At 36.6% G+C, this 142,901-nt stretch overlaps 3 protein-coding genes and 4 pseudogenes across 7 annotated transcripts; 3 read left to right on the top strand and 4 right to left on the bottom strand.

Moving 5' to 3' along the window:
- Positions 1-12,291: 12,291 nt before the first annotated feature.
- LOC109047334 (mitochondrial amidoxime-reducing component 1-like) lies at positions 12,292-16,474 on the bottom strand. 2 transcript variants are annotated; one of them, XM_042755594.1, is made up of 8 exons: positions 16,096-16,474; positions 15,688-15,797; positions 15,566-15,626; positions 14,530-14,695; positions 14,018-14,158; positions 13,879-13,940; positions 13,730-13,801; positions 12,292-13,003 (listed from the first exon to the last, which is right to left on the bottom strand). In XM_042755594.1, the coding sequence occupies exons 1-8, from the start codon at positions 16,350-16,352 to the stop codon at positions 12,889-12,891; spliced, it is 984 nt and encodes a 327-aa protein (XP_042611528.1). In that variant the 5' UTR covers positions 16,353-16,474; the 3' UTR covers positions 12,292-12,888. The 2 variants fall into 2 exon arrangements, with proteins under 2 accessions (XP_042611528.1, XP_042611527.1); XM_042755593.1 differs by having other exon boundaries at positions 15,566-15,633; positions 15,695-15,797; positions 16,096-16,472.
- Positions 16,475-18,123: 1,649 nt separating this feature from the next.
- On the bottom strand, positions 18,124-24,545 carry LOC109047335 (annotated as a pseudogene).
- A 667-nt stretch (positions 24,546-25,212) lies between these two features.
- Positions 25,213-39,088, bottom strand: LOC122134378 (annotated as a pseudogene).
- A 15,588-nt stretch (positions 39,089-54,676) lies between these two features.
- LOC122144580 lies at positions 54,677-56,103 on the top strand (annotated as a pseudogene).
- A 4,160-nt stretch (positions 56,104-60,263) lies between these two features.
- On the top strand, positions 60,264-84,468 carry LOC122144585 (zinc finger protein 106-like). Its single transcript, XM_042755609.1, is given in 25 exon segments — positions 60,264-60,394; positions 62,653-62,753; positions 63,025-63,086; positions 65,303-65,497; positions 66,733-67,349; positions 67,352-67,414; positions 67,417-68,503; positions 68,599-68,995; positions 70,317-70,386; positions 70,478-70,632; positions 70,723-70,783; positions 71,057-71,323; positions 71,411-71,762; positions 71,764-72,126; positions 75,531-75,574; positions 77,573-77,715; positions 77,831-77,965; positions 79,079-79,195; positions 79,318-79,509; positions 79,737-79,799; positions 79,880-79,999; positions 81,476-81,547; positions 81,682-81,753; positions 81,837-81,983; positions 82,899-84,468. Coding segments are annotated over 24 exon segments (4,905 nt in total). The 5' UTR covers positions 60,264-60,394; positions 62,653-62,699; the 3' UTR covers positions 82,956-84,468.
- A 1,958-nt stretch (positions 84,469-86,426) lies between these two features.
- LOC109071685 (calpain-3-like) lies at positions 86,427-99,027 on the bottom strand. Of its 4 annotated transcripts, none has more exons than XM_042755598.1 (21): positions 98,540-99,027; positions 96,988-97,057; positions 96,459-96,577; positions 96,240-96,374; positions 95,160-95,327; positions 94,966-95,049; positions 94,392-94,486; positions 93,417-93,494; positions 93,183-93,343; positions 92,850-93,019; positions 92,687-92,698; positions 92,311-92,519; positions 89,984-90,020; positions 89,023-89,136; positions 88,831-88,888; positions 88,675-88,748; positions 88,172-88,240; positions 88,017-88,095; positions 87,787-87,903; positions 86,745-86,803; positions 86,427-86,598 (listed from the first exon to the last, which is right to left on the bottom strand). In XM_042755598.1, exons 1-21 carry the CDS (start codon positions 98,789-98,791, stop codon positions 86,572-86,574), a joined length of 2,187 nt encoding a protein of 728 aa, XP_042611532.1. In that variant the 5' UTR covers positions 98,792-99,027; the 3' UTR covers positions 86,427-86,571. The 4 variants fall into 4 exon arrangements, with proteins under 4 accessions (XP_042611532.1, XP_042611533.1, XP_042611534.1 ...); XM_042755599.1 differs by having other exon boundaries at positions 88,684-88,748; positions 98,540-99,026; XM_042755600.1 differs by having other exon boundaries at positions 89,059-89,136; positions 98,540-99,026.
- A 9,955-nt stretch (positions 99,028-108,982) lies between these two features.
- LOC109089260 lies at positions 108,983-123,255 on the top strand (annotated as a pseudogene).
- Positions 123,256-142,901: the final 19,646 nt, after the last annotated feature.

Here is a 142,901-nt window from a genome sequence, read left to right as displayed (position 1 = left end):
TGTAATTGATTACTTTTGTTTACTTTTTGATTACTTTTCTAAATTGATAATCATTTTCAAACATTTGCACCATGCAGGGTTAACCTTACAGTAGTGCTCAACACTGACAGACTTTCAAAATCCTTCATCACTTGAATTAAGATGATCAAATTTGAACAGATCCACCACAAAATCAGACTTTAGTACTACCTTTTACTTTGAGATTGATCTGAAGTTCAATGCAGATTTAAAATCATAAGAAATAGTTTACTTATACTGTTTTTGAAACCAAATCTTTGCATACAGGAAACACTGCATCTAACAATGGTTTGGAAAAAAAATGATAATTAAAAAATAATAATAAACAAAAGCATATACATCAACTCAAATACGGTTATCTAATAAGCATACCTCCTATTCTGTGTACTAAACTCCTGAAACATTGGTGTCTTTTTGAAACATTGCTGTCTCTTTGTATATGATATGAACATAGTTTTCTCAAAATAAGTAAAATGCTCATGAAGTGACTCTAGAGATCATGTTTATGTGTTCATGTACTCATATATTAAGGCTGTAAACACAGCGAGCTTCAGTAGGCCTATGTTTAGTAAATGAAACCGCATGTCTGCGCCATTCATTTCTACGAGGTGCGGACTGGGGGAAAAAAAATAGGTCAGGAAATCTCACACTCATACACCCACAATACATTCTGAAACATGGACAACCCTATTTTTTGTATGGACCTCGCATAAAAAAGGTTTAAATCTGTAGGTTGGGGACATGCAAATGAATTAAAAGTTCTCTCCTGAACTGCACCTTCACTTTCATTTTTCTTTTCAGTCTCTTTATTTTGCCATATCTCTCACATGACTTTAATATTCAAGATTTAACAAAACTATCATTTCTAAATCGCTTACATGTCAAAATTAGTACATCACTACAATATCTTTATATAAAAAAATCCTAATACTGAACATGAGTCGAGTTTTTGCCTTATAAAAATTAACCATGCTTTTACCATGTTTTGTAACCAAGGTTTTTTTTTTGTTGTTGTTTGTTTGTTTTGGGGCAAATTAATTTCTTTTTTACTACAAATTCCATGGTTAAACTATGGTTAGTGCAGTTAAAACCATGGCTAATTTGTGGTTACCATGCCATACCATACATTAATTTTCATAAGGGTTGTGTTGTTGTCTGCCCTAGCTCCCCCTTAACCTATTATAAAATATGATTATTTTTCTGCTAAATTACCCCTGTAACATTACACTAGATAATAATGATGTCCTTTATACAGTATTTTGAGTGATGACTGATGAGCAATGGGGTGCTGCTGCTTAACTAAGTAAACAAAGAAAAACTACAGTAGCATCTTTACAGATGAAACTGACCTGCACTTGAAACCCTGAACCCTCTGCTCCACCTGTGCGCTTCTACAGTCCACTCCATTCTCTCTCTTGCATTGATTACTCTGATCCAAACCGGTTGGCGGAGGCGCACAGACACGCAGAACGTGCAGTATACATATATTGTCTTTTTAAGGCTTAATATTCACAGACACTAGTCCATATTGTGTTTTGATTCAAGTGTACTGACCTACTTTTGATTTGTTCATCCAAAATGTGGCATATTCCGCCGGGTTAGGCTGTAAGAATTACGTTTTTATGACTGGATTCTACGCACCATATTTCATGAGATCTGTGACTTGCTTGATAATGTGGAACAACCTCTTCAAGTAGGGTTTCCATTAACCTAAGAAGACCTGGCAAACTTTTGACCAAACCTGTCAGAGATTTATACCAGTTTTCTAAAAAGATGTGAAAGTGACTCTTTATTGTACCGAAATCCTATTGATATAACACTTGCATAATAATTTGGAATGCAGTGTATATAAATGCACATATTTACCTAGATGATGTATTTGTAGTGTTTGTACAATATTGGAATGCAACAGTCCCTTTAAGTACATTCTATAGTCTTTTGGTATAAGAATGAAAATTGTGTCATTAATCACATTTGTGCATTTTGTGCTCTGCATTGTGGCTGATTTATCAACTTCATAAAACAAATTAAAATATTTTGGATGAAAACCGGGAGGTTTGTGACTGTCCCATTGACTGCCAAGTAAGTTACACTGTCAAGGTCCAGAAAAGTATGAAAAGCATTGTCAGAATTCTCCACGCCACAAGGATATGCTGTTTCTACGTGTATTTAGCTTTGATTTGAAAGAAAACAGTGCATCCTTGTGGCATGGCTGATAGAGAAGAGCAAAGCTTTCATGAGCCAAAAACGAAAAAAACATATGAGACTGCTGACAAAGCGATTGTTGAATAAAGTCATTTTTATTTTCTTTGCTTACAAAAAGTATTCTCGTCACTTCATAATGTTACGGTTGAATCGCTGATGGCAGATCGATTATTCTGATGATTTCATTCATAGTTTTCTGGACCTTGACAGTGTAACTTACTTGGCAGTCTATGGGAGAGTCACAAGCCTCCCGGTTTTCATACAAAATATCTTAAATTGTGTTCCGAAGACGAACGAAGCTTTTACGGGTTTGGAACGACATGGAGGTAAGTGATTAATGACAAAACTTTCATTTTGGGGTGGAGTATCCCTTTAAGAATTCAACTCTATGGCACTGAATATTTGAGGTGAAATTGGAAGTTTCTATCTAAATATTATATTTACTATATAAGCAAACTGTTGCTTAATGAAAATGGCTTTAAAATAAATTAAAATACCTTGTAATTTAAGAAGGGGTCCCTACAGGGAATCAAAATGTTTGAAAAGCCTAAAGCTACCCAATGCTTATAGTACATTTGATATGAAATCATTAAAATGGTTATTACTTCTATACTGGCTATTATTACTTTGGTATTTTTTTTTTTTTTTTTTAGTTTGGTCAAAACTGTTGGTGCTTGGTTGAAGTCAATAAATAAAAAATAAACTGCAACACAAGGATCAAAAACAATGTTGAAAACCAGTCTGAAAAAGTCTATGCTCTCACCTACTGGGTTTTACTGTATCCTGTAATTAAAGCACAGGTTATGGGAATGCCATTACGAAAGCTTCTGGGGACATGCTGGAACTACATTGTTTGCATTCTACTTGTTGTTTGCAACTAGGTTTCAAAAGCCACAGCACAAAATATGTGTTTGACAGAAATCGTAAGGACTTGTCTAACAGATCACATTAAGATAATGATTTGTCAGACTTCTTAAAACATCACTATGGTTCACAAATCAAATTGTGCATCAGATCTTTGTAGTTTAAAAGGGCCACCCAGATTGTGTCCGGTGATGTCTAGAAGATTGCTTAAAGGTGATGATTTGCCAGACTTGTAAAAACAGCACTGAGGTTCACTTGTATGCAACTCTTGCGCTTCAGAACTTTGTAGTTTAAAAGGGGCCCCCAGATGTGTCCGGGGAAGTAGCTCTGGGTTGTATTGCACAATTTGAAGGGTCTTCAACTGAATTGGCTTGTGACGACTGGTTACAGTGAGTGCCCAGGGCACGCAAGAATATATTTTCACTTGGTTCTCTGCTACTCTTTCAGGTCTTTTTAGTCTATATTTCTGTCAACAAGTTCACATGTTCTAACATGCATCTTAATTAGGTTGAGTCTCAGGGTACTCATATTTTGTAGTTTCTTCATCTTTATGATAATCTTAAAGAATCTAAAGGTACTGGGATGAAGTTGTTTGCTATATAAGTTATAATGGGTGCCTGTCTACACTCAAAAATCAAGAACTGCCAAATTATGGCCCCCAACAAATATTAAAAATCAGGTAACTATACTGCCAATAAGTAGTGCAAGCAGTCATTTAGACTTAATTTTCTCAAACTTTTGAATAAGTGACCCCAAAAACTTTGAGGAACCCCTCTTTGAGAAATTCTGATTTAGAGGACACTTTTATCTAAAATGACTTAAAGGAATAATTTACCAAAAAAATGAAAATTCTGTCACCATTTACTCACTGTCAGGAGTGAGTAAACCTGAAGGACTTTAAACCTGAAGGACTTCCTTTCTTTTGCAGAAGTCAAAATAAGATATTTTGAAGAATGCTGGGAACCAAACAGTTCTGGAGATTATTGAAATATCTTCTTTTATGTTCCACAGAAAAGAGAAAGTCATAGGTTTGGAGTGACATGAAAGTGAGCAAATGATTTGCATTTCTGGGTGGAGAATTTTTGATCCCTTTAAAGCAGGGGCGTCAAACTCAATTCCTGGAGGGCTGGACTCCTGCAGAGTTTTGTTCCAGCACACAAACCATGTAATTTTCTAATAAGCCTGAAGGACTTAATTAGTTGGATCAGGTGTGTTTAATTAGGGTTCAATCTAAACTCTGCAGGACTCCAGCCCTCCAGGAACTGAGTTTGACATCCCTGCTTTAAAGCAAACTTTTTTTCTGAGCTTTATAATGACTTCTAATCATTTTTGCTGTTTTACTGTTTTGTTCAAATGTCGTTAAGAGTCTGTTGCACTGAAACATTTATATGCATAGTTATATGGGAAGTTAACATGAAATTTCAACCAGTGACAACCTGTGTCAGAAATCTTTTCTGTTATTTGTCCCCTAGGATTGATTTCCATTTTTTATCCTTTGTAAAGGCGTTTTTTTTTTTTTTTTTTTTTTGAATTTTAAACATGAGTTTTTGTACAGTCAAATGTACTATTTTTAATGTTTTTGAAAGAAGTTTTCTGCTCATCAAGCCTGCATTTATTTGATAAAAAAATTTAATATTGTGATCTATATTACATTTTAAAATAATTGTTTTTTAATGTATTCTGAGTTAAATTGTCATTTATTTCCAAAGCTGAATTTTTAGGATCATTATCAAATGATCCATTAGAAATCGTTCTAATATGTGATTTCCTATTATCAAAGTTGGAAAACAGTCTGCTGCTTATATTTTTTCAGAACATGTGATTTTTTTTAGGATACTTTGATGAATAAAAAGTAAAAAAAATAAAAAAATAAAAAAGAAGCTATGTTTTTAAAATATAAATATTTTGTAATAACAATATACACTACTGGTCAGTAATTTGGGGTCAGTAAAATTTTTTTCTTTTTTTTTTTTAAATAAAATCACACTTTTATTCAGCAAGGATTGTTAAATTGATTGATAGTAAAGGAAATATAGTATTAGAATATATATTATGTAGAATTTTTTTTTTTATTTTGAATAAATGCATTATGTCATCAAATATATTAGACAGCAGAACTGTTTCCAACACTTCTAATAGATCAGAATATTAGAATGATTTCTAAATGATCATGTGAATAGATGGATGTTACATGTATGAAGGCTTGGAGTAATGATTATCACAGGATAAATATTATATTCATAGAAAACTATTATTTTTAGTTGTAATAATTTCACAATCACTGTTTTTTCTGTATTTTTGATCAAATAAATGCAGGCTTGAACAGAAGAAACAAAAAACATTAAAAATAGTAACCAAACTTTTGGTCCTCCTGTATATGATATATATTATATATATATATATATATATAGATATGTAGATATATATTATATTATGTCAAATTGATTTAATCAGTCAGAATATTGTAGGCTAATAATATAACAATGAGCATCTTACTCTTCAGTGAATTTCTTCATCACCGTATGATGAAGAAATATTTATTTATAAAACATTTGTCACCGAGATACTGGGAACAAACAAGCACACTTGCACAACTCTGTTGCTGCCTGGAGAAACAAACTGCATCCACTGCCCCCTTAACGCTGGGTTCTTTGGGAAACTTAACAAGGTTATTTTTCCCTCTTAACCAAAAGCACACTTCTTTGATGACATTGTTGATTTTGTGGTCTAAAAACAAAATGACAAATCCTTCTCATGCCAGTCCTGTGCTGCTGACGACTTCTGTAACACAAATGAAGCACGTTGATGGTCTGCTCTTGCTCTGGTTGATGTGTGTGTGCGTGCTTCCGGGAGAAATGCCCATACAAGCAATTCCGCCCTCTGTGACATCATACAGGGACATAACTTTATCCATGTTAAGCATGAGAATCCACTTCTTTAACAGTGTAAATAAATCAGAATGCATGAAATAGCATTAGACATTTAAGCCATTAGCCATTATACGGACAAACGGATGGGACATTTATTTATTTATTTTTAAGCTCTTTTCATGGTCTGAAAAAGAAAGGAGGTCATGCGGCATTGGAACAACAAAAGGTTTAGTAAATGATGACTTAATTTAAATTTTTGGCTGAACTATCCCTTTAAACAAGCTCTTATCCATAACATGCACACTGTAAACCCAAACAGTACTACTAACTTATAAAGAATGAGAACACTACAATTATCTATTACATTGATGTAACTTAAAACAATTACATTTTCTGAATGAGAAATTTAGTTTTCATTTTGTGTGAATCACCATTTCTGTGTAAACCGCTACTTGAGTGAATAGCTGCATCCGAAAGCTGAAAAATGCTGCCTTCGGAGGATGCATTTCAAGGGAGGAAGGCATCAAGGCACCTCCAAGTCCAATGTCAGCTTCACTTCCTGTCTCCTATGATACCTTCATCTGATCAATTTTTGAAGACAGCATAGATGTATCCTTCGCTGACTTTGATATCTTACAATCCTGTGCATTCCTGTGCAAAGGACTAATGAAGCAAAGCGGGATTTACAAGCCTGTTTCAACTGCACTGATTGGAGAGTTTTTGAAGTTGCTGCCACCTATCTGGACTAGCTCACGGATTCTGTAACATTATACTTCAGTTTCCGTGAGAATATGTGCATCCCTACCAGGACTCATTTAATAACAACAACAACAAACCGTGGTTCACTGCAAAACTCAGACAACTACGTCAGGCCGAAGAAAATGCTTACAGGAATACGGACAGAGTCCTGTATAAACAGGCCAAAAACACACTGACAAAGGAGATCAAATTGACCAAGAGTAACTACTCCGAAAATCTGAGAAACCAGTTTACTGCAAATGACCCTGCATCAGTGTGGAAAGGACTGAAAGACACCACCAACTACAAGACACCATCCCCCAGCAGCACTGTGTTGAAACAACATCTGGCTGACAATTTGAATGAGTTTCATTTCATTGAGTTTTTATTTCTAAAAACCTGTGCTGACCAGCTGGCCCCCATCTTCACACAGATCTTCAACAGATCTCTGGAGCTGTGCAAAGTCCATTCCTGCTTCAAACACTCCACCATCATCCCCATTCCAAAGAAACCCAAAATCAAAGGACTTATTGACCTGTGGCCCTAACATCTGTGGTCATGAAGTCGTTTGAAAGACTGGTGTTGGCCTATCTGAAGGACATCATTGGACCCTTACTGGACCCCCTGCAGTTTGCATATCAAGCAAAGAGGATAAGCAACTCCATTATATCCTACAACTTCTGGACTTCAACTCGGCCTTCAACACTATCATCCAAACCTCCACCTGTCCAAATTAACTCAGCTCTCTGTGCACACCTCCATCTGTCAGTGCATCACCAGCTTCCTGACAGCCAGGCAACAGCTAGTAAGGCTGGGAAAATTCTCATCCAGCACCTGTACCATCATCAATGGCGCCCCCCAGGGATTTGTTCTCTGCCCACTGCTCTTCTCCCTGTACACCAACAACTACACCTCTAAAGACCCTTCTGAAGTTCGCAGACAACAGAAAAAATCATTCTGGACCCTCACACCCAGCCCATTTCTTCTTTGAACTATTGCCGTCTGGTCAGCGCTACAGAGCACTGAGTACCAGAATGGCCAGGCGTAAGAACAGTTTCTTCCCTCCGGCAATCCATCTCATGAACAGTTAACTTGGCAATAAACATGTAATACAAAACACTATCTACACTTTTATTTATTTAACACTCTCCCCACACATTGTATGCATCAGTATACCAATATTTGCCTCACCTGGATTAATTATAAGATTTTTTTATTATTATTGTTGTAACAGAAGATAGTCATAGGGTAATTGTAAACTCTAAAGTAAATGGGATCCTGGGTAATCTTGGTTTACATTTCACACTGTTTGTACTTTACCCAGAGTTAATGATTAATCCTGGTCATTCATAATCTTACGTGTCACACTGTACATTCCTAAATCCAGGGTTACTGTTATTATTTGCATACTTGCCGTGTCAACAGTCATAACTAGACAAACGCAAAATCAAATTTGGTTTTCAAGCATTGAAAATGGGTAGGATTCAACAATTTGAACATGGAACCACATTGAGATCCCAACATCTCTGGGATTAAACCATACAGGGCCTTAAAGATGAAGAGTCCAAAAGAAAAGTTTTTTAGGAACCAGAACCTAAAATCATATTAATATTTATTTAATTCTCCTTGAGTTTCAGGATCACAAACTTCAGAAAAATAATATTTATGACATTCAGAAAGGTTATGTCCTATGTATTTATCTTGATAGAGGGAAACGAGATACTGTATATTTTTAGTTCCAACATGACTTATTCTTCAGACATTCCCCTTTAAATAAAATAAGTATCAGCTGTATACAAAGTGACCAACATTGGGTTTTTGACCACTGAAAATGGGTATCGTTCAACAATCTGAATAAGGGGCTGCATTGAGATCACCATATGTCTGTGACTGAATTATATAAGGCCTTGAAAATCAAGATTCCAAAAGAAAAGTTTATTAAGAACTAGAATCTAAACTCATGTTGAGATATCTTTAATACTTCTTGAGTAACAGGCATGCAAAATTTGGAAAAATAATATTCATGGCACTCAGATAGGTTCAATGCAGTTGTTTTGACAGAATAAAACAAAATACATTTGTAGTTTCAACATTATATGTGACCCTGGGACCACAAAACCAGTCTTAAGTGTCAACTGAGATTTATACATCATCTGAAGGCTGAATAAATAAGCTTTCCATTGAGGTATGGTTTGTTATGATAGGACAATATTTGGCAGAGATACAACTATTCGAAAATCTGAAATCTGAGGGTGTATAAAAATCTAAATACTGAGAAAATTACCTTCAAAGTTGTCCAAAGGAAGTTCTTAGCTATGCATATTACTAATCACAAATTAAGTTTTGATATATTTACAGTAGGAGATTTACAAAATATCTTCATGGAACATGATCTTTTCCTAATGATTTTTGGCATAAAAGAAAAATCTATAATTTTGACCCATACAAGGTTTTTTTTTTTTGGCTATTGCTAAAAATATACCCCAGGGACTTAAGACTGGTTTTGTGGTCCAGGATCAGAGTTGTTCCTCAGATATTCCTCTATATTATACAAGGTGCCCCACATTTGGTTTTGGACCACTGAAAATGTGTAAAATTTAACAAATTTACTCCTTGAGCCATATTGAAATTCAAACATCTCTAGAGCTGAACCCATAAGGGGCCTTAAAAATGAAGATGCCAAAAGGAAAGTATGTTAAGGCCCAATATCTAAAAGGGCATTAAGATACATTTAATACTTCTTGAGTTACAGGCATGCAAACCTTGGAGGACAAAATAACTTTTTCCCATTTTTTTAATGGTCACCACTGGCACATAATGCTAAAAAAAGATTGCTAAAGTCAACAGATTTTACTAATAGACCTACCAATCTCTGTGTACAAAAAAACATAAATGATGCTGCCATCATTCTGTAGTAATTTTTACCCCCATGCAGTTTGACTCTGAATAAGAGGTGAAAATGAAATAGTGGATTACTCAACAAATACACATCCATGACATTTAATATTTTGGCTTGCATCACTATATGTTTATCTTTCTTCAGAAAAAAATATTGATAAAATCAAAAGCTGAGTAAGTTTCTGAAATTGGATTTGACAAATTGACCCTTACATGTTTGTGGTTTTCTTTCAACTTATGCCGACTTCCATGCATCACAGAAAAACAACATGCACAAGCAAGATTTCAGAGACGTAGCGTGACATTCTAAATGTTTAGTATCTTAATGTGAGTTTTAGATTGTCAGCACTAAAAACCTCCATCACTATCTGTAAAAGAAAGTTAGCATGCTTGTTTAGAATATTCATGTTTGCTTTGTCATTGAAGGATGAACATGATGTGGCCCTTTGTGCTCACCTGGTGTACCTGTGTGAAGAGGACCCACAGTTCTTAAAGACTCGAAATGCAAGTATTAAGTGCATTAACAGAACTGCTAATATCAGTGAATACAATTGTCTAATTTTAGTCTAGGAAGTTAAACTCACAGTTGGACCCTCTATGTTTGGAGTCGTTGGATGAGTCAGACATCACTAACTCTCCTGTAATCATGGTCAATGAAAGCACTACAAGTCCTGCAAGAACTGCAGCTGTGAAGAATGATCTTCCGGTGTGTTTTGACATGTTCAGAAACACTTGTTCAAACAGTCACAGTGTTTAAAAAAAAAAAAATAAGACTGAATAAACATCTTTAATTGTACAGCTGCAGTTGTGTTTTTTTATGCTGAACTTTAGCATGATTAGTCTATGATTAATGCATACAGTAGGTGTATTTTCTGAGGTAGCATTTGTATTCAACAAACTTTGAAGTTTGACTCAATTGTAATTTACAATAATTGTTCACTTAAAATTTTTTTTTTTTTTTTAAATAAACGTGTACAGTGATTATATTTCTCTGGGGAAAAAGAATCCACTTATAACATTTGCAGTGAGTCTATGGAGATATGACAACCGGTGGGGCTGGTTTTACACCAATTTCATGATTTCACCAAGAGCCCCACAACCCATAAATTGGACCCAGTTGTCAAACTCAAGAAAAGACCCCAAAAAACAAAGCAAAACTTTTTACAAAACACCCTACTAATGATGTAGCTTGACCTTTTAACTATTTACAGAACATTCACTTAAAACAACAAATACCTACAGCAGGATGTCAGTGTCACTCTGTGATTATTTGTGTCTGTAACTACTTGTCATCTAGCAGACACTTTTCATCGTAGGTGTCTTACAGTACAGTAATTACAGACACAGCCCCTAAAGCAACTTGTAACAGTGCCGCCGTGATAATTCAAGGGGCTCGAGACAACATTTAGATGGGTGGGCTCATCCCCCTCTCACCCCCGAGCTGTCAGGGACCCCTCCTCACCACAGAGCCTGAGACAATGTTCCTGATTATCCTCCACCCCCCAGTGATGGTTCTGCCTGGCTGCTCATGGACAAAGGTTTAGATCTCCGTGTAGTATTATTTTAGCTTAGTAACCTGTTTAGCTTTTAAAGAACTGTAGAATCCCCTCTAAATCAAAGTAAAAAAGACATAACAGGACATTTTAAAATGAACAGTGAAAAAAAAAAAAAATGCTACCAGAATTGAGAAAAGCCGAAATTTATTTGTCATTACCCTGGTCACTGAGTTTGTCATGTTAGTGAGATATTTCACGTGGATGCGCTAGGCTTCCGTCAGGAAGAAAATGAAGAACTCTTTCCCAGTTAAAACTGCAGGAGTTAGTTTACTGAATGAGCAAAAAACATGCTTGCAGGAACCATCTGCCCTGGTAGTGTGTCCCTTATTGATGACGCACTGGAAGGAGGATTGATTTAGCAATAATTACAATTACAATAAAAACTTAACAAAACCTTGAAAAAATATACTAAATAAAAAAAATCTACTTTTTCCTCTATATTTGATGTCTGCACTACACTAACTTTTCTCTCCCAAGAAAATGGTATATATTGTGTGATGATTATTTCATTTAATTTTCTAAGTTACATCTTCTTTTTCTTCCATTTTCTAAAAAGATATATCAAAAAAAAAAAAAAAAAAAACCCCATCATCAACTAACAACAATCATGTTCCACCAACAAAACCTTTTTTCTTTTTCGTCTATGGAACATTAAAGAAGATATTTTGGGAAATGTCTCAGATTTTGGCCTATGTTAACCAAAACTGTTTGGAAACCAATGCTTTTCATAACATCTTCTTTTGTGTTCCACAGAGGGGGGGGGGGGGGGGGGGGGAGGGGGGGGGGGGGGGGGGGGGGGGGGGGGGGGGGAGCCACACAGGCTTGGAACAACATAAGGGTGAGTAAATGACAGACTTTTTATTTTTAAGTTTAAATGCTATTAACCTGTTAGTTGAACAGTCACTGAGAGCCAGTTATTGGCCCAAAGACAGATAGTGCGAGAATTTGGGTCAAACCCTTTAACTGATGTCCACAATGCACATGTGTAGGGAAAAAATAAAATAAAAAATTCATTGCTGCCACAAAACAGAACCTATACACAAATGACAACACTATAACAAAAGAAAAGCATTCTAATAAAATATTAAGAGAATTTGGTACCTAGAAAACTATTGAAATACTATTGAAACTATTGAAAACAGTTAAAATAGAGATAGTTTATTTAACTGGTTGTCCACGACAAATGAAACTCCTTGAAATCACTGAAATGGCGCCATCTACTGGACGTTTTACAAATAAACAGTGCCTGATAGTAGAAATCATTTTAATAGCTTTAGAGAAATCAATATTGAAAAAAACATCACTGTTTTGATTAATGACAAATACTCATGCCTCCTTATAGGAGCCACAGACAGTGTTTAAATTAACATCCTGATTTTAGCATGTTACATGAAACCAGACCATTATACAATGTAACAATTATATTCCCAATACATTGTCATTTCGAGGTCCCTAAAATATAGAATGCGGAATATACTGAACACAAATCACATCTTCTCATTTCACATTAAAAGAATTAGCTCACTCAACTGAAAACTATTCCAACCAAAATTCTACAGCTAATATAGAACATTTCACAAAACAATTTATTTATTATTTTATTTTTTTTCTTCAATGAAACTTTATGACAAGGATATTGATTCATTCAAACATTAGAAACTGTGTTTGTAAGCAATGTCGCTTGCAAATTAGTCACTAGATTAAAAATAAGGTTCTGCATTCCATCCTGTCTGACCATTTCAATAGGTGACCTTATAAACCGGTTCACCCACATGAAGAACACCTGTTTTCTTGACGATGTAGTACTGTCCCAATATTGGCGCAGTTTTCTGCTTAGGGTCAGTCAGTCGATAGCTATGAAGTACAAACAATTAAGTGATGAAAACTGTGATGACAAAATATTATGAAATGAACCTATGCACAGAGCAAGTGCTTCTTACATGATTATATTTCTTGCACAACTATGAGTAATATAATTTTTTTCTACGTTTTTTTGTTTTATAAATGAATTATTACAAAAAAAAAACTCTGAAACACATGCATCTTTACCTTACTTGCATGTGCCTTTTCCGTTTATGCACACACAATGCATGACATAATTCCAACACATATATATATATATATATATATATATATATATATATATATATATATATATATATATATATATATATATATATATATATATATATATATATTTATATATATATATATATATATATATAAGAAAAATATAACACATAGATTTGCATTTTAATAGAATATTAAGCCCAAAATTTTTTTAGGGATTTTTGGTTAATAATTTTCATTTTGTTGCATCATTATTTTATTAAGGTGCTTTATAAACTACCGCTGTATAATAATGCAATTCTTTTCCAGATTCTGTAATAATGAAGAGCTTTAGTCTAACACCACTGATAACTTGTAACTGATTAACAAAAGAAAAACAAGCCAAGTTCTTTGGCAAGCAGCACAAGAAGAAAATGTTTGACTGAAAAGCCATGAAGCTGTGTGCATATGCTCTGGGTAAATCTTACATTAGTGTAATAAAATGCAATATTTCAGTCTGTGTGCGCTTACGTTTTGAGAGTGTCCAGTGGTTCTTTCCGGGTGATGATTCCAGTCTCAGGGTCAACAGTGGTAAGAACGCATCTGAATATTATTTCACAGAATTCATTATTTTACTTGAAAAAATGATGTATTACAGAACAATGTGTTTTCTATGTTACCTTCCACAGCCAACAACTCTCTTCAACTCCACTTGGCCAATCTGAATATGATCCCATGTGTCCTAGTTAAGGAATAACAGAGTTTTATTTAACATCAGAACACACATCACATTGCCTAATACTGTATATTTAGATATACCTCCGTGAAGGCCTCGCAGTCACTGACAACAATACTGGGACGAAACTGAAAGACAGTAACATCTTTATCCAATCGGGTATTCAGGTCCCTAACAGAGGCCTCTGACATTAGCATGATGGGAGCTGCATCAGGATAGGCCACCTAAAAAAAGTATAAAATATCTGAATAGATAATGGTGGTGACAGAGAACAAATATTCTTTTAAGTAATAACCTGTAAAGTCATTAAAGTATTTAGTACAACTGTGATTTCACAAAATTTCCAAAATAATGTTTGTTTTGTGTATTATATTAGGTAACTGATTTTTGAGACATATGAATAAAGCTATTGCAAGAAACTGGATTTTGACACGTTGAAAGGAGGTAGAAACATATGTTAAAACTCATAAAAAAATATATTTTAAAATTAAATGACTCTCTTCGGTCGAGATCATTTTAAATCACTTTTTAAATAATAACTTCACTTTTTAAATCTTTATTTGCATTATGAGACGTACAGGGCCGTCCATCAAACCTTTTCATCCTTAGGAAAGAGGGGCTCTTTCTGAGAAGGAATTTGGGCCTTCAGATGAGGTTCATAATGCACCAGACGAACAGTCTTGTCAGATTCCAGGTATCGTGTGAGCCAGTTAGACACATCGTCCCCACAGTCCCTGCCTTGAACATCTATACTGAAGACTCTAGGGACACAAGCAAATTTATTTACAATTTTCAGTATGCCACTTCAATTTCAATCACTTAAAACGTATGAATTACACCACAAAATACCATACCAAGTGGAACGTATTGTAAAGATAGTTGGCGCAGGCACACTTTCCAAACATAATGAGGTTGACAAATGATAAAACAATAGATATATAGTTCAGAATGAAGACGAAAAGTATTTGGAAACTTTCTGGTTATTGGAACATGTTCATAGTTAATGTGATAAACTCTTTTGGACACCTGTTTGAACTTGAGGAGATCTGACTTCATAAATAAACGTAAAATTAAATAAAAAAATTAAGTTAATAATAAAAGCTAATCCACTATGACACTGAAGCCAGTTATACTATGCTTGACAAAAGCACACAAAAATGCTAAAACATAAAATGAAACTGAAAGTATTAAAAAAAAGCCAATTCAAAAACATGAATAAATGCTGTAATGATATATAAATAATTATACTAAAATAACACTGAAGCCAGTTATATTATGAAATGAAATACAAACATTTTAATGTAAATATGAATACTTACAGGGCCACTTTATGTAAAACATCCCTGCTGAAAAAAAAAAAATAGCTAAAACCAGCCTAAGCCGGATAGCTGGTCTTAGCTGGTTTAAGCTGGAAGTAGCTGGTTTTAGCTAATCTCCAAGCCTGGCTAAGCTGGTTTTAGTTGGTTGGCCAGCTGGTCTCCCAGCCTAACTAGCTAAGACCAGCCTAAGAATGGCCAAAACCCCTCTAAAGCCAGCCTGCTGACCAGCTATGACCAAGTTAGGACTAAAACCAACCAACCAGCTTAGGCTGGTTTTAGCCGGGTTTTTTTTTTTTCAGCAGGGGTGGTTACCTGCAGTCCACAACTGCATTATTGGACTGCTGAAGAGGAACCCTCAACTCCTCCATCTGCGGTCCATTCTCCCATCCAGCATCAAAGATCACCAGACTCACCTGGCCACACACACAACACAAGTCCATTGAGACACAGCTGGCCTCCTTCACAGTTCAAAGACACCAGCACCAGACGAGGCTGCTGTCTGCCCGTCACCATGTGTCCGTCCTCCGTGATGACCAGCCAGTGCCTGCAACAGACACACAACAGCTGTCAATGTTCCTCTGTAATGCACAAACTAAAAAGAAAAACTGTAATGGCCTACGGCGTCATGGCACGAATGATGGGCGTTTGTCCCTGCTGAAAAAAAAAATCCTAAAACTAACTTTAGTAACTGGTTGTCCAGCTGGTCCTATATATGGTCCAAATATTCCTTTAAAGAGACCTAATTTAAATAGCACAGTAAATGTATTAACCTAGGCTATACTGATTTATTTGCGTCCAAAGAAATTGCATGACTCTAAAGCAAAGGTGCAACAAAAACCCACCGATCTTGCAGTTCGCCATATTTCAGCCCCATTCGCAGACATTCTGCGGTCTCCACCAGCACTGCTTTCCCGGACTTCATAGGATGAAGCAGCAGTTGAGTAACAACTCCCACTCGAGTCAACTTTTTCTCTGGACGCGTAACATTATATTTATACACCAGACCGAGTCCAAGCAGAGCAACTGCTGTGCCTGCAGCGCATAATACTATTTCCCGATTACGGGCGAAGATTTTCACAAGCACCCCTTTGAAGTCCATACTTAATTGTCGGCAACAGTATCTTAACTGTGATATTTCAAAAGTCTGAAACGTTTTACAGCACTCGGGCTATCTGATGAAGTGTTTTTATTGCAGCCAATGAAAAGGCGTGTTGCTACCAGGTAGTTTTAAAGGAACAGTCCTCGCTTTCTTTTACACGGTTTGATTCAGCAGCAGGTTTTTCCAAAGCGAATGTTTGGTTCCAGTAAAATGTAACAACTTGATCACCCTCTGAAACAACTTTTCTTGGCTGCTGGCAGCTGACATCACTAAGCCTGCTTTATTTTTTAACCTTCTCCCCACAAAACACTATAATTCAGACCACTTTTCACTATCTAATAGATAAAAATAAACAATTAAAGAGATAATTCACCCTAAAATGAACATTTCCACCATCAACTAACCACCAACAAGTTCCAAAACCTGTAAGAATATCTTCATTATAAAAAATAATGTGTGTAACCAAACAGTTTCTGGTCCCCATTGACTTTTTCTAGTTTAGTATCCCGTTTCATAAAAATAAAAATAATGGAACAATTTAAGAGTGAATGACAATCAGAAATCATAAAACAGAAATCCCATCCTACATTTTTTTCTAGTTTAGTATCCCGTTTCATTCCAAAATATGTTACATTACAAGTTAAATAGGTTACAATTGCTTTTTGACTTTACGGAATGTTCCGGGTTCAAGTCAAGTTAATCAAGTTAATACAGTGTTGCAGGCAGGGATCATGTATTTTTCTAGGTCAAAACCTAGAAATAAGTTAGCATTTTAACACTTCTAGTTCCATTGTCCTGCCCTCACGAATCAAAAATATATGGGAATATACTGCAAAATGCAATGTGATATACTGCATAATACATTTCCATATATGGGAAACTAGTGCTTATATTTTTAAATATACTGCAATATATGCATTGACCATGTATGGCTATATTGATACATACAAAAATATTTAGAAATGAAGAGGAAAATAGCATTACATGTAATATTCATAAAATTGTATCCTTTATTGTGCACATATATTGCACATACATGTTCCCAATTAAATATGAATGTATATGCATATAGTGGGAGATCTGTTAGTGTTTAATGTTCTATTATTTTGGAATTGAAAAGGGTTTCTGTTTTTTTGGGTTACTGTTGTGCTGAAGAGTAGAGCCTGTGGTTAGGCTGACGACTGGCCAAAGACCATAACATATTCATTTGTTTAAAAAGTAATGGCTGTGCACTTTTTTTAGCTTGCTGATAGTCTCTTAGTACATGCAGGTGTGCTTGTGCTGTTGCTATTATGAAAATATGAAAGATAAATAAATAAATAAATATTTATAAAATATATTAACTATATCATACATGTCTATACTGTATGTGTAGACACTGCACGAGTAAATATATGTGCAACATATTTCTACACATGCAGTACCATATCTTATCACATGTACATCTATGTTATGAAGTGTATTACTGAATATAAAATTGCATATATTAAAATATATAATTAAATATACTGCCACATATTTTTCAATTCCTTATGTATTATTCAATATATTGTAATATATTAACACAATATATTATATTTTCAATATACCATTAAATAATTTAATATATTGATCATTCATATATAGGGATTTTATTTTATTTTATTTTTTTCTGTGTAAGGGTGAAGTCCGTGCAATTTTGGTTAAATGCCTGAAATAAGGTCCATGGTGAACACGAGCTCAAGATATTTTCATGTTTTATTTTACAACATAAAATACATAGGTAATGCCCTCTTGTGATTTTTTTTAAAGCTCTTACTTGTCTTGAAAAACATGGCTGCTAACAAGTGACTAAATGGGACTACAGAAGTTATCTGAGACATTAACATCACACCAAAGAGCCAAACTCATCTATTCACTAGTCCACTTTTATATAACTCAGACTTTCAAGGAAAATGTTTTTAAAATAAAGATGGAAGGAGTTGTCAGAAATTAAGTGAAGTCATGTGACAATGTTGTACTTTGTTTAAATTAATTTACTTTTGTAATTGTTTATTTGTTAAGCTTATCATAATGAAAACATGTAAGAATCATAAACTTTTGTTGGCCACAATGCTTATTTTCTGCAATAATCAAAAAGCCAAATGGAAAAAAATCTACTGGATTTTTGCTGGTGATACCAGGGTGATGATAACTTTCAGGTTGGCCTACAAAAATATGCCATCCGCCGTCTAGTGCTCTACTAACACAGACAATAGTTTTATGACTTGTCATTTCATCTAGCAGAGTCACATATCACACATGCAGATAGTTATGGTAATTGTGTAACCAAGTGTTTTTGAAAGGGTTAAAAAAAATCAAGATTTAGTTTGTTCTTACAAACTGTTGGATGAATCAGAATTATTTCCTGAATTATTTCCAAAACTATTTATTAAGCGACAGCATGTTACAGATTCTACAAAAACGATTTATAATTGAACTTGGAACATATTCCTTATTAGACGCTTTACAGTATAAACTGTGAAAATACATCCCTTTCCATAGTTTCACTGGCATTTGACATGATCATATCAGTTTCACATGGACAAAAATAAATCTGCTATTCTTTTTATTATTATTCTACTCAGCAAAGAGTTATTTTTGCCCTGTTTTCTTTGGTAAGGATAAAAATAGAAACAAATGTACAGTCTGTCCTGCCCCCACTGACCTGCTGGTCAAATATATTTTCTACCTTTTACATGGATGTAGATGCCAAACGAAAAAAATCTAGAAGGAAAAGCAACAGATGGCGCCACAATGGGGGGGGGGGGGGGTGCAATACAGGCATTTGTTGTAATGGCGTTCCTTCTGTCACTGTGTCATGCAGGTTTAATAGCTGAAGGCAAAGTCTTGGGCACAAAGCGCTTTCTCCTTGGCAGGATGAGAAGATGGCACACACTCCTGTGTGGGCCAAACATAGCCTGATCAGCAAGGCCTCTCTGAATCATGGAGGATACACAGGACACGATGTCCAGATCAGTGCTGAGAGCACTTGGAGAGTCCGTATGTGATAGCTGCTGTTTTTCCTAGAGCTCTAGTTCAGACCAAGGTCATATTTATACTTTGTCTTCAAAGGAATTTTATGTGCTAAACATCAAGAGTAATTAAATACCTCAGGTTCAAGAGTCTATTAAATTTTCCGTGCCGAGATGTTGACTCTGATATCACCGTTACACAGACAACTCTGTCCTAGTTATTAAATACAAGTCATCTGCTGCCAGTCCGAATACTGTTTTATCACTCTATGTGACCTCCATTAGGTTAATATACTTCTGGAGCTTTAGAAAGGTCAGATTATTCCCTTAACACACTGTACAGAGCTGGGCAGAAAGCAGGAGTCATGTCGGTATGCCATCTGGATCAACAATTAACTGATAGGTGTTTCATTTCGCTGGTTACAGTAGCACAGCATATTATAGAGGACTTAGTACAGTAATGGAGTGGCAATCTGGCAATAATATCAGATCATAGTATACTTAATAAAGAGTGTCAGATGTGGTTTCTCAACATCGCAACATTGTGAAAACTATTGATGCTTTTAATGCTTTTAGGGCTATTTCCCTATAAATTTCTTTGAATTCAATTCACTTTAAGCCTACTTCCTCATTCAAATTCATATTGCAATTATGCATTCTGTTTGCTATCTCAATTCCAATTCAACTCAAATTCAAGAATTGAAATTTAAGAGGCGTTCTCAGTCCAATTCTGAATCGCACAGAACGCTGCAATGCAAAGCCAAAAATGACTAAAATGAATGGAAATTAACAAATTCACACCTTTAATACCATAAGCATTTCATCTGAACAAGATGAAATAACATTGCAGATCAGACTTTTTTGGTCAAACTTAGTACAGAACTGTTAAAATACTGCACCCTATCAGGGTGAAAATGAGCTATTTGAAGTAGAAGATCATTTGAATTCATAAAATAGTCATCAAAGTGTTGAATGAATATAGATGTGTTGGTGCAAAAAGACTCCTAGCGGAGCTCTTTCATCGGTCCACCTCAATCTTGGGTGGTCCATTCAAGCATCTTCATGTGAATGCTATGAAAATATTTCAAGTGACTCATTAAAGATCTACAGTGACTGTATAAGAAAGTGAGGTGATTCAGACAGAACTACGTCTCTTGGAGAAGAACCTGAAAGGTGAGATGTTTCTCAGGTCAGAAAAAACACTAATAACTGCAGAACAACTTAGAGTTACACACACACACCCCGTGGCCCCGTTCTAAAAAAAGTTGTGATAATAAAACACCTCCCTCCACCATCACATCATCTGTGAAGGACAGATCCTGTGGGAGGATCACCATCTTCTCTCTGCTTTTGTACCACAGGCAGGAGCACACCGTCTGGAAGTGAAGCACCTCAGCGTAGACGCTCTTCAGCCCTCGCCTTTTATCTCGCCCAACGGCGGCTGGGCTCGGAGGGTCCGGACGCTGTGTAACCGGACCTTTCTGTTGATCTTTGAAGAGCAGCGCCTTCTGCTCTGCATCTCTTCTCTCATCCTCGGTGTTCATCGTCATGAACCGTAGCACCACTAGATTGAGGAAAGCACCAATTACCGTGAGGCCCATCAGGATATAGACAAAACTAAAGGCCACGTAATGAGGGTCGTTCTGGAGAGCGTTGTCCTTCTGTAGGGCTACGTAGTCCCCGAATCCGATGGTGGTGAGGGTGATGAAACAGTAGTAGAAGGCATGGAAAAAGGTCCAACCTTCATAGTGGGAGAAGGCAGCTGCTCCTATGCACAAGGTGCTGATGCAGGAAAAGAAGCCGATGATCACCATGTTGGCCATGGAGACTTCCGGCCGCCGCAGGCTCATGCATTTCTTGGCTTTGTGCAACAGGAAGCGGACGAAGGTGTTGATACGTTCGCCCAGGCTCTGGAACATCACCAGGGAAGGGGAATCCCAAAAAGCACATACCACACACAAAACTCTCCCACAACACCCACACTGGGCGCCACATCCACAACAACCTTGGGAAAAAGAGCAGGACAAGATAAGTGTTTCAAAAAAATCCAATGTTTTCATCGATGATTTGATGTGACGTTGTATGCTTAGATATCTGTAGAACTTAACCCTTTCAGACCCTGCATCTATGGAAATGGGTCAACTTTCACAAAATGGAACACAAAGGATTGTGGGATATCATAGGCAGTGAAGGATACATCCACGCTGCCTTCCAAAATTGATCAGATGAAAGTATCTCAGCCAACAGGATGTAACATGATGACACTGTTATTTACTTGGCAGTCTATGGGACAGTAACAGGCCTCCCAGTTTTCATCCAAAATATCTTGAAGACCTTTCAGACTTGTAGAACACTGGATAGTCAAGACCATACCAGAGTATACTACCATAAAATAGGTCTTTGGTTCCATAATTCAACTTTGCATTGAATAACTTTTGCGATCTTTAGGGGTGTATGCCAGTTAAACAACATCTTAATAAGTCATAATCAAATTTAATAAGGTAAACAAGCCTTTCAATAACTTCACAGTTTGTTATCGGCCAGAATCATCAAACTATTCATCAGATACACACACCCCACGCTTATTTGTACTAGATAATATTTACAGGATTTTAAAGAACATTACAGACTTTCATTACACTTTGCCATCCCAATTTTGTTATAATGATGCTGTAAACTCCCCAACGAGGGCAGACTAATACGGCATTAGCCTGGAGATTTGTTGAAGCTCTGTGCATAGCTCTCAGTATTGGGATATCAAATAGACTCATGGATCAATTTTTCAACAAACAAAATAGGTCAATGAAGTTGAAATTATTAAAGAATAATCTACTGTTATGTAGCTAAAAACTTACAGGATCTCTGTTTTTGCTTTTATCCGGACAAAGGCAATGATAATTCTCAACCAATGAAATAAAGTAAACCATTATGTTCTGTTGTGCGTGACTATGTTCATGAATAAATAATAATCACAATTCCAAAGTTAAATGAAAATTGTAATCTAAAAAAATGGAAACATCAAAATTAACTGGTTCATCCGAGACAAAAATATTTAATACATTACATGTTTCATGAAGGATGTTGGAAGATGCACTCTCAGAAAAAAGAAAAAGAAAAAAAAATTGTCTAAGGCACTACCTCTGTACCTTATTTACTCCTTAAGAGTGCATATTAATACCGAAATAGCATATATTAGTATATACCTATTTAAATGAGTACCCAAATATAGTGACAGTTTTTGTACCTTTTTTCTGAGAACAGATAATGAAATATAAGTGTTTGTGAGCTCTTAAAAGCTCTTTGTGGTCTCTGAGGGTTACAAGGAAATACAATTATATAGCTGTAACTGTCCTTTACACAAGCAATGTAATATCATTGTCTTCAGCTCCTGAAAGCACAGAGAGAATACATTAGCATTTTGTAGGGTGCTCTTCTAAAAATAACTCATGACCATTTTTTAATTAATCCACCGGAAGCAGTGACCGAAATCACCATGAACAGTAGCACAGGATTAAGCACTTCAATGATGACTGTATATGGAGCGTTCTTCATAATTTTTCTCATTTATCGCTAACCTCCTACAATCTTGCTTCGTTTTATGTCTTAGTCAATCGTAGTGGAAATATTTCACCAAGATTGAAATCGAAATTGATTTAATTGAATTTTTATTTCATACACACGGCACACAGTAAAATGTTAATTCTCTGTTTCAAAAACGTTCTGCTAGTTGCCAGAACTTTTCCGTGAAAATACCGTGTTTATAGGGATTTTGGTAACTGTGTACCTTATATTTCAGAGTTCCTTTGGTTTTCTGTGCTGATAATAACACAGTTGGTTCAATAGAAAACCAAATGATGACTTAGTTAATCGAATTTGTCCTCTCAGCAAATAATAACAGAATGTCGACCACACGAACACAAAACAGCATCGGTAAAACACTAAACACTAAAACGATGCTATGATCTAAATAAATAATCTAATAAAACTAAATAAACAATGGTGTTTGTTCGTGCAATCACATTTGAATTGTCCCTTTCCGCATAAATGCGATTCATAGTTAAAACTTTGACACTGTAATACATTTTACCATAAAAGTATACGTTTTGCTGTTTTTTCACACCTTAAGAGAATAGCCTACTGTGAAACGAAAATGTGAATAAAATTAAACGAAACAGTTTTCTAAACCAAAAGTTAACTGTATTAGCTTATAGGCAAAATAAATAAAAAATAAAATTCAGGCTAAGAAACTATAAAACATCATTTGAATAGAATGACAACTTAAGTTCATCAGTTGGAGCTGAACAATTACCTATGGTCGTTATCACAGTGATGGCGAAATAAAAAGATCCGGCGAACTTCCACTGGACTCCGGCTTTGTGAGGCTTCAGAAGCAGCACGACCTTTTCAATCTGCTCAAAGTCAAGCCTGGTGAGATTGTATTTATGCATAAGTAGAATTTTTCGATAGGCGAGTTTGCCCTTCTGGCTTTTCTCTTGCTTTGACTCGAGAGCGTCGAAGACTCCCGCTCCAATGAGCAAATAGGACAAAGTGCAGATAATTAAGGCAAGTGTCCGCACGTTTTGTCTCTTCATTTTCTCATAATCGCCTCAAAATATCCCTCAGTTTTCAAAGCTCCGGTCCGGCATGGGAACTTTCCCGATTCATGGCTTGTCATAGCTCCCTTGCACCCCTTGGAAACAAGAATCCAGCTGAGGGTCTCCTGAAAATCTGCTTCAAGGACCGCTATTAAAAGAAGTCGCGTTCAGAGGAGCTGTTCTTTCAGCACCACCCCCAGAGACTCACACACGCTCCTTATATGGGCATTCGTTCCTTCAAGTTAACTTGAGTTCACTGGTGAACTGGGAGAACGAAGAAAGGTTTAAACTGTCACGCGTAATCAATCATATTACATTGTCATTATCAAGTAATTACTGATTGTATGTCACTTCTTGGAGCTGTTTAAATACATTTGGGAAGTGCGTGGTTCCAAAGGGCAGTTTTGTGATGCCGCAGAATATAACCTAAACTAACCTATAAAGAGCCTGTTGTGCATTTTTTTAAGGTTCAATAGATGTTGAAGGCTCTTCATGGAACCACAGATGCCACAAAGAACCTTTTAAGAGTCTAGGCTATTACTTTTCATGTGATGAATGATGTGTAACATAGACACTGTAATGTAAAGTGTTACCTCTTCTTAAAAATGAAAAAATGAATGAATAAATAAATAAATAAATAAATAAATAAAAATACATATGTTATTTTAAATGAGTCATTTTGACCCAGAGAGGATTTTCTTTTTCCCGAAAATGGACCAAAACTTACTGACTTTGCTCACACGGGTCATAACAACTTCATTAAGTGTATACTTTTTGGAGACCCCCCCCCCCCCCCACCTTGTTACATTTGTTGTATTTCCAGTCAAAAATGACTGGCCTAAAAAAAATAAAATAAAATGAAAACACACACTTCTAAATATCTCAACAGGTTTTAATACTACCAAATGTTGTATTCAATGTTTTTATCATCTTATTTACTTTCAATTAACACAGGTTTTGTATTTCTTTTTTTCGCCAAAATTATCTACAAATAATGCTTTTTTTCACTCAAAAACTGAGGTGCATATGCTAAGATCAATGAGGCCTATGACCAATCTGTGCCAAAAATAAATACAAAACCTATACTGATTGAAAGAAAACAAGATTACAAAAAGTTCTGTAAGGAAATAAATCAAGGAAATCTGTAAGGAAATGAATCATAGACCAAGATCTAAAAAATATAATATGTATTCAAAACAATACACATATAATATATTTAATATTTTTATTAAATTTTTTATATTTTAAATTTTATGATTTTTTTTATTTTATGCTATACTTTCAGGGTACTAACTAACCCACTGTAGCTAATGATGGCAGAAACGTTTTCCAATGGAACACAGTAATTCTGACCACTTGCACTGTTAGCCGACCCTGTGCATATTTCAACAAATGGTTTCCAGGCTTCATAAATTGTTGTCTAGCAACATAATTAACATTCTAGTCCTTGAGTAAATATCAGTGGTCCTTTGTGGGCTCGTGCAAGTGCACCCTTTGCATAACAATTTGCCTTTCACAGCCTATCTGCGCATCACTGCGAATGAAACTGTAGTTCTTTTAATGGTCACAGCGTAAGTGGAAGACATCTGGTTAAACAGACAACACAAACCTTTCTGCTATTCTGAACAATCCCGATGTCAACATGTTGTGCTCCTGTCTTTCCTAGGTTGCATTTTTTATTTTTTTGAAAAACAAACTTCAATATAAAATAATAATAATAATAATAATAACAACCATACATTTTATGTCCCACAGTAACTGGACAGCAGATGTAATTCAAATCAATTGAATATAATTATTTTAAAATATTACATAGAAAATGTACAATCTAATATAATCTAATTTACTCTGCAGCATTTCTTTCATCAAAAAAAAAAAAAAACACATTGACTTGTTTGTTATAGCCACTATTTGATCACATTCATGTTTTATCATAATTATCAATAATTCTCTATCATAATATATTTTCACTTTTTGTTTTTTCAGGCTTTTTAAACATAAAACCTCCATTTTGTGAATAAGTGTTTTGTTTCATGACACAACGTGATGCTGCACCACATTTTAAATGCAAAAGATCTTAAGTTAGCACTAATAAAAAGGTACCCATAAAATGACACGTTTTTTCAAGCCAAAGCCTTTGGGACAATAAGCATAAATAAAATCTCAAGAGTGTTCTCAAGGCAGCACACACATATCATTTTAGTGCCTTGAATAAGAGTGTTTTCCATATTTTTCAGAAATAAAAACTACATTACTTGTGTAGTGTTTACAGACTGTAAATAATCCAGTCTTTTCAATGGCAAAGACAAAGTGAGGCCATTTGTGGCAATTAGATGAATTCACCTTTGAACAGCAAGAGCTGCTGGTATTGAAAGTTAATTGGAGAATTTATCAGCCATTACAAGGTTTCAAACTCATCTGTTCTCTGCTTGGTGCTGCCCATGCCGATCTGACGCAGCGTATTGTACTTGTCCCTCCCGGCTTGTACATTTTCATTGTGCAGAATATCGTTCTTAGTCATCTTGTGTCTCGGCCAGGTTCAGGGCCTAAAAGCAATTTAAGATACAGTTAGTCACAATGTACACACCAAATGGGTCAACTGAAATTAAAAAGTGAGATGTGAAATATAATTCATACTAGTGGTATAACTGAATGCATTGCTCCTGATATGAGTGATTTGAGATCAATTGAATGAACAAGATAAATGTGGAATGTTGTTTGTTAACAAACTGTATGAACTGTAGGATAATAAAGCTTGAAATTGTAAACAAATTGTAAATCATTGTAGTTTTCTGAGCAGAAAGTGGTTAATGAACCCAAATGAACCCAAATTTTCCCAAATTTTTTCAATCATATAATTAATATAAAAAAGTCCTAAAAGAACACTATCTTAACATTTTCCGTATTTATTTTCCCAAGGGTTTTTTTTTTTTTTTTTTTTTTTTTTTTTTTTTTAAATATGTTTTAGAAAAGTGTTATTTAAATAGTTGCTGGTGGGCATGTATGTTGTATGCACCCCTTCAATGTCGAATTTGAACAGGAGGGGAGCATTTGGCATCTAACTCAAAATAACTGCTTTCAACAGATCAATCTTTATTTATAAACAAATTTATGCATTAAAGTCGAAGAACATTTGATGCAAACCCCACAAAAAAATTTGCATCTAGCTTATAATCTCTTGAATATGAAAACACAACAAATCCATTTGTCTCAAAATGGTGGAACTGTCACAGGTTTCTGTGAGGGAGCACGGAGCGAGGGACGGGGAGACCAGGAGTACATCACAGGACACTTTAATGGAATCAAGGGAATCAAGAAGACAGACGTAGCAGAAGACATCAACAAGTAAAACTGACAAACACTAACTGAAAGGACTGAGGCTTTTAAACACAGGATAACGAGGGACTAAGGAGACACGCCTGGAATCAAATTAACAAATCAACATGAGGGAGAAACTAGGTCACATGGAGCAAAACACACACAAAACATGGAATAGAGTCTGACATGAACATAGTGCAAAACAAAGTGCAGCCATTAAGTTGCCCCAACAGGACATTGTGTTTCAAAAAGTTAAATGAAAATATATAAATAAAAATAGAATGAAGAAAATATTACATCTATATAATAAAAAAAGTATACCTGAAAGAAAAGGTAGAAGGTGAGTTCATATAATAATGTAAATGTAAATTCATTACTTGTCTCAATTTTACCTTTATCATGGAATTATAATCTACTAGTCATAAAAATAATTAGGGTCCTTGACTAATAAGAATGAAATGCATCCAAACTGGATAAAGGGGCCTCAATATTTTGCCCCTTACAAGACATAATGTCATAAAAGGGAGAAAAATATCATCTACAGCAATTAATCCCATGTGTTAGCTCTTTATCTTTCCATTCTTCCTTTTGTGTGACTGACAGAAGTTTCTAAACTGCTGCTATCACTTGAAAATTGGAAATTCTCACCCCTCATGGCAAAAGAAGACAGAAGTGGGGCAGTAGAGCTTTGGAAAGATTGCTTAGGAGGGATATTATGAAAGCAAAAAGCACTGAACGAGACCAATAACCTTGATTTATTAACCTATTAACACAGTATACCCCATTTCCCCATAATATGTACTTATAAGTCATTTGCCCACCGGCAACTATATAGCTGACGCTTGGACTTTTGACTAAATATACAAAAAACAATAGATCTCCTGTAAGATTTGTTTTGTTTGGATAATTCTAGATACCTTCATGATTATATATATGTCAACAAAAAATACTTATTATTAGTAACATGAAAATTAAGTTTCTTTGGGAGGGTTTGCCTTCGCCATGCTTCCTGGAAGTAGGGATAGGAATTTGACAGCCTCATGTGACAGGAAGGAAGTGAATACCTTTTTCTTCTTGAAATCCTTTATTTGGTTGTTTGCTTGCATGTCATTGAGAAATAAAACATGGATAATGTCTAGAAAAATACTTACAAAAGGAAAATGACAACTATAAACTGCGGCAACTATAGTTGCCGGTGGGCTTTGATACAGTGACTCACTGAATAAAACACCTTGCCTACTGTTGTAATCATGTAACTAACAGAAAGGCTACCTGAACAAACATTGAACAAATCTGAAATTTTTTTTTTTTTTTTGAGTCACTGATTTGAGTCACTGAGAAAGAAATGATAATAATGAATCCTGAAAGAATAATAATGAACAAATCTATGTTTTTGAATTAATCTCCTGAACAAAATGATAATATGAAATCAAATAAAAACTTACCGGTCACCACCTACATGTGTAACAATGTAACCTATTGAAAATAAGTGTTATGTGTGTATATGAAGGTGAACAAACTTAAAAAGGAAAAGACTTCTTTCAAATGTGAACAACTCTGTTTTTAAATGAATCTCCTGAATAAATGATATAATTATTCAAAATTCTCAAAACATAAAACATAACATAACCTCCATAACCTTACTGAACATATCATTGAATGAATCTGGATATGTTTCAGGTGGTCAGAAGATTCAATGAATCACTTAGATGAATCAAAATCTCCAGTACAAGTAAATATTATGTATGTATATGTATGTGAATGAACTGAAAATAAGATAAGACTAGTTTTTAATTGAATGAATTATAAAATAAATCTTAATCCTCAAAAACTGCAGAACCTCCAGAAATAGTTACTGAATGAATCAAGTTACTGGCATGAATCAATAAATGAACCTGCTTGTGTTTTAGGTGTTCTTCAGAATCAAAATTGGATGAATAACTGAGATGAATCACAATCCTTACAACTAGTTCAAACATAAGTTTAAGGAAACATAACAGGCAAGTTACCATGAGCTTGTTTCTGTACGTGCTCGTTCTTCTCTGCCTCTGTGATGCACTCCTCCTCATTACAGTGGTCCTCTCTCACCTCCACATGGAGCTCAGCACTGTAGGTGCTGTTGTTCTCCTCTTGATCATCATGATCGTTCTCTAAGGGTCCCTCCATCATGGCCCGGGACATGGCACTGCCATGGGGGCAGCAGCCACAGGGGACAACATTACATGCTGCAACTCCTCACGGGTCTTTTCCAGATCGTCCTGTATCTCTTTAGTAGCCCTTAGAGAATTGAATAGGTCCATTATAAGAAAGAAAAAATGTATTGCTATTTTCCACTTTTATGATTTCAACAATAGACAGATTAAAAAATCTCAATTAATCCAAACTTTTGACCAGTTGTACATTGTTCAAAACTCACCCTGTTCTGCCATTCACTGGCTTCTTCTTCCTTGATTCTCCTGGCTTCCTCCAGCAAGGCAAACTTTGCAGTGTATTCTGCCAGTTCTGCTGCCTACATATATATATATATATATATAAATCAAGCTTCAGTTCACTAACAATCACAGAATATGTAGATTTTCACTGTTTAAGGTGCGTTTTGTGTGTGTAAAGGTGTCCCCCACTCACTAGCTGCTCCTGATGTTTCCTCTGGTCCTCAGCTTGCCTGGCCAGTTCTTCTTTAGCCATCAGCACCTCCTGTCTCTCAGCCTCCAGACGTGCCGCCTCCACCTCCACCCGCCGTCTGTCTTCCTCCAGTATGCGTGCCCTCTCAAACTGCTCTTTCAGATCTGAACAATACACAAAACCAACCATAAGGAGGCAGCAGTCACTCACTTATACTCAATTAAACATCATTTATTGCAAGCGTGTGCTAGTATGGTGGCTAACCTAAACACCATTCTGCAGTGAAACATTTTGTATAATAAAATATTCAATATGATAATAATAATTTGTATTATTACAAATAGTGCTTTTATGCTTTTTTAAATATTAAATATTTAAAGCTAAATTTATACTAAATTTAATACAATACATACATATATATATATATATATATATATATTATATATATATATATATATATATATATAATGACAAAATAAAATATGCAATGTAATAATGCAAAGTATTATTGCAAATAATAGTTCTGTAATTACATTTTTTTATCTATCTATCTATCTATCTATCTATCTATCTATCTATCTATCTATCTATCTATCCTTGCAGATCCTTAAGGGTGATACAAGATTTTTTATTTTACTTTTCATTGGGATTTCAATCTTAATTTCAAACAAGACCAAACAGAAAATAGGTATTTACTGTATTAAGAGATCAGATATGTAGTAACATTTCTTTACCTCTCTCAACACTTTTTGGTCTGCTCTTCAAACTGGAGAAGCTTCATCATCATCTCCTGATTCTCTTTCTCCAACCCTCTCCCTTTCTTTCTCTATTGCCTCCCTTTCTTTTTCTCAGTTTCCAGCTGGGTTCTGGGAAGAAAACAGGGTAGCAAACACATTTAATTATGTACTCTTAATGGGGGAAAAAATCTTCACAAACGGAAAAATAAAAATAAACAACAGACAAATATTTTATTGGCCAATACATTTTTTAAATTAGTGATGATCTGCTCATCAGCGCTGCTGGTCATTGATAATGACGCTCTCTGGGCAAAGAATATTGTGTCCTCACCTCTCCATCTGTCTCTGGTGTTTCTCTCTTCTCTGGCTTGAGCCTTCATGTGCTTCACCTCAAGGGTATCAGTTTTCCATGCGCTGCAAGTAAAGTTCATGGTTTCCCATGCACAGCTGATGGATGTGCTTGTTAATACGCTGACGAGACGTATAGAACACAAAGTCCTGTAAGAACAAGAGAGAGAACAGAATGTGTCACATTTCATAATGTCTTCTGCATAAATAATATGCCAAATATATTCCAACCGGCCTTTATGATTGAAAAAAACCTTACTTTTTAATACACTTCTCAGATGAAGAATGTTAACATTCATGGACGCATAATATCAAAAATATCAGGGCAGGGGGTTTAAATGTCCTAATATAAATGTATAAAGAAAAAGGACTCAGAACACTTGATTGACTATTGTGTGTGTGCGTGCGTGTGCGTGTGCGTGTGCGTGCGTGTGCGTGCGCGTGCGCGTGCGTGTGCGTGTGCGTGTGTGTGTGTGTGCGTGTGCGTGTGTGTGTAATATATATTATATAGTACTATTTTACACTATTTTAACTTGATAGTTACACAATGTGACAATTATCATTTAATTTTTTTTTTCTTTTTCTTAAATGTATAGAAGTTTTTCAAAGCCATATGGAAACAAAGAGTAAACTTCAAACATGTATTTTAAACTCGATTTTTAAAAGACGTTTCCTTTCTTCATCTTCTAAGCTGTTATTAACCATTTACCCACAATTACAACAAATACAATAATTCCAGATTAAAAAAAAGACATAAAATCATTCATCCAAATACGTATCAGCGGAGCTTTTTTGTCAATGGGTTTATTTTGAACTTCTTGTCACTGAATGAGATGCCCCTTATTTCAAACAAAATGGAATTAAATCAAAACACAAAACCTAATGCACAGTTTTTTTTTTTTTTTTTTTTTTTATTGTAACAGTTTTTTTTTTTATTTTTTTTTTTATTGTAATGTATTTTTTGTGTTTTTCAACAAACATTACAAAAATCATAGACTTTGTGGTGCATTAGTCCTTAGGTGCAATAACCTCTCAATAAAGCACTATGTGTTTGTGTTGACTTGTGTTGACTTGTTGACTTGTTTGGCTTGCTGTGGGTTAAGCACACAGTCAAGACAGCTGCCATGCTAACCCCAATAACTAACCTGGCACCATTTCTAAACAATCAGGCCTTGCTCACAAAAAGTGTTTACCTCTCTTCTTTTTCATAGATGTTAAGTCCCAAAGCATCTACGCCTAACCACAGGTCTGTTCCTTTCTTGTTCTTGATGTTGAAATCGGTGACGCCCGACATTTCCAAATCCTGTGAGATCTTTAGATACTCCATGCAAAGCCTCTTCCTGGTGATGAAAAAATTCAAAAGGAATTATAAAGCTTGTGGAGCACATGAAGGCGAGCTGAATGAGCACTGACTCCACTTGAGCATGCCTCTGTGCTCCTCGTGCCAAATCTGGATCCTCCTCCTCCAATTGTTCTTTAGAGAGTTCGTGCTGGTCAAGCACTCTGAAAACACAGATTTTGGAAAATGAACCATGGTTTCACTACAAATAAACCCATGGTTACTATAGTTAATCCATGGGAACCAACTAATATTAATCCCATGGAACCATAGAGTTAAAACATGTTTGGCCTCCACTAACATAGTTTAAACAACCATGGCATTCTCTAGTAAAACTTGTTTATACAAATGATAATCAATCAATCAAAAAACATTATTAGTACTTTTTACTATAAGTAAAACCATGGTTTAATCTTGCGTAAAGGGTTGTGGTAGAATCATATGGACTAAAGTGCTAATGGCCATATAACAGATATATTTTTGGGCCCAAAATTATGAATGAAATAACATTTTTAAGATGTCACATACTAAATAAACTGGAATGAATGTTTTTCATCATTACCTTACACACCACATCTTTGTTTCTATTTTTGTCTTCTTACAGTAATTTCTGTCTACTTTACGGATCGTCAGAGTCTCAGTTTTCTGTTTGTCAGTAATTAAAAGTGGCCAAAACTGCAAATGCGTTGCAAAATCTTTGTCAGATTAAGATTATTATATTTAACTTAAAAAAAGATATTTAAAATATACAATTTTCATGCTTTTGCTTTTTTGGAGACTTTTATACATTAATAAATAAATATACTTATGTGTTTTAAAGTGAATGGTTAATTTTATATTAATTGTCACATGTGGGTGGAATATTAGGTAACTCATTGTAATGTTTGGTTTTTGTTTATAATAAAGCGAATAGAAGTCATTTCAAACATACCTAAAAAAAATTAGAAAGCACACCAACAATAAGTCCTAGATAAGTGTATAGCTGATTTTAACATTATATATAGCAACAACAGTGAAGTGATTTCAGTAAAATTCTGATAAAGTACATTTTTACATTTAACATTTAGTCATTTTGCAGATGCTTTTTATCCAAGTGACTTACAATTGGGGATACATAAAAGTGATTCTCTAAAAGAGGCAAACAGACACATATTCTGTTTGTATGAATTCCTGATCATGTAGTTTGAGATTGCAAACATCTGCATTGCTTTCCGGCCAACAGGTCCATATGATGTCGCTTTGGACATTTCTAATGACAATCTGTTAAGCCAACTTTTTTTGTTTTGTCTAATTAAGCTATTTAAGTCAGGATCCTCAGTTATATTATCAAAAACCCGGTCTGACCCAACTAATAAGATCTTAGGGATTCACACTTGATAATTACAAACAGGTGTGTTGGAGCAGGCTACGCACTGAAACTCTACAAGAAGTAACCCTCCCAGCAAACAGTGAACAAGCACCACTTTATGTGAGTCATTTCTGGATCACTAATCGAATGTAGAATGCATACTGAATGAATGTGTTTTGGAGGGAAGTACAGTTTCCCCACTCACCCTCTGAGGTAGATGCCGCATCACTCATCTTAGGTATCCAGGTCTGTGGATTTCCGGTGAGTGGGTCCGCCAAACTTGGCTGAACAGAAAAAGAGGCCAGGCAGAACGGCCTGTCCCTCTGGCTGGGGAGCAGTAGATCTCATCTCTCAAGATGCCGTCCTTCACGTGCATCTGCGAAGAAAAGATTTATACGTGATGTCCTGGTCAGACTCCTCAGCCACGGCTTCAGGGTAGTACTTGCTCCGGAACTTACAACGGCAAGTGTTGTTTTCTAGCTTGCTTAGCAGACCGTCGTATGGGGAGGACACCTATAGAAATCAGAATGAAGAATGAATTGGGGGTTGTGGCACACAAAACTCTGTGAACGCACATAAGTGCTGTGATGAACTACCACAGATCAATCTTGATGGAATGAGGGTAACGTACATCCCCCAATTCCTGTTTTCATAACTTGTAGGTTCTCTCCCAGAAACTATGTGTATTGTATCACAAAAGCACCAGTATTATCCCACAAATACAATTTTTCCTCCCCATGTCTTTTTCCCCCCCCATCACTATAGTCGCCCCTTTAGGGTCTCTGTATGTTGGGGTACTTAGTGGCAAAGTTAGCAACAGTACAAATCCTTTCAAATGTTGCAAGCATTCAACACATGCAATCACATGTCAGAAAGTGAGCGTTCAAGTAGTAAATGTAAAATAACACCTACACTCCACCTATAGATAACATGTTCTTAGAACCATTTCTGGGCTGTTTCTAACGGTGAGTTTGAGTGGTTCTAGTCGGTGTGGTTAAATGCTGACTCAAGTCAAATACCCACTCCCAAACTTAGGGTGGTGCTGTCTATGATGTGGTTTTGTGCTCAGTACGTCCTAGGGGATTCTTTATAAGTCTGTAAAACCGTACCTGCCATGCAGGCCAACAAAGCATACAGCTACTCACAAGCTATACTCAATTCCTCGCCGCATGAAGCTATATAAGTTATGAGATCATTCATCTGTCCAAATGGATCAAGAACAAGGTATGCGCCAAAGTTTAATACGGGGGGCTAATGGTTAATGGACGATAAAATACGGACGCTGTGAGTTCCTTAGCAATACCGCTCAAGAAAATGCTTGTACCTGGTGCTGTGTAGATGCATTTAGCAATTGTACATTGAATGGACGAGTCTGTCGTAGAATGTCTGTGAATATCATCTAACATCTAAATGCATTACTAAACGTTTATTATTAACATATTTAATAAAAGCAATTGTTTAATTTTAAGATTTTTTTTTTTTCCTCAGTCTAACAATATAGTGCAGGAAAATGTATTTATAAATATGTATTATATTTCCTCTCCAAAATCAATAATACCTTTTTGTCCATTTCAGCCATGTCAGAAAGCCCTTTGGTTCGTGTGTAATTGCAGGCCGAAGTACCAGACCGCGACTTCAAACCCATAATCTTAATCACCTGAACAGATCAACACAGAGGATAAAAACCAACCAGTTAGAAGTGACTAACCCAGTGCTAAATGTATGAGAACAAACTAGCCTAAATTTAAAACAAAAACAAAACCACCCAATATTTTGCATTTACTTTTAGTTATTTTCCCAGCGTGCAGAATGAAGCTACAAATATGGTCCTTTTAGTTATTTTCCCAGCGTGCAGAATGAAGCTACAAATATGGTCCAAAGACGAATCCCCACAAAGGAGGAATTTAGGGCCTTAGTTTAACCCTGTAAATCCTGACTATGAAATCATAAGTCCAGAAAAATCAAGTTTTTAAAACTGGAAGCCTCTAGTCGGAGTAATCATATTGGATACATTTTTATTATTCAGAGGCCCAAACCTAGCAAAAGTATGCAAAATGCGGTGCAGTTGCTGAAATATTTCTATGACCAAAACGTACACTGAAATAACGTGTGCAATGTAAATCAATGAGATCTTTATAAACAGTATAGCATACTTTACTTATATAAAGTGTATGATAAATGATGTGACCCTGGACCACAAAACTCAGTCTTAAATCGCTGGGGTATGTTTTAGCAATACCCCCCAAAAAAAAAAACACTGTATGCTGTTCAAATTATTGATTTTTTTTTTGTGTGTTTTTTGCCAAAACTCCTTAGGATATTGTACGTAAAGACCATGTTCCATGAAGATACATTGTTGGATTTCCTACCGTAAAATATATCAAAACTGAATTTGTGATTAGTAAGATGCATTGCTAAGACTTCATTTGGACAACTTCAAAGGCGATTTTTCTCAGTATTTTTTGAATTTTTTTTTTGCACCCTCAGAGTCCGATTTTCAAATAGTTGTATCTTCTCGCCAAATTGTGCCGATCCTATGAATCATCCAGCAATGACAACATATTATCATAGATTTCCAAGAATTGACCTTCTACTAGTTTTCCAGGGTCCACAAATATCAGTTGTCATTCTAGCATCTCCCCTCTATATATCCTCTAAAAAATATCATAATACATGTCCAAATAAATGTTCCACCAAAGCCTGATGTATCATATTTGATACTCCCTTTTCTAAAATAATAATAATAATATATAATAATGTATGAATAAACAAGCAAACCTTAAGCTGCTAAAGTCCAGTAAGTGAAATATACCTTGGAAGTAAACTTTTTTTTTTGTTTTTGAACAGGTAATAATTAGAGAAGGCTTTGAAAATGTGTGTATAAGGATACAGTTAATCTAGTTAGTAGGGTTAAAACCACATTAAGACAGATGATTTCTCCAGGTTGTCTCACTGGCTTAGCTTTAAAAAATTCAGGAGCCTTTGGCTGTTAAGCTTCACCTTCGCTCAAAGAGTTGTTTGTGTTTGTTGCATCCCACAGTGATTGCAAATTCCAGCTCGGGCATCCACAGTGACATTGCACATCGGATCTTGCAGAGAACAAAATACAAGTAAAGTTTTTCCTACTGTCACAAACGCGCTATTGGAATCAATTAAGGCAAATGTGTATAGTATATTTGTACAGAAATTAATATTAGTATTAGTACTTAGGAATTAGTAATATTAATATATAGTAAATATTCCGCTATAACAGAACATCATCAGATTTCGTTGGTCAAACTTTTATTTAATGTTCATTTAATTAAATATTTCACACTAAATTATTAATAGATGTTATTTACCATTATACTTTTATTTTATTTCACTAAAAATAACAAATACATGATTAGATTTTACTCATTAAACCTAATTAAATTGGGAATAACCGCTGAATTTATGGTGAAAATTCATTACATTTAAAAAAGACCACCGGCGTGCTTCACAGTCAAATTTAAATGCTTTTATTAAGTAATATAATTCACTATAATTTATAGTGAAAAATCAATAAACTAGTGGGGAATAGTGTCCACTTAGATTCTCAATCTCAGTTTTAGTTTAGATTCATGTATAGGCAATGTTAACAAAAATTACAATAAAATAGAAAGTACATGGTCTCCAGTCTTCTGAGTGTCCTAAGAGTGCGACTCTTGATAGCTTGCAACTCTGTCAAAAAGCAGAGCCTGTCAAAAAGAGTTTAAACATCGCCGCCAATTATGGAGTCTCTAAATATGATAACCATATCACATGCATGATTAGCATTATACACTGATTTTGCTACACGCAAAAGCTCAAAAATCTTTTGTGTTTTGTCATAAAAGTATAAACTAGGTTGATTATTATTATATGCCCCTAGCTTATTCTTATAGAAGATAAATATTAATCCTACTGCCAGCATGGCAGATATGACCGAGCATCTTTTCAAAGCCTGTCCTTCTCGCTTGGATCTGGCCTAACAATGGAACATCAGACTGCGTGAGTGCTAGTGTTTAATCCAGCAGTCACCACCTCCATGAGCAACTACCATCAGGGCTGTAAATCTCCATCTAACAGGAGGAAAGATCTAGAAGCACGTCATAACATTATCAGCGTGATTTGGCTAAACCTGCATAGGTTCATTTGCTCTGAAGTGCAGACTCACAGCCGGTGCTAACCCACTCCCCTCAAATCACAGATAAGTGTTTGGTGCTCAAGTAATTCTTCATAGGCTTAAAGAAGATTTTAGGGCTATATTAGATTTAATAAATGTATTTGGATAATTCATACAAATGGAAATGGACATGAACATTCTATATAAAATGTATGCTAGTATACCAGAAATTATGTTATATAAGCTATATCCAGTCACTATTTATTTTTATCAACTTTTTTCCTCTAGTTTATTTTTTAATGGTTTTGTAATGTTTTTAGAATTAAAAATAATTTTAAAAAAGTATAAGTTCAAATATTCCATGAGTCCCTCACAGTATGTCCAGGATGCTGTATTGAAAAACTTTTTCTTCTTTTTTTTTACACATATTCAAGTAATGCTTGATAACAGAGAGAGGTTTTTTTATTATTATTTAATGTAAAAGTAATCTATAAATGAATACAATTATAATAAAGTTATTCAACTAGGGAACAAAATTTGGCAATGCTATATTGCCATATTTTTCTTATCTATCGATTCCATCTTACTATCGATAAGGAATTCTTCCTGTAGAAACTTATATTATCTCTTGTTTTGGAATTTTCGCACATGCATTGCATTGTGTTTTAGAGTTTCAGCAGAAATGTTCGTGAAATTAATGTACTGTAGCAAAGTCCAAGAATCACTTACAGCATGATTTAACGTGATTAAAAAAAATTAAAAATTATATTATAATATATATATTTTTAAATAGCTTCTCATACAAAAATAAAACATACATTTCAGTGCATTCGCTAAAAAGATCTGGGTGCAAGTTACAAATAATAAAGAATTTAAAAACGTTGCAAAATAACAACAATTGTACTATAAATTATAAAATATTATAATATATACTTCAAGTTTAAAACACTAATTATAGGCATTATTAACAATTTTACTTTACACACACACATTAATAATATAGAGATAATATAGTAATAAATTCACAAAATGTTGATACAGTATTACACTATGTTAAGTTATGAAACTTTTTTAATGGAGACTTATGACAGAGGTCATCGAACAAGACAAAATAATTTATGCAATTGTTCCCATTACCATTACTGTAACTCGCTTTGTTCATGTAGCAAACCTCATAGTTTTTACAAAAAGAAAAGAACTACTTGCAGGCTAGGAGGCATTACCAAGCCTTTGGTGTGAGGACCAGCCGAAGAAAAGCAGAGATCTGCGCCAACTGTGCGACCGATCTGAACAGAGGGCACTAGACTCATTTCTGAGTATGATTGATGCAGGCAGCCTCGCCCTGTGATATAGCTTAAGATAAATTAGACAGACCACACTGAGCTAAAGTGCCAGCAGTAAATTCGACCTTGCCCGGGCTCGCGACGGAATCCAGAAACGTGCACAGCTTCTCCTGTTGATTTGAATCGTGATTTTGTCAGTCTCAAAAAACTCACAACATAGTTTCAACGGCTCACCGTCACATTTCAACATTGCACTCTATATACACTGGGCGGGAGAAAACATGGACGCGGTTGAGGTTGGAAATCACCTGTGAAGATCTGCAGTTCTACTTTCTTTTTTTGTAATTTCCTATAGGCCAGGGTTATCAAATATGCAAACATTCATCTCCAGAAAGCATCTGAACAATTCAAATTAAAAATGACACCAAAAAACACGTTTGAATGTCACAAAATATCGAAATGTTTGAAAAGTGTCAAACGCATTTATTTTAAATAAATATAGCATAAGAACACCTTTTGTGGTTTTAGTCATAAAACAAGGCCATATATTAAACACCGTCAGAATAAAGATTACTGCCATCAAACTACATTACTGTAATATTGTTAAAAAGTATTTTTAAATGTAAACAAAATTGCTATTTTTTTTTCAGCATGTTTGTATTCCTCCCTCTGATGAAATGAACAAATGACTCTATGATCCGGGATTCGTTTAGATATTTACCCAGCGCTGGGTTGCCAATTGGGTTATCATTAACACTCTGGTTAAAATGTATAAAATTTAATAAATGTATTTGGATAATTCACAAATGGAAATGGACATGAACATTCTGGTTAAAATGTATGCGTTTGTATACGAGAAAATATATGTTATATGCTATATCCAGTCACTATTTATTTTTATCAACTTTTTCCTCTAGTTTATTTTAATGGTTTTGGTAATGTTTTGCAAATTAAAAATAATTTTAAAAGTAGACGTACACAAATATTCCATGGAGTCCTCTCACAGTATGCTTTGATATGCGGCCTTGATGAAAAAACTTTTTCTATTTCTTTTTTTTTTACAATTCAAGTAATGTTTTGATAACAGAGAGAGGTTTTTTTTATTATTTATTGTTTTTAACACAAGAATTCATAAATGAATACAGTATAATGTGCTAGTCAACCAGGAACAAACTTGCTTAATGCTATATTGCCATACTGTCCATATTTTCTCTTATCTTTCGATCTTATCTTATCTCTTAAGAATTTTTCCGTATACACCTTAGTCTCTCTGTGTTGACTTTCGCACAGCATTGCACTGTGTTTTTGTGGTTTATCAGAAATGGCTGGGAAATTATTTACTGTATAAGCCTGGCAGAAATTACCAGTATGTTTTACGGATTTTAAAAAAAATTATATATTATAAGATATATTTTTAATAGCGCTTTCCTCATAAAAAATAAAACATACATTTCAGCGATGGCTAAAAGATCTAAAGACTTACAAATAATAAAGAATTTAAAAACGTTGTGGTAAAAATAACAATAATTGTAATTATAAATTATACAATATTATAATATAATTTCAAGTTTAAACACTAATTATAGGCATTAATAACAATTTTACTTCTAATAATAATAATAATAATATAGAGATAATATAGTTATAAATCTTACAAAAATGTTAGATACAGTATTACACTATTACGATAAGTTATGAAACTTTTTTTAATGTGGGAGACTTTATGACAGAGGCCTATCGAAACAAGACAAGGATTCTACAAGTTTATCAACAATAAACCATAAGCATATTGATTAATATATGATATTGTAGACTAGAAAGATCCTTCTCAAAATCCTTGTGTAGTACAGATAATTTATGTAATTGTTCCCATTACTGGCACTGTAGTAAACCTTTATGTTTTTAATAAAAAGAAAAGAACTACTTGCAGGCTTAGGAGGCATTGTCAGTTTTGTGTGAGGACCACTGAAGAAAAAAAGCAGAGCACTCGCGCTGTGCTCGCGACCGCTTGAACAGGGGGGCACTAGACTCATTTCGCGGTATTGATTGATGTGTGGCAAAGCCTCGCCCCAGTGAATAGCTAAGATAAATCGAATTAGACCTCTCGCGTTAAAGCGTGCCAGCAGTAAATTCGACCTTTGTTCTGCCTCACGCGAAAGAACTAGAGCGCGTGCACAGCCTCGTTGATTGAACCGGGGATCTCTGTCGCGTCCTTTTAAAAAAAAAATCCCACTGAAGAAGCCCTCTTAACGGCTAAAGTGGTACATGATTCAACATTGCCAGCTCCATTAATACACGGGCAGAGAAAAACATGGACGCGGTTGAGGTTGAGAATCTCACTGCAAAGTGGACATCTGGGAGTTCTCTTACTTTTTGACTTTAGTAGGGGCTACAGGTGGGCGAAAAATAAATATACATTCATCTCCAGAAAGAATCTGCAACAATTCAAATTAAAAATGACAATTAAAATCGTTTGATGTCACAAATTCGACAAGTTTGAGAAAAGTTGTCAAAAAGCATTTATTTTAAATTAATATCGTAAGCACAGCTTTCTTTTAAATGGTTTATAAATGCAAAACAAGGCTAATATTAACAATAATCGTCATGAATAAAGATTAATACGTCTACTAAACAACCACATTACTGCATATATGTTAAAAGTATTTTTTAATAATGGAAACAAATTCATTGCTATCTTTTCTAGCATGTTTTTATTCCTGCACCCGATGCACGAAACCACAATGACTATATGCATCACAGATTCGTTTTAGAGGACACCCCGAGACGCTGGTTTTTTTCGAATCGTTTTAGAGCGGGCGCACTGAATCAAAACATGTGACTCACTCAGTGAACTGACAAGTTCCATGTAAATGGAATTCATTACTTCAATAATAATTATTAGACTGCTCCTACCAGCTGTCTACAAGGCTGCATCATTGATTCTGTTACTTTTTTGTTTTAATACTGTGGATATATATAACCAACAATCTGTTATTGTTAGAAAAAGAATAGGCTAAATATAGTGAAATTAAGGGTTACTTGACTAAGAACACAATACTGTTTAGCATATGATTTATCTGTAGATCAGATATGGTCGTTATCCGTTTATTTACTATTTTAGTATTCTTATAAGCTTTGTGGCAAACAATTTGAAACTGAGAAATCAGCTAACCAAAGGAACTTCAGTGTGACCTAAAATACGGGTTCTCTCATATTTCTTTGAAATAGTTTTGGATGGCTCTCAAGGTGGCGTCCTGACATCATAAAATGTGTGCACAACCCCTGATCCCAATTCAATTACATTAATGATTATGTGTGTGAATTTTTAGGCTCACATGTAGGCAAAGGTGATTTAAAAAAAAAAAAATTAAGTTGCATTTTCTTAAATAATAATAAATAATAAAATGATTGGTCTAAAGTTCCGTTGTATGTGTTTACGTGCACTAATTAAAGTGTATGGCAACACTGACTTTAGCTTTATGTTGTCTTTATTTCATGAGAAGACATACATATGATTTTTACATACTTGTTTTTACGCATGTACATTAGATTCTGCAACCATTTGCACAAACCCAATATGAGTAATATCTGTGTAGTCAAAATTTATTTGTAATAATTGTGCCTTGCAGTTGCATTCTTGGTTTTGGGGTTCTATAGAATCAAAGCACCGAGGGCTACAAGCTACATTGTCACAAAGGCACGGGACAAAAACAAAGAAATACATTCAACATATTCAGCACAAACTGAATTGTATTTGAAGCCCTGAAATGTTACCGCCTCATTATGAGGTCATATGAAAAAAGACCTTTTTCCCTCCACCAAAAAGTGAGCAACAATTATAAAAATGCAGCGGCACATCAGACTAGGTCTCTCTGAGGTCTTCCTGATTGCACCAAAACGGCATTGATGCTTCAGCTACACAGGTTCAGTATGTGGTCCTCCGTTCTCAAATCCACTCGTTACTATCCATCTGTGTTGTTTATTGTCGATGTTGTGATATCGAAATGTCCATTCCAGAAAGACAAAGGCAATGTCTCTTCACTTGCAGAGCGAGAATGGCTAGCAAGGTTGTTTGACAGGACAGTCTGGCATCCTGTTACAGTCAATGATATACGGCTCGAGAGTAGAGACTGTGGGAATTGTGGCTGAACGGATCTTGACTGATAACTTGGAGGAATCGCTTGGTTATACTGCTGTCCACTGCCTGAACCAACACTCTTGCTCGACAATGCGCTCGGCGCCCGATCGGCGGAGGTTCAGTACCTCAGGTCAGGGTCTGGCCGTGGGCGTTAGGGCACTCTATCAAATGGCCCGTTTGGTGGAGCCACTTCGACACGAAGACAGTCTGCTTCAGATGTGTGACACTCTTCATGGATTGTGAGCGTCTTTTGGGGGGTCTCTGAGCGATGGGTGCAGGTAGCCGATTGGCGGGTGGCGGACGGAAGGTTTGAGTTCGAAGGGCTTTTTCTCGGAGTGAATTTAAAGCGTTGCAAAAAGAGCGAACTGTTATGGATAGAGCTCTCCGCAGCGGGGAGAAAACAACTCTCAAGAGAACCTGAAGCGCCAATACGAGCAGTCTTATATCTAGGGAGTCCTGGCCCCATAGCTATTCCCAAGCTGTTGCTTGATCCAACCACAATACAGTCATCAGAGCTCGGCCTTTGTTAAAAAGTTTGTCATAAAAGTTCCCATTTGACCGTCTGGCTCCTGAGAGAGGGCAAGGTGCTGCTGAACTCCCTTTCGCGAGGTTGATTATGGTTCTGAACGTCATGAGAGTCCAGTTTTTTGGTCCAAAGCTCATTCTGCGCTGTGTAATGTTCCTGCGATTCTCTTCCAGTGCTCAGATTTGATCGAGTCACTGTCATCATCCGGGGGTCAATACTTCGTATGCAGTAGTCATGACGGTGCGAATGAAAAAGAGTATGAATGGAGAAATCAAGGACAGAGTAACCATTACTTATCATGAGATTTGCTTACATATTGCTTTGTATATCTGTGCCATGGTATGAACGACGCATTTTTGCCACTGCTCTCTATGGTGGACATTGTCCCTGAGTCAGATGGAACGTTTAGTAAGATGGTTTGGACGGCTGTGTGATAATACGCTTGACCTTCAGCATGAAAATTCATCCATTGCGGAGGAATTGGATAGCCAATTGGATTGTTTCCGGGTACCAACATGACCCGCCTCTCTCAATTTCTCACTGGTCAATGGCTGTATACAGTTTGTTTCAGGTAAAAAAGTCTCCTGCATGTTTTCTCTTGATAAAAAAGGTCAAGAAGATATTTAAGTGTATGATTCACAAGGTTCTCATGTTTCCCTAATATGTATTTCAAGAGTCAAATGAGTATACATCTTGCATATTGGCTTTGGATAGCTCAGACTTTAATGTACGTCAACAATACTATCTCTGTGTGTTTGTTTTTTTTAAGATGACAAAGTTGATCTTCATCCCATTGAAATGAATCTGCCAGTGTATACTCCGTGCATAAAGCCAAAATATTCCAAAAATTGACCTTGGTTATCGCTGAGTCATCATTCATCAGAGCCTCAAAAGAGTTCAGTCAGTGTATCCTCACACAATATTTGAGGGGCAGATGTCCAATGAGAAACTCAGTCACGTTTCGTCACCTGCAAATAAATGCCAACAAGATACCAGACCAGCTGTACTTGACAGTAGTAGGTGTCGCACTTCACCAGGCAACTATATTATAAGTATTTAACGCTCCGTGATTAGGAAAACATGTCAAAATAAGGTCTGCATATGAAACTAGGTGGATGCTTTTCTTATTATTATTTTTGGCTCTTACCCACCTCATGTGAGCGGTCTTTAAGGTTCAGAGGATTTTCAGAAGTCACTACACTCACCTCTTCCATCTTTTCCACGTTGTCTCTTGGAGCAAGGTTGGGGGAAACACATGTAGCCAGATTGGTGGAACTCAGCTTGTTTGTGTCTGCATTCTCCCGTATTTGGTTAGAGACAGAACCATCATAGTCCTGCTCAAGAGCTGAATATCGGCTCTACGGAAGTGTGATTGATCACCCTAAAGAACAAAATGAAAGGAAAACCCCCCCCAAAACCCCGAATGGTCACAAATTACCGGGTCTACGTTACACAAACTAAAAAACTTCTTTGATTCAAACAAATGGATAACTTACATTTTAAGGTACAGCACACTCTGCTCTGACATTCCTTTTCCATTGCCGTATCCAGGATTTGAACTTCTACACCATTAGCAAAACAGCCAGGCAGTTGTATTAAGAAAAATCCTGCAAATCAAAATACACATTAATAGACAGTGGTTAATGATCAAATATGGCAATATTCATCGACTGTAGAAGTGCTGGTAACTTCAATTCAAATCTTAGTGCCAAAGGGCGTCCCTTAACTTGGCCAAGCTCATGAACGGCAAAAGGAATGACTGCTCGTTCAGATACAACTCATATCCCATCGTTGAGCTGCGCCTTGAGCTCTCTGAGAGCCCTGGATTTCCCCCGGCCTCCTGAACAACCCCTCGGTGCACAGACCCTTTCTCAGCAGCACTGAAAAAGACATCTGCAACGGAAATGACACGAACCTTGTGATAAATAACAAAACCACATGCACCTAATACACGCTTGTTATGATTTGCATCGAAGTTCTATGTATCACAAAATGACAATTTTAACATATTGCTTGGGAGGACAACATCTTTTTGACAGAGAGACTTCCGACAAGGGTCGCTCCGAAACAGTGGGTTTGGTACGTTCCATGATCCTTTTTCTGCACTTGACGGAAGAAGCTTTCCAAGCGCCTTTGGTGGATGTTTCCTGCTACATATATACAGACGTAAAAATCACGAGATTCTTTAAAAAGAACCACCATAGGCTGCTATTTCAAATGACACAGTAACCGGGATGTACGACTTGGTTGTTTGTTTTTTTAGGTTAGAGGGGCGCTTCTTCTGTTTTCAACAGAAAGTTGAACTGTGAAAGAGCAAGTGGACATTCAAAGAACAGCAGGTGAGATCTGTTAGCTTACCACAGTGGGGGAATTCCGGACTGATTTGGCTTTAGTCTGCTGACTAGAAAGGAAGAGTATACCCACCCCGTAGATTCCTTGGATGAACCCTAATAAGAAAATGAAAGACAAGTCAACCAGAGGACGCAAGGGCTAAAGATGTAATCATTAATTATCAAAAGCAGAGAGCTAAAGATAGTATCGGGGAGAGTCCAGGGTGTGGCGCCCACAAGCGAGTTAAACAAGAACTAGCATTGCCAGCTTTATGAAAACAATCACATCCTAAACCTTATAGGTGGATTTTATTGACAGTTAACAGGTACAAGACGTTGTAACATCCTATTGTAGCTTTGTTTCTCAACACTCCACTCAAAGCTTACAAGAAGCCATAATTGCACTATCTATCACATCAGAAGGTGTGAAGGAATGCTGTATGCTGCATAAGATCCTTCGGAATCAATATACGTAAAAACTCTTTGGCTGGCAGGCTGATGAAAAAAAGTCCATGCATGCTTTGGGTCAACGATGTGACATCAGAATGAAACATTAGAAAGACCAAAAGATGTGTTTATAATGTCACTGGGATTTCTATGGAAGTCAGTTCCAGTTCAAATACTCACCTAATCAGTTTGTTTTTTCCCTGATGGGACAGTAAGATAAGAACCATCGTGTGGGTGTGAAACTGATGGGGGGACGGGTGTACCTTATTTACCCATTCTTAACTGTACCGAACTGGGGAACGGTTAGGGGGGGGGACTTAAAATAAATATTACACTTAAAAACCCAAACCCCTAAAACTTATACCTTACCACCACGGGATCACTCAGCAACCTTCATGTAGGCCTTGCTGTGGGTGTGAATGACCAATCGATTTGCCGCCCTCTTGGCAAGACTACCTTCGGTGCCAAGTGGGTTGCACGTGCTATTATAGCACTATAAAGCAACGGAAATACAGAACGGCATGCTTATAATCAAACCTGGCAAATCACACAACGTGGCTCGAAGCCTGAAGTGCATGCCACAAATCATGAAATAAATGAGAAACATGATTAAAATTATTTATACATATTTTAGTCTTTAAATATTTAATTATTAGCTAAATATGAAGCTGTTATATTAAAATGTACAGTAAAAAAAAAAAGCACAATTATGCATTGATAAATAGCTTTTAACTTAATAAGCTAACAGCTTTTCAACAAAATTAAAAAAAAAAAAAAAAAAAAACCAATAACAATACCACTCACTATAATTCTAGAAATACTGGGTTAAAGAATATGTTATCTGGACCCCAACCTCTAAACATTTCGGTCCGTTGGGTCCAAAACGGTGTGGGGTGGGCTGGAAAACAACAACAGTCTAAAACAATGGACTCTAGGAGCAGCACACACATTCAGGGACTCGAACTCAATAATCAACGAAGACTCGAAGTAACAGACACTTAAAGTGCAACAGGAGGGCTGCCTAATATCGCTCTGGGGGTACAAAATGAAATTATGGGCACAAAGTTGGGGCAGAGGAGGGAAATTGATGTGCTGCAATGGAGACAGAAGCAGGCTAACGGGATACAACCTATCAAACACTTTTAGTACAAATGGCAAGGCGGTTGTGGCGAGGGTGGAGAAAAGTGTGAGATATAGTCACTCAGTGCGCAGAACGACGCAGCAAGTAGCACGCGGACGACAGCGTTATGGCAATAGAGAACAGTGCCAATCAAATTAAACGTGACAACGAAAAAATTTATTAGAATAAACGACCTGGAAGTGAAGTCATAAACAAAGAGATATTCCTTTAGGCAGCATCATAAACAGCCATTCACTGTTAGAAAAATGCGGACACTTATCAGATATTTTGGTCTTTTTCGTTCTGAAGGTCTTCTGGTAAATAGAAATATTATAATCTTGGGCCAGTGTTTACAGTAAAAGGCGCTTTCACAAGATCACTATTGCTTAAATGTGACTGCTACCCGGGAATTTCTAGACGTCACAAGGACTATCATTATTGGAGATTCTGAATTGGTGCCAGTGTTTGTAAACTGTACGCTCCTTGCACACCGTCCAGCCCCCATGCTTTTGACAGAGCAGATGGATAATAGCGTTCACATTCATCATCATGAAAATAATAAAAAAAAAAACATGCATTTTTGAACAACGGGTTCGGCCACGAAACCCCACCTATGTTTACCGTCTGCAGTGCGAAATTTAGGTTGTTTTACATGCTCTTATCATCAGGAGCCTTTGTTGATGTTTTGGAAAAGTCAAACATGTGGAAGGTAGCTTCTAATACAAGTTTGCAACAGATTGATCCTTACCTGCCGGCCAGAAACTAGATTTTTGTCACACTTTTGATCACAGTTCTAATTAGTTTGATTCTTAACGTTTTTCCTATGCCCTAACACCAGTCAAAAAATATGTTTATCAAGAAAATAATATTACAATATACACTGTGAACAATGCATTTTATATCGGAGCACAGAAGTCTCCCCCCCCCCCCCCCCCCGTAAAAAAACCCCGGTCTGAAATAGTTTAAAGCTACTTCTTATTACTAAAGGATGCAGTATATTAATCAAAAATTTACAGTATAGATAATTATATTGTTACAAAATTATTTGTGTATCCCAATCCTAAAAAAATTATTTTTTAAAAACTTAAAATAAATTTACTGAAACTACAAAAATAAGCCTTTATGAGAATACTTATACACTCCGGTCTGTTTTACCGGTGTTGAACAGCTCTGTGTTCAAATTGTCTCTCGGAGCCACATAAACTGTTATTCTAATTAGACCGAGTGACACCTGCCTGTGTGTTTCTTCAGAAAATTCATAAAACCATTTGATTTAGAATTGTCTCAATATGACACTAATACGAGGGCCAAATAAGTTTATAGAAGCAACATTTAAAATCGCAGATTACAGAGAAACATTCTGGTCATTGAGGGCATTTCTTACAGATAAGACACAGGACAAAATATAATAGATTCGACTGAGACGTGCGTCGCTTGAGAGTATAAAAACGTTGTTTGTGAAATGATTAAATGTTTTTTTAATGGCTTCAAAATGCCTAATATGAAACCTCTGTCACCACAAGCAATTTTCAATTCTTAAGTGAAGGGTGATATCACTCTAAACGTTCCCCTCAGTGTTATGTTTAATACGAACCAAGGGAGATTTTAATGCATTTATGTATATTACAGCTACTTCTTAAACACCGTCGAACATTTATCTTGAGAATATGATTATTTTTAACATCGATTTACTCAGAGGTAAATGTGTTTCAAACGATGTACCTTAACCTAGAACTTTCTTGTTTTAAAAACATCACACTAGTAAAACTTACTTTCGAAGAATATAATTCAAATCTACTTGTATTTTTCAAGTCAAGCCAATGACATAAATAAAAAAAATAAAAATAAACTTAGAATCAAATACAAACAAAATTACAATTAAATGTATATTCTATATAATAGAAATAAAACTAGGAAAAATTACCGTAGAAAAAAAACTTATTTTATTTGAGAAAATACAAGTAGATTCAATGTATATTCTCTATAATAAACTCAAATCTACTTATTTTATTTGAGAAAATACAAGTAGATTCAATGTATATTCTCTATAATATCCTTAACACTAGATAAAATTACATGCGAAAAAAAATTTATACTTATTTTCAGAGAAAATACCTTGATTCTATTTGTATTTCGACAAGTGGAGTCACTTATATTAACAAACTACAACAAAAAACAAATATAACAAAAATTTATAAAAAATTAATCAAAGTGACTTGCCTTGTCAAAATACATGTATTCAAGGTATATTATCTGAAAATAGTTTTGTTTTTGAGGTAATTTTCTCTCCAGGTTATAAAGGATATTATCTGCAAAAATAGTTTTGTTTTGAGGGCAGCTGAATATTGTTTTAATATATTGTAGTGGTTTTAATGAGGCCCATTAACAAACAGTCACACAAGTTTGTCAGGTATTCTTCTCTTATCAAAAGCTTTCACGAGCAGAGCTTGAGAGTTCCCGATAATGTGAAAGTGAGGTCAAACTAACGGAGGAGGAGTGGAAGTAAGCGAGAGGGACTGACCAGAACGAGCAGTGTCGCGCGATGTCGTCTCTCCCTGATCGGGACAGCGGGGGGGTCAGCGGCTCATCAGGCTGAGTGCCAACAGTTCCTCCAGGGATGTTCACCACCTGATAAGCGGGTTTTGCACAGAACATAGCGGCTTCCAGAGCGTCTAAAGATGCATGAATGAAAAGACATCTCCGCCGCGGCTCTTTTAACGCCCCGCTCTGCTATCAGGTAGCGGCGCTCTCCGCTGAGATGAATCCTGTAAAAGCCGGTTAAAATACAAGAGCAGAGCCGACGTGACGCGACCACATTGCCGAATCCCCACACACACCTACTTTTCTCTCTCTGACTCTCTCTCTCTTCCCTCTCTCTCTCTCTCCTCTCTCTGGTCACACACACACACACACACCCCACCCACACTCTCACACCAACACACACACATTACCACAAATCTCTCTCCCCTCACACACACAAACATCTCACACCCATAATGTAGCACAACAGAACACAGACGTGACAAACAAACACCATCCAACAACACACAACTCTCTCTCATCACACACACACACACATACACAACACAAACAGACACAGACACACTCGTCTGTCATCACACCCACGCACGCTCAACACACCACACACACACACACTCTCTCTCTCTCTCCCCGACAGGAAGATCGCAGCGCACAGACAACGCTCTCTCTCCCACACACACACGTCGCAGCGCACTCACACACAGACACACCTTAGCACTCACACTCCTCTGTACCACCACACAACACACGCGAATAAACACAAGCACACACACCACACACACACCACGCACGCACGCATGCCAAAACGGGGCCTATTACAACACACGTGCACACTCTCTCACACATCGACACGTGTCACCGTTTTTTGGGTTTAATTCATTTTCACCACAGTATGCGGCGGCAGTGCGTTGGGACACAAATAATGCATTTCAAATCAAAACTTGGCCCTCAAGAAACCTTTTAAATTTTGAAGGTAATAATGCCACACAATTGCGATGCAATGGTTTTATTGAACGCAAGATCGTGGACATGTGAACTTTTCTGTAGCTTGTGCATTTTGGAGTTCGACATCTGTGTTTAACTCAAACAGAATGTGCTCGTGCTCAAACCAAATTTTGGAGTTCGACATCTACATAACTCAAAAATAAAACACAATTTCCCAAACCAACAAATTAAGTTTTTTGTATTTTTGCAAAATGTAAAAAATAAAAATGCATTAGATGCCTCATTACCTCTTCAGCTATTATTATAATTAAAAATAAAAAAAAAAAAAAAATAAAAACACATAACATTCCTCATATAACTCTAAATCAATTAGTTGGAAAATGCATCAGAAGAAGAAAAAAACATTCTAAACCACACACCTATGTAGGCTGTTTTAATGCTAAATGCACAAATGTTCCCAGAGAAACACATGTTAGGTTAAAAATGTTAGCCTGAATGCACTGTCAGGCCAAGTCGCTGGATAAAAGCCGCCAGCTAAATGCATAAATGTAAAATGATGCATAAATGTAATACATATCTTAATATTTATATGGTAAAATGACATAACTGAATCCAAAACATTTAAAACTGCCAAAGCTTTGCAAATTTTGTACAACTGACATACATTTATACCTCATCAGTATATTACTGTAGTCTATTTACTCTAAATATGATGCCTTTGCACATTTAGCCTGTACTCATATGCAATACTAAAAATAAAATTTGATAGAGAGAAAACTGTGGAATTTTATATTTCAGACAAGGCTATAGAAATTTAGTTTTAGCATGCTGCATAGGATATCATGTAAGCCTTCTTTCTAGTTTATATGGTAATTGTTTTTTGGACCCATACCAAAGCTCTCAAATTCATGGCCTACTCCATCCTTACATTTCATTTCTTAATTAATTTAGCCTATATACTTAAAAATAAAAAAAGTGTCAAATTTAAGGGATAGGCCTCTGAAGATGCATAATCTTTCCTCCTATATGCTTATATAAATACATTACACACACACACACACACACACACACACACACACACACACACACACATATATATATATATATATATATATATATATATATATATATATATATATATATATATATATATATATAAAATTCCCAGGAAACACATGTTAGGTAAAAAATGTTAGCCTGAATGCACACTGTAAGTCGCTTTGGATAAAAGCCGCTAAGCAAATGGCATAAATGTAAATGTAATATATATATATATATATATATATATATATATATATATATATATATATATATATATATATATATATATACATACTTGTGTTGGCAATGCTCACTGTTAACCTGAAAATGTAATTATCATTCATCTCAGTAACTAGATTTTTTAATCGTTCATCAAAAAAGATACATTAAGATTCGTTCAGTAACTTTTTATGGACTTAAGTTGAATCACTGAATCATTAATTCAAACGATCGATTATTAATTACACATTGATAAATTGGCTCATGCAACAAATCTACTGACTTGAGAATTGGTTTAATTTTATCAAGCTTCGAAACAACCACAATAATAGTCAAAACAAATGAAGCGTTTTTATTAGCATCCGTACCGTCATGTTAATTGTGTTGCGATGATGTCATCAGTTGTTCTTACACAATTAACTATTTTCTGTCCTCGTGTAACTGAGTCGCATGACTAACAGAATGAACTGATGCCCCTCTCGTCCAGATTAGATCTGATTCAAATTCGGCGACTCGTTCATTAAAGAGGGCGTGTTTGTTTAAAAGGTTCAACCAATGAAAGGCTCCGTCACAGCCCGCAAATCGAATGCTATTGGCTCGCGCCACTGTCAGTCCAGTCTATGTTCATTTGACATTAAAGTCACGCATGAAGGTGAACGACAACGATTCATTCTCAAAACATGTATCGTTAGTTAGTAAAAACCCGTTTCCCCAGCATTGTTGCGAAAAATACGTTGTTTTTTCTTTGTTTACACAAGAAAGCTCTCTCTATCACAAAAGAAGATGGAGATTAATTATTGTTATAATATACAGCACTATCATTTTAATCATAAGAGAAAAACATTTATAGAAACCAAGTGCTTGATGTGCAAAACCAGAACCTATAGGAAGATTTTGAGTAACGATTAAACACAAAAGAAAAGATGAAGGATTGTATCCCAAGCCCCCCCTCCCACTAAACTACAACTGTGATGTCGCGCGTATGGCATGTTTTTTTGCCAAGTGGCTGTACCTCACTCCAGCTCCTCAGGACTGATCCGTGAGAAATGAGCCTGGAGTCCCTGCTCCTAAAGTTGATGGCAGAGTTTAAATGCCCCCAGATTATTCGGAGGCAAAGCCAGAATGCTGAGGGGAGCAGATTACATCCCGCGATCTTATCAGGAGGTAGTGAAACCGAGTGTGTGAAATGCGGTTAGATCCTGCAGGACTACCTTCATCCAGGTTTTCCAGTTTGCGATCGTAGTAACGCAGAAAGTGCATATGATCAACTGCCAGTCAATGTGATACCAGCTGACTGCAGCTCTTTAGTGCACAACAGCTAAAACACTATCATATATAGCTATACATCTATTTTGTGTGTATCTATATATGTCTATGTCATTTTTAAACATGTCACGTTGTTGCACTGGTTGTAGTTCTACAACGACTTCGTCGGGGACTGTGCTGGCCCCTTGGGTCTTACCAGAACATGATGTTTCTGAGTGAGCAAGCTCAAGCCATCCGTGACCTCACCAGGGGTCTGACTATTAGTCTAGTAATAATATGACACGTAATAAATAACTGTTTGTCTGTTCAATGTAGAACTCCGATTTCGATGTAGAGTTTGTGTAATGTCAGACAAAAATCCTATTACGGTTTATGTACTCTAAGATATTCTGGTGATTATATTGATTGAGTTTGCGTAGTTGCGATTTAGAATGTATGCATTAATATATTCGATCATATCTCATCTATCTTCAGGAGTTAGTTTGATACACTTTCTTTGTATTCAGCTGTTGAAATAAAAGAACACTCGGTGCCATTCGCCGCTGCCCATACATGCATCAGAAAAACCACTTTTCACACCTTTTGTTTTTCTCCTAGTTCTTTACCTGTCTCTATAAGTTATATGTGTGTGATGGTTGGTGATGTTTGGTGCAATTGAGTTTTGTTTATTTAGATATTATTTATTTGTACATCTTCAGTAAGGTAACATTTGCAATGAGAGACAGATATGTTGTTGGGCTGTGTGCGACTAAGACTGTCCCTTTCTTCTTGACATAGAGCTCTGTCTCATTTTTAGGTCTTATTTTGTGTATGGTTTCTTAATTGTATGTTTCTTGTGGCTGTTTAAGGCTTTAAGCTGCTAACTATTGCCTTCATCGAATTACACCTTTTATATGTAAATGGGTTCAGATGGAGGACAGTGTTGTGACCACAATATAATGTCCCAGTGGTTCTCAACAGGGGAAGCGGTTTCTTCTGAATGGGTAGATGGCTTTCACAGTCATCCTTGCTCCTCATTTTATGTCCTGCTGGCTCACTGCTGATGGGCTGTGGGTTCTTGGCCTACCAAACCATTTCAGACCTCATGGAGAAGCTCAACCAGCCAGTCATGTCTGTTTCATACAACAAAGAGGTTGAGGAGTTTTTACTGCACCAGGTGAGCTACAATAACACTGTTATTTATGGTAACTCTCAGTAATCTATATTATACATGTATTTTTTTACTCATTCTTTTGCCAACAGGAAATAGCTTTGTATCCGGGCGAAAGGCCGCAGTTATTAAGTTGCATGCATCATTATCATGATAACATTCCAGTCCACTCAGTTCTTACAACTTGGCGGCATACTAGAGGCAGAAACTGTATAAAAGAGGAGGTTAATTTACCATGCGGCCATATGTCAAACGCAGACACAAGGATGGTTTAGATCTTCCTCAAATCTATTTAGAAGAAATTGTGCTACTATAATAATCATTTCCGTAACATGTCTTTGGCAGAAGCGAGCCATAGTGGTCAGAGGGGGCCGACTGATGTGAGGAACCGAGAACTTATATTCCTCCAGTTCAGTCGGAATGAAACGGAAGAGGATTTCAGCGCAATCAGCTACATGATTTTTGCCAAATTTAGTGACATGCTTGAAAGGTAGAGGCTATATTGAAAAACGATCTACCATGAATCAGATTTGTTTTCCTGTTTGTAATAAAAAATCTCGTTTTCTCCCTTACCAGCTCAGATAAAGCTGCTTTATGATGGACTGTGAAAGGAATTACTCAATGTGGACCTTCTCTGGAGGCTTTCGACATGGGTCAAAATGTCTTTGGTCAAGACGTCAGGCAGAGGAAATGAATCAGTTGAATTTAGACAGGAGGTAATATATTATTTTATAGTACTATTTACCAATCTTTGTCAGCACTTCAGCATAATATTCAGGATCATAATCACCATAGAAAATGAAAAGATCATGTTCTTCATGATTTTCAGTTTAGTGGTCAACCAATTTAGGTTTTTAGTAGCTGATTCTTAATTTGATCCACAAATACTGAATATTTGGTTAATAATCCATATTTATTTCAGTCCAATGTGGTGAAAGTACAAATCGACAAGAGGCCTCCACAGGAGCAAGCCAATGAGCTTTCTTTTCTTGTGTTTTCAATGTGGCGGGGATCCATTTATACAGCAAGTAAAAGATGTAAGTGAGCACGTTATAATAAATATTAAACGAATGTTTTATCAAATTTGTCTGAACGTATTAGCTCCAATGCTTTTATAAAGAGTCTAATAAATTGTGCCTTATGTTTTTTGAACAGATAGTCACAGCAAACCCGTGGAACACCATAGCCATATTGTGGTGGCGTCTTCATGGCTCTGTTTAAAGCAGCAGACTTTGCCAAACTCAGCATCAAGTGGACAATCAAAATTCGTAAAAGACACTTAAGGGCAAAAATGAGGGAACTGACCCAAATAAGCTAATTCTTTTTTTTTTTCGATTCATCTCTCAACATTTTTAATTATGAACATCAAACATTTAGAGCTTTCTGCAATTTTTTTTCAGAGCAGATAGTCTATTTTCACTTTCATGAGAATTGTGCTGAAGTTTTATTGTACATTTTGTTTTAACTGGATAATAGATTTTAACTTGAAATCGTATAGTAAAGCAGTGAATGCTGAGGCATGTGTTCTATACTACAAAGGCAAATTGGTATTCATGTGGTTGATGACACTGAAATATTAACTATCTGCAACCCGTTTCTATGTGAGATTAAGCTAGTTAAAATGATGACTAAGAAGGGATTTTGCTGCAGCAAAAAAGACAAGCGACCTTTGGTTATGGTGGATTTCCCAACAATAAATAACTACTCTACTGCAGGGCATACAGTGACATCAAAGTTTTGTAAAGCTGGGGATCTTGTCTTTACTGCTGTTTTCCTTTTTTGCTAGCAATGTGAAATGAGATAAGTTGTTATATTAATATGGACACATGGTGTGTATAACCTATACCAATCCTAATAAATTATTTTCATTGATTTAAAAACATTCTGAAAACATGCATTTTTTAACCATGCTTTACAAAGCAAGTTGAATGTAGAGAGGCCTGTTTTGGCAGTTATTTTTATGTCCATTGTTTATGGTACCATTATAGTGCTTTCTAATGGATAAAATTTAATATTTGTTTTTTTAATGTGATGTAAATACATCCTTATTACTAAAAAAAAAAAAACAACAATTTTGATTTGGGTTAAAACCTGATGTTGCCGTCAAGGCACTAAACACGTTATGTTGTTTAAAATATTGTTATTGTATGTTTTGACAGATATGTGGGGAAATGCATCATTCCAAGTAGTACTGACATATATGTTTTATTATTGTTTTTTTATTTTATTTTTTGTTTTTTAAACCATGTTAGTTGAATTTTCTTCCAGTGAAAGCAGCTGAATCAAGAATGTTTATGAGGGATTAGAAAATTATGGCTTTGACTATTTTTAAAACCAAGTATTCTCATAATTATTTTGTGGCACTAAATGAATAGTTTCAATAAGAATTAACACATGGAATTGATTGTTAATAGCGTTAAAATTCTGTCTGCAGCAGAGTTATGATATCTCTGATAATATCATTTATCTAGGTTTGTGTATACTCCATATAGCTAAAGCTGCAAACTCAACTCCTTTTTAACAAATGAACCATCACTTCTACTCAGCAAAAAACTGCTTTGTAAATAATCTTCGTGACTTGTCTCAATTCCTCAGCAAATCCATTAGCCATTGGCATTTAAGAAAAACTTGTAACATAAACTATGGACTCTCTCTTTTCCTAGCCCCTTTTTGATATGGTTTGGTTTACACTTAAAGAAGAGTAAGAAAAACAGTCCAACATTGTGGTATAACGAGCATACTCGCGAGCAGCCTGGAAAATGGAGCACAGCTGGAAGAAAAAAAATTTGAGGTATTTCATATTGCATGGAGGGCAAGTACTTCTACTTATAGAAAAGCTCTAAAACTGCTAGATCTGCTTACTTTTCATCTCTTTTAGAAGAAAACAAACACAACCCCAGGTGTTTTATTTAAAAACAGTGGGCTAAATTAACAAAAATAAAGCATTAACAGGTTGCAGACATTTCCCAACAACAGCAGCATTAATGAACTTTATGAAACGCTTATTTACTTCCAAGATCAAAGGTACTACTAGAGATTACATTTTATTTTTGATCCTAGAAAATTATAGCCCAATCCTCAAATCTCCCTTTTCTGTCAAAAATACTAAAAAAGGCAATATCCTCTCAGCTATGTACCTTCTTAGAGAGAAATGGTATCTGTGTGGATTTTTCCATTCAGGATTTAGAACATATCATGGTACTGAGACTGCTCTCATCAGAGTTACGAATGACCTGCTCTTATTATTTTGATTGTGCTCGTGTTTCTCTATTAGTTCTACTGGATCTTAGCACTGCGTTTGACACTATCGGCCACCAACATTCTTTGGAGTAGACTACAAAATTATGTTTGCATTAGTGGAATTGCATTGGCATGGTTCAAATCTTACTTATCTGACCGTCATCAATTTTTAGCAGCGAATGACGAGATATCATATCTATCACAAGTACAGTATGGAGTACCACAACGCTCAGTACTATGAACACTGATTTTCAACCCTTGACATGTTACCCTTTAGGAGATACCATCAGGAAACATGGTGTGTTAGGTTTCACTGTTATGCTGATGATACTCGGCTCTATATTTTTCACAGCCCAATGAAACATACCAATTCGCAAAAATACAGAATGCATACTTAATGACTAGTAAATTCCTACTGTTAAATTCTGAAAAAAACAAACAATTAATTCTTTGTCATCAGTTAGGAACATAGGTGTGCTATTTGATCTTTCCTTTGAAAACCATTTTTTCCATCTTAAAAAAATATATCTAAATTACGACCTATGCTCTTAAATACCAAATGCAGAAACGTTAATTAATGCGTTCATGACCTTAGATTATTGTAATGCTTTAATGGGTGGTTGCTCTGCATGCTTAATAAACAAATTCCAGTTGGTCCAAAGCAGCAGCAGCTAGAGTTCTTACTAGAATCAGGAAAGTATGAACATATTAGCCTTGTTCTGTCAACTCTGCATTGGCTCCCTATTTAAAACTGTATGGATTTTAAAATCTGCTAATTACTTATAAAACCATGGCCTGAATGGTTTAGCTCCTCAATACTTGAGTGAGCTCATATGGAATTATAATCCTTCACATCCTTTTCCTATTTAGCACCCAAACTTTGGAACAATCCACCTAACGTTGTTTGGGAGGCAGACACACTCTGTCAATTTTAAATCTAGATTTAAAGACCCATCTCTTTAATCTGTTTTACACATAAAACACTGTCACATTTCTATAATTGAAATCCGTTAAAGGATTGTTAGCCTGTAATAATTAGGTCAACTGGAACCGAGAACACTTCCCATTATAACACCTCATGTACTCGCTACATCGTAAGAAGTAGGGCATTTACGCTAATATTAATCTGTTTCATTCTTATTCCAAGGTCACCGTAGCCACCAGATCCAGTCTGTGTCCAGACTAGATCTTGGATTAGCACCTAGAGATGACCTCTACAACCCTGAATGTCAGCAGAGGTAATGTCAACTAGATGAGCTCCAGAGACAGATACCCTGCGAAGACCTTATCAAGCTAGGCGGCCACAATCCTATGCACAATCTGACCTGTGTTGCAACATGGAATTAAACCCACACCATGCTGGTTTTGTCTGGCCAGAGGAGAATTGACCCCCAGACCTGAACCTGTTTTTCTTGGTTGGGGATTCCTAAATTTCTGACAAATATTGGTGGCTTGATTGCACACATACTAAGCTTATTGGAAGAGAGCTGAACTGGATGATGACCATCACTGAATCATCAATGAACTGACTTTAACTGAAAAAATGACTGTTTGTTATTGTCCTCTTGCATTATTGACAACAATTTTCCTGTTTTGACAGCGTAAAGCTGCTTTGACACAATCAGTATTGTAATAAAGCGCTATATCAATAAAGGTGACTTGACTTGACTTGAACTTGAAATTGCATTGATTTTTTCAATAACTGTTTTTGCACTTTAAGTTTATAATAATAATTTGTGGCCAGTTGCATAAACTGTTTAGACTAGTCTTATAATTTAGTCATCTGTATATTTTTTTCTTTCTTTTTTTTTTTTTAGACTGGTCATAACTTTTTAAAAATTACATTAAAAAAGTATTGGTCTAATCTGAATCCCGAAAAAGTAAGACTGATTAACACTTAAGTTAAATGCTAGTTAGTCAATCTAGTTCTTAAGACACAGTCTTAAAATAGAGGCTAAGTTTATGCAACTGGCCCCCAGGACCAACTAATACCAAAGAGAAGAAAATATATTTTTTTTACTCAAGTTTTGCTTTAAGAGGTCGTTTTTTTTTTTTTTCATGATGACTATCTCTTCATTAAAAATCTCTCTCTTAAAAAAGTATGCTGATTATGTCACACTTGCTTTTTTTGACTATTAAAGGAGCACATTTGTTAATGAGCTTTTGTTTTGTTTATTTTTACTTAACACAGACCGTTATATGATGACTTTTACTCTAAAATGTTAACGGGCCATTTTGAAACGAATCTGTTGTTTCCTTTCGAACAGTAGCAAAGTACCTCCATAACGGAACTAAGAAGCGGGATTATCAAAATAAATCTTGTGTTCATGAAGAAGTTTGAAGAAATGCGTTCTCTGCGTGAATTAAGAGGTATACAAGAAACCAGATTTGTCTTTATCCACGTTGTTTTGTCGCTTACTTTATTTAATTTTCAGTCCATGCAGTGTGTTAGCATGAATGCTAAACATCTGCACATGAGCAACACCGCTGCATGTTAACATACTGGGCATATTCAGCCCTTTCTTTTTATTTTGTTTTACATCCTTCAGCAGTTTTAATCACCTGTCAGCTCAAAGTAGTACTAGTGTTTATTGACGTTGGCAGAATTGCCTTTAGAGATGCATTAACCAGTGAACGAAGTAACAAACAACATTCACAGGCAAGGAGGAGGAGTCGTCCACGCAGTGTGCCTGGTTCATCTACTGATAGATTTCACTAACTCAACCTTGGTTATTAACCTTTTTAGTTGTTTATACTCACCCCTTTTATTATATTACCGAGCTGTTTAGCAGGAGAGGGAAGCAAATCTTGTTTTTTGTAGGGCAGTATTTGAAGAGGACATTTGATGGCACATTAACCTGTGGTGGAGAGCTGTTTTAAAGCATTGGTCAGTGGCACTAATGGAAAAATTACTCAGATGATGTCTCTGACAGCACTGAGGTTTTGTGCCATTTATAAATGGTGGGAAGTATAATCTTTCACTGTGGTGCAGACCAATGTAATTTTCCAGGTACTTGTTCTTTAAAAGCATGCCAGTTCATAGTCATAGATCTTAAAATTGCTAGTGCTATGTGAGATCCAACCCCATTCAAGAATTTAATGTGCTTTATTCATGAGTTACGGAAACCACCACTAAAATATGGTTATCTTTTATGGAATTTACAAGGTTAGCTTGGGCTCCTTAAAGCAAATTTTTAGATTCTAAATGTGAATTTTATTTTTATTTGTTACCTTAAGTGGATACTCCAATCTCGAAATTAAAATAAAATAAAGAATCTCTCATTATTTACTTAATCTCTTGGCGTCCAAAAATGCATATGACTTTCTTTGTGGAGATCAACACAATTGAATATTTTTTAGAGAAAAAATAATCCATCTCTGTGAGTCCATATAATGCAAATGAATGGGGCCTTCAAAGGATGATGCTTCAAAAGCCACCCAAAGTAAAAACCCAGGTGATGAAAAATGTCAATGTCTTCTGAAGTGAAACGACAGATGTGTGTGTGTGTTTGTGAGGGAAAAATACTAATGTTTGAAACGTATACAAACCATTTCTTATGGCCAACTGTCATATGTTCATGAGAGTGTCGTGAAACGCTACATTGGTTGAAAAAGTTTTGCACAAGCTTCACCACATTATGAATGCACATGTGATATTTGTGGCCAGAAACTGTGGTTTTAAAGTTTCAAAAAGTTTAAAATATTACCATTTTGCTGCAGAAGACATTCATTCATCAATTGGGGCTGTAAAAAAAGTTATATAACTGTAGGACTTTAATTTACATATCCATCTTCAGTTTTGGGTGGAGTATGCCTTTATTGCTTTAATCCCTCTGCCCTGGCTGTGTAGGAACTGTGTTTTGTGCAGGTTTTTTTTTTTCTTTGTTTTTTTTTTTTTTTTCAACTCTGTTTTGAGAATTGAACATGCCAAGACACGACCCAGCAGTGGGTTTTGTGGTTGGCTTGTGTACTGCACTCTCAGCATGCTACATTTAGCTTCCTGACTTGAGTGCTGTCCCCGGATTGTGTCCTCTGGTATCCTGTAGTGGAGCCGGAGACACTGACACTCTTTCCTTCCTTATGGAGTTTGCATTGCTGATACCACACAATCTAATGTAAGATTAGGCAAACCCTTATGCGAGCCTCTGCAGTATTAAATAAACAAGAAAGTTTAGTCATCTTTGAGCTATGTGCATGGCTGAGTCTGAATACTGTCACTGGATACTTTTTACCTGCCAAAAAGCTGGAGATGGAAGCTAGAGATTTTAGAGTATGTTTAAGAAGATCTATAATCATGTGATATTAATAATTTGCTTTCGATTAATTTCATTTATTTGATATATATATATATAATAATAATTATTATTATTATTATTATTATTCTTTAAAATTTAAAAGTTGTTTTCCTTTTACATTATATTCCTTATATATCCACTATTTGATGTATTTTTAAATTGCTTCATAAATCCAAATCTAGTTTAGTTTATCTTAAAAATTTGAGGTCTGGTGACTAAGTGTGTAGGGGTGGAATGAGAAATCAGGAAAATTATTCTTAGCTAGTGATTTTAATAATTTGGCACTCGTTATATACTGCCTGTTGTGATTGTTTTATTTGTTTTTTTATGCAGAAGCCTGTTTGTTTGTGGTGGCCTGAGATACAATAACATCATTCAACATGGTTAAAGAACAGAAGTGCATTCTTTGTGAAACTGTCTACAGCTCCAAACAGGTAAACCTGGATATTTAAGCATACATCATCATCTTGTTACAGTTCTTGTGTGATTCTGTAATTTACTTGCTGATGTTGGCACCTGTCTGACCTCTGCACATGCACTGTTCTGTTGTGAGATCTATGGTTACAAAAAACCTTTGTCTTGCATGTACAAATAAATTATTTGTTAAAATTGATTTATATATATATAAAAAAATGTTCCTGTATTTTTTTTGAAATATTGTTTAATACTATTATGCTATATTGTAATGGTGTCTTTGGGTTTTAGGAGATGGAAGAGCACATGAGAAGTATGCTGCACCACCGGGAGCTGGAGAATCTGAAAGGCCGGTAAGAGCCTATGTTATACACCAACCACCTTTTTGTCAACCAAACCCCTTGACTTAAAATATTTATCATAAGTACCGTTAATATCGTAATTAACCAGTACTTTTGCATGTTAATGGTTTTCTAATGTCAGGTTAGGTAATGGTCACTTGACAGGCAGGTAAACAAATATTTCATCTTTTTTACAAAGTGTTTCGTTAATTTATTTATTGATTTTTTTATTTTAATATTTTTTTAAGTAATTTAATTAATTATTAGATTTTAATCAACTCACAAACCCCCCTGCGAATTCCTCACAAACTCCAGTTTGGGAAACTCGTCTCTACTGTCAACACTAATGTTATACTCCCAAAATTCATAGAACTGGGCCTCCTTCAAATCTCAGGGCATTTTTAGCATTATTTGAGATATGCAAAACTATTTATAAGGCATAACTGTTTTGATCATTTATTTTTATTTATTTTTTTTTAATTCTTTGTTTTAAATCTTTTTTTATTTTTTAATCCTTACGCAGCTTCACAAACATCAAAGTTCATGGAAAATATTTTGGAAAATTCTGTGGTGAAAGGTGTTGAATATGGTTATGGTCTAAGATGAAAAACGTGTAATGTAAGGCACGTGTCTCCTTTGGTCAGACGATAGATAAGCCGAGGCAGCTGCCTTAACCCGGGAGTATATATAGGGACATTGGAAACAACTGACAAGGCCGTCAAATAACAACTGCCTCATACAACAATTTACATACATCTAATGAAAAAAAAAATAAATAAATACATAAACAAACGAGAGGGTGTTGAAATCTAAATGCAAAACACACAAACACCCTGATTTTTAGGGTCTGTCATGTTATAGCTAATTGCATCTTGGTAATAATGATGCTTATGAGATCAATGTAACTTAATGATTAGAGCATTAATCAGATCAGTGATTTAAGGTCCGTTTACACAACTTTTTTCAGCCAAAAACTGGAAACTTTTTATGCGTTTTGCCTGTTCGTTTACATGACAAAGGCATTTTAGGGACTGAAAACACATATTTTTGAAAACAGTTTAAAGTGCAAGTTTTTGAAAACGGCACTGTTATCGTTTCCATGTAAACACCCAATACGGGGAATCTTTGAAAACAGTGATGTCATGTGCGTGCGTAGTATGTGTTAGGTATGTAGACATGCGCAGTACGTGTCGATTTTAAAGGGAAGCGCGAACAGACATACACAACAATGGCGGAGTATATGGTAGTGTTGTTGCTGCTCAAGAGTTTGCTAATGCTTCTTCAGCAAAGTGGGGATTTACTTCACCAATATTACAACCAAATTAGCGTAGACACATCATATACAACATATAATTGTCACTTCCCCTTGAAAACTTTGTTGTGTATACGTGAAACTTTTTAAAAACACAAGAGAAAAACTTTTACGTTTTTGACTACATCATTGTCGTTTAAACGTAGCCTTAGAGCAGTAATCAATCAATCATTCATTCGATCAAATCGAAATGAACAATAGAACATAGAGATAATCACACAAATCATAATCACAATCATAGTACTCAATCGCAAGACGCACAAAAAATACTTTTGAATTTTAAGTTAGAAATAATAACATAGCAGACTGCTGACTGCAAAATGGCAAGCTGCCATGACACCATTTTTCGGGGGATTGACCATCTGCCAACAGCAAGCATTTATCAGCTCATGAGTTTTGGCACTAAATACAGCATCTATGGCAGGGAGGGGTTTTCAAGTCGGCAACTGTAAGCAGCCCGCATTATAGCTAGCCAAAGAGTCCCGCCCTTGCTGCAGCCCTAAAGAGCAGAGGAAGGTGGAGACAGGGTAGGGGGGTGTGATTTCACACATCAAAATCCAACAGCTCTCCCAACCCTCGTCTCAGAGCACAGTGGACTCCATCATGACAGCGTGCTAAGGCTCAGCAGCTGCTAAGAGGGTGGTCGCCCCTCTGAGCTCAAGATCTCCTAGTACCTTCTGTTCTTGCCTGTTCACCCCCAAACCCATTTGTGAAGCCCCTGGAGATGTACCACAAGATCAGGAAGATTGTGTTTTTTCTTTTCATTTTAGTAACAAGTTGGATTTTATTTTATGATTGAAAAGTCAGTTTGCCTCCTGATCTCTCAAAAAGACCTTAACTCATTAGACAGCCACTCAGAAGCAGTAGCCATGCCTGAGGGAAGTATTGAGCAGCCTATGTTCCCCTCCGTCCCCAGGGACTGTGGACACGAGTGCAGGGTCTGCGGTGTAACGGAGGTGAGCCTGACCGACTATGCCAGTCACATTTCCAGCCCTTTGCATAAACAGCGCATTGAGGATCAGAAGAACCAGCCCACAAACAACGACCAAGATGAAGAGTACTTTGACAAGGACATTGTGCAGCTTATTGAGAAACGCAAAGAAATGATCAGGTGAGTCTTTGCTTGCTAGGTGTTTTTGAAAGCCCTGAATTGCATTGATGGTGGTTGCAGTCCTGTTATCTATTGACTAATTGCATGGTAGTGTTTATATCTTTGTCACTGAAGTGTTTTAATAATCTGTTTTTTACCACAACACCTGTAGTTCTGTATTAAACTATTATGCATACAGTGAAGACTTGTGTCAAGTGAGGCCAAAAACAGCCATGACTGGAACACTCGCACTCACACACACTCTTGGGTGCACACCACACCATGCCTTTCCAGCTCAACCCTGAAACAGCATGGGCAATATGTCTTTAAATAGTCTGACCTCACCAAGTATTTTTATGCACCGTGCTGTTTAAGTCACATGTTAGACATTAATTAATGACAGATGTCCTTTTCTGTTCTGCCCTAATACGTAATACATTATTTTTTTATTTTACTTAATCTTTATTTTTGTCTAACAGAAAGTTGTTTTCCCTTTGATCTCACACAAGATAATAAAAAGACCTGTACATCACTCACCATTTCTGTGGACGGCCACAGAAGGTTTAGATATCCCAGCTGTTCAAGATCTAAAGAAAACAACTTTTGTTATGTGAAGATTGCAAGAAAATTAAGTCATGACCACTGCAAATCAAGACAGAAATAATAATAAATAAATAAATAAATAAAAATAACAGTAGTTCCTTATTCATAAATGTTTGATCCAGTAAAATGAGTTTGGTACTAAAACAGTGAAAATCACACAGATCTTTTCAATGGAAGCAGTGTGATAGGTCTGTGTCTCTGGTTTAATTATTCAAGGATGAATAAGCAATCCTTGAGTCTGCAATTTGGTTTCTTTGGAGCACTATAAATGAAGGTACTGAATGTGGGTGATTTCTGAGTTTTGGTGGGGAATGCCACAAGCAGTAGAATTTTTCACAAACCGTGGGTCCATCAACACCTGTCATCCTGTCACATACCAAATTGTATCCTATTATATGGCCTCCTTATACTTTGAAAGACAGGAAAGGGCAGCATTCTTAGCAGTTTTAATGACCTCATTTCCAACTGTATAGAGGCATGCTTTTATACAGATATCCCGTCATGTTTTGTGTTTCTCCGCATATTTGAATTTACATGCATTGTTGTTTAACCTATCCATCATGCTTTTCACCTGTCCTCATTGTTGAGTGTGTCAGTACCATTTTTGCCAGTTAAATCATTGTATGTCACCATTCTATACTGAACTCTATTAGGAAAGAAGAGGCTTCTGCAAAGCAGGCTACAGAAGAACAGGAAGAATGCAGGAGGTGGCAGGAGCTTCGGACTCAGTGGCTTGGGCCAAGGCCTTTGATGTACCAGCAGTGTTGCCCCTTGGGCCGCCCCTATCCTAACTTTCCTCGAATGCCCAAAAGGGGCAGAGGCTCCAATTGGCAGAATTTCAGATTTTCATCCCCTGAACGTGGCAAAAGGTTTCATCCTAACCGGGATGTTAGGTGTGCCACATGGCATGCTCAAGGACCGCCTAACTTGCAGAAATGGGAATCTGTTGGTCGTCACAGAGGGAGTTTGCACAACCAAGGAAACTTCTGGGGTGGTAGACAAGGTGGATTTGGAGTCTGCCCTCCACATCTGAGAAATCAATTTCACTGGATCAACAGTCAGTTTAATGTCCCATGGAATGGACAATATATGTCACCACCTAGGCTGTTTAAATCACCTGCAAAAGAGCCTCAGAAGACACCCAGCAGCTCTGAGAATCAGACATGGGGTGAACAGAGTCTAGAAGAATCTGGTGGAGAGCATGATCCCAACAAAGGTAAGGGTCAGACGTCAGAGAAGGCTCACCGATGGGCACCATATCCACCAGCTAAATTGGGGATCCCTCCTCCCAGACTAACCCTCAGCCAACATTAGATAAGTCAGATGTGGAATCTCCTCAAACCTCAAGGCACAAAGTTTTAACGTGGGCAGTCAGGACATGGAGAGGATATCCAAGGCAGACCAGGAAAATTGGCAGTATAAACCCACAGAACCTAGAGAGAGTGATTTCAGGGAGCAGAAGAGTAGCTTTAAGAACATTGGCAGTACTAGCATGGATAGTTTCTCCTACCCCTCCACCTCAACCACTAGGAGAACAGAGAAGCCCAGCAAGCTTGCTGAAGATGGTTCAGAAATGAATCTCAAACAAACAGGAAGTCAAGACTTTGTCAGCTCTAGAGGTTTTAAGCATTCCCATTCAAACTCTGAATTCCCACAACATGCCACTTCCAATGCAGAGCAAGATCTGCTGTCAGAGATGCTGCAAAAAGCCAAAGAAACATTGCTTAATAGAAATAACTCTAATGAAATATCTGGTACCGAGAGCTGCCTCAAAGGATCAAAGGCTGTGCCTCAGATTAACGAGCAAGTAGAGAGTTCAGAACTAAACAAAAATCTAAAATTACATGAGAGTGAGAGGAGACTCAACAAGGGTCAAGAGAATTTGGGTTTTGTAAGATGTTTTAGCAATGAACAAGAGCAGTTAACCAGTACTGAGACCTCAGTACAGATTGGCAATGTGCACAGTGACACTAGGCCATCTCTGCAGTCCTTACAAGTTAGTACCTCCACTATGCACCACGAAGATGAGGAGGAGTGTGGTGAAATGGAAGAAAATCAAGTCATGGACACACTGGATGAAGGTTTGTGCTCAGCTGGTGAGGGGTCCCATAGTAGCCCATCCCAACAAACTGCTGGTGACTCTGTGCCCTCTTTAAGTAAGCTTGCCTTGCCTGCATGTCTTCAAAGGGATCTGAACCGCCATATGGGCACCAAAGGCAAAGCTGCATCCCATGAGCCCAACTTGAATATTGCCAGACGTATTAGAAATGTGAGTTGCACGCGAAAGAATGAGACTGAGAAGGACTCCGGACTTAAACCCACTTTGCGGCAGCTTATTAGCTCCTCTGGCTCAAGGCGGAATGTCAACTGGGACCAGGTCTACCAGGAAGTCAACCGGAAGAAGCAAGGCAAGGGCTTACCAAGGTACTGCATGAATATCTCCCCATTTTTCATTTTCTTGCATAAATAGGTTACTTCCTTCATACCTTCAATTCCATATTTGTCCTAAATCTTTTCAGATTTGGTATAGAAATGGTGCCCTGTGAACCTGAGGGTCCGAACCAAATGGATGAAAATGATGTACCTCTTTCTGAGGGCTTTCATTGGGACTCTCTGGTTGAATTTAGTCAAGTGCCTTCCCGTAAGCGTAGCTTGTCTGAAAGCAATGTGGTCAAAGATGGTTCTACAGGTAATAGCTCCCTCCCCAAAGCTGTAGAACCAGTGAGAGACTCTCCTGCTTGTGGCCCCTCACAGCCACCAAGGAGAGAGGAGCTGCAGTCCAAAGGCCATCTGGAGATTCAAGGTTCGAAAGGGCATTCTAAGGGCCCAGAAGAAGTTGAAGAAGATGGCAGTTGTTTATTAGAGCCTGAACTGATTGACACGCAAGGAGTTGGGAAGAAACGCAGAGCTCCAGGGGTAAGCTTCATACTTTAAATGGATGCACCGATAGAATTACTGGACAACATAACTTACGTGTAAAAAAAAAAAAAAAGATATAAGGCGGTAAGACGATGGAGTGTGTTGAAAGAGGACAATCATGTAAGGACTATAGTCAGAGATATTATCAAAATCATTAAATATTGTCATTATTAAGAGTATTTGGCATTTCCAATGTAATGTAAGACCTGTCCCTGGCTATTATTATTAGGTTACTTTTATTATTAAATTAATATTAGAACTAATTTGCTTTGCAACAATTTCATAGCACATCACCACATAACTGACACGCTGTGACTCACAGCCTGTGAGGAAAATAAAAAATAGGCTATTAGCTTAGGCTACTCCTCAATGAAAATGTTTTAAAAATGTATTTTAAAACAGGTTTATTATAGCCTACAATGAATTATAGGCCTATAGCCTACAAAATTGTTACATAATAAAACAAAAGAGCAACTTTATTTTATGCAACGAATTTTAAAAACAACCTGTCCAACACAAATAATGTTTCTTCTCATTGTTTTCACTATGTTCGGGCCACAAGAGAAACATTAAAGAAATAAATTAAAAAGTTATATATCTACCACATATTAGGAATTTGTCTCGTCATCTCTGAGAGAACTGATGCGCTGTGACTCAATAGCAGCCTGCTACATCGGCATACTTATTACTTAATACTTATTACTTAAAACATAATACTGCAAAAATACGGCATAAGTTTGATTTGCACAAGGTTTGCACGTTGCTTGTATGATATCCACTGGCTTGCCTTCACGGTTTAAAAAAAAGTTAGCCTATTTCCAGTATTGCAATGCAACCCGCGCAACACCTGATAGTCAGATGTGTCGTGACCACGCTCTTGGATCTTCCTGTAACAACGCACTGAAACATGGCAAATAAACCCAAATATTCACAACTTTTTTACTCTGGTAATATTCACTTTAAAATATATTATGTTTATGACATTCCCAATTATAGTTATTAATGTTGTGCTTGTCTGTTGAGAGCACAAGCTGCGTGTGCTGAAGCTGAAGAGCTGAATGAATACCGGTAAAGTGCTGCCAGCTTTTTAACACAAGGAAACACATCATATATTCAGATATTCATTCACCGGCCATTTTTAAATGTTCTACATGAACATTTACTTATTACTGTAAATAGCAGCCTGCTACATTATATAGCTGCCTCTAAAGGCAACATCCAGTGTCATTTTTAAATGTTCTACATGAACATTAATGCAAGAATAACATAAATGGAATATAATTCTTACCATTATCTAATTGTTGGGTCTTTCCACTAGGATGTTGTGTCTCCAGAGATTCCTAATGAAGATAGGAAAAACAAGAGGCAAAAAATTAAGGCTAAGAAAGGTAAGGAAGCTGCTTTATGCTATATTTGTAAACCAAACTAAACAGTGTCCTATTTAAGTATTTTAATATTTCTATGTATTGTGTTTTGCAGAGCGCTCGCAAGTGGATCAGTTGCTGGCTGTATCTCTACGTGAGGAGGAACTTAACAAATCTCTTCAGGCTGTGGACAACAGTCTTATTCAGGCACGTGCTGCCCTGCAAGCTGCCTATTTAGAAGTGCAGCGCTTGCTAATGGTGAAACAACAGGTAAGACCTAGTGTTTTAGTGCTAAAAAAAATGGATTCAATTGTTTTCAGCTCTCACTGGGCTGTCACTATTTTGTTAACTATTTTACAGGTAACTAATGAGATGAACTCTTTGAGAACCAAGCGCATTGAAATTCTTCAGGGAATGCAAGGTACAAAAACCAGAAAGAAGGAGTCATGTAATCTTATTTATTAACTCTGTAAATCTAAGGAAAATGATGAGGAAAGTCAGATTAATAATACATATCCTTTCATGGAGTTCATACCTGTGAATGTGGTTTACGGCCAGTTTGTAGTATGTATCATGTATATAGGTATGGCAGTCAGTGCCTTACATGTACCAAATAAAAACCAAATTAAGTTTTATGAAAAGCCTATTTGTTAGTGATAAAAAAATAAATATGGACTTCAAAATTCTTTTTCAGGTGAATTTGAGTCAAAAGAAAGAGAGAGGAACAGTGAGGACGTCTTAACTTCTTCATCAACCCAGGTTTCTCAGGCCACCGCCAATCCTGTTCACCCAACAACAGCTGCTCAATCATCCTCTTCAGCCTCCTCACTGCCTGTTACCATCAAACAGGAGCCCATCTCTGAATGTAACATCATTCCTGAGCCTAACCTTGTCAAAAGCCCCCTTCAAGTACCTCAAAGTACTGCACCTGTCCAAACTGTGTTTGCGACCTGTCAAACAGGTAGGTTCCAATCAATAAATTGCAGCTCAGAGATTGCTATTGCTAGCAGTACTGAATTATTGAATGTTTATTCTTCATTTAAAACAGATACTACCTTCAGCAGTAAGATGGAGGCTTCACGAGACGCCACAAGTATGGCTTTGACAGGAGCTTCCTCAGTTCACAGATTACAGCCGTCACCCATCAAAGAAATTCATCCAAATTTGAGCTCTCAAGAGGGGTTAGCCAACCCATCTTCCTCACTAGTGTCTGCAACCCTTTCTCCTAAGCCACTGTCTCCCTCTAACCACCTAGAAACTAATCCAGTTAAACGTGTTCGAAAGCTAAAGAAGAGGAAGTGTCTTAATAAAGCAAAGTTGAACGAGCAGCCTGAAATCAGCGAATCTGAGCTTGATGCAGAGCAGCACTCTACCCAACCTAAACTCAAGACCCAACCTAATATCCAACACAACAAAACTAACACCCCACACACCACAAAAGAAAAATAAAAATGAAAATGAAGAGATGGCGGTGACCGAAGCTTCAAAGGCACCACCACAGGGAACCAAGCTAGCAACACCACCAGTGAATAAACGTCACTCTGATTCATCTGACCTGGAGATGGTGGAGCTTCCTCCACCTGATATTGACATTGTCAATCTAGATTCTTCAGACCCAGAAGAGATGCCTGAAAAGAAGGACAAGGAGTCAGCCACTGCGTACACAACAGGCCATGCCGTCAAAGACCCTCAAAATCTTGCCTGCAATGAGGTCACCTCCACTAGTGAAATTGATACTAGCAGTATAGTCAAGACTTGTGAAAGGTATGTCTTGTGGTTTGAACTGGGATTTTCTAAACAATTTTTAAAGGGGTCATATGACATTGCTGAAAAGAACATTATTTGATGTAATGAAATGTGTTTATGCGGTTTAAGGTTCAAAAAACACATTATTTTCCACATACTGTACATTATTGTTGCTCCTTTATGCCCCGCCTTTCTGAAACTCGTCGATTTTTACAAAGCTCATCGTTCTTATATGCGAGGTGTGCTCTGTTTGGCCAGCAATCCAGTGCATTGTGATTGGCCAAATACATCAAGTAGTGTTGTCACGGTACCAACATTTCAGTATTCGATACCAATAACAGTAAAAATCCACAGTTCTCGGTACCCATTTCGGTACCAAAGTAAAACACAAAAAAAATATTTTTTTTTACTGTACTTTCATTTAATTCAAACTTCCAATCCAAAGGGCTTTTGAAATCCTTCCAGAGTTATTCAGCCAAGAATAACAACTAAATAAAAAAAAAAAGCCCAGAACTGCTTTTTTCTGACTCATATGACACGAACAATGTTAACCATTTGTACATTCTCTAACACACATATTTAAGAATCACAATTCATTTAAAAGCTTCTGGTGTGTAAAAATAGTAAATATCATGTCCTCCTGTTTTTTTTTTTTTTTTTTTTTACCCTAATAAACGTTATAGGAGCATTAATAGTTAATAAAAAAAACTTCATTCTAATGCTCATTATATTAGCATTAGCCACGCTTATGCTAACGATAAACTACTATAGTACTAATAATAGCGTAACTAATAATAGCGTTCATTTCAATCCGACATTCAAATTAAAATATTGAATAATATTCATAACAGAAGCGGTGTTTCCCACAGACTTGCTCTCTATTTGTGGTGGCATATATATGCAAATTCATTCTCTGCCAGCAGGAGGTGCTTGTAGAGCGGGAGAGATAGAGGTTTCCCCAGTAACAGCTGTAATAAAATGAGCGCTCTGCTCACAAACGCTACTTTATCAGGCATTACATGCAAGATGAAATGAAAATGACATCCATAATTTTCTGAAGACAAGATACAGTGATATAAAAACACCTGCACAGGGTTTCGACTTTGACATGTGCAGTGCTCATGTTTATTCAACGAAGTCAAAGCCTTTTAGAAAATCTAGTTGTGGCAGTCAGTTTTGATATTGTGGCAGGCCTCTCTAAAAAAAAATCAATATATGTGAAACACTAAACTAAAATGAAGCTTACATGCTTGAACTCTTTCATTTGATCCGGATGTCTGTCTTTAAAGTGTTTTGTTAGTTTGGTGTGTTTCCTCCTTTTGATGTCGCTACGTCTCAGTGCTTTTATGAAGAGAGCGCATCTACGCACCTTCAGATCAAGAGCCGGGTTGACCGGGGGAGCTCGGCAAGCTGGAAGCCGTAACGTGCTTCTATTGACAACACTAACCTCAAGCATGTGGGGACATAATTACTGATCATAATTACTTTTACTGTCTTTTTACGCGTACGAAAATGTCCCACGAGACAAAAACAATAAAACCCACTACAAAAAAATAAAACCATGCACCCATTGGGGACATAATTACTGATCATAATTACTTTTACTGTCTTTTTACGCGTTGTGTATTGCGCTGCGTAAACATAAAACCATGTCTGCATTTGTGATCAGAGAAATAACAAACATCAAGCACTACTCTACACTGTTCAAAACTTGCTTTTGAATCATCAGTGGCAAATTCTTTTAATATAAAAAAACTTACTTACAGGCTGTGAGTCAGAAGCGCCAGACTGTCCTTGCAAAGTTGGAACTGCCCCACTTTATAGAAACAGCCTTTGTGCACAGACATCATTGTAGGCTACTCTCCCAGTTTCAGGAAACAGTCCTCCATAAAATGTGCTGCACACATCTGAATATTTGGGTTGAACTGTTCTGGGACAGTGTTGTAAATACAACTTAACCACAGATTTCTAGTTGTGTCCTCTTTTGGAAGGCCAAACAAAGTAGTTTTGTTTTCACAACGAAACAGCATCTCCACGAAATGGGGGTGGCAGCAACAGCAAGAATCAAAGTTACGCCACCTTTCTTTGCGTGAACATTTGGGCGGTGTTATACAAATCTTCCCACATAATGACGAAGATGTGGGGGCGTGTTTAAACAAGGCATTTTAGGAGGGCGTGGAGGAGTCTTAACTTTTATAAAGAATATCTCTTTGGGTTTGAGACTTTAGTCTTTGCAACTTTAGGGATCTTATCTATGCACAAACAGCTTGTAACACTCCAAAGAAAAAGGAAAACTTGAAATTGCATCATATGACCCCTTTAATATCTTATATTGGGAGCGTCCAATCCTGTGTCTGCATGGTTTAGCTCCAACCTGACAAAGCACACTGCCCTAGATATTTCTCGTAATCCTGAAGACTTTTATTAGCTGGTTCAGGTGTGGTAATTAGTACCGGATCTAAACTCTGCAGTATAGTGAGTGACCCTTCAGGTGCGGGATTGAACACCTGTCTCTTATAACAATGATAGTAAGCTTGTGAAGTAAAAAGGGATCTTTTGAAATTTGACTTCTGTATGAATGCTTCAGATTTGGATCAAACTGAGATAAGTTCAATTTGAACAACAGTTTATTTTAAGTCCGCTGTAAACGTAGCTTGCACACTCTGAATACAAAACAACATTTTATGTCACTAATGTATAATATTGACTTTATTAATAGTAATAATAAAAATATTTAATACTATATTTTTGTAGTGGTTTGGGTTCCAAAAACAGTGTGATTAGAGAGTGAACTAGATCACAATGAAAAATGCTAATCAAACTAGCTGTAGTTAGGACTTGAGTGTGGGTACACCATAATAGTTTGCCAACAAACAACAAGGGATTTCCAAAAAGTGTTTTTAATCTGTAAGATCTCTGAGGTAAGTAAGCATCCTCAAAGATGAAAGGTATTGTTCATCAAGCTGTTGGCTGTTGGGCTTTGAAGATTGTAGAAAACACATCTGTTTGTGTTGGTAGATGAGAGAACACAGACTTAACAGATATCGCTTGTTTAATGTCATGTTCACTTACAAATGGTCTGGCTTGGTGTTTTTTTTGGCCTTCTGGCACCTTAAAGGGATAGTTCACCCAAAAATGAAAATTCTGTCATCATTTACTCACCCACATGTCGTTCCAAACCTGTATGAGTTGCTTTCTTATGTTGAACATAAAAGAAGACATTTTGAAGATTGCTGGTAATCAAAGAGTTGGTGGTTGCCATTGACTTCCATAGTAGGAAAAAAATACTATGGAAGTCAATGGCAACCACCAACTCTTTGATTACCAGCAATCTTCAAAATGTCTTCTTTTATGTTCAACATAAGAAATGGTAATTGAAGTTTGTCAGTATTGAAAAATCTCTTCTTTTTTTTTTGTTACAGTGAAGTAAAATCAGCCTCAGTGTTGGAGTCCAAGGTGCCTTCAGGTATGTGATGTGTTCAAAAACATAGATGGAAGCTGTTGCAAATGTGCCACTGCCTCAGCAGTATCATGCCTTAAAGGGTTAGTTCACCCAAATATTAAAATTATGTCATTAATGACTCACCCTCATGTCGTTCCAAACCCGTGAGACCTCCGTTCATCTTCAGAACACAGTTTAAGATATTTTAGATTTAGTCCGAGAGCTTTCTGTCCCTCCATTGAAAATGTATGTACGGTATACTGTCCACGTCCAGAAAGGTAATAAAAAACATCATCAAAGTAGTCCATGTGACATCAGAGGGTCAGTCCGAATTTATTGAATCATCGAAAATACATTTTGGTCCAAAAATAACAAAAATTACGACTTTATTCAGGATTGTCTTCTCTTCCGGGTCTGTTGTGAACGCGACCGCTGTGACTGTTGACGTACTACGCTGCTAACGTGTTTTCTGGTGTGCCCAATAACAAAGATAATACGTCAGCAGCATCACTGCAGTGTTGTGAACGCGATCGCAACAGACCCGGAAGAGAAGAAAATGCTGAATAAAGTCGTAATTTTTGTTATTTTTGGAGCAAAATGTATTTTCGATGCTTCAACAAATTCTAACGGACCCTCTAATGTCACATGGACTACTTTGTTGATGTTTTTAATACCTTTCTGGACGTGGACAGTATACCGTACATACATTTTCAATGGAGGGACAGAAAGCTCTCGGACTAAATCTAAAATATCTCAAACTGTGTTCCGAAGATGAACGGAGGTCTTACGGGTTTGGAACGACATTAGGGTGAGTCATTAATGACATAATTTTAATATTTGGGTGAAACTAACCCTTTAAACATCAGATGATATGTCACTTACTATCTGTCATTTATTTTACTTACATTTTAACTTCTGGTAGCAGTGAGTGCGTTTCAGTTCATCTTGTTCTTTGCTCAGTGCAGTCGAACAACCAAATTATAATACTCACACGATTAGTATACATAAATAGTTCGCCAATCCCCAAATTACTTTTTAAGGGCAAGGTATTCTTAGTGCCTGTTAGTTTTATACTTAACCTGTGCCTCTGAGGCCCTGTTTACACTAGTGCGTTTTCGTTTTAAAACGGCGTTTTAGAATGAAAACGATCCTCGCCAAAAAACCCAAAACCCATGCCACTCAACCATTCATGCAGGTGCAGCCTTGGAGCGATCGAATGGGGAATCTACCTATACATCTATGGGTACAACAAGATATGAATAGGTAGATGCCCTATTATTTAGATCGCGAACGTGTCTATGTGCTGGAGCGATCGAATGGGGAATCTACCTATACATCTATGGGTACAACAATGCGCATGATGTTATTGTTTACACGGTCGTCAAGGATATGCAGAGCAAATGTGGGCAGCCACTCCATCATTCCGTTTTGGTCCATTTACACTCAAATTAAACCCAAATTTCAACCAAACTAAAACAAAACCAAAACAGTTTCAAAAGCCTCCTGAAAAAATCGCAAAAGAAATGCAAAACATAAGCAAAAGCCTTAAAAAAAAAAATAAAACAAAAACGCAGTAGTGTAAATGGGGCCTGAGAGTGACTGCCGGGATGAAGATCCTGAGAATTGTTCTCGGGAACTCCATTAGATGACTAAAATTAAACACATTGGCACTGTCATGTTAACTCTTAAATTTCCCAAAGGTTGGGTTAAAAAGGTTAAGAAAGAAAACACTGATTATGATCAGTTTGTATGATTAGTCCTAATGTTGCATTGATGTGGCAACTTAAATATATATCAGTTTTGACACGAAATGCTTAGCGAATATCTGCAGCTGAACATGTAGGCTTTCAAAGTATACTTTGTTTGAAAGATCATGACATTTTTATCAAAGAAAACTTCACCCACAAGTTTTTCTTGTGTTTTGTTTGTTACGTAACAGCACATACATTATCTAGACACACATCTATTTCACAGAATTAATGTTTCACTCAATAACTCATATGTTGGTATGTGTTTTATCAGATATATCAGATCCAGGGGAGGAGGAGGTGCCAACAGAAGGGGAGTTTGAAGGCCATCAAGAGGCTGTGAATGCAATGCAGATCCATAACGGACTGCTGTACACTTGCTCAGGGGACCGCACTATACGCGCTTTCAACCTGATAGTAAGACTTTGTAGAAACTTGTAGTTCAGTAAAAGCATTTCAACATGAAAATGGATATCTATGAATGTAGCTGGTATACAGGTTTCTTTAAGAAGTCTCTGTATCTTTGTTACAGAGCCGGAAGTGTGTGGCAGTGTTTGAAGGCCACAGCAGTAAAGTGAATTGTCTGTTGGTGTCAAGTGGAGCAGGCGTGCAACAACGCCTGTTCTCGGGATCAAGTGACCAGACCATCCGCTGTTACAACCTCAAAGTATGTTGATTCATACCACTTTTGAAATAGTCCACCCAAATACAAAAACCATCATCATTTATTCACATTGATAATGTTTGCAACTTTTTTCTTCAATAGAACATGAATGTTTTCAGATACACAGGGTGCACTTTACCATTCAGCAAAGTAGAGAATGATTCACATTGTCAAAAAGTACCATAAAATAGTGTAATACCACAACGTTATATAAGCTAGATCTTTGTGAGGAACAAACCGATATTTAAAGGAATATTTCACTTAAAATGACATTTCTGTCACCAATTAATAGTTCCAAACTCAAATGACATTATTTCTTCAGTGGAACACCAAATGCAAACTTAGAGTTCTCTTCCATATATTGAAAGTGAGTTCTAGTACCAAAAAGGACAAAAAAAAAAAAGCTGATGAAAGTATAAGTGGTAGAATATTTAATAAATATTGAATGGTTGAAATGAAAATGTGTTATCTAATAATTATTAAATGGTTGAAATTAAGATTTAATTAATTTAGATTGGACATCAGGGTTATTTTAGTATTATTTATATACTTTTATAATATTTTGAATTAGATTTTAAGATTTCAGAATTCCATATATAAAAATAAATTTATTCTATTCTGTTTTATTTATTAATTAAATTAATCTATATTTAATTAAACAAACACATACATTATTTTATTTTTTTTGTCTAAATTTATAATAAAAGCTATAACATGTTTTTTTTTTAATCTAACATTCATGTTTTATTTGGTTTTTATTTGATTTACTGTTAAAAAACTATTTTTAAATTCAATTCAATTAAAACAACATTGTTGGGCATCCTGCATAACAGCTTTTTTTGTTTCTTGGAAAACAGTAATTAACGTAGATTTAAATAATACAAGCACTGATGATAGAATGACATTTTTGGACAGAAATTATATTTTTAGTGTTTTCTTAATATTGTTATCATATATAATATATATATATATATATATATATATATATATATATATATATATATATATATATATATATATATATATATATATATATATTTTTTTTTTTTTTTTTTTTTTTTTTTTTTTTTCTATAATAATGAAAATATTACCAGTATTTCTGTTTGTTTTTCTCAGACAACAGAGTGTGTGGAACAGCTGTCTCTCCCAGATCGAGTGCTTTGTCTTCATAATCGTTGGAAAACTCTTTTTGCTGGTCTGGCCAATGGCTCTGTGATCACCTTCAGTCTTAGGGTATGAAGGAGAATTCAACGTTCGGGCTAAATAAGCTAAATTTAGCGAAGATTAGCTGAGAGCATATTGAGTCCTCTGTTCCTTGATCGTGGGGTGATTAATATTTCTCTCATCTCCTGTAGAACAATAAGCAGCTGGATGTGTTTGAGTGCCACGGCCCACGGGCTGTCAGTTGCCTGGCAACGGCTCAGGAAGGGGCTCGCCGGATCCTGCTGGTCGGCTCTTATGACACCACCATCAGTGTTAGAGATTCTAAGAGTGGCCTGTTGCTGCGAACGCTGGAGGGCCACAGCAAAACTGTGCTCTGCATGAAGGTTTGTGCCTGATCACACTTTTCCTAATGAATGTGCTTAAGCAGTCATTCAGAACATGCTTTTGCATCCTATTTGAAGCTTGACAGCCCCAGTCCCCATTCAATTTCATTATTATAAAAAGAGTAGCCAGGATATCCTTCAAAAAGTACTATTTTGTGCTGCACAGAAGAAATAAATTAAAAAAGAACAACATTTTTAAATCAAGTTTATTTGGTTCTTCTCTGCAGGTAGTGAATGATTTGGTGTTCAGTGGCTCGAGTGACCAGTCTGTACACGCACATAATATACATGTGAGTACCTGATGCACAGTGCTTTCTTTTCTCATTGAGATGTTTACATCTAATTCACTGCTTTGTCTCTGGATCTCCAGACAGGAGAGTTGGTGAGGATCTATAAGGGTCATAGTCATGCCGTCACTGTGGTGGCCATTCTGGGAAAGGTGATGGTCACTGCTTGCCTGGACAAACTGGTCCGTGTGTATGAGCTCCAGGTAGAAATGACACATTCACATTCTACATACCTTTAACTAGCGGCTTGGCCATAGGCAAATATTACAAAGCTTGTCAAGAAATGTCCAGCCAAAATCTATTTTTTTTTTTAAGAAATTTAAGTGTAAATGTAGAACCATTACCATTAAATGTATTTTAATGTAATTTATTTATTTATTTATTTTGCTATTTTCAGGGCAATTAATCATATTTTACCCCTTTTCTCATTACTTTAAAGCATCCTGTCATTTTCCTAATTTTTAAATTATTTATTTATTACAATACACTTAACATTTACAATTTTAATATTAATAACTATTATCATCAGCAGCATTACAGTACATCAGTACTGTTCAGTGTTATTGTTAATGACTAAAACTGTTAAAATGGTTTACATTAATTCAAATAAAACTTAAATAGAATATAAATATTAGATGAACTTATTATAAAACTAATTATAGAAACTTATTTGCAGTTCTTTTCCAAGGCAGCATTTCTAATTTTCATTAAAGTTGAAGTACTAAAGTTATTAAAACTGAAATAAGTATAAAGTTAAATAGAAATATTAAAAAAATTAAAATGACAAATACAAAACGTGAAATTAAACATTTTTAATTAAAATGAAAACTAAATATACAAAAATAAAAGCTAATTCAAAATGTTAATATGAATAAATATGTATAATATTAATTTATTAGGTACTTTATGTATGTTTTTGACTCTACTAAAGCATAAAAATACCATAATATGTTTGCAGATAATTAAGAAACATGCTAAGTTAACATACTTGTTTATCTGAAAAACAATGCTGCAGTCAGTTATTCTCCTTTAAAAATGTGCGTCCCGGGCCGGAATGTGGGTCTCTGTTTTGGTTTGTGAAACCCGTCCACTAACAGTTTACCCAGTTGTATTTCGGCAGCGTTGCCAGTTGGTGAAAAACACAGCATATTTCATTTCATTCCATTCATCGTCAAGTGCTCAGGTCTGAGGAGGAGGGGCTGGGTGAAAAAAAAAAAAAACCTACCCAAAATATTACATAATGCAAAAAAAAAAATGGACCAAATAAACATTAAACCACTACTCGGTGTCAATCCTACATACAGAACCTTTAATAAATGATATAATATTACGTAATGCTAAAATTACAATGGTGCTAATAAAAAGTATATTTTTATTAAAATAATGACATATTACTAATATGCTGTGTGAATACTTTAAAGTAAAAAAAATAATAATAATAATTACATTATGGTTGCGAGCATGTGAACAAGATTTTTTTATTACATTGTGTTAATGAAAATTTGTGGGAACAAATACTTAATTGTAATGAAATTAATGTCATAATGTAAAAAATATCAGTGGTCCATTTTCTTGATTTGGATTCACTCACTCACTAGTTGGACTGTATTCCAGTGATATTGTTGTGTGCTTGTTGTAACCTATTTTTGTGATATTGCCTAAATCTCTGGTGTTTCCAGTCTCATGACAGACTTCAAGTATATGGTGGACATTCAGACATGGTGATGTGTATGGTCATCCACAAGAGCATGGTGAGCACATCTTCTTAACACCCTATTGGGATCCAAGACCAGATTCCAGAAACTTTTTCATAAAGATATACAAGCATTAATTATTGAAGTAAATGGTTTTAAAAATGGAGCTGGTGGTGGTTTGTCTGTTGCAGATCTACACAGGCTGCTATGATGGGAGCGTGAGGGCTGTCAGATTGAACCTGATTCAGAACTACCGCTGCTGGGTAAGAAACTGAGGTCGTGACATGTGCCAGAGACTGTAGAGGTATAATGTACAGCGGTTAACGTGTTGCATGCCTCTTCACAGTGGTACGGTTGTACGCTAATCTTTGGCGTGATGGAGCACCTGCAGCAGCACCTGCTGAACGATCACACCAACCCAGCACAGCAAACATTCAAATGCCGCTGGAGGAACTGCGACACCTTCTTCACAACCCGCTTAATGCAGATAAAAGTAGTCACTTCCACACAGTTACGACATACACATTGATACTTAAAGCAACCATCAAACATGCATGACAGCTCAAAATGCAATATACATAAATCAACCAACAAACAACAGTTGGTGCAATGTTACACAAATGACGTTTGTTATTTAAAGCTACCAGCAAACATGCTGTTAATCTCTCTGGTGTCATTTCCTATAAATTCTTCAAAATACTGCATCAGAAAAGAATGATGGTACAATTTATTTTTGCGACACTTATCCACATTTTTCTCCCAATTCAAAAAGAATGTGTTGTAAATTTATTTTATTATGGATTTGTTATGATTTTAAGTTATTAAAATATAAGTTATAATGGTTTAAAAAAAAAGAGGTTAAATTACAGCATTTTAACCAAAATTATTGACTAGATATTTTATTATTATTATTTTCTGAAAAAAACAAATGCATTAAATTAATCACCAAGGATAAAATAAACAGATAAAAAATTAAAATTAATACAAAAAAATTCTGTTAAAACATTCCATTTATAAAATAACTATTTAAAAAAAAAAAATTAAAAAAAAAAATTAAAATATTAAACATCAAAACTATTTATAATAAGAAGAAATGTTTCATCAGCAGCATTTGCCATCAAAATAATAAATTGCATTTTAAGAAATATATTAAAAAAGAAAACAGTTGTTTTAAATAGTATTTATAATATTTCACAATATTACTGTTTTTTATATTTTTGATCAAATAAACATAGCCTTGGTGAACATAAGAGACTTAAAAAAAAAAAAAAAATCTTACTAACCCCAAACTTTTGAATGGCAGTATGTGTGTATAGTTATTTGTAGATGAAATGTGACATTTTATGTGTAAATTATAAAATAATATTTTTGTCTGTGTCAAACACTGACGTGATTCTTGTCTTTGTAGGCAGTACACTGTCACATGCAGAAACATGCTGAGGACGACAGTAAAATGGAGCCATGAGGGGCCAAGGCAGCTTCACAGACACAGTCTCCTCTTTTGGGAATGTCCCATATTGGGAATGTCTCGTTCAGCCCTCACCAGAGGAGCCCTGTTCGTGGACATATTTTTATATCAACCATCAGATACCAACAACTGCCACTTAGATGATTCTGATGCCACAGTTTAATCAGTAATGGATGATTTTAATCTCTGAGAAATTGGTTTTGTGTAAAAAAAAAAAAAAAAAGTGCTACTGTAATTTTAAACAAAAATAAGAACATTTCTCTATAAGTGGATTTGATATGTTGGTATTTTGATGAGAGGAAATGTGTGAAATATCTTCGATTCTTTTATATTGACGTGGCATTGCTCTGATACTCTCCTGGAAGGGATTGATTTCTGTATCAGACGCTTGTCCGAGTCTCTGATCTGATCATACACTGTATCGTATCATCAGCTCTGAGATTTACTGACCAAATAAAGACAGAAACTGTGGGAAACATTTGGGTACCGGTGCTGCAGCTCCCTCAGCAAACACGTGTAGCTCACTATCGTGTGTGCCGTATGAGTTTAGAGATCTTCTGATGTGGAGTGATTTCAGAAAGCATGAGACTTGTCGTGTCGAGCAGCCAGATTTTAGTGTTGTAATGCTGCAGGCTTTTATGTGGGACAAGGTCAATGAATTTTCTGGTTTCATGGTATTACATAGGTGTCAAAGCAAACTGTTATTCTGGGACACTGGTTTACAAATACAAAAATCTAATTAGTCAAGTTGTGTCTGGTGATTTTATTTGGTTTTCTTTTTTTGAGTGGTTGAATCTATTTCCAATCTTTTTTTTGTTTTGTTTTTGTTTTTTGATTTTCTGTGGTTGCTCACAATTGAAGTAGAGTCGAAGGATTCAGGTTTGCAGTTGAAATGTTTGCTGTGCTGTTGACAGAGACTGAAATGAGCCAGTTGGTGTGCGTGAGCCATTGAGAACAAACGTGAATGTGTTTTATGGGACAGTTTGAACAAGACAAGGTCCTTTTATTTTCCTTTTCTTTTCTATAGTCAAGAAATTTGTTGTTAGCTTTGTAGTTTTATGCAAGTCCAGGAGGGTCCTCCTCACACAGGAAGGTACCTATATTTTGCAGCGTGAGAATGAAAGTTTAGGGGTGATTAGCAGGGGAGGTGTGTTTGTGCAGTTGGGAGTGTATTACTCAGAGTAACAGCACTATCCCATGTCAGTTGAAATAGAACATTTTACTACCCCTTAAGTATTTTAACTATATATGGTCACTGAAGTTTTTTTTTTCTTCTATTATATCATAATGGATAAAGATACAGCTTGTTTTTCCACCCAGACATAACCTTTGAAATGTGTCTCATCTCTTTTGCTATAGTTGTGTGTTGCTGAGGAGAGATTTGCAGCCAACCTCTAAACTGGTATTCCCAAGTTTCTCACACTTGTTCATTTCAAATACTGTTTAAAATCTTTATAGACATTTTGTACACAAATGCTATTGAAACAAACGGAATAAAAGTTACACTGTGCTGCTGTGTGCATTTCTTTTATCCTAAGGGGAAATTTGGTTTCATGGAGGTTATATTCTAGTGTAGTACCTCACTTCAGACTTTTCATGAAAAGACTACTTATTGTGTCCCATTATTTTTTAAAGCAATAAAGACAACTTCTTAGAAAAGAATTAGATATGTTAAAGTGTTATCTCACTAAAATAGTACAAAACATCCATTTGACATATTTTACTGTTGACTTTATTTGCCGGCATGCAACCGTTCACACCAAGAACTATAACTATAAAGATAACGATATTAGCGTCCACACCAGCGAACGATATCGTCTGTTTATTCTAAGCACACGCGCGTCTGCCGCTTTAAACTCTGGAGCTCATCACAACAGGATTGATTCTGATTGGCTGTCAGTGTTTTTATCGTTCTTCAGCTTAAAAAAAAAAAAATTCTGAAAGTGATTCTGAACGATATTCCAACGTACCTTTATCGTTACGCTGTGGTGTGATTTATAGTTATCGTCCTTGATGTTAAAAAACCATCAAACAAATATTTTATATTCTTTAATAATGAGAATGATTTTTAGAATAATATCTTTAGCGTTATCTTTATAGTTATCGTCCTTGATGTGAACGGGCCTTTACTCATGTTATTGAAAAATTATCAAACTAATATTTTCTTGTATTTTTAGAATATATGTTTAATGCTTATTTCTAGAATATAAAATCGCATATCGGGGTATTAAACACTGAGACCCAAATTGTGTAACAGGGCTGAAAAAACCAAATCAGATATAAAATAATTGGTGAAATACAACACTTATATAATAAACATTTTACAGCCCCTTTGTTGAAAAAGAATTAAAAACAATCAACATGCATTTATTTATTTTGCTTGTAATTGGTACTTATGCTTTTGTGTAAATAAGTAAGCTTAAAAAATTATTTGTTTTTCCTGGGAAAGCGCTTCAACCATTATTTATTAAACGGCTGAAGTCAGTACACTCATTTAAACAAAAGCACAAAAAAAAAAAAGAAAAGCCTAGCATCGACCCATGACTACACCATTCAATAAAGACCCTGAATGTTGCCATCTGAGATGTTTCCTGATGATTCTCCTCCAGTAGTTTTTTTTTTATTATTATTTTCCTTATTTAGTTCTTCATATTTCTTATTTCCTATCAAAAATTGTCTCCACAAACAACCAGGATTTGAAACAATGAAGACCACCTTCATGGCCCTCATGCATGCCTTTTTAATTGATGTTACTATTACCAAATCAAATGGGAGGCTGAGATGTATGTAGTGCATATCTGGGTGAAGATGGAAACATATTTTTAAGAAATCTGAATCAGAAAGAGTGTTAGTACGATAATAAGAGTTTCCAGGTGTCTTAAGACATTTTATTCAGACAAAATTCTGACTTTTGAAGTTTGTCTGCATAGATTTACAAACCTGGTCAAAACCAGATCCATATGTGGTGTGAAATCGGAAACAAACCTGGATTGTGTTTCAGTGTGAATGGTCAGACTGGATTTCAAGTAGTTTTTCTCATCACTGTAAGGCATCACGTGTACAATGTAAGAAGAAGTGTGCAGTATTTCAAGAGTTAAATCCGAATCGATTTCTTTTTATTGTTATAGTTCTATGTAATATTAGATAACCAATTATATATTAGGTCCATCAGGATATGGCAAAAGGAAATCTCAGGGCCATGAGACATTAGCATCTTTTGAGGCTAGGTGAGGTAAAAGAGAAATGCTGCCTGTAACACCAGGGTAGACAAACTGAATTAAGTTCATGTGAAAAGCTACTCTGAGGAATGAATTACAACAGAAAACCAGCAACTGTGACGTGCCTCCAAAGTTGCTTGGGCACAACGCCCCCAAAAACGTTTCATCTGCAAAACATCGGTCTGTAACACTAATACTCATTTCACTCTTCTTGCCATCCCATATAAAACTAAAATGAAGAGGAGTAATCATGTGTTAAGTTTGTAGAGCTGGTGTTCAGTGTGGGCTGAGGTACAGAGAAAGAGGTAACAGTAGTCTGGCACATTGAGTGTTGAGGTAAGAGCTGGTGGTTCTGGTCCTTGCCGAGTCCGGGCTCACCTGGATCCATAGTTGGTCTATGCATACATGGTTAGCTGAAGCCACTGGAGAAATTGAAATTGAAGTTTAGCATTTTGTGATCAGCCAACCTACAGCTTTAAATGAAAGGCTTTTGTTGTTTGAAACTAATGACGTGCACCTGATGCTAAACATTACATTGTCTTGAGATGATGGATTGGTGTCCACTCACCTCTAGTACATTAAGTCTGATGGTGCCATCTCCACCTTGATCAAAGGCCTGGAAAGCTCCTACAAAGAGAATAGGTTCACTTCAGACAGTATGCATGTATGATTTTTAGTATACACAAACCCCAAATCAATTGTTGGTAAAATTTAACATATGAAAGATTTCAAGTAGAACCCAGTAAAATCTTTAGTTGTCAAGAAAGCAGTTCTATATGCATTCCCCACAACTTTAAGTGTTTAAAGAAGTTTAATTTGAAACATTTTCCAAACAAATGTGGAAATTTTCTTTATCCCTACACATTCTGTTTCAACCCTGTTATGCGGAGATTCCCTTTTTAGTACAATTGTGGCAGCATTGTACGAATTAATTCTATCTGTAGCCAAAACATAGGAACAAATTAGGACAAAGTAGCCACATTTTTTTGTTTTTAATAATTTAATTATATACTTAATATATATCTAAAATACTTAAATTAATAATTTGAAAACGTGGACACAAAATTTTTCTATCATGTGCAGAGCTCCGTATGTTTTTAAAATAGTATTTCTGACACCATATTTTTTAAAGTCATTTATTAGTATTTTATTGTTTAGCTTATCAATCTCAACAGTTCAACTCTGTTATGAGAAAAGGTCATTCAGCAATTCTTTACAGAAAAAAAAAACACTGTTCATGGAACACTCTTTAAAAAATAAAATGGTACAATGATATTTGCTTGCTAATACTGTTATTCTGTCATTTTTGTCCTGTCTTTCGATCCAAAGACATTATGAATGTAACGGGGTTGACAAAAAAAGACAAAGTTTTGAAGTTTTTTTTTTAATGCATGATTTATTACAATGCACAATGAAACTGTGCCTTGTAAAAAAAAAAAAAAAAAAAAAAAAAGTATAATTGCAAACTTACTGAGTTAATGTAAAATATTGAAAAATATATATTTTTTCCAGCTTAAATGGCAACACTTCCTGAGAATGACACTGTGTACTATTTCCTGAATACTATTTGTTTGACTGTTTGCTAGATAAAAAAAAAGATTATGACTTACTGAACATCCCCTCCAGTCGCACAAGGCAGCTGACGAAACTGTCAAAGTCGATGTTCATGTTTTCATTGGCATAGCGCATGGTGATGATGTCATAGAGCTGGTTATTCAGACGGAACCCTGAGTGGCACACAAAACACGTGACTGAACAGTGACAAGACCATTAGAGACAGACACATGTTCTTCAACATGAGAACAGATGAACAGTAGAAATACATGAAAAACCTTCTAACCTGCATCATTGATGGTGTTTCTCATCTCATAGCTGCTGATAGTGCCAGTGTGATCAAAGTCATAGCCTTTGAAGATTCCCTGTGGAGAAAATTTAAGTCCATGTCTAACAGTCTTGTTTTTTATTTATATAGGAAAGAATGAGGAGATTTCAAACCTGCCACTGTTTGATTTTGTTCCACAGTTGTCTAAACTCTTGCAGGTTAAGTCTTCCTTTTCCGTCCATCTGTGTGATTAGGATTAAGAAAGATTTGCATCTGCTACGAAATTAAATCTACTGTACATGGTGAAGAAATTACAGTTATTTCAAAACTGTCAGAGTCATACAATTTTCTCTTCTTTCTTTTCAACCCTGTTATGCTGTGAAATTTCTCTCTTTTTTATTTATTATTATGTTTAAGGAAGTGACATCAAATAAGTTTGGGGTCGGAAAGATTTTTGAATGTTTTTGAAATACGTCTCTTTTTTTGCTCAAACAAGGCTGCATTTATTTGATCAGTAAAAGCATTAATATTAGAATTATTATTACAACTTAAAATAACTGCATTAATATACAGTACTTTAAAATGTAATTTATTCCTGTGATGCAAAGCTGAATTTTCAGCATCATTACTCCAGTCTTCTACTCCAGGCTTTACAGAAATTTTGTAATTTTGATACAAAGGATACGTCCATGAGAGCAATCATGCTTCTACAGCTCTCTCGACTGAAGCCCTCAGTGTGTATGTCCTTGTCTGTAAACAGCAGATCATTTCTTGAAGACATTGTATAGAAAAACCACAATCATACAATATAATAATCTACAAAGATACGCACATTTAGACACCACTTTGTTCAAGACATCTTTGAGGTCATTGGCGGAGATCTCCATTTGCTGTAAGACACAAGAATAAACAGAAGGTCAGGTGTGGTGTTTATTACGCCAACAGAAAACTGTCATGATATGGCTGTTACCACTGTTACCACTGGCATGGCCAATTACCGGTCCCACCCCACCACCATACTCACACTCCCCCCAGCGCTCAGTGGCTCCCCAGTACTCACGTCCCCCGCGATCTGCTGGAAAAAGGACAGGAACTGCTGGTCCTCCTCGCTCTCTTCCCCAGTCGAAGCCGGAGCCGGCTGATCAGACATGGGAGTTGTAAAATACATATGTGAGAACTGAATTTATTCTCTCATTTTCATGTGAGAAGCCAAAGAATCTGATCACTACTAGATAAACAAAACAAAAAAAAAACAAACAAAAAAAAAACGATATGCTCCTTTTTCTCAATAATTAATGCAGATTTTACCTGGACAGCACTGGCCTTTTTATAATAAGAGTCAAATAAAGTACTAAGAAATAACAAAATGAATTGAAACCTTTGAAAGATTTATTATAAACTACATTTTCTGAAGAAAATTGCTTGCCTCTGCAAAATCCCCTTGCCAAGAGGTTGCAATGTGGTTGCTAAAATGTGGTTTTTAGTGTGTTTCTTAAGTGTTCTGGCTTGTTGTTAGTGTATTGTTAGGTGGTTTCCATTCAGAAGAGTTCACCCTAAGTCCACTCCAAATCTCCACGATATTCTGAGGCTGGATTTACATGATCACTGTTTATCAATCAATGGTGTCACTTGAAGCATTCATGTACATCTCTAGTAATAATAATATATAGTTAGTTTTATGTTCTAATATTTGAAACAACCCAATAAATTCATTAAGCATCTTACTTCTGGGGATTTAAGACAAGTTGGAGGTTAAGAATGTTTCATGAATCCGGCTCCTCATCTCTAGATGTGGCCGAGTCCCATCTTTATTATATCAATCTATGGGATTGTACTATCATTTTCATTAGATGTTGTTGTACATCTGTCTTCAAAACTTGCAGCAGAGCTCGAAACTTAGGGTTAGTAGTTTGGTACTAATCATAATAAAGGCATGTCTTAGTTGAACTCAAATTTCAAAAGCTTTTCGATGATGAAGTACTTACCACTGGATGATCAGCTTCAATCCTGTTCTCTATCTCCCTGAGAAGAAACCAACAAACACTGGTCACCACAGTAAACAGCATCACAACAGGTCATCTAAGAGCTTTCGGGGAGCCGTTTTATCATGTAGGTTTTCTTTCGCATTTGAGCTTATTCTTCAGTATGTCTTTTAAGCCACTTTTGATGGCCAAATGATCAATTGTTATTCTGCTTACATCAGCCATGTAACCATAAATTTTTTTTATAATAACCAAGTAGGAATTACTCAGACTTACCATATGTGACTAATCCTTAAAATATGATTACTTAAATGTATCATTAAAAGTTAATTCTCTGTTTGATTTTAAAAAATAAGTTTGATATTTGGTTACAATGACTATCATAGGGCCAGTGGTTAATACACATTTAGATCACATCAAGTAACTGGAAATCATTTTTGACATGATCCTTGTGAAAATACTCTGATTCCTTGTCCTCCATCAGCATCATCAGCATTCGTTGGAGCAACATCGGCAGTCTTTCGTGTGTCCATGTCTTCCTTGTAGCCGAAGTTTAATTGTGCTTCACAGTGGGTCAGAACTGAAAGGAAATGTTTACCGGAGGGTCCCAAAATGTGCTGCCGCTTGTCCTAAAAAAGATTCCATTACAGCCTCGAACTGGGGCCCGATTTCTTCCAGCTCTACAAATCAAATTGTCATTAAAATTTTTGTCCTTGTGTTTTTCCACCCCCTTTCCCAATTGTGTATCGAGAACTCAATCAGGTAACAATGAAGTTAGCTTGGTATTCATGTGATAATGTAACCATGCTCCTTTGTACACTAAAATAACACCCATTTAATGTGCCCTTTTGCAGCCATTATAACCCACTTCTGTAACAGCTGCTTTCAAGCCAGGTGTTTCAGAAGTTCTTAAAATAATAAAACATAAACCGTAAGAAAATACTACTACAAAAGGCAAACACCAGAAAAATTAGGATGTCAGATCAGTGTTACAGAGTGCACATGACATGTGGGAAAAAGAGATATCGTTGTACTAATTTGTTTCCAAGATTTTGTTAACTAAATTAAAAGAAGGAAATTACTTAGTACAACATGGGAAAAAACTTGTGGCAAAGATATCTTATATATTCCCCCTCCACCCCCGCCCCGCATGTCATGATCATGTGCATACTTCCATACATTTTTTCCACATAATACAAAAATAGGTTTTTAGACATCATTTACACAGAATACGTTTTTATCTGAGTGCCACATTTTTAAAAACTGTCATGTGTCAGATGCTACATAAGACACGAGACCGGAGAGCAAACAATCAAACTCATCCATTTAGCACATTTTTACCTCAAAAACAATGAAAAAGCAGCACAATGGAATCCAAAAACGAATTCTGTGTGAACAGCCCCTTAACCAGCATTTTTTTACTTAAAGGGATACTCCACCCCAAAATGAAAATTTTGTCATTAATCACATACCCCCATTTCGTTCCAAACCCGTAAAAGCTTTGTTCATCTTCGAAACACAAATTAAGATTTTTGGATGAAAACAGGGAGGCTTGAGACGGTCCCATAGACTGCCAAGTAAAATACACTGTCAAGGTCCAGAAAAGTATGAAAAGCATCGTCAGAATACTCCATCTGCCATCAGTGATTCAACCGTAACGTTATGAAGCGATGATGATGTGGAGTGACACAGAGGAGACAAAATTTATAATAAATTCATGACACAGAAGAGTGTACGCTGCCTGCGTACAGCTCAGATTCGGCAAAATGGCTCTATGCTGATGTGGAGTGACACAGAGGAGACAAATTGTTGAATAAAGTCATTATTTATGTTTTCTTCGCGTACAAAAAGTATTCTTGTCGCTTCATAACGTTACGGTTGAGTCACTGATGACAGATGGAGTATTCTGGCGATGCTTTTTATACTTTTCTGGACCTTGACAGTGTATTTTACTTGGCAGTCAATGGGACAGTCACAAGCCTCCCGGTTTTCATCCAAAATATCTTAAATTGTGTTCTGAAGAAGAACGAAACTTTTACAGGTTTGGAACGACATGGGGGTAAGTGATTAATGACAAAATTTTCATTTTGGGGTGGAGTAACCCTATAAGACTAAAAATATGAAAGAGGTTACGTTTTCAGAGAAAAAAATATTTTACAAACACCCCATTTTGTTTCCCAAATAAACATCCTTTTTAAGGATGTTTAGACATATTTTCTGAAAACAAAACAAAGATACTGATTAAGCTGTGTGAGGAAAACTGCACTCAGACATTGTACAACTGAAAAAGACAAACAAACACCCCTACCATCCCTTCTGCTCTCACTCACTCAGAGGTGTTTCTCTTTTCAGAGAAGACGCGGAGGATGAACTCGCCTTCCTGGTGGGGCTCGTAGGTGGAGGGAATGATGACATACTCCCCAGGGCTCAGACGGAAACGCTGGGTCACTTCACGGAGGTTAATGTAGGCCCTGGAACGAGCCTTAGAGGTGCTAGACACGAAGAACTCCTTCTGCATATGCTGCTTGTTTCCGTGCATCTGACAGACAGACAAACAAAAGCAAAAAGAAATTTGATCAGTGACAAAGGAGTTTATATTCTATCTATTTGACACATGTAAATGATCTTGGAATGCTAAAGGAATGGCACTGTATGAACAGCAAGATATCCACAAGCCTCGAGTCCAAACATATATTGTCTTCATACCTCCTTTGGAACCTGTGGACACATGAAACAAGTTAATAAGAGTGTTGGATGCATTATCAACATGCTATTTGTGATGAATGCTGCTATTTGCATAATTTCGCGCTGATAATGACAGAATAAAAATGCATTATGTATATTATATTTTAAATACGGTGATTGATACCTCATAGATGGAAAATCCAATAGTGAAGAGATTTGCACCCAACTTGCGTTCTCTACGCCTGTTTTTCTGCATTAGAGCAACAACAAAAGTGCAAGCCTCTTCATCATCCTCCGGGTCATCATCTTCCTCCAGGAGACGCAGGCGGTATTGTGGATTTGTCCAGAATGTTTCTATTGGAGACCACACATATTATATTAAAGCCATTATTGTTTTCTGTGATACTTCATGTTTTTTCTTAATATTTTTAACCTGTGGAGAACTTTTAGGTGCATGAAAGTTGCTATATAAATTAATTTTTTTATTCCAGTTTCAGTTCATTAAAATAACACCTACCTGGATAATTCCTGCATCCTCCAGCAGAGCATCCTCTTACCCAGCGTCCCTCATTAACAGACACGGTCCATTTGTGTAACTTATCATCCTCCAGAGCATCAGGGGTCAGGTTGCAAATCTCAATTTTGGTGTAGTTTTTCTTAAAATCCTCAAATGACATCCTACAGGTTGATGACGAAAGTTCAAGCTTTCTCTATGTGAATACCTTCATAGTAAAGAAATGTTTTAACTCACCAGAATTCTCCATCATCAGCATTCTGATGCTGAAGTTTCTCTTTTTCTAATTTAGAGAGGGTTTCCCACTCTTTTGAACTGCAGAAAAAAAGCAAAGAAAAGAAATGAGTGTAATAATTGAATACTAGCATCTACTTTTTAACCCTGTAAAGACTGGTATACGCTTCTTTTTTTTCCTTCTTTTTTTAAGTTTATTCAACCTTTAGAAAAAAAGATCAAATCTAAAAATAAAATTGCATTAAAGTCCTTTGCTGAGTATCATATTTCATCCATGTATGGCTCATTATAGTATGATATAAGAAAATATGGAAAATATGAAATTCTGGTAGTCTGTAATGTAAATCATTAAAGCAGAATACTTAGATTAAATGCATATGATTATGAATATCAGCTGTCAATCTATATCTCCCAATAATATGTCTTTATAACCAAAGCTCTGTAGTTTTTATTGTCGGGGCAAAACATACAATGCAATGCAGTACAATGATTATTGAGAGAAATACAAATAAACTAAATAATAAATAATTAAAATGCATCCATACAGTACAAATTTACATACAGTATATTTTAGATTAACTGAGATAAAAGTATTGTTTTTACTATTTGGAATGTTTTTATTTTTATATTTTTTTGTTTTAATTTTAGTTCATTTTTTTACAAAATGAACTTCAACTTGAAATGTTACAAAATAGAAATGTATTCTTATGTGTGCTTAATAAATATTTATAAAGATTTCACAGAAAAAAGACACGTTCCATGACCTGATGGTGGCCATTTTTACAATTACACTAAACTTTAAAAAGAAACTTTTTTAGCAAAACATTTGTCTTCTATTGGATGTTAGAATGCATGCAGTAGATTGTGTGCAACAGGTTTTTCACCAAAGTTTTGAACATGCTGATAATTAAGGCGTCTTAGAAATATGCATATCAAATATGATGCTAAATTCAGGTCTATGCCTATGCAGATACTCACTTATCGCTCCAAGGTCCATTCCATTCTACCTGACCCCAAGGGTTACGCAGACGCACCAAACGAATTTTAGACTCCTTCTGTTGGGACTGTTTACACTGCAGACACAAAATATCACAAATATCATCAGACACTCAAGAGTTATGTAAGGGATAATGTACATCCAGCCGGCTGTTATCTCAGAATAAACCCTGACAGGGTGATCAGGACCCTGATGTGAAGCGTGTGAAATAAGTGTAATAAGCATTGTTAGCTTATTACACGGCTAAAAAGGTATGTTTTTACCATATATGTTGAAATTATTGCTTAAGTCTTCCATTCTAACACGCGGTGGTTAAGTGTTTTCAGTCACAAGATGTCACAACGATAGCGGAGGGACTCATTAAGCATACAAGTAGTACTGGTCAAGATAACTCGTAGTACCCGGATGAGCAATGTGTTGTTCAATTTGGCGGCTGTTATCTGGGAATAACATACCGTTGGATGGTGCGATTGACCAATCAGAAACAAGTATTCCACAGAGCCATGTAATAAAGAAGATAAAATCTTTAAAAGTATCAAATAACAGAACCTTTACCTCCTCTACAGCAGTAACAGAGTAGGCATGACCCTTCACAAGTCCTGTTGTAGTACGAGTTTCAAAGCGGGCTGGAACCAGGGACTGTGGGTAAACATTCAATTGTTTAATGGTAGAATACTACGATTTGGACCAAAAGTTATCATCAGTTTTATAATAAAGGTTATTAAGCTTCCTTCTTTTGCTCGACTCACATCAATGGAGCAGCCCATGAGGGAGCCTCTCTCCAGAGCTTTCTTCATGATCTTATAAAGCTCTTTAGGGGCCTCCTTCATCTCATAGAATTCAGTCACTCCACCGGTGAAGTCCTCCATCCCCTCAGCAGTGTTTCCACCTTTAAGAGCCTCATAGGAACCATGAAGTTAACAGGATACACAAATTACATTGAGAGACCTTACTAGCTAAAATAAAGTAAGTGTGGAAGTGTTGGAAGCGTATAACACACTTTATATTCAGGTGCTGTGTGGACAAATCAAAGATAATTAATTCCTGCTGTACTTGTACAGTTACTTTGGATATAATACTTTCCTTAAAAAAAGTATTATGTCCTAAATAATAATATCTGTTATTTGAGAATAGGGTCATTCTCAGGAATGTTTATGTGTGTCCCCATTAATCATATCATGAAAAAGATACAGAACATTTTCACAACTCACAAGTTATTTTCTACAGCTTGATTAAGTATGTAATTCTAAAGAACTTTTAAACTAAAAATATATATTTTTTTTTAATGTTTGTATTCCATGTGCATGTCATCATGCATCAACATTTCATAAATGTAATATGGGATTTCATGCATTAATATGATTAAGAGATGGAATATACCAAAACATTTACTTATATGCATTTGGTAGTACAGAGAGATCCTTTCATTCACAAAATAAGGCACCCTTTTAGAGGATATTTCTTGAATGTCAGAATTGTGTGTCATAAACTTGCAATTCTCAGAATGAAACTCTGAATTGCAAGTTTATGTCTTGCAATTCAGACTTTCATTCTGAGAATTGCAAGTTTATGACATACACAAAAGATGATGTGTGAAGGTGCTTTGAAAGGGAATGATACTACAACAACTTACTTTGTAAGCTGTAACTGCATTTGTAAGATCGTGGGTATAGACAATATGATATTCACAAACAAATTGTGCGGTTTCCTCAAAATGGCCCACGTATTTATACATTTCACATCAATAAAAATCTTAAAAGATGTTCTACAGCTTTGAATTTTAAGGACTGACTGATTCCAAAAACAGATCATGCACAGATAATTGCTTACTTAGCATAAGCTTTCTCCAGCAGAGCACTCCAGAATTCATTTCTTTCAGCTGACTTGGTGAACACCAGCTGGTTGTTGAAGGTGGGAATGCGGTCATCAACAACGACATCCACCCAGTCGCCATAATGCCAGAACTGCGGTGGAAAACAGACATAGAAAGACAGAAATCAGACGTAGTGAAGATAAATTCAAAAGCTACTTTGCTCGATGACACCGACCTGGAAATGGAAAATTCCAGCATACGCTTCAGAGAAGCTCTGCTCTTGAGGTACAACACGATACAGCAGCTTGTCATTCAGAGTCAAGGATGCAATGGCTGCAAGCAACCAGCAGTCTCCTAAAATAAATAGAAAATAGTATGTCACATCAGTGGGGAATATTTAATACTGTACATATAGACCTATTTGCAGTAAAACAGGGGCCTACACTGCTGAACTCTGCATTTTTACACTGTCCAGGGCAACATGCCAGGTTGGTAATCTACTCTATGTATTAGCAAGCTTTGTGTCTTTGGTCTCTTTTATTGCGCATGTGGGGTCACAACAATAGAAAGCACTGCTAGTTGGATTCCCTTCCAGCAGAGTAAACACAATATGGAGGGGTCCCACTGGATTGTAGGTCTGCATATGGGGGGCCAGAGAGGTGCTCACTGCCATGAAGTTGCAATGAGACCCTAAAAACACTTCCCAAAGATCAGTTATACAGTCTGCAACAATATTGTGTTAATGTGTTCAAATGTTATCTTACCCAGATCTCCCTGGCAGATATCTGTCCTGCTAGCGCCTCCAACAATGAACTGTGGGTTATCACATATCTCCTGCAGGACACACATCATCAAAGAGTTTGTTTATAACTGATACAAGAGTTTCGGGATATTACACACAGGTTCAGAGATGCAAAGAGTGAGGCTGTTTCTGATTATTTCTGATGTTTTGGATGAATGGATGAATCAATGGATGAATCAATGGATAGATGGATGGATGGATGGACAGACTAGTTGTCACAAGGTTTTAAGTTAGAAGTATGGAAGATTAAAAATAATATTAACAATAATATGGTAATTGTCTATTTCTGTGCAAATTTCATTTCTTGTAATTGTGACTTTATATATCATAATTGCACCTTTATTATATATCATAATTGTTACTTACAATGTGACTTTTATTTCTCATAATTGTGACTATATCTCATTTTGACTTTTCACAATTGTTTTTTTTATTTCTCACAATTGCAGTTTTATATCTCACAGTGTGACTTTATTTTCCACAATTGTAATTTTTATCTTAAAATGATTTTTCTCAAATGCGACTTTATACCGTATCTTACAATGTGACTTTCATTAATTGACTTTTCGTTAATTAATTGTGACTTTATATCTCACATTTTGAATATTTCTAGTAATTGCAACTTTATATCTCAGATGACTTTATTTCTCACAATGTCAATGTATTTTTTGCACTTGCGACTTTTTATCTCGCAATGCGACTATTTTACATAATTGTAACTTTTTTATGTCACAATGTGACTATTTCTAGCAATTGCAACTCTATATCCCACAATGTAACTTTATTTTTCGCATTTGCGACATTGGCTATTTCTCGTAAATTTGATTTTATGTCACAATGTGACTATTTATTGTAAAGGTGACTTTATACTGTATCTTATAATGTGACTTTCATTTATTTTTGCCATTTGCGACTTTTTATCTCACAATGTGACAATTTCTTGTAATTGTGACTTTTTATCTCACAGATTTGACTTCATTTTTTCTCAATTGCGACTATATTTCACAATGTTATTTTACAATTACCCAGAAAATGTGTTGTTAAATTACTGAAATATTAACTTACACCATAAGCCAGCACTTCAAGTAAATATTTTCCGTCAAAGGGCTTTGGTTGACATTTGAAAGCACTTGGGAATGCTTGGCATAACAACAAATGTTAATTTGTGCATTTCATAAATTCCTTCATGCTTCATAATTAACTTTACTAAAAACTCATCAAATACTCCTTAATATGCTATTATTTTGTTGTCACAAAAGAGAAGTGTTTAAACCAGGCTTCTATACGCACACATTAAGAAAAGTGACAGCTAGCCCCCATTTTTTTTCCAACATGCTCTCTGAAATCTTTTGCCATCTGAGCATTATCATTGCCCATGAATATGTATATTTACAAGCAAATAAATCAATTTTTGGAAGTCCCATTGCTTCATAAATCCCATGTGCCATTTCCACATCCCACCTACAATGTTAGTCCCAGTCCAATCGAACTGACATAGGCCCTCTGCCTCCTACCTTGGGACGCTTCCAGACAATGTTCTTGACTTTGTTGGACTTGTGGCCCAACTCTTTGAAGCCAAGGGAGTCCACAGTGGCTGGGAAGGATTCATCCTCAAAAAGGGCCTTCTTCTGGAGATACTCCTGCTTGAGGGTGTTGTAGTCCTGGCCACTGAAACGGATGGGTTTGCTCAGGGATCCTTCGCCATCCCTTCTCTCTCTTTCACGGATTAACCGATCGCAAAAGAAACCAGATGGTGTATAGGGCATCTTGTCTCACTGGGACAGTGTTTTTTTAGGGATTGAAAATACTGGCTTTTGCCACCACAACTTAAATCTCACAAGCCAAATATCCCTGGCATAAATTCAAACAGCTGAACTCTGATTGGCTGTCCTGCTATATGATGCACCTTTCATGCGGTCAGGGAGTAGAAAACAGGATTAGAAGAAAAAGACAACGTGTGAACACACTCCTTTAACGTGCACAAATATGTACACACAAACACACCTGCATACATACACAAACTGCTACAGTCTTCTCTTTGGACTGCTCTCATTGGCTGACGAACAATGAGATTTGGGCAACAGTTGTGCTCTCGTGCCGCCATTGTAGGGTGACACAAAGGAGAGCGGCCCTGCAAAGAGAGGCCAGTGAGATGGCCTACCTCAGCAGAAGGCATTCACAGCCTTTAAACCTGTTCTCAATAGAGTTCAGCATTAAGCACTCTCAGCATAATGACAGCAGGCTTGACCTAACTTAACAAAACTGTCTATATATTGTCACTTTATCAGTATGGATAATTAATAACCTTCTTTTGTTACCACAATTGTTGAATGTTCACTTGTATCATACAATAGTGTTTAGTTTGGGGTCGCTAAAGAAGTCTTTTATTCTCACCAAGGCTCCATTTATTTCATTAATAGTATAGTAAAACAGTAATATTGTGAAATATCACAATTTAAAATAACCTAAATAAACTCTTTCCTATTTTATTATATTTTAAAAAGTAATTTATTCCTGTGATAGTAAAGCTGAATTTTCAGCAGTCTTCATTGTCACATCCTTTGTAAATCCCTTTAAAATGCTGATTTGTTGCTAAAGTACTATTTCTTTTATTTTTATTACAAATTTTTGTGATTACATTTTTTTTTTTATTTCAGGATTATCTTATTGATACAAAGTTCAAAAGAACAGCTTTTATTTAAAATAAAATTATTTTGTAACATTACAAATGTCTTTACTGTTAACAATTTAATGCATCAATGCTGAATAAAAATAATTTTGCATCTTTACAATATCACATAATTGTGGCAAAGAAAAAATGCCTAATAATTCATGTTTAAACAACCCAGCCATTAAAATCATATCATGTTATTAGATTTCTTGAGGTAGACAATCATTGTGGAGGGAATCTTTAATAATACATTCCAATATTAAAGTGCTGATTTAATTGACCAAAAGTACAACTTTTTATTGCAATTGCAAGTTACTGTGATTTTTAAGGCATAAACACCATCTGAAAAACTGTAAAACAACAAAATTGTAAAAAGTGTAAAATAAAAATAAATCCTGGTAATTTGAAACATACCATCCACTATATAAACTATTTCCCAGTCTTTGTATATTTCTAGGTCCAATCCAGTTAAAGTTAACACACCTCGCTTTACATTAAATTCAAACATACCTGCTGTCTTCAGTGCACCTTAAAGACAGAAACAGATGGTTTATTGACAACTCTCTGGTTTATATCTAACGCCACATTATTTATGTGTGAAGTATTCCACTAATACTTACCACAAAAGGAAACTTTTGGCCTCTTTACACCTGATTTGAGCTTAGGTTTTCTTTCCAAACTATTCAGACCAAGAATGACCACTGATTCCACTTTATCATCTGAGACAAATGAGCCTTAATAATCAGCACAGCTGAAAACACATGGCACAAGGAAAATGGCATATTGAGCTGTCTGAAAACACACAATGCTATATAACATGTTCTAACTTTTATTCATCAAATTTCCATTCCACGTAAATAGCCCTCAAGGTTCAAGGTCCAAACATTTATATTTATAGATAGATAAGACATATGATCAAAATCAAAGGAGGAAGAAGAAGAAGCGTTTTGTGGAAAAGGTAGATTTGTGTATCATCAGGTAGCAGTGAAAATTGATCCCAAAATAACAGAAAATTTTTGGTAAGAGGTAATATGTAGAAGATAAAAAGTAATGGTCCCAGCAGTGAACCCTGAGGAACACCATGTGATTGTGATCATTTTTGATGCAACATTTTTTTTTCCCTGGATGAAATATTTTCTGTTTCATAGATACAACCTGAAGCAAAATATTGCATTATAAGTGATCCCAATGGGCAGCCAAATGTTCCAAAAGAATTGAGTGGGAGATGGTGTCAAAGGCTGCGGTGAGATCGAGAAGGATCAGGATGGATAGAAGGCCGTTGTCAGCTGCAAGTAAGAGATCATTAGTGTAGTGTTAGTTCATTAGGATCCAAACCATAACAGAAGCAGTTCTGGAGAGATGTAGGGACATTGGAAGTACATTTTCAGCAGCCTTTATAGTTTTATCTATATTAAGGGCAACTTTTGACTGAGCTTACCTGATAAAAGCCATATAAGTTGTGTAGATCCCTGTGTTCCCATCCTCCATGGTGCACGGCATCTTTTGGCATCGTCTGTTTGGCCCTTTAAAATATAGACGGTTCATTCATGTCATTCCACACAAACTACGTTTCTGTTGAGCCGTAATGAATAAAACAGTCATCAATAGGACTACAGAGACAATGAATTGGATTTTAGATCAAAAATATGCTTAGGAACTACTTAAATAGACTGGTGTTTAGAAAGTTTTAGCAAGCAGTTCAATTAGATACATCATGTTAGACAAGAGTCTATTTTGTTTAACTTGTCTTGTAGGTATGGATAGTTCTCAGCCACATTAGTTTTTGAATGCGTCTGAGATATTTTTATGAAGTAATCTACCCTGTGTCCTTCAACACCAGGGTATCAGCATGTTCAGGAAGACCAAACGTATGAACCCATGGAGACTTAAGTCCATCCCCACAGAACTAGGACCTAAATTACATGTTATAATATAACTACATAGAACCATGAAATGTGGATTGCGCTTGCTCATGTGATGTTAGGGTGCCCTGGCTGGCTTCTAGGGTGTTATGGATGGTTGTATGTCAGAAGAAGAGTTCAAAGTCTCTATGACATTTCTGGTGCTCAAGATACACACCAAAGTTAAATAATTATGGCAAGGTCTTAGCAAATTTTTATTTATTTTTTTTGCAAGCAAAAAAAGGTCCATTCTTCATTGTCAGAAGTGGAGTGATACGCAAAGCACAGCCCACAGAGAAAAAACAGATGGAAAATCTGCATGGGGATTTATTTATTTTCTTTTTTTTTTTGCACCATTGCAAAAATCCTCAAATCACACAGCTTCCTATTGAAATGACTGGATTTTGCCTGCAAAATTTTGCCAAGCAACAGTAAATATGACCCACCTTTAAAGTTAAGGCCTGTTTACATCAAAGAAAGATAACTATAAAAATTTATATATTAGCGTCTACACCAAACATACATTAACATTCTGTTTATTATATGTAAGTGTTCTCTGCAGTTTTGTCATCTGCTTCTTTAATTGTTCAAGCTCTGGTGTGTTCTGACTGGCAATATTTTTTATCATTCATCAGCTGGAAAAAAATCATTATGAAAGTGATTTAAACGATATCATTCCTGTGTTGTTATCAACAAATTCTACTATATTTATTACAAATTTTTGTGATTACACATAGAAATTAGAACAATTAAAACTTCACAGATTTGGTTGTCGTTACAGTTATTTTCCTTGGTGGGTAAATGGGTCTTTATTGGTTTGTTTAAATCCCTAACCCTATGCATCATTAGCAAGACGAACAGCCTTAATAATAATACAAGTTTACAATACAAGTTTGAAAAAAAAACAGTGGAGTTGTATTCTGAATGTTAGGTGGGTTCACCATTTGTCTTGATGTCCTTAAACTGTCAGAATGTTTCTTTCCACAGCTCGCATCGATCTTCATCTTGCTTTGAGATGGAAGAACATGATTTGTCCCATAGAATCGCTCTCTCAATAATAAATGTTCACATTTAAAGCCTATATTTTCACATGGCATGAATTTGAAGATGACCTGGAAGAAATGTAAAGTGTAAAATGGAAAAAAAAAAGCAGTATTAATTATTGTTCTATATATATATATATATATATATATATATATATATATATATATATATATATATAGAACAATAATTATATATATATATATATATATATATATATATATAAAGAACAATAATTAATACTGCTGTTTCATACTCTTATTGGAAATACATGCTATTGTTGTTGTTTTTTTTCCATTTCTTCCAGGTCATCTTCAAATTCATGCCAATTCATGCCATACGTATATATATATATATATATATATATATACTGTACAATGCTAATACTATGGTACTTTGATATACACTACCATTCAAAAGTAGGGGTCATATTTTTTAAAGAGTTTTTATATTCAGAAAATACATATTAAATTGATCAAAAGTGACAATAAAGACATGTATACAGGTGCTGGTCATATAATTAGAATATCATCCAAAAAGTTTATTTATTTCACTAATTCCATTCAAAAAGTGAAACTTGTATATTATATTCATTCATTACACACAGACTGATATATGTCAAATGTTTATTTCTTTTAATTTTGATGATTATAACTGACAACTAAGGAAAATCCCAAATTCAGTATCTCAGAAAATAAGAATATTACTTAAGACCAATACAAAGAAAGGATTTTTAGATGAAATCTTGGCCAACTGAAAAGTATGAACATGAAAAGTATGAGCATGTACAGCACTCAATACTTAGTCGGGGCTCCTTTTGCCAGAATTACTGCAGAAATGCGGCGTGGCATGGAGTCGATCAGTCTGTGGCACTGCTCAGGTGTTATGAGAGCCCAGGTTGCTCTGATAGTGGCCTTCAGTTCTTCTGCATTCTTGCTCTGGCATGTCGCATCTTCCTCTTCACAATACCCTATAGATTTTCTATGGGGTTAAGGTCAGGCGAGTTTGCTGGCCAATTAAGCCAACAGGGATACCGGGGAATTTTGTTTCACAATCCCTCTCCAGGGTGCGGTTATCCCTATTGCTTGTACACTTTTTTTTATCACATCTTTTCCTTCCCTTCGTCTCTCTATTTTGCAATGTCCTTTGTGTGTCTTGCCCTCCTTGTGCAAGGTGTCAATTGTCGTCTTTTGGACAACTGTCAAGTCAGCAGTCTTCCCCATGATTGTGTAGCCTACAGAACTAGACTGAGAGACCATTTAAAGACCTTTGCAGGTGTTTTGAGTTAATTAACTGATTAGAGTTTGGCACCCAGGTGTCTTCAATATTGAACCTTTTCACAATATTCAAATTTTCTGAGATACTGAATTTGGGTTTTTCTTTAGTCGTCAGTTATAATCATCAAAATTAAAAGAAATAAACATTGAAATATATCAGTCTGTGTGTAATGAATGAATATAATATACAAGTTTCACTTTTTGAATGGAATTAGTGAAATAAATAAACTTTTTGATGATATTCTAAATTATATGACCAGCACCTGTAATGTTACAAAAGATTTCTATTTCAGTTTCTATTAAAGAAACTTATAATATCAATATTGTATCACATTTTCCTCACAAATATGAAGCATCACAACTGTTTTTACATTGATAATAATAGGAAATGTTTCTTGAGCAGCAAATCAGCATATCAGAAGGATTTCTGAAGTGAAAGGATAATTTTGATACTGAAAAGTAGAGTAATGGCTGCTGAAATTCAGCTTTGCATCACAGAAATAAATTAAATGTTAAAATATATTAAAATAGAATACATTTATTTTCACTTGTAAATAATAATTTACATTACTACTGTTTTACTGTATTTTTGATCAAATAAATGCAGCCTTGATGAGCATAACGAAACCTATCAAAATCATTAAAAACCCCAAACTTGGTCAGCCTAGACCGGCAGTTTTCAAACTTTTATAATTTCCCAGGACGAAAAAATATGATCCCCCCCCTAAAAAAATAAAAAAAAAAATAAATAAATAAATAAATAAATTGTTTTTTAACTCATGATTGTTACAGTCTTTAGAAAGCTGAATTAAATAATAATTGTGTATCAAATTCAGTTCATGTATTAAACATTCTGACAAACATATACTTTCCAACAGCAAGTGAAAGAAAGAAAGAAAGAAAGAAAGAAAAGAAAGAAAAGAAAAAAGAAAGAAAGAGAAAGAGTCAGTGACAGTCCACATGAGCTCCAGACTGGCTCCTTATCTAATATATATATATATATATACAATATTGATATGATAAGTTTCTTTAATAGAAACTGAAAATAGAAATCTTTTGTAACATTATACATGTCTTTATTGTCACTTTTGATCAATTTAATATGTATTTTCTGAATATAAAAACTCTTTAAAAAAAAAAAGACCCCATACTTTTGAATGGTAGTGTATATCAAAGTACCATAGTATTAGCATTGTACAGTATGTATATATATATATATAAAAATTTTTTTTTTTTGAATAACTTGTTCTGGCATCCTCTACAAAGGACATAAAATAAAATATGGATAAATATATAGTTTCAAAAATGTTTCCTCTCTAAAGCGTTTATTTGTGGCAGAATAATTTCTTTTAGTGCTCACTTAGCTAAGATTAGGAAATCTCGTCAGCAAGAGCTTATCCGTTCAATTTTAGAGGTGGATAGCCAGTATTCCAGCGATCCCAAACCCGATCTTAAGTTGAAACGTTTGAAGTTGCAAACTGAATTTGATTTGCTTTCAACAAATAAAGCAGAATATTTTCTTAAAAGAACTAAAGCCACCTATTATGAACATGGGGACAGAGCAGGCCGTCTTCTTGCCTCCCAGCTTAAACATCAGTCCGCATCCCGCTTTATTACACAGATTTATGATAACCATTCTAATAAGCTTGTTACTGATCCTCAAAAAATTAACTCTGTCTTCTCCTTCTTTTATTCCAGTCTCTATACTTCTCAACCTCCTTCTGATGTTTCCTTAATGGAGTCTTTCTTACATAATTTAAATATACCTGCTATTAATACATTAATACAGGAGACATTGGATGAACCTCTTAGATTAGATGAAATCACCACTTGCATTGGTCTCATGCAGTGTAACAAGGCTCCAGGACCTGATGGCATCCCCTTAGATTTTTATAAGAAATTATCAGTGCAGTTAGCCCCCTTATTGTTTGATATGTACAAGGAGTCGTTTGAGCACGGCTTTCTCCCAACCTCATTGGATCAGCATCTATCTCCCTTCTATTAAAAAATAAATAAAGACCCAACTTTATGCAGTAGCTATAGACCTATCAGTTTATTGAATGCTGACGTAAAAATTCTAGCAAAGGTGCTGGCAAAGTGCATAGATGCGTGTCTTCCTGATATTATATCTGAGGATCAGACTGGGTTTATTAGGGTATGTCAGATGTCATCTAATATCCGGCGTTTGCTAAACATTCTTTTTAGTCCATCTCTTTCTACTAAGTCTGAAATGATAATTTCCCTTGATGCTGAAAAAGCATTTGATCATGTCGAATGGAATTATTTATTCACTGCATTAAAAAAATTTGGTTTTGGGTAACAATATTATTTCATGGATTCGCCTCTTATACACTGCTCCCTCTGCAAGTGTTAAAACTAATGCTGATAGTTCATTCTTCCCCTCTTCCGCGGGACACGCCAGGGTTGCCCTCTGTCTCCTCTGCTCTTTGCTTTAGCCATCGAGCCTCTTTCTATCGCCTTAAAAACATCTCCGTCTATATGTGGGATTCATAGGGGTGAAACGGAACATCGGGTTTCTCTATATGCTGATGACTTGTTGTTGTATGTTCAAGATCCAGTTGGCTGTGTGAATTATGCACTTGCTTGACACCTTTGGCTCTTTTTCAGGTTACAAATTAAACTTTACAAAAAGTGAATGTTTCCCCATAAATGATATGGCTAAGAAAATTTCTAAAAGCGCCCTACCCTTTCATTTCTCCCCTGCAGGGTTTCGATATTTAGGCGTAAACATTTCATACCCTTTCAGTTCTCTGTTAAGAATAACTTCACAAATTTGGTTGATCAAATTAAGCTTGATTTAAAACGATGGGACAGCCTGCCCCTTTCTCTTGTAGGAAGAGTGGAGACCTTTGCCACGACTTTTATTTCTCTTTCAGTCTCTAACTCTTTTTCTACCTAAATCTTTTTTAAATGCTTTCATAAAATTCTCTCTTCATTCATTTGGGCAGGTAAGATTCCTAAGGTTAATAGATCTATCCTTCAACGAAACAAATGTGATCAATGTGTCTAGCCCTGCCAAATTTTATTTTTTATTACTGGTCCGCTGATATTTCTAAGATTTTCTTATGGTGTAATGCGCCGGAGGTCAACTGGTGCACTCTAGAAGCTACTTCTTGCCTTGGTTCTTCCCTCCCTGCACTAGTCTTTGCTCCTTTGTCTCTGCGTCCCTCTAGTTATACTAAAAATCCCATTGTGTTATCGACATTAAAAATTTGGAAACAATCGTCGACAACATTTTCTTTCACAGTGGAATCACTATCCATCTCAAGTCCTATTTGCAATAATCACTTGTTTTTGCCACCAGGTATTGATCACACCTTTAAAAGATGGCGAGATAAGGGCATTGTTTGTTTTCAGATCTTTTTATTGATAATCTTTTGCTACATTTACCAATCTTATTTCCAAATTTAACTTACACTCTACAGGTTTGTTCAGGTATTTTCAACTCCGTAATTTTGCCAAAAACAACTTCCAGCAGTTTCCCTCTATTACCAGAAAAATACTCTGCTTGAGAAAAGTATTGTCAGCTTCTACAGGTGGTAGTCTTATATCCTCTATCCATGCCTTGTTACTTTCATCTAGTACATCTTCTCTTAAACTGCTTGAAGATAACTTGGGAGAATGAGTTGCAAATCAAGTTATCCACAAGAGCTATGGTCTGAGGCCCTTGCCAGAGTTAACTCTACCACTGTATGTGCTCGGCAAAGTCTCATTCAGCTAAAAGTCTTGCAATCGAATTCATTTGACCAAAGCTAGACTGCATAAATTGTTCCCACAAACACAGAAGACTCCTGTACCAGATGCTCCTTCTCTCCCGCTACTCATACCCTTTTTAGCTGCCCCAAATTGGCCCTCATTTTGGGCTTGTTTTTTGACTTCATGTCGAGGGCTCTGCATGTTTCTTTATCTCCATGTCCTATAGTTGCCATCTTCGGCGTGTCTCACTTGTCTTCTATCACAAGGCAGAAAGCAGAAGTTATTGCCTTTGCTTCTCTTATAGCTAGAAGGTGCATCTTGTTTGCATTGGAAGTGTCCAACCCCTCCCCCAACTACCTCTTGGTTTAAAGGAATTGATGTCATTCCTTTCACTTGAAAAAAACTGAGATATGCTACTCGGGGCTCAACTGATAAATTTTTATAAAAACTTGGAACCCTATTCTAAATCTTTATGACTCTATGTCCTCTCTAGATTCCAACTAATTGAACCGATTTTTGAACCGGTATATGTGTGCATTGTTTTGGATGCATATCTGTATGTATATGTGTATATTCTTCTTTATACTATTTCCAATTAATACTTTATCATCCACGTATACTATTTGTATAGTTGTTTATACTTGTTTTTCCTTTTCTTTTTTCTCTCCCTTTTTTATTATATGCATCTTATTAGTATAATTGTATACAAAGACTGTTGATATGTTTCTAATCCTCCTGGGGGTTCTTAGGGTGGGGGGGGCTATGTCTATTTATTTATTTTTATTATTTTCCTTGTCTCTTTTCCTCATTTAGTTGTATGTGGGAAAGAAATGTGTAAAAAGGAAAAAAGTGCAGACAATGGTTTTCTCTTTTATGATTGTTTGTTTATCACTTTGTCTGTATTATAAAAACATTGGGGGGGGGGGAAATCCTCTCCATTTGTTGCTTATGCTCCAACCAATGACATAAAATTAAAAAAAAAATCACAGACCTTTTTTCTGGTTCTCAGGAGGTATATTATTTCATACTTTTTTATAGACAACCGAAACTAAACAAGAGGGGTCAACCGTACTTCCACTGCTGCCCCGGGTCTAAACAGAAGAGGGCACCTTCCTCCCAGGTTTGAGCAGTTCTCGAGGACGCGCCCTGAGAATCCACGTGCACTCGCAGAGTGGAATGCCCAGTTCGCGCGCTTGCTGTTGCGAAGGGCGATAGCGTCGCGAACGAGCGCGCATGCAAGCGGATCAGAGGAGACGCGCGTCACGAACCCATTCCGCAGAGATGCTGAAGGAGCCGCGGTAATAAAAGCGACGTTTATTACGAAAAACACGGCGCTGTTTGCGCATATGTCAGAGAAAAGGACATCTCTCGCCGTACTCATGGATGAACATTCCGCATATATACACCATTTGACGTCTTCGACATGATTTTAAAGCGCATTTTGTGAGAATTATAAACCACACCCGGCGCTGTGAGGAACGGGACTGAGGTGAGTAACATGGATAAGGACACACGGCTCCTCTATGGCATGCCGTCAGTGATATTAATGCAGTTATATGACTGTTTCAAGGTCGTAGCCGCCGGAATGAACGAGCCGTAATACGTGTGTGAATGTGTTTGTCTGTGTTTACTGTAGCAACGCAACGCATCGAGCTGTGCGGCTCACATTTCAACAGCGGGCCGCTGCCATTAAACCAGATCAGAAATGTGGCAGAAACCAGTCTGATGCGTTTATTAAGAAGTTAAAGTCGTCTGAATAGAAAGCAGCATCTGTCGAAAGTAATTGCTGCAATTATCAGCTAATAACTCAAGCTCTGCAAAACACGCAAAAGCCATACTGATGTTCGAATAACAGCTCAGAGTGTTACATGGTTTTTTTTTTTTTATTTTCTTTAGCACCGTCTGCACAACTCTAGTGCATTACTTTCACAGATCAGTCATTTAGTGTGTTAACGTGTGAACGTGTTAAAAGGAGAGCTGTCAATCACTAAGCTCTTTAAAGGCAGGAAAGCTCAGTTCTAAGAGATGATATAATTTTCTCTGCATTTTACATTTGCCTGACATTTTTTATCCAATGAAACTAAGTGAGTCTAAACACAGAGACAACAGTGTCAGTCCTCCAGTTTGATTGGTGTAATCGCGTCTCAAGAGTGCAGTAATGTGTCACTGGGATGTTCCGTTCTCTTCTTGTATTGTTTGAGTTCCAGCACACAGTACATGATCGTGTGTGTGTGTGATGGAAAACCCGGAGTGGAATCGGAACGAGGTGATTACATTTGTTTACAGTGCGGGGAATGGAAATCTCTGTGTTCCGATCCACTCACAGATGTTGTTCCAGACTGTTGCGCGGTGACACGCAAAGCTTGATGCTCTGGCTTCTTTTGGAACTATTTTCACTGACAGAGAGAATATATATAAACTAAAGGTGTTGTAATATTTACTGTTGTAATGCAAAATTTTCACAGGAAAAAAAAAAAAAACAGTAGTTTCCCGGAATGTTGTGGGAACATTCCCAGAACATTCTAGGTAGGTTTCCGCAACATTCCCCGTAACCTAAAGAGAACGTTCTATTTACGCTCAGAAAACTTTCCTGGCTAGCCAACAGGATCCTAGTTCCTAGACTCCTAGAAGGTTCCCAGAAAGTTCTCTGAAGGCTCCCAGAATGTTCCACCTAACCTCTTTCCACTCCGATATACCCTGCTGTACATCAGTAACGAACGGATGGACGTCAATAATCAGTAGGCTACTACAAACCATGTCTTGTTTTAAACTATTGTTTAATCATTAAAAACAATCAGAGCACATTTAACCTTCATTAGGAGCATTAAATGAGATTGAATTATCCATTAATATGGAAGAAGTTTGTATCACTGTACCATAATAACCAGATTTTACGTCGTGAATAACAGTGCTTCTCTCTTTTGGTAACAAAAAAAAATACTAAACTTAAATATCATACATACATTAAAAAGAAATAACATTTACTTGACTTTAACTAGGATAACATTAACGTAGACTAAACCATTAATTTCTTACCACTGAATTAGCGATGATGTCTAATTCTCTCTTTTGGTCATTAAACAAAATCTTCACTGTTAACGTCATGTTCTCTCTTCAATTAGACATGTCAAATCTTTCTGAAATCACAATATTTATTCTCATATATATATTAATTATAAGTAATTATTTAATAAAGAGATCAATAAACAAATGTTAGTCAGTCAGTAAAAAAGAAATGACCATTAATTTTTAAATTACTCAAGTGTGTGGCTTTCCCTAGAAGGCAGGAGAAGGCACATGCTGGAGAAGTGCATGCAGATCAGAGGTAGGCAGTAAAGAAAGATACAAACAAACCCAGGTGTTTATGATATGCTTTTCAGATTATGCTTAACCTTGGCTTAATTTCAGCTATAAAATTGGATTCATATGATCATTATAATGAGATTTGACTGCTTTAATGTACACTTTATTAAAAGCTTACTTCAGACATGGCTAAATTGCTAAAACATAGTTTGTTTATGAAAAAAAAAACACATTTCAGCATTAGAATAATCTCATCATTCAGAAACCTCTGCAAAGATTTAATTAGTTTACATGGTTTTACACTTTCAGTTAATAAACTTAACCCTCTGAAAATAATTTAAATTACACTTTCAGTTTCCTTAAAGTAACCTACAGGGAACGTTCTGGGAAGGTTCTCTTTAGGTTATTAAAAAAGAAACCTACAGGGAATGTTCTGATTTAATTCCCTTAAAAAAATAACCAAATGGAAACCGTATGGGAACGTTAGAGGAACGTTCTGTGTTTGTCGGGAAGAACTTAATGAAAACAGATACACAAAATAATCATATTGATTCAAGCATTTAACATTAATTAAATGTCAGTAATGAACAAATTATAGCATCTTAACATTCAACCTTTTACTCACCCCCGAGTCATCCTACTGTAGGTGTATATGACTTTTCTTCTTTCAGATGAATCCAGTTGTTATATTAAAAATTGTCTTTGATCTTTTAAGCTCTATCGTTGCAGTCAGTGAGTGTTGCATTGCTTCAGGGTCCGGGGGTGAACAAAGGTAAGAAAAACATCCATATTCAAAAATGTAATAATCACTTTAATCTAGCTAGCGCTCAGTGTTGTAAAACGGAGCATGACGTATGAGGTCAGTGTATGCGCCAGTGAAAACCAACTTTGTTTACAGGATCAAAAGAAGCAAAGTTTCCTTACTTTATCAAAGGAAAAACCAGTCTTCTCTTGGCTTATATCGAAATCCTTCCGACATTCTTCTTTACAAATCCTCGTTTTGTACTTCTAATTAGTGACCGTTGTTTCGTTTTGATCTCTCCGCTGTGTTTCTGCCTGTGTGTCACTTCTGAGCGGCACATGCGCAAAGCTGACCTCGTACGTAATTCCCCCGGAGCTAATTCCGTTTACAACAGTGAGCGCAAGCTAGATTCAAGTGATTACTACATTTTGAATATGGATAATTTTTTTTACAAAAACACATCGATTCGCTACAGGAGGGCTTTGTTTACCCCCCCCACCGGAGCCGTGTGAGATGCTTTTCTTTTTATGGAAGGGCGCTTTTTATTTCAGGTCTTTTGGACTGAACCAATGCAACACCCGCTGACTGCAACAATAGAGCTTGAAAGATCAAAGACAGTTTTTAATATAACTCCGACTGGATTTGTGTGAAGGAATAAAGTCATATACACCTAGGATAAAACACAGCCTAATTTTACTTTTTGGGTGAACTAACTTTTTAAGTCGTGATCACAAGAAAACAAGATAGAAAAATATTAATAATCCATGGCCTCTTAGGACTTCCCTATCATGTGCGTGCGAAAAAGTAATTCTCATGTTTTAGTTAAATCTTGGTGGCCGCTCTGTATTAATTCATTCCCTTTTTAATTTAAACAAATTTTGAATTCTTTGCCATGATATCTCATTTTCCCCCACATGTCATGTGCTAGGGTTGTAACATCGATATCCATTTATACCAACCAGTAGACACTATGGATGTATCCATGCAGTGTTTTAAGAATCAGTATATATTTTTAAGATCCACCTTTATTTTGACACTGTCATGTTAGGCACATCTGCATGCAATGTCCTAAAGAAAAACCTTTAGAAAGAGACCACTGGAAGACTTTGTTTGAAATGTACATCAAATATTTGATTACAGCCTAGTGACAATTTGACAAGTCACATGCGACTTGATTTTTTGGAGATTTTCTTCAGTATGAGTTAAAATGTTTACAATTATTTTCTTTTATTTGCTGTAATTTCCATATAACTTGCTTAATCAAATATAATAATTTTACTGTGAACCACTGATTGTGCATTGTAAATGCTGTCCCCAGTACAACAAGCAATACTAAAACAATGTTATTTTTCTTCTCTGTGTGTGCAGAGGGCACCACACGGCTCCAATGCCAGACCCAAACCCCTGTCGCTGGCGTTAGGGGACAAGCTCGGAGCAGACCACAGACAGGATGAGCACAGGGCTGGAGCAGGACAGACCCTCATCCTGTCCCGGGCATTCTGGTGAAGGACCGATGGAAGTAGTAAGTCTGCAGGTTTTATCTAATGCTCATCAGCGTAGTGCTTTGCTTGATATATGACCTGACAGCCTAGTTATTGATTTAGACAGTTCTTAAAGAGATAGTTGCTCTAAAAATCTGAAGTGCACAAAGATAAACAATCTGGATGTGTGAGTGAGACTGTTTTCAGTAGCTGTGGAGATGGTGGCAGGTAGTGGACTCACTCCTCACTCTGATCTCGTGGTGCAGTGTGTTCCTCCTTTAGGGCACTGATCAGTAAAACGTTGCTTCCTCTGAGGTTGTATAAGCCCACTGCTGAATCAACCCAGTATATAATCCCCAGTGAAAACCAGATTTGTCACCATGCAGGGAGATCTGAGGGAAAAAGGAAGTGACACAAAGAGGGCAGAAGAGGTTGTGGCACAAAGGGACATGTGATGCCAAGAGAAATAAATAGTAAAATATTGAAAATGTAATCTGACTGCTGTGCAGAATGTGCTGTAATGCTATTGCAGAGGACATGTAATTTTATCACTTTCTTGTTTTGCATTAAATCTAGTATAATTAAAAAAAAATGTTTTTAATTATATTGATTCTTTTTTTCCCCTTACTCAATGTATTTTACATCGAAAACAGTCAAATGTACTATTTTAGCCTGTGACTGAGGTGCATTTCATATTTTGAGGTGGATGGGATTTGGATCAGGTTTATAAACAGTGGACTAAGAATTCAACTGGCTTTATTACATTTTGAAATAATTAAAGTATTAGTAATTATTATGATTAATAATCTATGATCTTCAAATTTAAACCGTATACAGTGATATCACTCTGTGTCTTTGCTTTTGACCTCAGGTGAAGAAGATTGGCGGTGGCGGCTTCGGCGAGATCTACGAGGCTCTGGACCTGATGAACCGCACCTGTGTGGCTCTGAAAGCAGAGTCAGCTCAACAACCCAAACAGGTCCTGAAGATGGAGGTGGCGGTGTTGAAGAAACTGCAAGGCAAGTAGTTAAGCAGAGTCGATAAATGTGTATAAATGTGACTTTTATAAATACACAAATGGCATACTTGAATGAATTCCTAAATTTACTTTCATACTGCCATTCCAAAGTTACAGTAAAGACATCTGTAATGTTACAAAAAGTTTTCTGTCCTCACAAAAATGCTGTTCTTTTGTCCTTTCTATTCATCAAAGAATCCTGAAAAAAATAAAATAAAATATTCAATATTAAACAGCAGCACAGCTGTTTTCAGTATTAATAATAATAAAGAAGAAATAAGTTTCTTGAGTACCAAATCAGCATATTATAAGGATCATGTGACACTGAAAACTGGAGAGAGCTGCTGAAAATTCAACTTTGTCATCACAGGATTAAAATTACATTTAAAAAAAAATAATAAAATAGAAAACTATTTTAAATTGTAATAATACTTCACAAATATTACTCTTTTTACTCGATCAAATAAATATGCTACATAAATAAATGCAAATATTAAAAACAAAATCATACTGACCCCAAACTTTTGAAAGGTAGTGTATGTTGTGTCACTTATATAAATACTGCTTTATCATTATGTTATATACATTGCTTTTTTGTTTTCATGGTTGTAGATGCTTTGCACCAGATAAATGCAAGCCCTGATTTTTGGGATTCAAAGAGGAAATCTTAATAGTTTCAACTAGAGCAAACAATGTATTTTAAAGCAGCTCTTTTCATTGTAAGGATCAGTAGCCAAGCTTGAAATCAAACCCTGCCTTCTTTTCCTCTGGGCAAAGAATCAACTAATCAATTAGCAGAGCCCAGCAATGAAACCATCGCTATCCCTCTTTCCCTCCCTTTACAGTCTTCCTTCATTATATCCTCAAACCTCTCCACTCTGCTTATGAAAAAAAGAAAAAGAAAATCAATGTACTTGTATCATGTTGGCTGTAATATGGCTGTATGATAGGACAAAGTGGTTTGATCTCTCCCTGAGGGAAAGGTTTGTAACTGGAGATATCTCTATCTACTTGCTGCCGCCCACCCGGTTAGAAGAGAAGTAAATAAAACAGAGTGATGCACAAATTATATATGCAAATCTTCTGGACAATAGCTAAAAAGTACAGTAGCTTGGTGTTTTTTATACATAGCTATGTCATTTTTCGCATAATTCTGAATAAGAGTGCTGTGTAAATAATGAAAAATGAACATCACACTCAGAATAATCAAAATAATAGAGGACTGGAGACTGGGAGGACGAGGCATATGAGGAAGAGAGAGGGTCTTGCGGGGGGCTGGTAGGGTGTGTCAGGGCAGAAGGCAGGAGTGGATCAGACTAGAATATGGCTGAAGCCAGTCTGATCTGCTCCTGCGGTCCAGAGAGTGTCCCAAGAGAGCTGAGCCGCACTGAACTAAATCCAAACACCCCCCTCCTCTGGACAGATCTCCATTAGGAGGAGGAGTAGTGGAGCACATGGACAGAAAAAGACACAGAATACTTAAAAAAGGAAACTTACTGTTTACTATTTGTCTTGTGAAGTGGTCATAATCATAAGTTTTTACAGCATTTATTTTGTCTTGCATTCATGTCCACCTTCTCTTTGATCTTTTAAAGGCTATTTCTGCTACTGTACATTTAAGACTTCATATGTAAAGGGGCTTCTGTTATGCCTGGGTTGGTCTCTGTGCATGTGAAATGAGATACAATGATATATAGTCTAATAAAGTGTTGTCTCGCTGTTTCAGGAAAGGATCACGTCTGTCGGTTTGTTGGATGTGGCCGCAATGATCGCTTTAACTATGTTGTCATGGAGCTTCAGGTGAGGTCTGATTGACAGGTTATGCATTTCTTTCCTTCTTAACGTGTGCCGAATATTACAGTTCATTGTGGTGATGATTTTACATGCCTAATACGTGTATTTAATATGAGAGTGCAGTTATGTACACAGAGAGCTGTAAAGACAGTAATAATGGTTAAAAACAACTGTGACCTATTAAAATGAAGTTATCTGTAAATGTATCATTTACCTACAATATACATTAACTTTATTGTGCAAATCAGATGTAGATTTTGTGTTTTTGTTTGTTGCAATTTATATATGAATATGATGACTTTAGGATTTGTGGTCAGTGTGCATTTTTTTATAAACCCGTCTTTTTCAATTAAATAATTGCAGCCAAAATGAGTAACCTTTTGAGTTGCCTTTTTGGCTTTTGCAGGGCCGTAATTTAGCGGATCTGAGGAGGAGCATGAACCGTGGCACTTTCACAGTCAGCACTACACTCAGACTGGGTCTACAGATACTGGAGGCCATTGAGAGCATCCACTCAGTGGGCTTTTTACACCGTGACATCAAACCGGTAAGAAGTTTAAAATCTTTAGTACACTTAGTATAACAATAAGTTGCTTACTTTTTACTCAAAATATTGCAACCTTATTGTAATGAGTGTCTTGTTCACACTGTTTTCAGTCCAACTTTGCCATGGGCCGATTTCCTAACACATGTCGAACTTGCTACATGTTAGATTTTGGTTTGGCACGCCAATTTACAAACTCCTGCCAAGAAGTCAGATAACGGTCAGTATCAATAGTCATTTCTAATGCAGTCTTTCTGACTCTACTTGTTTATATGTTTGTGAGGGTTTATTTGTCAGTGGGTTTTAATACAGTCATGTACTGTAAGATTCTGTTCTCTCTCAGCCCCGTCCTGTTGCAGGGTTTAGGGGTACAGTACGATACGCCTCAGTCAATGCCCACAAGAACAAGGTAAGAATCTCCCTGTTCGCTCTCTTGTTCCTGTATAGTCTCAGCTGCTTATACTGTGGTCAATTCTGGTCTGATCAGATTTGATTTGGGCTTACTGTCACAGGAGATGGGAAGACATGATGACTTGTGGTCTTTGTTCTACATGCTGGTGGAGTTCTTGGTTGGGCAACTCCCCTGGAGGAAAATAAAAGACAAGGTGCTTACCAGGCAGGAGGAAGAAGAAGTGCTATGAAAAGCAGTTTCCTGTTTGTTGGGAAGTGATGATGATATTTTTGTGTTTATGCATTAGGAACAAGTGGGGAAAATAAAAGAGACGTATGATCATCGGCTCATGTTGAAACACCTGCCCCCAGAATTCAAGGTCTTTCTGGACCACACCAGCAATTTGGACTACTTTACAAACCTGACTATCAGGTAAACATTTGATACTTTAATAGATCAATGGAATATCTAGCAGTTATAATCTCACTTGAAAATGATCTCTCCACTCTAGCTACTGAGGAACGTTTTTGAGAATAGCCTGAGAACATACAAACGTAGTGGAAAATGACACGTTATGATTGGGAAAGGATGAACTCAGATAGCCCACTGACAAACATCGCCACGGCAAAACACGCCACAGCACCACATACACGCCTCACACCAGCTCAGATGGGGTAAGTCATGTGACTACTTTACTCTCATTTGGTTGAGCTCCTCGTAAACATTTGCATTTTATTAGTAGTGGTATCATCATGAAGAGTTCTCTGGTGCTTCTGTTTTCTTCCAGCGTTGTGAACGCCTCACAGGTGCCTGGAGATCTTCTGAAGGAGAACACGGATGAAGTTCTACAAGATGAGCATCTCAGTGATGGGGACAATGCTCGGCTCCCGAGCACCTGCCTGGATCTCCGAGCCTTCCTTTTAGGAACCAGGAGACTGATGTCTGTGAGGACCTGGACCGCAACCGGAACCGAATCTGTCCCGCTGTCTGGAAGGTACCAGAATGTGTACCATGAACCGAATCAATCAGTCATAGACATCTTTGTCTATTCTTGGAGGTTTCCATAATTTGTTGTTGGTGTCCTTCACTTCTAGATGGGAACAGAGGATGAACATAGCAACCAAGGCAATCAGAGTCCCAATGCAGGGCCTAGCATTGGTTCACCAGTGCGAATCCGGTCAGATGTGGTGCCCTCAGATAGAGACCCTCCTCTTTTGAGGAAACTGCGCAACATCCATAGCTTTGAACTGGAGAAGAGACTAACTTTTGAGCCCAAACCCAACACTGAGCATTTTGTAGAGGCCTGGTAAGTCTCTCTACACTCAAAATTGCATTTTCTTTTTTCAAAAATATTGAGCATTTAGCAACTTGTCGGTATGTTGACTTAGTGTGCATTCTTTCGGGTTTCTGTGACCAGTTCTGCCAAGCAGCCACCTGGTACAGCACAGGAACGGGAAGCTGATGGTGTCCCTGGCATGGCTATGTTGAACGGAAGTCACAAAGAGCGTGTTTGGCACTATGATGAGGAATTTCGCTCTGGCGGTGGCTCGCCCAAGCCTGCTTCACCGGGATCTCCTGAGCAGGGCGACGATGCAGCTAACAGTGGCTTTGTCGCTCTAAACCTGAGCTCAGGTCTACAAGATGTTGGAGTTGCGTGATTGGGTGATGGTAGAGAAAGGGCTCTGACCTGCGGGACTTCAAAGAGGTGGCAGGACGTAGCCCTGGTCCTGAGGCTAAAACTCACAAGTAGCCCATCAGATGAGTGTGAAGAGGAGCCAGAAGTTTTGCAGCCAATGGATGAATCTCCGGATAAAGAATCCACCCTAGTCCCGTACAAGGAGACACCCACATACCTCACACAGTCCCCGGGCCCACAAAGGATTGATCGGTTGGAGCTCAGTGTATTCCCTACTCCTGGTGGACCCCCTGTTACCCCACCAGCCCTGGTGAAGGCACTGGCTGAAGGAGCTCTCACACAGGTAACTATGGCTCAGAAAACTGTTTTCGTTACTTCTACAAATAGTCTACAATTTAAGATTTGGTCACATGATGTTTAGACCCATACTCAGAAAAGCTTAAAAAGGTTTCAAAACAGCTCCTCAGTAATGACAATATATGCCAAACTAACGTGAGGCCCTAGCTTGGCAATGCTTTAGCTTATCAAGACAAATTTTGGTAGGTATTATGGTACCATGACCCAGCGGGACAGTAGGAGCAGTAGATGGGACCGTTCCACCTAGTGGTCAAAACATTTAGTACACAATCACAATTAATTTTATAAAAGCCTGTGTAATCCTGCCAGTTTGGTGAATTTTAGACTGCTTTTCTCTTGCAAATGTGATCATGAACAAGCCAGACAGGAACTGAATATAAAGGCAACATTTTGCCAAGGATCTGGGCAACACTTAAACCTACCAAATACAAAATAAAAAAAGACAATAATTTAGATGAACTAGCGTATTAAATGCATGTGTCTATGTTGCAAAAAAACATTATAGTAATAAGTGATTTTCAACTAATACACCCCTCATGAAAATTTCCTTTCTGCTCTACTTTTTCTGGATGTCGTAAATGAGGCTAAATAACTTTCTATGTACACACGCTCATTTCAGCAGAATAACGGTGGGTCTCTGAGGGTGCTTACCTGTAGCCACAGTAAATGAGCTTACAGACAGCTCACCCTCAGGTCTGTGAATGTAAGCTTACTGTAGTCTGAGCTAAGCTGATCCTGTTACCGTAGCTCTAATATCCTCACTGCCCAGGTCAGGACATGTGCTTTATGGAAGGAATGTTGTAGAACCACACAGAGCTGGCTTAATTTATTAGGATGTTGCAGATTCAATCACATTACTGGCCCTCTGAAAGTTTAAGTGCTGAGGTCTCTGGAAGATGTCAGTGAATTTGCCTAACTGCATACTGTAACCATCTGCTTCCCTCTTATTCCTTAATTACTCCTACTATCTTTCGGGGCCATTTTAAAATCTCTTTTACTTGACTTTTTTTTCCATCTTCACTACCCATCACCCCCTGACTCACCTGATCCGCCTCACTAAACGCTCTTCGCCTCCCTTCCACTGTTCCCCACTTCCTTTTCTAGCTGCCCACCTCTCCTGCATCCCAAAATGAGGAGCTTGTGGCGAGGACGTGCAGCCCCCTGCACCTGCGCTCCCCTAGCCCACACACCTTCCTGATCACCCTGTCGGACCCCCTACACCAGCGTGCCCCACCTGGGATGCAGCGCAGCCAATCTGCAGACCACCAACACCACCCTAATTTCCTCTTCCACCTCCTCTTGCCATGCCTGGCTGCCAACTACCTTCCCAGCCCCGTGCTGACCATTCACCTGGACGCAGAAACTTCCTGCCATTCCAGCGACTGCTGCAAACACTAAGTTCCCCTCAGTCATACGAATCACCCGCGCTCAGCTTCAGCAGGTGAATTGGCACTCCCATTCTGTGCTTTCCATACTTCGGCCATCTCTGCCCACCAAAACATGATCTTCCTCTCCAGTCTTACTGCTTCCAATTTTCTGTATGTTCTTGATTTTTGTTTGTTGTATTTTGACTGTAGTACTGAAGTCATGCTGTTTTTTTTCTGTGCTTAAGTAATGCTTATTTAAAGCATTCCAAAATCAGTCCCTAGGTTTTGGAACAGGCTTATGTGTTTACATTCCTCTAAATATGACTAACCAGTCTCATATCCTTGTTTAATCAGTCCAGGTTTTGCTTTTTCATCCAAGTTGTCTAAAGCAAGGCGTGTTTAAATCCTGCTCCTGGAGTGCAAAGTTTAGCTCCAACCCTACTTAAACAAAACACTAAACCAGCAAACTAAGGGCTACTGGATTACTAGAAACATCCAGCTAGGTGTTTTGAAGTTAGAACTGAAACTCTGTAGAACGTTGTCCCTCCAGGAGGCCGGATTGGACACTGATGTTCTAAAAGGATATTATAACTTTCTCTTTTCTTTAACATTAAGATTTGTGTGTGGTTTGTCAGTTTATATCTGCAATGCAAGCATGTTTGGTTACCAATAACACGCATTTTATACAAGACCTGAAGCTGAATTTTGTGACCCCCATATGAAATCAAGGACATGAAAATTATGTAGCTGCATAGCTAATTTTTTTCTCTTCCTCTCTCAGCTGACAGCTCAGCGACCCTCTGTGCTGTCCTCCCAATCTGCATCTGACCAGCGTTCCACTGGAGAGACATGATACTGAAACTGGTAACATTGAGATGCATCCACAAGACAGCACAGCTGACATCAACTCCCCACATGTAGCCTGTTGCCCTCCAGCCCACCATCCCCCTTAATGTTGAAGGGATCCTTTGCTAAATGGGAATGGACCTCAGAACCTTCAAGCCCCAGTGCCAAGCCTGGTGCCGTCTCCATGAACACCTCCCACTCCGCGTAGCCCCGTTCTGATGAACGGCTGTCTTACCCCTCCTTTAGATACACCGAGAGATGGCAACAAGCAGCCCCTCCTAAACTAAAAGACCCAAAAAGTGATCCTCCCTCCTTGAGCACTCCATCGCGCCCAACGTACACTCTGGAGAAGGAAAGGAAGATGCTCCTCCAGAAACGCCCCCTCTTCTCCAGCCTCCACTCCAAACAAGACCCTAATCGTCGCACAGCCGTAATCCCAGTGTTAGAACCATCTAGCCTTCTGGATCCACCACCTGGATCTGCTAAAGAGAAGTTGCCTGCAGAGGAAGGTTCACCAACCACATTCCCTTTCACCCGCTCGCTTCCCCCCGTCGTTATCCTCTGACAGGCTGTGTCATTGTGGCTGCCATGCAGCGGGACCAGATTTCTTCTGCCTCTTCTGAACGCTCTCAAGATGAAGAGTCGCTTCTGGGTTTGGGTTCTCGTTCCGATCGTCATGGATATGATGCTGCCTCACGGTTCCTCATCCTCTAGCCCACTTTTACGGAAGAGCAGATACCGCCGCCCAGCTTACCCCCACATCGAAGACGCGGAAACCATTACTGCACGACTATGTGCCCCGTCCACCACCAGGAAAACCTCCTAGCCGCTCCACTGGGGATGGAAGGTAGTTACTCCAACCTATAGCCAACAGATTGTTATTGTATATGCATGGTTCTGTCAGAATTTCTAACCGCGAGATGAGTATATCCCAATCCGAGGTCCTAGAGAACCCCCAACACTGCACGTTTTTTTGATGTCTCTCTTATCTGATACCACTTTGAGGTCTTGGAGTCCCTTTACTAATAAGCTGATTAATTGATCAGGTGGTGTTTTATAAGGGAGACAACTAACGTGCAGGGTTGGGGTGGGTGTCCTCCAGGACCAGGATGGGACACCAAATTCTTGCTTACCCCAAAGAAACTTGGGGCAGCCAATGGCCTGTCTACTGCCTCCACCCATCCAGAACACCCTAGCAACCACAGATGCCTTGGTAATTTAAATGCCTAGCAATCACCCAGAATATTTTAGCAATCACTTAGCAATGCACCAATCAACCTTTTAAAAAAATAGTTGCAGTTACCTAGAAATTTCATAGTCAGAATGCACTAGCAACCACTCCAGAACTACCTAGCACCCACCTGTCCACGCCAGCCAGCTCACCCTGGAAAAGTTTCTAGACTTTAACTATAATGATGGGTGCTAAGATGTTCTGAGTGGTTGGTATTGAATTGCTTAGTGAACAGCTTGCTACTAGTTCTCTCGATGGTGTTACTAAGGATTAAGCTAAAGCCTTTTGAGTGGTCGCTACGGTATTTTTTTGATAATTCTAGCTGTTTATCAGTGCATTCCTGTTGAGTTCTTTATCAGTTGCATGTTATAGTTTAGTTTGACTTCATTTGACTTCTCCCCAGGCTACGGCTGTACAGGATTCTTTTTTGCCTCTGCAACAGTGACTCAGATCTGCTGACATGTGTTGGCCCCGCTAAGCCACGCCAGCTCGCCCCTCACTACTCCGCACCCCAGTGCTCCTCCCCCAAGCACATGGGCGCGAAGCAATGTGTTCGGTCGGTCCCACCGCTGCTCAGCACCTCCACCAGCCGCAGCTCTAGTGCCTCGCCCCCGCAAGCTCCGCCCACTACAACGCTCCATCAGCTCTTCCCCGTCCTGCCACACCCCGCGGTGGCTGTCCGGGCCGTCATCCATTCTCCTCCCGTTTTTCTCTCGGGCCTCACCGCCTCCTGCGCCGCTCTCATCCTCACCACCACAGGAAGGATGGTGTGGGAGACAGGCCCCGCTCCGTCAATGTACACACCCAACGGGGGCAAAGCTGGTCAGCCGTGAGGTCAGATGCTCGAGCAAGCTGGGCAGATAGTCAATACCACAGGTTTCAGACACTGGCAGAAGAAGTGAATGAGTGGTAAATTGGGAACCTTAAAAAATATTTGATTCTCATTCCCTCGCACCTCTGCAGCTTTTGCGACTCCTTTGTGTTCCGGCTCCATCAATAGACTCAATTTTTTTAGATGCTGGCTTTGAGGAACTGACCAGAGTCAACTTTCATAACATGGGAGGTTATACGTGATGGTGATTGGCTGGAATATTTCTTAATAGTTGATAGTTTGATTTCTTTCAAATATTCCAGAGCTTTTATGAAGATTATTGTATCATGAACTACGTTGAGGTTTGCACTCAAGATCGGCTGTACTACAGTATTTAGTATGGTATTTTTTGGGCTTTGACTGCATTGCAGCCCTCTCTGAGCGTGGCAGGGTACAACTGATAGATCATAGCCATCATTAACCCTTTTCTGTGCCCGTGCTTTGGCTACTGTCCAGCACTACCACATTGGCCTGAAACACTGTACGCAAGTCTGTGAACTGAAATGCTGTGGTTGCATGTTGGTTGCATTTTAAATCTGTGAAACAAAAATCATGCATTAGTGGTTTCTTACATGGGAAAGTTATTTTTAGCTCACTAATATCAGGAGCGTGAGCAACAGTTAGAAGAGAACATTGCTGAGTTAGCTTCTAAAAACTTAATGAGATTGGTTCCCACAAAATTAGAATTCTGTCCTCAGTTACCACCCTCATGTTGTTCCGACCACTTTGTGGAAAAATACGAGAAAATGTCCAGAAAATGTTTTTTGAAACTACATAAGGTGATAAAGATTACAGAATTGTCCATTTTTGGGTGAACTATTTCTATGTTCAATGGGACCATGCATTTGTACTTGCATAGACTGTTTCTGACATCTCTGTTTGGCAAGAGAAGCGTCTTCCTTTTTCAAGAAATTGTGCCCTCTAAAACACTGAAGAAACAACAAAAGTGTTTTTGGCACTTTGCTGCTTGTTCCTAAAGAGTTTTGCTTGGAATATACAGTACAGTTGGTATAGGGCAGGCAAGCATGCCGCCCCAAGCTTACACAGAATCTGGACCCACTCACCAACGTATTTGTGTAATTTTGTTTTTTCTGTCGAGCCTACTGGTATTCCACAGCAATGTACCGTTTCCAGCAGAACACAAAGCGTCATATAAGTCACACCTCATTTTTTGACTGGTTTATTTGCAGGCCCTCATATAATTATGGCATGTTATACCCTAGCAGAAAACGCGACTTTTTAAAACCGGACCATCCATCAAAGTTCTAAAGGGCATAAGTAGATCGCATTTTGGAATATATTGAAAATATTTTAGTTTATACCAAAATCTCTCAATCTTAATGTGGGGAAAACGGAAGGTTTTAAAGTAGCCAATACTTTTCCTATTTCTCTATTTTATGGAAGAGTTCTGATACTGAATTACAGTGGCCAATATTCAAGGATTCAACGTATTAGTTTTTAATATCTTTTGTTGCCATATGATATCCAATTGAACAAAATGGAACAACTGTAGTTTTACATAAGCAAATTTACTTGTTCAACATGTTTGGGCTGCTATTTTTGCCATTGTCACTCATATCAAAGTTTTAATAGTTTCAGAGTTCAGTAAAAAATAAGTAGATGTCTAGTTTCATAAAAAGCGAGGCATCTAGATTCCCTTCAAATGCGGAAACAATAAGTTACCACAGCTGTCTTCCTTCTCCGCTTGTAAAATGCTGTAATATAGCGTCCACTTCCCACTAGAAGGCCAAATATTTGCGAATTCCTTTTCGCATCTGCTGACAGGAAAATAACAAAACACTCTGCACATTTACAATAAACCCAGACTTACAATTTTTCATATGATCTGGAGTAATTTGTTAGCCTGAATATTTGGTCCTAGCTTGTAATACGGGACTTCATGTGTAATTTTTTTTCCTAGCTGTCCTCTGGTTGGTGTCTTAATATATTATGCTCCATCTCACTACCCATGTTTTAACTTTATCTCGAGCACTTGCAGAGGAAACTTGCAGAGTGTACTTACTCCACATCCTCAGCTGGATTAATATGCATTTTATGGTATGCGGTTGGAATCTGTCAGGTAATTTTACCAGAGCCTGTGGGATATACATCATATGGCATCATGACAAAATAATACCCCCCCCCAATATATATCAAAACTATATAAGTCAGGTCAATGTCATGCCGGTTCATTTCAAGTTTCATTGACAAACCCCTTTGCCTACTGTTGTCACAAAATATCAAATCAAATGTATTTAGTAAGTATTTAAAATGCAACGTCAGCTATACTGGTTTCGATGCCCATCCACAGCAAGTACTGTTTCATAGCTTGATGGATGCGACCATGTTGTTGTGGTTCATGCATTGAGTGCTACCATATTGAACACTCTTAAAAGCAACATTAATGTTTTAAACTATGAAACTGAATTGTAATAGTGTGTAGTTACGCAATTTTCTCCGGTTGCATTGTTCCTCTCGTAAAACAATTCAAAGGACCTGAATTTGCGTCTAGTACTGCTCTATTAGTAATTGCTCACCAACCATGAACAAAGGCAATGATTGTAACAGTAATGAGAATAAGAAAAATGCAGTTATACATCTGTATAATTTTTTATTATTTATTTTTTCTTACGATTTGTGAAAGACAGTTAGACTGTATCAGTGTACAAAAGAATGTGATGGGGCGGGACATTGTACATTATTGTTACATGGATTTTCGTTAATTTTTATTTGTATCCCTAAATGCCTTGTCCAGTGGTGATTTTTTTTCGTTATTTTTGTCATGTTAGAATTATGTTGTACGCTTTGATTTTTATCAATTCACTATGAATACACTTTTCATTCAGCAGCATGCCAACAGAGGTCCCTTGAACGTTAGGTCCTCTAAAAATTTATTGTAAATCTCTGTAACTCTAAGTTGCGAAAAGGGGTCCTTGTGGACCTTTTTTATTGAAAATCTAAACTGGTGCATTTCTCCCATAGAAGCTTTATGTTTGTTTGAAGAACAGTACCATAGAAAACCCCGAGACCTGATTACTGTAAAAATCTCTTACGTTTTAATACAACCACGTTTCTCGAAATGTTTTAATTCGCAGTTATCCTCTCGAGGCTATGATCGCTGGACTCCGTGAAGACGAGAAAAAGAGCTGGTTTGTCTTGCGCGGCGGGCCCTGGGTGACTGTCAGTGGATGTTCCCAGCCCCGTAACGTGACTTTGCCTATGAACTTTTCCCGTTTCATCGGATGCGGGTAGGAACACAGTCCAGCACTACTTTTTGCGGATCTCCATATGACTCTAAATGCCTACATAGATGCCGTTTTTTACATTAACACTTTCACACAGCCAGAAATAGTGGAGTTCGGAGAAAGGCTGCACAGTGCTGAAAGCACATCTGTATGTTGGCTATCCTCAAACGCAACATCCTAACTATCAAGAAAAACATCTCTACCAAAAGACCTGAGACGTTAGGCTTAGTGAGTTATTGTCACGTTCATAAAGTGTCTCTTATGTTCACTGCTATTGTAGTGGATAATAACATACCGTAAAAACAGTTAAAATCACAGCAATCGGTTGTGCTGGTGCTCAAATCCCTGTGTAAGGCTGGGACATATTTGTGAGGACTATGTGGAATCCTTGGAGGCCCCCGTTGAATATAGCAAACGTGTTTCCTGTCAGAGTCCACTGTGAACGCTGGCACCCTCTTGCTCATGCCGTCCAAGGAAGCAGTGTACACCTCTAATGCTTTTACATATCATAAAGCGTCTGGTGCCATTCCGATTAAAACCCCATGGTCAGTAGTACATATACAGTGTACAACTTAGATACCCTTTAATCAGATAAATCGGGATTGTCATAAGGCCTTAATCTCTTTTCTTTCATTGACCCATAGGGAAACATTCAAACGTGGGTGTGTTAAGATTAAGATGAAACGTACTTAAAGGGGATAGTTCCCCAAAAATGAAATTAGTAGGAATAGTAGGAAATAAAATATTTGGAAGTCATGGAAACCACCAACTGTTTGATTAACCAGCAATCTTCAAAATGTTCCCTTCTTTTATGTTTATCAATATAAGAAAGCGACTCATACAGGTTTCGTAACGACATGTGGGTGAGTAATGATGACAGAATGTTGCATTATTTTGTGGGTGAACTATCTCTTTAAAGATTATTAGCCTTAGTTTTGGCATTGCCCACTTTTATTTTATGGAATTAGGAAAATGACCTGTGCTTTGTGAATCTGTGCATCTACATTATTATTAATTTTTTCCACTACCATTCAAAAATTTGGGGTCAGTAATAAAAAAAAAAAAAGAAATTAATACTTTTATTCTTCAAGGAGCCGCTAAATTGATCAAAAGTGACCATAGCGTCAAGAAAAAAATTGAATTAAAATAAATGGGTTCTTTTGAATTCTTCTAATTATCCACAAAAGAATGATTGAAATGAAATATTGAGCAGCATAACTGGTTTTCTCAACATGACAATAATAATGATATGTTTCCATAGCAGCCAATCAGCATATTAGAATGATTTCTGAAGGATCATGTGACACTTAAGACTGGAGTAATGATGCCGAAAATTCAGTTTTGGCATCACAGGAATAAATTAAATTTTAAATATATACAAATAGAAAGCAGTTATTTTTAAATTGCAATAATATTTCACAATAATATTACTGTTTTTATTGATATTTTTATTCAATAAACATAGCATGAGACTTAAGTTCCACAAATTTAATAAATCTTATCAATCAATTTTTTTTGGTATTTTTTTTTCTTTAAGCTATACAAATGCATCTAAGCCATCATGTTTTTGTTTTCCTATACGTTTTTTTTATTAATTTTGGCAACTTTTATGACTAGCTGCTTAAACACACCAATAAAGCATTTTATTTCCCTTCCAAATAATGTCTCTATCCACCTGTCATGTGAAGTCAATATGATTTTCATTAAATACGGTGAGCTATTAGACTCCATTATGTAACTTGCACTATTTGCTGAAGGTGCCTCTTCCTGCTGTGCTCTACAGTCCTCCTCACACATGTGCATGACAGAGAAGCTGGGCTCTGGAAAAACTGTTTTGTACACAAAGACATCCACTTATCACAGGTTTTGTAAATTCACACCCAGTGCATCTGATCTCTATCACCCTGACAAGTGAGGTTAAAGCATTTTATCATAATTGTTCAGAATGAATTATGACTATTATTCAGCCTTGTTTTATGATCATTTATAATAGCTTCTCTCTGTTGTTTTACAGCCTTTTTCCGTGGATCAGTTTGGTTGATGCACAAACTCAAGACTGATTTGGTGTCAGGAGATAAAGATTTGCAAGTTTGCATTTCAGTCATGTACTGCAATGTATTGTCAACTTAGCAGAGCATAGGACTCATTTTGTTCAGTTAAGTTCAATGAGAGACAGCAATTAAATCATGCAACATATACGTTTTCAGTGTTGTGGTACATAGATTGCTTTTCCATGTTTCAATCTATTTAACTTTAAACCAGCTTGTTCTTGTGCCAGGTTCTTTGGTAACCAGTTGAACGTCTAAAATTAGGTGTTAATTAAACTCAGGGGAAGAGTTTCGGACATGGTCAGCTGGATCCCTTTGAGCTGCCCGAGTGCTATATTTTGGTGTTTATAATCCTCTGCAGATTTGTTTCCCACGACCTGGCCAAAACATGGAATGACTTTGCAAGATGTTTTTCCCTAGTACATTTGAATGTGCCAGACCTGAGCCATTACATACACAGGATATATGCTTCTAATGAAAACAAAACGATATTGTATGCCACCAATCACAAATACTTAATGTAAGAAAAATAAATGTAATGATAGAGGAATATAATTTTTTTGCAAACAAAAAAATTGATTTTTACTTTTTTAAGAGAATTACTTTATGTGTGAATACATACTAAAGTGGACGCGTAAAGGATGACAGATGAATACTAGTAATGAAGATATTTGTGTTATAATGTAACATACAGAAAGGTAGCTGTGTAGAACATATGTATCTAAGTTATTTTATATAATCAAAATAGCAGGTAAAACATAGCAAGGATTGGAATATTATTAAGGGGTAATCCATAGTGTCATGTGGAAATTAGTTTACGATGTGTTTTGTTTAAAACTATTACGATATCGATAGATATTGCGTGTGGGCAATGAACACGGGGAAAAAGAAAAGTAAAAGATGGGAAATCTTGCATATTATTAGAATTTAAATCGAGGGGAATGTCGTGTAATTTCGTGTTACGATATAGTGTCAAACTAGTACTATATGTATAATTGAGGGAAGGTTAAAACAAAAATTCCGGAAAATAGCAATATTGTAAGAGGTTATGTAGAATTTAATCCTGCCTTAATGGAGTAATGTCGAAGGTATTTTACTATATATATTTTTAACGAGTACTCTAGGGTATATTTATTTACTTAATCAAACAATACGGTAAAAACAAGTGATTGTGAAGTGGGTACAAGTAGAATATTCTGTGTAAATGTGCGAATCCCCAGTGTTAACTGTTTGTAATTTCTTTCACTAGGTAATTTTAAAGCAGCTGAGGCAAAACTGGCATTTCAGCGAGGAGTGTGTGCTTAACTCCTTCACCGGCACCGGTGATCCACGGGCCCAGAAGGCATGTAGCTGACTGATTAGCACGAAACAGTTCTTGTGGTGGGTGAGGGGGGCGAAGGGAGGAGCACGGAGGAGGATGAGGAAGCGGGGGGACAACTATTAACCCGGGGTGATAGGGATGGGAGATGGGGGAAAACGCGTATAGAGAGAGAGAGAGAGAGGAGAGACGTGGAGAGGGACAAGAGGTAGAGACTAGTAGAGGTAGAGGAGTAGTATAGATAGTATTCGTGGAAGAGAGAGATGTTGCCCACGGTGATTGCTCGGGACGGGAGGAGGGAGTCGTAGGTGTGCTGCAGCCAGGCAAAAGACGGGGACGCGGATATAGCGCGATGTAATCAAAAAATACGCTGGCCTGGGCCCCTGCGGCCTCAACACCGTGTACTCTCCAGAATGTATTCCGCGTGGTATGTGTAATTTCGGAGCGCACACGGCGCCCGGGGCGCCCGCGGGACTAGTATGGTGTGTTGGTCTGATGGGTCACAGGAACAAATACAGGGAAAATAGCATATGTGATAAATTAGATTTAATAAATCCCATGGGAAGGCAGGATGATAAGGTGTGGGTGCTCTGCTAGATTTTAAAACTAGTACTAATGGTGAGTATCTCACGGTAGTTATTTTAGTCAGAAACAATGTACATAAAACGGGAGATATCGTACCGTATTCACCTCTCCGCGCCATCCAACCTCCTGTACTGCTAGGATTTGGGTTTTACTATGGAATGGCTTCTGGGTGATGCAGAATCATGTGTTCTCAGGTTTTTAATCGGGGGGGGGAGGTTCTGGGTGAATAGAGCACTATTGTGATTGCAGTATAAGGATGTTTGCAGATGCTGAGGGGTGTGCGGAAGTCGGATCAATATAGGATGGTTTGCGTGAAGATTACTCGTAGTGTGTGTTGCTGGCTGTAATATGATGCGAGTAAACCTAAGCAAATTGTGAATAATATTAAATTTCAGTCCAGACGGTCCTCCCTGTCCGGGTTGTGCTGCGTCCTCCGCCCCCCTGGTATAACGTATAATTAATTCGGTTCAATCAAAAACCCCCTGTTTGAACAGCAATATTGTTGATAGGGTTAGAAGTTCGCAGAGGTGAAATTTGTAATTTCTTTTACTATGATCTATATAAACTAGGACTATATTATATATTTATTTATTTAATCACAGAATGTTCAGTAAAAACAAGCTAATATGTGAATATTTATTCGCCCGTCCGTAATCCTAGTTTAATGTGTACCCCCTTTTACTATAGATTGATGAACTACCATTTATGACGACTCTTATTTAATCAAAATACAGTAAATAGCACGAGTGGTGAAATTATTACAAGTTATCCTCTGTTTAATGTGCACAAATCTTTTACTATTTAATATCTTTAAAATTAATCTATACATGTGATAGCAAACTAACTGAAATTTGTAGGATTATTAACCATTGCTTCCCAGGCAGCGTGATTCGTTCCAGAAGGCAGATAGGCTGATTTGGTGACTCAGAAGGAGAGCTTCTAATTATTAACCTTATGATGTTAAAACCAACCCTAATAAGTAGATACACGTATGATATTAGAATATTATATAATATCATATAGGATATATATATCATTACTACTTCCACACACCAACAGACCACACCAGCACCATAGGCTACCTATATAAAATCTATTAAAATTACACGAAGTCCTTCCTTAAAACAGAACTCGCTTCTTTGCATGACTAAGCGTTTGATTGATCTTAGTCGGCGGGCACTTTTACTTTAATACAGTCCGATCTGGGTCTGGCAATGCCATTGCTAAAAGACTTTACTCTTCAGAAGACGTATATGTTATAGGCTCTAGTTCATACTTCCTGGGCGGTCAAACGTTTATCTGGTCAGGCAACACTGTATGCATATACAGCATGCACACGCATGCCTGCGTGTCAGTTCTGTACATTTCATTATGAACAATACAGTACTGTGGGTTGTAATTAAAACAGGGCGGGTTATGCTATGAATGCAGATTATGTTTTTTCCTCTGGTGAAAGATTGATGTAGTTATTCGTGAATTGAGTAATTTAGTATTACTATTACGTGTCAAAATTGATTATTACGATTTTCACCGCTGTCAGTTTTAACATCGGGATCTGGCCTTCCCTTATTTAAGGCTTTAATATTTCTTCTTGCAGAATTTGTGTTTTAGCATGCCAAATACTCCCTGCGCAGGTTCATTGGCTAAGCCATCCTCCGAGTCAGGTAAGAGTTCAGTCAGATGATTATATGAATCTTCATGATTATGAGATGGTTATTATAGAATCGCGTGTTCTTGCTGCTGTAGACACTGGAGAATCGAGAGACCCATCAGGAGCTTGCATCCAGACGTCAGTCGCCCCTAGATCCTGTTTGTCTCTTCCTTCTCTTCATCCTGGTATACCAGGCATGCAAAGATCTGTACGAGCAAAACCTTTGGAAGAGTGTTTGTAGCAGGTTTCCCCCTCAGGGTTATTTCAGATGGTCACCATTGGCACATAAACCTCATCCTAACAATTGTCGCTTGAAGACTTCAAGCCCACAGATTTTACTAACAGACTCACCAATCCACTGTGTAAAAATAACATGATGCAGCCGCTCTCTCCCAAGACCTGCTCAGTCCACTGAGGTACGTTTAATTTGGCCGCTCCGCATCTCAGGGTGAATATTGAGGCATTTTGACCCCCCTGTCTCTACAAACAGTGGATGTGACTGCTGTTACATATGAGCCCATCGCGTGGCATTTAAGGCCAGAGGCTTTTCGACTCACAGGATAGCATTACTTCACACTTAACCCTGCGCTAAAAAATTTAGCATTTTTGAAATAATCAAAAAAATTTGAGCTGAGCGAAGACACTGATATCAACATTGAAGTTGTTTCCCCACACGGACCCTCGAAACATAGCTGTTTTATTAAAGATATGTTGGTCTTGTAAAGATGTAGTGGTGTCTTTATATATATCTTGTTTTAGCACGCTTGATGCTTAGGTGCGTTTGGCAAAACCGCTATCAGCATCTAGCCTGATTCCTAAGGGCCGAGCTCTGTAGTAATGCATGTATCATAAGTATGTTTTTATAGCAATATTTAGGCTCGGTTAATGTTTTACATGAACTGAAACCTCTGTAAAAGTATTTGATTATATGCAATGCAAACTCAATGACTGGCAATCTATCAGTTTATTATCTATTAATTCAGGCTCTTCCCTCTCCGCATAGTCACCAAAAAAGCTCAAGTTATGCTAATCATTATTTTTATTTTTTTTGGTGAAAGAGTATGTATTAATTATATTACAGCGATTAGGTGATATTAATTATTATTATTATTATTATTAATACCGTAACGCAACGTGCATGACTGTTCCTGCGGCCATGAATGCGGCTGTGCTATAAAATATATCCTTGAATGCCAACTGTAGGTGGCTTTGGATATACTCATAGGGCTGGATTATTAGGCATTATAGCCGATTATTTATTATTATTACTTCGTTTATGCCCATTTTGGCCGATCAGCCCATAAGCCTTGAGTGACAGGGAAAAAAAAGGGCAGTTAATTCCCTATTTGTAATACTTGCTTGAGTAACAGGAGGCCTGCAGATACTAAGAGTTCAAAACAGTTGCCGAGTCGCTTGTACTTCCCATTTTTCAATGGTCACCGGGGCCACCGGCATTGACTCTCAGAAGGCCGCTAAGATTTTGTCACAGTATGTTTTATAACAGACCTACCATCTCTGTATGAAAATTAAACATGATGGCTTTTCGTTAGAATGACACAAAGCACTATGTACCGCTTGTCGTTTTTTTGGCCATCCGCTCTCAGGTGAAAATTGTCATTTTTGCACCCCCCTCTACCAAAATAGTGTGGATTAGTCTGTAAATATACAGACTTGGCATTTATATTTTGGCTTTCAATCACGATAAATGTTGACTTTCTGACCGAAAAAATATGGGACATAATCAATTAAATTGTGAGCTAGAAATTTTCTGACAGTTTTACGATTCCAGACCGTGTCTGTGGACACGGACCCCTGTGGGTGTTGTTTATTAAACTCCGTTGTCCTTGATCACGGTAAATGTAGTGACCTTTTTCCTTGTAGTTACATATCACTTCTGAGTTGCCACTGCGCCTCTGAGCGGTTGTGTAACGTCATCACAATCCCAAAACGGTAGTTTCAAAAAGTTGCCTGATTCTACTATTTTGTACATGTATTTATTGATAGATATCCAGATTAAGTATATGGTTGATTGATAATAACTCACACAATTTTCCAGGCAATGAGAACTTTGGGAGGCATTGGGAATTGCTAGGTTTGTAACAGAAAAAAAATTGCAATTACACACTGCTGGTACTGAAAGTTACTGTACCTAGATATAAACCTTAATATACTTCTAATGGCCGGATATAACCTCTAGCAGGTCCACTTATCTCTTGCCGCTCTTCCTTCACTCCGCTGACACGCGAGCGGTCCCCACACGCAAGGCGCGGCCTCTTTCCGCGGGCTCTCCGGAAGAGCTTGATGACTAGTTGCTGACATCTCGAGGTATAAGCGACATTCTGCGGGTCCAACGGCAGGACTGTCATCTACGCAAGGCCAAGCGCGTGTGCTAGTGGCGTTTCCGCCCCAGAGTGGCTAGACATTGGTTTGGGGTCTACTTCGACGTCTCCCCAGTCCACTACGCCTCACGCCATGACTCTGTACCACCTTCGTTTACTCCAGTACGAGAGGAGTCAAGTGCAGGACACCTGGAATGGTTCGGAGTACTTCGCGCGTTGTGTTGTCGCTTTTTGGTCAGACATTCTGGGTAGGATTCCACCACATTTGCAGTTGCCGTCAGTTTGTAATTAACAAATTAGTTTTAACGCGGTGTGACTCTCAAGAAACCTGTCAAGATTTTTGTTCCCCGTTATGGTGTTATTAAAACCTCAAATCCAAGTAATTAATTAAAACTGTTAAGCCAGGTTTTCATAGCCAATAAAAAACCTCTACCTTTAAAGGCTTTGTTTTTTGCGTAATGATATAATTATAAATACCACACCCTCTGAGGGCGATTTCTCAGCTCCCGCCCTTGGTCCACAATTTTCATTACCAAAATGCCAAAAGACTCATTATTTGGATAATATTAATTATTAATTATTACTATTACTTATGAAGAAAATTGTAATATATTATAATTATTTATTACACTAATTTGTCAAAACGTTTAGTCAGATCTTTTTTTAATTTTTTATGATTTTTTTAATTTGTTATTTTTCTTCACAAGGATGCATTGATCAATGTCGGCCCCAGTAAAGACTACTTTACCTTGTAACAGAAAAAGTTTCGCATTTCAAATATGCCTAAAGAGTGCTGTTTTTTAAAACTTCACTACAATGTCACACACTTTTTTTCAACTTTTTTAATATTTTGTGTGTGTTTGTGTTGTATAGATACGATTGATAGAAGATAGAGGTTAGGAATAGAAGAAGAAAGAATAGCTATGCGAGATAGAACGTCTGAGAGATAGATAGACATAGCTAGCTATACGAAAAACCCATTTTTTTCCAGGCACTGATGAATATTTGTGGATGGCATGGGAAATGGTTGCTTATGTGTACAAAAATAATAGTTTGTATATTGGTTTCAATGTCCATATGAAATTGTTGTGAAACGTTTTTTTTTTTTGTACACAAGCGTTATAATAAGGAGATGCATATGCACGATCACTTGCAGTGATTCTCTTGGACAACTCTGGCTTCAGTCAAAATGGTCCCTGGGTTTCCTCGGAGATTTTGATGAGAGGGCCTTCCTAAGAATCAGTTTGACCGACGTCTAACATATTGGGGAGAATCCTGCCTGTGATACCGTCCAGGGACAGTCATCTGGGGTGTTCAGAGCGTGAGCCACGAGTTCTTTCCCATGGAGAATGGTACATACCAGCTGAAGTTTGACAACTCATACTCACCTGTTGCGGGAACAAGACATCTGAGCCTAACGAGAGTGTACTACCTATCCTGATGGAATCAAGCGCATATATTAAAACAAACGCTTTCATTGATACTGTTTTGTGATCATATGTATGAGATTACTGTATAATTCTTGCTTTTTGTTTTAGGTGATTGTGCTTTTCGCGTTTTATCCAAGCCCCTCTCAAATCAAAATATTTACACATAATAGATATATATATACTAAAAGGCTTTTTTTTTAAGTGAATGGATCATGAGGTTCATGATACTGCAATGTGTTTTACTGTGGCGTAAGACTGTTATGTGCAAGATGATCATGTTTCAGATAAAAGATCCATGTTTATATAGTTGTATTGTTCTGACACCACATCCAGCCACTGTGTGCATCCACATAGTAGTGCCTACAGAGTAATCAGTGTGCCAGTATCTGGTTGTGAATCCCGGGTCAATGTTTAACACACAATTAAAAGCAAACGAGGAAAGCAAGGAATTCAATGCGGTAGAAGCCTGCTGTTGATTCAGTGTCAGTGATATATGGAGTGGTTTTCTGTTTGTTTTGTTTGTTGTTTTACCGCCATTGAGCAGTGCACGCACACTATTTCTCAGCATACTGCTAATACTGGGTTTGTTTTCTCAGCCACAAAGACACGGGAAGCCAACAGCAGTAAAGGATAATGTTTTTATTTTTTTTTTTTTTTTGGTTTTTCGGTTTTCAATGATTGTGGCCGTTTTATACTGTTACTGAGATGGCCTTGTCACTTCAGACACCAAGGCTTCTACTCATGGAAATGGCAGACTTTTAAAACCATTTCCTGCCACAAAAACTAATTTGCTGCATACCTGGTTCAATATTTGCATGTCCCAGGCTCTTGTTTGGCATGATTAGGGTTGTTTGGCTCAGTGTTCGGTCTGTCTATATAGACATTATTCTGATGGCTTATTGGAAGATGTGTACTGTACATTTTTGTTCTTGTGCTGATGCTTCTGCTTCCCCAAATTAACTTTACAACAAACACATACTTCGCGAAGGTTTTATTGCTTTGTTTTGCTTTATATCAGTTGCTATATACAATATCTAAGGTGCTGCCAGCAGGGTCTTAGAGTCATTCACGGTACTTTTTTTTTTTGCTTTCGCCAAGTATCCTGCGATTATAATAGAATACCAAATCACACTGCAAATGTTGCGCGCTCCTGTGCGTTTCGTTCCGTACCTTAATTATTTGCATGTCCTTGAGAGACTGTTGCATTGTGTGGCTGGAGGTAGGCCTGACCGCATCTGCCAGTGGGTGTTTCTGCTTGTCCTCCTTCTCTGTATCTTGTTGTATATGCATAGGATATAGGTTTGTGATCCTGTTTTCTGTTTTGTTCGTTTGGTGTTTCTTTTACACAATAAACACTGACAGTGAAACTCAGTGTGCAGTTGCTGTCTGTTGGCAGAGGCCAGCTTTAATGGTTCCTTTCTTTCCTTTAAAATGCGGTCTGCACTTCCGTCTGAGAATAACCATAAAAACAGTGCTTTCTCAGCCTTAAAAACTGGTTGCTTCTTGTCGAGACTGCCACAAGCATCAAGTTACCTTAAAAACTGAGGGTCAATGTTGATTGAGTCTTCTTCCTAACAGATGCATAGAAAGGTGGCCCGCATGTTGTTTCATTATTTGTCGATAGAGGGCGCTGTTAGACCGTAAAAAAGCGACCAACTTATACCATTATATAGGTACATATATAGGCTTATTTAAGATGTTGATAATGATTGATGCGTATGATATATTAATATTATATTCAGTCAGCTGTTTATAACTATGAGAGTTTTAATTAATTTTAAAAGCACAAATGTAATGATCGTCATGTTAGGTTGCTTTATTAACAACCAATGGTCACCCATTTATTATGCTCAGTCCTATAAAATATTATACCATTGTTTTTTTTTCATCGACGAATTAAGTTTTGTAGTTTAATGTCTAATTGGCTATTTGAAGTAGATTTAGAAACACGGTTATTAGCAAAAAAATAGGAATTATATAATTTCAGGATCAGGATTAACATTGTTGTGCAATATATCCACCGCTTGAATTACGAATTGCCATGGGGTTATTTTTTTTCCCTTATTCGCTTCTTTCGTTTTTATATGTATCAAAAATTTTTACAAAATTTTGTATGCGTCTATTTTTTTTTTTTTCTGAACTTATATTTATTTCACTATTCATGATTATTCCATTTTTATTATTTTAATGTATTTATTGACATTCTATTATTATTCCAATTATCTTCATAAAAAAATCTTAGTATAAGAGATGTTGGTCATTGTGTTACTGTATTGTAGAAATAAAATAAAATATAAATATTAGATGAAAATTAGAGATGCTATCTTGGCAACTAACCAAAAAACATTTATGTATTTGTGTACTTACTTAGACAAATTACAAAAAAACAAATTACTAATAAAGAGTCAATAAAAATTATATTCGATTTCTATTTATATAATATATATATATATATATAAAACAAAAATACATAATAATAAAAATAACATTGAAGTGATGCCCTACATGTCTTTTAATTCAAAATAATTGGATTGTAATTCAAAACTCTTTGTAACTCTTTATATATATCTATGGATACTAATATACTGTTTATATATAATTATATCTTTTATATATATCTAATATATATATAGATATATATCTTATATAAATATATATTAGTATATATATAGTATATGATATATATTATTCAGGATAAATTATGTATTTCTATTTTTACTATTGTCACAAAAAGGTAGTAGCACTACCCTACTGAAGCCCTACCTCCTACTGAATATTTTTTCTTTCTAAAAAAGTTTAATCATTCCGTTATTTCATTATTTATTTATTTACTTACATTCACCTTATTTAATGTATTTATTTTGCTTGTTCATATTGGATTGTTCCAGGATTGTCATTGTGGGATGTTATTTGGTCGTGGCTCAGACTTGACACACAGGCCGCCGGTCTCGCGGGATTGGCGATACATTTACTTTTGTTTTCTGATACGACACCGATACTTTAATTGGTGATATCGATACCGAAGGGATACAATGCTTATTCTAAAACCTGAACTTTTAATTATTATGAAAAGTGTATGAAATTATAAAATTACTAAGAGTACAATGGGTAATAATACCTACTTAACTTTATATTTGAAATGCATTTTAACATCCGATATGCCTTAATTGCAACTTATCAGGTTATATTTTTGTTTACACATGGTTAAAATATGTAACCTGTATTGGAAATCTACAAATACTACAGTTAAACTATGGTCAATTTAGGAAAACCATGGTTCATTGTCATAAGGGATCTGCCCAGTAATAGGCTGTAGCATGCATAAATGCCGCCTTTTTATTCAGAGAGTGTATGGATCTATTACAGAATAGAACGAGCAATATGAACTTTTAACATTCAAATTTAAATAATGTGCCACACAAACTAGGGTACAATTTCTATTATGTTTAGTTGTTAAATGTAACATGGTGTGGTTCGAGATGAGCATTGTGCTGGGAAATCCCTCCACACAATTATTTGCTACATAGGCTATTTCATCCAATTTTATGCATATTGTACGCATTGATTTTTTGTTTTTAAATAAAATCACTGGTAAATAAAAAAACACCTTTTCAAAACCATCCCTATTTTTGCAGGCGTGCACGCCGACGAGGCCACTCGAGCGCCGATTCTTAGAAATAAGGAATATGAAATAACAAAGGTTGTTATAAACTTTTGTTTACTCCACACTGCGTCTTTATTTGAGAATTTAATCTATGAGATGGAGTTCTTCAGATGAACTGAGGAGTGGCAGCAATTTTTTGGTCACACTTTTACAGGAATGAGCTATTTTCAGGGCTAAAAACTTATGATTGGCTACTGACAGTAAGCTGGAGCATTTCACGTCCTTATTAGCCCAGGAAAAACATGTTGATTAATGACATTGATTTGAGGAGAATATGTGCTTTTTTATTATTTTGAGATCCATGAAATCCTAATGTTAAAAAAGGTCAAAACAGAGCATCTAAAATGTAGTATACACTGTAAAAAATGGCCAACTGAAATTGTAACTCATGAATTATATGACGTGGGCATGTGTGTTTAGAGCATAGACCTGAAAATGACATTTCCAGCTTAAAATGTATTATGCTATAAATTTTGAATGCTTTGGACCACAGACTTACGGTTGGTCTCTTTTTAAAGAAGATACTTGGCAGATTATTGTAGAAGTGAAAAGTTATAAAGATTATATACACAAAAAAGTTATGGAAGGTTTTATGAAAATTATAAATGTAGTCAATTTAAATATTTGATATAAAATACGTATATATTTTACAAAACATGTTTTACTCTACAACTGCTAGAAAATCAAAACCAAAATTCTGAACAAGTTATGTTCCAAATTTGAAGTTGACATATCAAAAGATGAGCTTTCACTGAGATTTTGTTTGGGTGTAGTACCAAGATTTTCCATTAGATGACCTCAAACCCCATTAGTAACCGTATAAAGGCTCCTCCATTTCCATATATGGTTTAAGTGATCTGAAACATGTTTTTCCATATGTTTCTCAATATTTATGAAGTAGACATCATATTCAGAAGTTTTAAGGGCAGTATGGCAATATTTGATTTCAATTTAACCTCAAAAAGACATGCTACAGACCCAACCTGGACTTTATTGTTTTTTCTATATATTCAAAACACCTTTAGACCTTTTTTTTTCCCTCAAAAAAAGAAGAAAAAAAGAATGATGTTATCTTTTGAACACTTTCCATGAAAATGAATAAAAGATTTTTCATGGTTTTCATAATAAAATAAAATTAATAAAGCAAAAATCACTCACTAAAAAAACAAAACAATAAATACCAAAACCATACAAACTAAATCTATCAAACCAAGATTACTTTAGGTTTAGACCTTTAAGGTTTTCGACTAAGATATTACTGTTTAAAAACATGTAATGGCAAGTGGGCCCACCGGTGACAGTTAACAGGTTAACATGGCTTCAAATATTACAGTTGTAGATCTAGTCCTGGTGTGACCACTTCCCTTTTTTACAACAATTTACCTCATCCACAAATTTAAACCATACAAAAAACCAGGTTCAGATGCCGTTACCTTTATCGAAGCAGCTGATAGTCCGCTAGCCGCTGATAGTGTTTGGTTTTAGATGGAATGGTCGTCCTTCTCCAGTGATACTGAGATATCTGTGGAGGTTCTGCTGGGTGCAGAGGTCAAGTCACAGGTCATCGGGACACTTTCACACTCACCCATCCCGGCAACGTGCACTTACGAATCTTATGATTACAGCACTGCCCTGCAGTAAACCAATTGGTCTAAATTCACCCAGTTAACTAAAATGATTAGTTGTTTACAGTATAAAAATAGACTCTGATATTCCCTAGATTTCATGTTAGCTTGGGAGAGCACTCTGCTTCAGGGTATGTGTCCAATGGTAAGGAGTCATCCACAAACTAGTTCTTCAGCAGGTAGATTGATTAATATCTCCAGGCATTGAGAGCATTTCAGATTTTAAACTGTACTGAGTCTCCTGTTGACGTGGTTTTTGACGGACAAAACTCCAAGACGAGAATATACTTTTTGTAAGCGAGAAAAGACTAAAATAATGACTTTATCAATAATTCCTTTGGTCAACAGTCTCCTCTGTGGTGTCTCTCCATATCACTGTATGTTGTGTATGCTTTCCTGTATTCATCCCTGCAACAAGGAGGTGCTGTTTATTTCAAATCAAAGCTAAATACATGTAGAAACAGCGCATTCCTTCCAGAAGACGAATTAAGCTTTTATGGGTTTGGAACGGGGGACATGGGAGTAAAGTGATTAATGACAAAATTTTTCATTTTGGGGTGGAGTATCCCTTTAAAGTTATTCTATTAGTACAACCATTGTCATAGTTGCAGAATTAGTTCTTGATATACCTGTGGAATATGGATTTTTTATATATTAAAACTATATAAATCTTTTGATATACAAAATGTTTGAACCCAAAATGTAATATTATCAATTGTAACACAATGAAACATACATTTTGAAAAGAAAATGTGACATATATATACCAATTTTTAATTGTTGCAAATCAAGTTCCTATTCTCAGACTGATCCATCAATGCGCTGGAGACACACGCCATGTGTTTTGAGTGATCCTGAAATGGCACATTTCTGATTGGTGGGGAGGCTAGATGACCAGGCCCAGTTTGTAAGAAGGAGTTCTATAGGGAAAATGGGAGAATGGTTGCATGGTCATTTAAAATTCAGTATGTCAAAGTTGTAAAGACTGTATTATGCAAAATGCAAAATGCAGAAAAAAAGCTAGATTTAAGAAGTGTGCTGCATGAATGCAGAACTATGACGTATGATCATCATTCAAGCAAAGTGTACAGTTATATTACGTATTGTTGGATTCATTTAATTCTTAATATTATATAGAATTATTATGCATTTAATTCCAAATTAAGATTATTTACTGTGGATGATTTTCTCAGAAGTTTCTTACCACAACAGTGGGGCATTTAAAACTTTCACTTCTACATATGTATGTTTCACATTTAATATTTATATGTCGATATTTTGATATAATTGGTATTATACCTATATACAGGTGGATTCTCAATAAATTAGAATGGTCGCTGGAAAAGTTAAGTTATTTCAGTAAGTTCAACTCAAAGTTGTGAAAAAACTCGTGTATAACATAAATTCACTGCACACAGACTGAAGTAGTTTACTGTAAGTCTTGGTTTCTTTTAATTGTGATAATTTTGGCTCACATTTAACAAAAAACCACCAATTTCACTAGTCTTAACACAAATTAGACATACTCGTATAAGACCATTTTAAAAAACAAACCAACCCCCCCCCCCCCCCCCAAAAAACATTTTTAGTGAACTTCTGGAAAGTAGTAGTTCATTTACTGTTCATGTACTCAATACTTGGTAGGGGGGGCTCCTTTTGCTTTAAATACTGCCGTTCAATTCGGCAGTGGCATGGAAGTGTGATCCGTTCTTGTTCGGCACTGCTGAGGTGGGTATGGAAGCCCAGGTTTCTTTGACAGTGGCCTTCAGCCAATCATGCATTT

This window comes from Cyprinus carpio, unplaced genomic scaffold (genome assembly GCF_018340385.1).
Source record: "Cyprinus carpio isolate SPL01 unplaced genomic scaffold, ASM1834038v1 S000006728, whole genome shotgun sequence".
In the NCBI taxonomy this organism is placed as follows: Eukaryota; Metazoa; Chordata; class Actinopteri; order Cypriniformes; family Cyprinidae; genus Cyprinus; species Cyprinus carpio.
Note: the sequence above shows the minus strand (reverse complement) of the source record. Positions and strands in the feature narration are given on the sequence as shown.

Excerpts from the sequence above, each read along its gene's own strand:
- LOC109071685 (XM_042755598.1), bottom strand. The coding sequence starts at position 98,791 with ATGCCCTATACACCATCTGGTTTCTTTTGCGATCGGTTAATCCGTGAA. Across the intron at positions 96,578-96,987 it reads TATCTGCCAGGGAGATCTGG|GAGACTGCTGGTTGCTTGCA; the intron begins GTAAGATAACAT and ends TATTTATTTTAG. Across the intron at positions 94,487-94,965 it reads CTGTTACTGCTGTAGAGGAG|TGTAAACAGTCCCAACAGAA; the intron begins GTAAAGGTTCTG and ends TTGTGTCTGCAG.
- LOC109047334 (XM_042755594.1), bottom strand. The coding sequence starts at position 16,352 with ATGGACTTCAAAGGGGTGCTTGTGAAAATCTTCGCCCGTAATCGGGAA. Across the intron at positions 15,798-16,095 it reads TATGGCGAACTGCAAGATCG|GCACTGGCTGGTCATCACGG; the intron begins GTGGGTTTTTGT and ends TGTCTGTTGCAG. Across the intron at positions 15,627-15,687 it reads CCAGCTGTGTCTCAATGGAC|CGCAGATGGAGGAGTTGAGG; the intron begins TTGTGTTGTGTG and ends GGGAGAATGGAC.